Source organism: Patella vulgata, chromosome 5 (assembly GCF_932274485.2).
Source record: "Patella vulgata chromosome 5, xgPatVulg1.2, whole genome shotgun sequence".
NCBI classification, from domain to species: Eukaryota; Metazoa; Mollusca; class Gastropoda; family Patellidae; genus Patella; species Patella vulgata.
In genome coordinates this window covers 15,657,487-15,801,665 of record NC_065883.2, presented here as the reverse complement: position 1 = coordinate 15,801,665, position 144,179 = coordinate 15,657,487, and the positions used below count along the sequence as shown (strand labels likewise).

At 36.2% G+C, this 144,179-nt stretch overlaps 2 protein-coding genes and 2 long non-coding RNA genes across 6 annotated transcripts; 1 reads left to right on the top strand and 3 right to left on the bottom strand.

The window, feature by feature from the left end:
• Nucleotides 1-15,389: 15,389 nt before the first annotated feature.
• LOC126821010 (uncharacterized) lies at nt 15,390-43,882 on the top strand. The gene is made up of 2 exons (XR_007680222.1): nt 15,390-15,652; nt 40,957-43,882. It is a non-coding gene; the product is annotated as an uncharacterized LOC126821010 (long non-coding RNA).
• Nucleotides 43,883-61,010: 17,128 nt separating this feature from the next.
• On the bottom strand, nt 61,011-69,647 carry LOC126822423 (protein ecdysoneless homolog). Its single transcript, XM_050551322.2, has 7 exons — nt 69,501-69,647; nt 68,217-68,753; nt 65,545-65,851; nt 64,704-64,814; nt 63,145-63,345; nt 61,986-62,411; nt 61,011-61,365 (listed from the first exon to the last, which is right to left on the bottom strand). The coding sequence occupies exons 2-7, from the start codon at nt 68,691-68,693 to the stop codon at nt 61,175-61,177; spliced, it is 1,713 nt and encodes a 570-aa protein (XP_050407279.1). The 5' UTR covers nt 68,694-68,753; nt 69,501-69,647; the 3' UTR covers nt 61,011-61,174.
• A 9,568-nt stretch (nt 69,648-79,215) lies between these two features.
• LOC130010374 (uncharacterized) lies at nt 79,216-131,897 on the bottom strand. Of its 3 annotated transcripts, none has more exons than XM_056101348.1 (7): nt 131,749-131,897; nt 122,029-122,542; nt 118,318-118,624; nt 118,104-118,214; nt 117,188-117,388; nt 116,005-116,457; nt 79,216-84,599 (listed from the first exon to the last, which is right to left on the bottom strand). In XM_056101348.1, the coding sequence occupies exons 2-7, from the start codon at nt 122,494-122,496 to the stop codon at nt 84,409-84,411; spliced, it is 1,731 nt and encodes a 576-aa protein (XP_055957323.1). In that variant the 5' UTR covers nt 122,497-122,542; nt 131,749-131,897; the 3' UTR covers nt 79,216-84,408. The 3 variants fall into 3 exon arrangements, with proteins under 3 accessions (XP_055957323.1, XP_055957324.1, XP_050407278.1); XM_050551321.2 differs by lacking the exon at nt 79,216-84,599 and adding an exon at nt 112,862-114,814 and having other exon boundaries at nt 131,749-131,896; XM_056101349.1 differs by lacking the exons at nt 116,005-116,457; nt 117,188-117,388; nt 118,104-118,214; ... (1 more) ...; nt 122,029-122,542; nt 131,749-131,897 and adding exons at nt 85,326-85,724; nt 86,229-86,426; nt 87,047-87,157; nt 87,262-87,510.
• On the bottom strand, nt 93,994-99,547 carry LOC126822425 (uncharacterized). The gene is made up of 5 exons (XR_007680818.2): nt 99,018-99,547; nt 98,221-98,294; nt 95,579-95,702; nt 95,232-95,319; nt 93,994-94,279 (listed from the first exon to the last, which is right to left on the bottom strand). It is a non-coding gene; the product is annotated as an uncharacterized LOC126822425 (long non-coding RNA).
• Nucleotides 131,898-144,179: the final 12,282 nt, after the last annotated feature.

The following is a 144,179-nucleotide window of genomic DNA, read 5'->3' as shown; positions in this document are numbered from 1 at the left end:
ATTAGCCCTTAAATTAGTATTTTGCTGTCTTTCTTTAACTTCAAATATTAATAATGCATATACGTGTATATATACATGTTTGTGTGTGTGTGTGTCAAGGAGGAGGAGGGGAGGATTAGGATTATAAATTAGAATTGTTAAGATTGCATAGGAGTATGTTTCCTAATTTAGGCTCGTTTACTAGTAAAATTAAGCATGACAGAACATTAAGAGTTGTGGTTGTTCGACTTATGTCGGAAACGGTGTATAGTTATACATCACACAAAGCAGGAGTGTTTATTACATAGAAAATCCACCTTGACGTAATGTGACACAGAAGTTTATTTCTATTACAACCCCAGCTGTTAGACTAGTAAAATATTATATATACATGCATATCCTTGTATAACAAGTTATACCTGTCCACATGCAACCAACTGTGAGTTATAAGAAAACGTTTAGGTTGGCGAAAGATAAAATGTGCAGTGTAATGATGTCACATATCTGATTTACTATACATGCAGGGGCGGATTGGGGCCGGTTCCCGGGCTCCCGTGTCAAAGCGGCCCCTTTCTTTTACTGACAGCAGAGTCCCGACGGCATATCTGATTATAATCTCTGTCAAATAATATATCTCATAAATCGATTAATTTAGGCCAAAACCCCGACCTGCAAGTAATTTACAACCACCAAGCTGGGAAATTATCATATCGTCATATTATTAATTAACGTATTATCATTGTATCGTCAAGAGTTAGGAGTCAAGAGAATTTAACTGGTTAAAAAATGGGACTACACTACATACAACATGATCATCATCGCTCCATGGCCGGTCCAATACCCCCCCCCACCCCCACATATAACGTTCAACAGAAAAAAAGTTTTTTTAGACGAATTGGACAAAATGATTTTTTTCATTTTTTGTCCGACCGGCCCTTCGCCGATGGCCCAATCCGCCCCTGTATACATGTACCTACTTCTTGCAGAACACCTGGCAACACTCCTTGTTTATTCAGGGGGGTTGGATGGCCGAATGGTTAGCACGTACGTGCTGTATCATACAGCCTGTCATTGAGTCAACTGGCGTGGTTTCGAATCCCCGGTTGTACGTGACAAGGAGTAGGGTCGCCTGTCCAACCTCGTGGGTTTTCCCCGGGTCTTCCAGTTTCCTCCCACTGCTAAAGACCCATACGCGCAATCGAATTATTGAAATAAATTTTTTAAAAAAACCCATATGTAAGTGCCGAAATGACCTAGTTTGTGTCGAGTGGACGTTAAACCCCATTTCTCTCTCTCTCTCTCTCTCTCTATCTCCTTGTTCATTCTGTTCATAAAGCCCCTATTGTATCCAGATTCCTCGGATAATAAGTTCATACATGCAGATGTCCACACCCACCCACCCCATCTCTTCGTATACTATACCCTTCTCTAGCTAGTAGTCATGAAGAACCTTTATTTTTTCGCCCATTTCCACAAGTTCATCGTCAGTTTATTGATTCTCAAAAGAATTTATCCACTCTTATCATTCACGAGTTTATCTGGCTTTGTCTATAGTCTTTCTATCCTTGTCCACGAGTTCCAAATTTTAGATTGGTGGGAGTAACGGTTCTGAGCTATGACGCATTCATTTTCTTCGATTTCTCAGGAACCGTCAGTCCGATCAAGCTAATATTTGGAATATCAGCGTCCACATATAAATCAAATTTCAGCAAATTCGAAGAGAATGCGATTTACGTTTTTCGTTATATTTGGATGCCAAGGATGACCCTATTTAATTTTGATTGTGTGAGCATTTTATATAATTATACAAGATAGATGTCAGTGTGTACCCATCTATTTCAAGAACACAAGAATAGAAAGTGACATGTTTATTTCAGTTATAATATATGCAAGGGAATAGAAAGGTGAAAGTATTTTTGTATCCGGGAGAGACTCCATTATATCCATTATATAAATTAGAACCAGCGTCCCCCGCAAAAATTTCTCCCACACCATTAAACATATATCAATAGACGAAAATATGATTTTCGTTCTCACTGATATAAAAAGATATCTCAGATATTTTTATTTAGTGAGGTAGTGTGTACCTAATATCCCCGTCAGACCGGGATGGCGTCCTTACTACGCTGTTGTGACCGTACAGCGACCAGAAAATGCGCAAGGTCGCCGCCAAACTTGAACACAACGCGATAAAATGTCCCGAAAAATTATAAACTTAAAAAAAGCCGCGTTCTCACAACTTTTCAGGTCAGATCGCAGAACAACCATACGAGAAAACAATCACTAGGGGACCTAGTATATTTTACACAGACACGACGTGTCTATAAGTATCCCTGTATAAGTTATCAGGCACACATGACATTTAGTAAACTGAAAGGTCTATATATTATACAATATCACTGTAAAAGCACTACTTAAACAGTTTGAAGATTTGTGTTTGCTAACGATACGAGGATACTTATCGAAACGTCGTGTCTGTGTATAATTAACCAGTAATTGTTCTTTCCGTATAATTATTCTAGTTCTATTTATAAATACAGATATTTCATTAATTATAAATTTCAACTAATATGATACCATAACTTTTGCTTAATCTTAAATTCTTAAATGTTGATAAATGAAATATATAGTCCATTTGCTGATTACACTATGTTGCCTATACTGTTCTTTTAGGACTTCGAATTTTGTCTAATGGTTTGGATTGTTCGTACTTAGTTTTATTTTATTATAAATGAGCAAAATCAATTTTAATGGGGCTTTCGTTACATTTGAAATTCGCCTCGGAAACGCGAATGGCCTTGATATGTTTGTACCTGGGACAACACATAATAATTTTGTTTATTTATTGTATTTAAATCCATCCCAAAAGATATATATTTCATTCTAAGTTTGAAAAACAAATTACACAAATGTTATTAAGCAATTCTTTTTATCATGGTGTATATGCAATTATTAAAGTAGGATATATACTCTAGACGTAGCCCATGCTTTATGTCTCCCTGTTAAACAATGTGAAGTATTACATAACAAAGAAAAACGCCCCTATAACTTGTTGACAAGCCACCCTTTCGTATCTAGGTGACAAACCGGAGAAAACATATTGAAAGAAGTAACTTTACACCTCTAGTATAAATATATGATTTACCTCTTGAATACACAAAGGGTCACGCAAGATGACACGAGAATCCACCTAAATATCGATTACCCAAACACCCACAATACCATGGGTTGGTCTTAAGACAATTTTATAAGTAAGGAAGGGTAAAATTGCCTTGTTTTTATAAATGAAATAGGGTTTAACGTCCAAATTTCCTGCATCGACTGAGTTAATGAAATATGAAAAACAGTGTGCTTTGATGGACATTTTGCCTTGACAGCGGCACTATGGCCTACTCTTATTTCGAATCCAAACCGTCGAGGGTTCTTTTACGTGCACGTCAATGTCGTGCCCAATCCGCACTACTAGACACTGTGCCACGAAAGGCATTCCTTCCGTCACCCCGGAAAGGGAAACCACTCCCGGAAAATCCCGATAAACTTTTGAATTTCAGATGTCAAGGGTTCTTTTACATGCACGCCAATGTCGTGTCTAATCCATAGGACTGCACACTCTGTTGACAGGCATTTTTACATGCACGCCAATGTCGTGTCTAATCCATAGGACTGCACACTCTGTTGACAGGCATTCCTTTCGTCACCCCGGACAAAGAGAAAACACTTCCGAAAAATCCTGAAAAACTCCCGGCCAGGCCCGGAAACGTACAGGAGACCCCCTTGTTAACGAACCTGTGCCATATTCACTGAGCCACTGCTTTATATCAAACTCTAGGTTATGTCACCATCTTTGTTATAGGCGTATACCATGGCTTTAAATTCACACAGTCCGTGATCTGACTCCCACGATCAATCTTAAATTGATGACAGACTAATACGATCCGCATGTCAAGGATTTAGAGCATCCGGTTACAATGCCACACTCAACTTCCATCTAAACAGTCTTATTTGTGGATGCACCATGTAAAGCATCAGACATCTCCCCTACTGAAATGTGTTCCAAAAGCAATATATAAGTACATGTATATGCAATGCGCGCCCAGGTATTTAAAACACCTAGTTGTTTTTATTCCTATTTTATCTGCACGTACATTAAACCAACATTTTGCTCTTGTACGATGAAATAGAATCTATAGTTAACCAAAGTAAAATATGCATTTATTAACCAGCAACACGATATTTAGTTTCGTAATTGGATAGTTAAAATTTAATTCTTCCGCCTCCACCGAGATTCTATCCAACACAATGCCCAGTATAACAATAAGCGACAGAAATCGTCAATCATAAAAAGACTTGGCGTTCTAGACTTTACAGGTGATAATAACTATAATATGGTAAGCCCAAACCTACACCTGACCTGTCTGGATTTCTTTGATGTTTACCTGTGTTGTGATCACGTGACTACCTGAACCTATATCATTAAGCGTAAGTATAATCTATAGATTATAACGGTATAATATTGGTGTTGTGTATGCTTCACTGTACATAAGTGTAAACTGATCTACTGCTGGCGAAACGGACACAGATACATATATCAACGTTAGACAATTCGCTTACCACATTCTCAACTCCCAAACCAATTACCATGGAATATATATTTAACTAATTTAGGATAACCCGTATCGAAGAGGTAAGTGTATGAATAGGAATCATTTTTAACATTATATGAAAACACCAGATTAGTTAATGTGCATATTGCATATATGCTACTAAAAAAACAGCAACAAGGTTTTGACATGGAAAGTCTTGGAAGAGGCGTTACAGTTAAGAAGTTATAAGGTCTTTATCTCAGAATAAAGGGGTTGGTGGGAGGTAACGATCTGTTTGGCGCTTACCTATAATAATTCAATAGAGGTACATTAAAACTATCATTCAATAGCAAACCTTTAGATAAATGCTTATATGGCAAAGTGGACTGACGTGTGTGCTTTAGACCGTACGTTACGTGCACATCATTTGTTCGATCTCGGAATTGTACGTGACACGGTGTACTATCGGCTTCCTAATCTCGTTTGTTTTCTACGAGTACTCTGTGATCTCTCTCTCTCTCTCTCTCTCTCTCTCTCTCTCTCTCTGTATTTCTAATATGGATAAGAGACAAAAGAAAAATTAAACTCATGTACAAGTTCAGTTTTAATGGGGGTTTCGTTACACTTGAAATTCAGAAAAGCGAATCGCCTTGATATGTTTCTACCTGGGACAACACATAGTAATTCTTTTTAATTTATTATATATAAATCCATGGCCCAGTGCACTAACGTGTGTGCTTTAGACCGTACGTTATGTGCACATCATTTGTTCCATCTCCGAGTTGTACGTGAAACGGAGTACGGTGGACTTCCTAATCTCGTGGGTTTTCGTCTGTCTGTCTGCATTTCTAATATGGATAAAGAGAAAATACAAATTAAAATCATGTACAAGTTTAGGTGTAAGATATTCGTTATTTTAAAGAACAGTACCGGGTAGAGTAACTCTCCTTGTGCCACTCCAGTGTAATGGTCATTCTAAAGGATTGTAATTATCTAGTTTAAAGGGTACATTCATTAACGTTGACTTTAATGACAAAAATATATATAAAAAGACAAGACAGGTTATTTCAAATACATCTAAATATAGCTGTCAAACCCATATATTCAAGTAGGGTTTATATACATAAACATGTTGCGTGTCTAGGTTACTTTATTCCGAGCAGAGTTGGACGGCCGAGTGGTTAGCGCGTGCACGTTGTATCATAGCGTCTGTCTGTCATTGAGTCAACTGGCGTGTTTTACATTGCCCGGTTGTACGTGGGAAGGAGTAGGATCGCTTGTCCAACCTCGTGGGTTTTCTCCGAGTCCTCCAGTTTCCTCCCACTGCTAAATCCCCCTACGCGCAAGCCAATTATTGAAATGATCTAGTTTGCGTCGAGTGGGCGTTAAACCCCTCTCTCCCCCCCCCCCCTCTCTCTCTCTCTCTGTCTTGACAATTGTCAATATGTATATATACATTAATAGTATATGCATAGCGCATACATTTTGTCGGGTGCTATATAACTGAATATCCCAACAACACAATACTTATGCATAGGCAAATATTATAATTTCATGAATGATTTATATATTAAACAAGCTTTTAGTTAGCGGCATCGCTTAACGTGTGTAATGGGCCTATATGACTACATATATTTAACTTGCTCATGTGCAAGTGATAAACCTTTATAAACCTCTATTTAAGTTCTCAATAAAGTCGAATTTAAGAGTGTAGCCTTTCAAAAGATAAAATCTATGTAGGCTTCATTGTGATTCAACCGTTACAAGTTGTTCCATTTTGTTCACTCAGTCTGAAGGTCATGAAATAATATACTACCTTTGATTGAAAAGTGCAACCATAATAAATAAATCATGACAGGACCAAAAGCCCATGACTGTAGAAATAATGGGGAACGGTGTGGTAGGGTGGAGGGTGTGCAAGTATTGGCCTTTGTTTAAGGTATATAGTGTCCACGATGTCGCAATTAATATCATTAAAAACACAGAGAACTATCTACTTTGAGAAATGGTCTAAGTCCTAACGATCCCATATTCAAAAATAAGTATACCATTTGTAATGTGGTTCTACTTCTTTTTCAAATCAATCTGCCAAACACACAAAGACTAAATAAACAGTTCCAATTCCATTAAATCGAAGCAGAATAAAAAACATTCTCAAAATTCGCGAAGTATAAAAGCTAGTAGTTTCTACTAACGTTGTCGATTTCGGAATTAAAATGTCGGCCAACCAACTTACTGTCAAGCGGATCTAATTGTAGACACGATATAAGACGATGATAAAAATATTCTTCAATAAATTATTCGCGTATTCCGGTGATGTTAAGGAAATATTATTTTCAAAATTGTATATAATGAATATTTTATAGTTTAAAAGATAACATAATTCGTGAATGATACAAGAGTGATAATGTATCAATAAAATCAAACCATCTTTGTAAACTAGAACGGGTCTTTCCTAAGATGAAAGAATTTTCTTTGAAAAATTGCCCACAAAGTACGTTAAAATTTAGCTTAAAGAGCATGTAAAAGCTGAAATAAAATATTTTCAATTTCATCGATTTTATCAATTTCTTTATATTTATTTATGTATTTATTTATTCATTTATTTATTTGTTAAAGGTCCCTGCCACCACCTCCGCCACCCATCCACAACTTTCTTTCTCTTTATGATATTTGGGGGTGGGGGGATTTGACTTGTATTTATTGCCTTTTTAAAATTTGTATGCATACACATCATTTATTAGACATGCATAAAATAATATATATATATATATGCCACACGGTTAGTAAAAATTGCAATGATGGCGAACACTCGTAAAGTATATACACTGCTAGTTTTGCGCGATTTTATTCATATTATAAAATACTCGATCCTGGTTGTACGCACCGTTTATTGCCACTCTTAATAGACAACAGATGTGGATGATCACAAAAACTTTTATCACATCAATTACAGTGTATATACTGTCATTTTCATTATGACAACTTTTAACTTTGTTTTTTCATCTTTTATCTAGTTTAAAATCTCCGAGCAAATATATACGAGTGAAATCATTAGAGCATTTTATTTTAAACCCTACACCTTTTCATTTATTAATAACTATTTTTTGCTTTGTATCTTTGGGTTGTCAAATCCATGTTTTACATGCTTGAACACACTGATATTGTTGTGTCTAAAAACATGGGTATAAATACAAAGATTGTGAAATTAAATGAGCTGCGTTGGCTGTAATGCAAATAAAACTCCAAGGATTTTGATTCAACCATAATGGGAGGGGAGAGAGAGAGAGAGAGAGAGAGAGAGAGGGTGTCATTTCGGGACTAACATATGGTTCAATTTTATATCAATAATTCGCTTGCTCGTAGGGTTCTTTAGCAGTTGGAGGAAACCGGAGAAGACCATCGAGGTTGGCAAGCATAATGGGAAGTGTAGGATTTGTAATGGAACAATTATTGCATAATAATAAAGGGGAGGGGGGGGGTGACACCCAAAATAATATAGTTTGTCAATAAATTCCGTTAATAAAAGGGTTATGCAGAATTTTCAAATATGACTTATTACAAAAATGGAATTCTATCCGTATAATAAACGTATTAGTGTAGTAGAAGTGGTCATGCTACGGTGACCTACTCACCACTGTACTTTTTTTTATCTTATAATATATTAGATTACTGTTAGCAGAATACACAAAACAAGAGTTAGACGTCTACCACACACCGCACTCTTTACATGTACAACAAACAAGGACATACACGCACATTTAATACGTACTATTTTATATAATTTAAACACAAAATATTATAAACAATGGATTGGCTTGTACGAAAAGGCTAAAACAATTCTTGGTAAACTGTGTTTATTTAAGACCCATGAAGAGGGCAGTGGAAACACACAAGTATTCTTTTTTAAAAATTGCTCGATTCGGAAATTTTTTTTTAATAAACGCAGTTTTGATTGGGCATGGTCTCGAAACTGAATTTACCGCTATTCTAGCGTGTTTGGGCTTTAATCTTTAATGGACAATTTTACGCTAAACATTCACTGATTTTTTTGATTTTTTTTCGGGGGGGGGGGGGTGAAATATTTTTTCTTTTCTTCATATCTGACCGAGCGACACATGTATATACAGTTTCTACATAATTATGCGGATTTTATCAATGTATTATGTAATTGCTAGCGCTCGTCGGAGTTTTATAGATTAACTATAGTCTCCATATGCAAATCAGACATAACCTGACATCTGGTTTGAGTATAAATCAAAGATCGATAACTCAGACTTTCTTTTATAGCTTAATGGTAAATGCAGATGTTGTATTGATATTTTAGTAAATTTGCATTAAACCCACACAACAATGGATGCATTCTATATGACATCATATGTTTGTTTCTACAGGCGCGCACCATTCTTATTAAAACAATTACCAACATGCACGTACATCCCGAATTAAATCAATTTGGAATCAGCTGCATCTTTGATGTTTCTGCTCAAACATGATTGAAGTTAGAGATAATGGGAACAAAAAGCTAAACTAGACTACATTAGAACAATTATATTTAATTTCTGGCCATCAAATAATACCTTTTTCCGTTATAATGAATAGTGAATTATATTAGGTTACTACAGATACTAATTAAAATGTTCATGTTTTCCATACAGATTTCTGATCTAATAAAAAGTTACAAAACATTACTGTTATTAAATTATGTTTTCTTGAGATTCACAATTAAAAACAGTCCCCAGTGCTCAATAATATGGTTAATATAATGCATGAGCAATAAGGAATTGTTTTGAATTAATTTATTCTTCACTTAAAGACAAGACAAGCACGGTGGACCTGGAACCGAGAGTGAGGTCATCGCAGTCATCTTAATTTGATATGTTCGTTTTTTTGCGATTTCTGTGTGTTGTGTCTTGTCTGTAGATTTGTTTATGTATGATGTAATTTATGTATGATGCAGTCCCCCTGCACTTTCTATTGGAATTGAGGCATCATTTTAAAGAAACAAGCATGTCAAGTTTCATGTCGGGGTCATTTTAAAGATGGGTTCCCAGAAAAGTATTTATCGGGTGGTTATTTCCAATAAAAGTATGGTAATTTTGGTATATATGGAAAGTAGAGATATCCAATCTTACTAGAAAAATACTGGATTCCCCGAAAAACACTCATGGAGCGTATACAGGACAAAAATGTAAGGGTTCCCCTAATCAACAGCCCGACGATTAGGAATTTCTGCACGCGTGATGCCAAAGGTCACACGCGAACATTGAGCGCTTGATGTACAAGTTGATAAACTATATGAAGAGTTGGACGTACAACACTTTCTGAGATAAAAATGACGGAAAAAGGCGCGGGTAGTGGATAATCCGAGAATTTAATTAGGATTCGATATTTGTAATAAATAGTAAGCGATTAAAGACAACATGTATGCAATGAATTCTCCTCTGACTTCCAAGAGAGGTAAGTCACGTGACGTAAACATGACCTGATTTGATCGAATTTTTATAGCAGGACATTCCTTCGCAATTACTATGTTTGAAAATGATTTGAAGCAAAGTTATGACAAATTAATTAGTTTGAATATGTTTTTAGTCCATATATATCATTAAATCACTCAGTTTGTACGCGGGAACCCATCTTTAAGCTTTTTCAAAGAGCGTCTTCCCAGAAACAACAACAAGATGAGTAGTTTTTGGATCCAAAAATTTTTGCCTTTTCTTGTAAATGAATATAATCTGAGTGAAAACATGATCTATTAAATTGTCTGTCGATTTTAGAATTCGAGTTTGTTCATTGCCCTCGTAAAATTTGATGTTCATGTTAAGGAATCGGCTATAAATGTTTTATTGCGTTGGCCAAATACCGCATTTGAATAGTCCCAGACCTTAAATACAACACGAGATGATTGTTATACTGTTGATGTGGTGTTTGGTCTTGAGCATCCAGTAATATAGCTTATGGTCCAAGTAGATCGACTGCATTATAGTGGCTCTTTTAAAATCATTTGGAGATTTATGAAACGAATAGATGGTATTTCCAAAACATTAATTTTAAGCATTCTTGGATAAGCATGTGGAGTTTTGAAATATCTGCGGTAATTAGTTGCAACCCTCATCATTGAAAAACAGATCTGACGTCAAAACGAAACTCTAAACCAAAAAAAACTCCCAGTCACCAGTATTTAAACCCTTTCTTTTTCGGATACTACGGAACTGAAGCGACACCGACGATTCGGACCCAGAGGACAAAATGAGTGCCAAATAGTGCTAGGAGCTGCTACCTGGTTAGTGTTGTATGGGGGGTTAGGGTTAAAGAAAACGTCTGTGCCAAAGTCATTCTTTCTGTTAAATGTGTCACCTAAATATAATCAATGTGACCTACTTAAGCCAGTTCCGGTTTCAATTTTACAGTAATCAATAGACTGTCTAAGTCTCGGTACAATGTATTCTCGGCGTCAATTGTTAACTTATATAGAATGAATAATTTAGAGTATATAAAAACCTATATACACCTGAAGTAGAATGTAAAAGACATTGATATTCTCGTTGTATAAAGAACTAATAACTATTAAGCTGAAATCAATAGTATATAATCAATAAACCTCTATGTATATTTGACGAATAAATGTTCTAATTAAACCCATTAATTAGCAATATTAGTCTTTGAGAAAAATATCAACTAAATGCTAAATGGAAATGAAATGGGGTTTAACGTCCTACTGTTCTGCTCCGACTGGGATAATGAAGACGGGTATACGCCATACAGTGTGCTATGAGATCAATTTTGCCCCGACAGTGGTGCTACGACTTACTCATATCGAATTTCAACTGCCAAGGGATCTTTAACGTGCATGCCAATGTGTACACGGAACCTCTGTTTTTCGACCCATCCGAACGACTATACATTGTCCCTTGCCAGGCCCTCGGCCCTGCACCACTCACAAGGAGGAGCCACGCCGGAAAATCCAGATGAACTTTCTCGGTCAACGCAGGGATCGAACACGGGACCTCCAGGTTAGCGAGCCAACGTCTCACCCACTGAGCCACCGTGGCTCCCTAACTAAATGTTGTAGATATTAAACCCAGTCAGGTGAAACAACAATCCATATAATAAATCACTTACTTTTTTTTCGCTGACGTTCAGTCGTCTAATTATTATTGATCATATAAAAATAAAACGGTTCATTGAATCAGATCTATAAATCTATAGACACTAATATTACTGACCTTATGATTTACTTATAATCGGTGATCATAATTCTATCAATCCGGGCAAATGGATTTCAATAGGAGGGAGTGGTTTACACGTCTTGACTCCTTTTCTACACGCATAACTGGCACGTCCAGTCAGAGACATAATGAAATGCCACTGCTTTGTAAAAAGCTTATCTTGCTGTGCATGTGTTAATATAATTAAAAGTATATAATAATCTTATACAAAAATTAAACATTTTATCTTCTGTGTTGTAGAATGCGCCCAGGGGTATGTAGTAGGCTAATTCTATCATAATAGCATTTAATCGACTAATATTGATAATTCATGGGTTCAATTACTCTAAGAACCCAAGATTAATATTTGTGTAAAATCTCCCATAAGCTTATTATAAATTCGATTTGTGTACTGAGATGTATTGTCACTGTGCGTTTGTCATTCAACAATATAATTACCGGTATGCAATGTAATGGGTGGAGTTTATAGCATGTCAGTTTATAGTCGGTGATACAATTCCTGGAATTCTTAAATCTTTAACGCCAGTACTTTGTTAAAGGGCCAATCCCGATAATATTTTGGAGAATAAATTTGTGTTAAAATCCCTTAAAATCATCTACCTTTGGGCCGAGCAACTAACTCAATTTACGTGATACGTTTTCAAACAACTTAAATCCGTCAGTCTCCATCTGCAAATTGAGGTCGGTGTCCCAAGTTGTATTATGCGGTGTCTGGATAAACCCAGACTTTTATTTTATATAAAAATAATGTGTAGGTGAAATTTATCTTTCATTATCAAGTACAGCACATGTGGCATTCACTGTATAGACCGCTAAAGGAACGGGAATCGATTATCAGATCACCCAACGAAAAATTTGACCCGAAATCTTAAAAGTGTTACGTGTCCGGGTAAGCAGTTTTGACGTTCACGCCCAAACGACTCAATATTTTGAGCTGAAATGTTGAGACAAGGTAGATACATCAGTCCTCTATATTTTAACGCTTAAATTCCATACGTACTCGGACTTTTATTTTTAAGACTCTGTTTAAATCGGGATAGTCCCTTTAACACTGGTTACCATTTCCTTAAAACGATAGGTATATATTCTGACTAAACTTATCGCGTCATTTATACGACCCTCAGTTTAGGTTATATCAACATTATTCAAGCAATTGCTTCTCGCTATATAATTATTTCTCTGACATATTTGCATATGAAATGTATTTAATATTCAATTTCATTAGACTATTTACACATGGATAATTACTGCATAATTTCTGCATACGTATTACATATAAATGCATATCTGAAAGGTGAAGTACAGCATGATTTGTTTAGAGGCTTGAGCTCCTGTTACACTTTCTCAAACGTGAGTTTCCAACTTAAATGATCTATGGCAACTGAGAACAAAAGATCGTCTATATATGATCAGGCGAAAATTAAAATTACCTGTGTTTACGGTTACCGGGCGAATTTAGTTTTTATTTATATTTATTATAAATTCAAAATCGTGGACCCTAAATTTTTAATTTGTTTTTTTTCTTCTCATTTCCAAAGCACTATAACTCCGTCTTGGCGTGGGATTCTCTAGACAAATTACAAAACTGAAATTAAGATATTATTTTCAAGAACATTAATTAGTGATTCAACTAGAAATACCAGGACATAGATAATCCCATCAAAATAATAATAAAAAATAAATAGATTTTCAGACCGACCTACCCTTTTTGTGTGTTGAAGGAGAGACTGGGGGTGGGCAAGTAACTATAAACTCAGGCATTTAGTTTTCTTGGCCTTAAGTGGGCTTATGATATTACATTGGGTTCAAACCCATAAACTGTTAATATGTACAATTTTTGTATTTAATAACTATGCCCGAAAATTTTGACACGTTAATGTGATTTTAATGTGAATTCTGTCATAGAACTTTTAGATAGACAAACTTAATAACAAATAGAAGAAAACAACACAGTATACTTAAACAAGCACTTCAATTGTGATCACCTCTGGCAAAATAAATTACATGTCGCAGGTAATTCAGGGGTAGACAGACGTTTCGGTCACAAGAGTTTAAAGCTATATGGGTTATGTGCTAATTGGTTAGGGTTAGGTTTATGAAAATCTAAATACGGTACAAATCCTGTTGAAATGTTTTTCTGGAAAATAATGTTAAAGTGTATACCCTCTTTAAAGCTAAATATCCCAGCCATGTTCCGTCTTCATTAACCAGTCGGAGCAGAACAGTAGGGCGTTAAATCCCATTTCATTTCATTTGTCAGCCATCTTTAAAGCTAGACTTAATTTTTTATGTCATATAGGACACAATTAACTCCTATACTTCTAGAGCAATAAATTATAGTCTTTCTCTCCCTTATCTCCTTTTGAAAGGCGATTTATGGTGACTCTTTGTTGTGGAATCGACCAAAGGGGTTTGCATTTACATTTTCCGTCTAGGTGTTGGTGAATATTCTGAGGTGGAAGGATAACAGAGTTAAGAGGCTGGTTGTCTTTAAATGTGTATAGCGGACAGTTGCATGTTTACAGGTATTTTCAATTCGTGTATCTCAAGATTTTCATTGTGAACCATATACATTCTTTTGAGAACGCGGTTGCCACACGTTGTCCCATCTGTGGTAAAAAGCCTTCAACCAAACAAAATGTTTAGGAAAAGTTAAAGTCTGACCAAGGGACCAGAATTAAGATTAGAGTCCATGGGAAAATTAATGGTGTACAACTACAATGACCATATACCGACTTGAAGTTCTTTGAATACAAAATGCAGATCATAGCGGTTTTATTTTCTTTAAATATTTACAGGTTCACCACCCACCATCAGGCGCATGTTTACAACCTAGCATGTCAATGTAAACTCGAAACCACGCCACTTGATTCCATAACAAACCTTTCGATCTAAGCGCACGAATTCTACCACTTGCCCACCCCATTTCTAGCCCTTTGTAATTATAATTTGAAAGTGTTTCAAACTGTTATTTTGTTATAAATTCCTCTTTTAGTTCATTGGTCAGGTTGGTTCAGAAAAGTGGGACATTAAACATCATTTCATTCATTCAGTTCAGTATCTTTGTTTGGGGTTTTCTTCCAGTGATTTGTAAGATAAATCGATATACCCGTTAAACATTAAACTATCTTTAGGTTATTGTCTGGTCTAGAGACCGCTATATACTAGATCTTATTATCATTAGATAAAACATCCAAATCTTAAATACAACATACACATATTAGTACTTAATGGTACTTTAAATAGCAAATTATACCAATCTAATTGTGTAGCTTTAATCCATTGGTCGAGTCCACGTCGACGTTCGATATGACAATGGGGATACTGGAGTAGTTACTTTTATCGTAGTTTGTATTGACAAAACATCATTGGATACACAAAAGAGATTTTCTAATCTTAAAGCAGGTAAATTGCGGGTGGGAGGGGGGGTTATTTGCCTGTACAAATATCTCTCCAATCTGGGAATATCTCATATCTTATCTCAAAACACTATTTATTATTTACTTCTCAAGTGGCAAAAAGTTCCTGCATCCCGGCAACTAAATAATGCACCCGTCCTTTTACGGTTGGCTTCTGTCTTTGTTGCGGGACTGTCAATAGATTCAGACCCGATTATCAAGATCTAGTAATTATTAGTGGCCCTAGGATAATGGGTCTGGTTGATAAAGTCTATCGTTAAAGCCTTGATTTATTTGATTGTACAATATTAGCCTCGCTCAGTAGGGATTAAATACACCGTGACAATAAGAACGGAGAGAGAACATGTAGGCTAATGTAGAATAAACTACATCCACCGGTAGTAATATATACATTTATATATCAACACCATCAGGCATTGTTGTATGGATATAAATATATAAGGTAGGTTTATTTATTTCATTATTTTACACAAATTAAATTAAATTGATAAGAAACAAAACAGATATTTTAACGGTATTTATAATGCATCACAAAGCGACAACAAAGCAATAGCTAATAACGTTGTGGAAGTCGGAAATGTTTTGTTTTCTAATTTATGATGCCACTGTTATTTGAAATAAATGAAACAATATATGATTCGAAATTTACATGTATTTATTTTGCCGAAATTTCGTTTGCATTTATGTTTATTGTAAGGTAATAACAACACCATTCCGTGTATTCTGCTTGTATTATGTGTTCCACCAAGGATCCGGGAACGTTATGTTTGCTTCAAAGGATGTGATACTTGTTTCTATTATAAAATCAGGGATATAGGAAGTTACTTTTGAAGATCAGTTCAACCCATGTTAGAATTTACGATGTGACGTGACGGACGAAGGAAATGAATGTTTAATGTTTTATTGTTTTTGTTTATTGATCTGAATTTCTAGAACATTGTAATCATAAAATGGAATTTATGTGTTATTTCCTGGTCATATTGATCGTTTACAAACAATTATTCCCCATTATTTGATGGCTTTATTAGATTCGAATTCGCTGAAACGCAGGGCCGGATTAAGGGGACGAGGACCGACTGGGCCCTTTCACGGGCCGCGAAATTATTTCTAAAATGTTTTTATATAAAGCATGCAATTTATAATTTTATTTATTATATTGTATATGTCAGTGCCAAAACAATCAATCTACCCACCATTTTCACATACAGATTGCATTTGTGTGAGTGTGACTTAAAGTATGTCCTCCCTTTCACTGTTGATGCAAGGGCCTCTCGTGATATTTGCAAGCTTAATTCGACCCTGCTGAAATGGACATTTATAACATAATTTAAGTATATATTGTATTTATCAATATTTATATTTTATACCTATTTGTCACACTGTAATACTAATAAGTTACCCACACACACACATTCGGTTTATTGATAGGACAAAATATCGTCTTTGAAACGGAATTGATTATTTTACATGAGACAATGCGATGACTCTTTGAATGTTGCATGATGGATGTATGATTAACTGTACATTGGCTAGCTATTTACATTAATAGATTGGCAGTGTTTGAGCAAGGACTGGGTGTGAACATCTTTTTGGCGTCCATATAAACTCTTTGGTTAGGATGTTTCTATATGGTAGTTTTAATTGAGTTTTGATTGTCTGTTTATACAATAATCGCTCTTTTAATATAACCTCTGAATCTTGGAGTACTTAATGCTTTTCTGTACTGCTTCCCTGAATTTCAGCCACTATGGAAGAGATGGGGCGCCAACATTTTACCATCGTTAGTTAAGACAAAGTTTTATTGACTAATTATTTTTTTCTACGGCGAAACTAATTTGATATTTTCTGAAGTTATGAATGAGAGAGCAGACATGCGTTTCTTTGCCATTCAACTTCCATATTTGTTAGAATTACTAAACCAAGTCAAAAGTAATTGTGTAAATAAATGTATAATAAACATAAGTCAATCACGTTATTGGATTAAGACTAGTTATCGATTATTATATTCGAAATAAACATTTATAACAATGACGCTATATACTTTGTATGCAACACCCTGGGTCAACTGTTGAATAATCATAATCAATACAAGACGTGGGTGTAATTCACAGGGCTCGTAATGTTTAATAATATAAAGTGCTTTTATCAATACGCAATTGCTAATGCTAGGTTCCCACTGTCGTGCAATGCGTTACGTCATGATTTCCCTATTGAGTCCAGGATTTGGTACGTGCAGATACGTTTCGATACGATCAACACGATTGTTACGACTGACCACAATGTAGTATAAGTCCTGATAGGATCACCGTTATTACTCAACGATTAAAACCACGATTTCAATTGTAGCGCGAATCTTGATAGTGCGAACCTAGCATAAGCGGTGAGTTTGGTAAGGGGTTGTAGGTTACGGTAACGTAGGTTTACCAATACACTTTGAAGAGACATGCACAGGGTTATCAATACATTGGGTTGAGACTTGTGCGTTAGGATAACGTGGCGTGGTTTTATCAGTACATTTGGTACAGACTTGTGCGTTAGGATAACACGACGTGGTTCTATCATTACGTTAGGTAGAGACATGTGCGTTAGGATAATATGACGTGGTTATATCAGCGCATTGGATAGACTTGTGCGTTAGTGTACCGTGGTGTGGTTTTATTAGTACATTGAGTAGAGACAGGGTTCCTGCGGTCCTTGAAAACCCTTGAATATCCTTAAATTTAAAATTTCATTTTCAAGGTCTTGAATATCCTTGAATTTCGCGGAAATAGGAAAATATCCTTGAATTTCAGTTGAGATCCTTAATTTTGTTTCAAATGTCTTTAATTCCTTTTAAATATGAGATTATAACGATAGTTGGTAATGTTTGGGTTATTTTTAAGATGAAAAAGTGTAACTTTAGGCTAAAAAAATGTCCTTGAAAATCCTTGAATTTGACGTATATTTATCCTTGAATATCTTTGAAAAAATGTTTGACGAAGCCGCGGGAACCCTGAGAGACTTATGCGTTAGGATAACATGACGTGGTTTTTATCAGTACATTGGATAGAGACACGTGCGTTATGATAGCATGACGTGGTTCTATCCACGCATTTGGTAGACTTGTGCTTTAGTGTATCATATTGTGCTCTTTTAGTACATTGGATAGAGACTTGTGCGTTAGGATAACATGACATGGTTTTGTCAGTACTTTGGATGGAGACATGTGCTTTACTGTAACATGACGTGGTATTATCAATACATTGGGTAGGGAGCTGTGCGTTACGATAACATAACGTGCTTTTATCAACAATTGCTTAGATCCTTTGCGCTAGGAGAGTATGGTGGGGTTGCGTTCACAGGTTTTATGCTCTATATATGGAACATAAAATGAAACCATATGATTGTGAATGTTTTTAGTATTTTGTGTGCAGACAAAATGTGTCAAGTACCCGGAAAATAAATTACACCATGGCAGTAGAAGAGATAGGGGAATCGAATGGACTGCTTGGGGTGGGGGTGGGGGCATACCCCAATTTCCTTTTATACAAACCAGCAAACATTAATTAAATACATGTTACTAAGAGAGGTCTGGTCAACCGTTTAAACCTTTTGGGTTTATATCGAGAAATATCAAGAGACATGTAAAGGTCATTTACAATAAAGTCATATATATATATATATATCTACCGTGTCTATGTAGGTCGTTTCATATATACCTCTATATAATAAGTATATTAAATTTTACACACTTAATTTCCCCTATTCAATACAAGGAGCGTATATATAATAATATAAATATATACTTTAGCAGTTCGCTACTACTAGGTAACTACTTGTATTCATGATAAATAGATCACTTTTGCTGGTTGCTTGACTCAAAATAATCATTAGTAGTTATATACGTGTATACCTTCCCATGTTGAATATTTAATTAGAACTAATTACAGATAAAGATTTCATAAGATACATAAACATGCAGATAGGCTTCTCTAAACAATTTTTATTTCCATAAGAACTGTCTAAAAATAACCCGATATCTTTGACTAGACAATGGTATTCAATCATTAATAGATTTACGGAGAGTATTATAAAGTGAAGTAAAGCAATACATTGACATGTATTTAAGTAGATCTTTTGTATACTACTATCAGATCACTTCTATTTATAAAATGTCGTATACTATAGTTTATAACCATGTCGTGCTGTGTTCAAGAAACACGGTGTACAACAACATAGGCCAATGTATGTCAGTTTTTAAATATACGATAACGTGTATAGAATTACATTTGCATATACAATTGCTAATGTATATATACGTGTGCATGTCATTTGGTGCGCTATAAAGTTTACGTGTGGTTTATCATCACCAAATATTAAATCTTTTTGATCGATGTACAAGTAAGAAGAGCCTCTGGCAACCAGTTGTGTTTGATTTTCTTTTTTGGTTTTAATTAAATGTAAGGATACACTTGTTAATTAATGAGTCGACACTTTTTGACCCTACGGATACGGAAATCCATTTTGTTCTCTCTGACTTTTAAGTTTTGTAACCTAATTAATTACTTACTGTAGTGCATGTAGGTCAGTTTACTTATATTACAAGTGTCTACACGTGTTAAATTAATTCTCACGTCTTCCATTCAGCTATATCGTCATTTATTTCCCATTAGTGTCAACTTAATACCGATAACAATTAAATGTCGAGTTTTCCTAAAGTAGAGAAACACTCTTACGCTCAAGAACCAGGGGTATTAACATCATTTAGAAGTAATAAGCCCAAAACGGATTCATATAGCTATAAATAAATCATTTAAACGTTGGTATTCATTCTGTCTTCTTGGGTTAGTAAGTTTTTGAAACAATGTAGAATTTAAAAAGTGTACAATGCTTGATTTATTTCTATTAACATCCGTCTTATTTCATTCCAAATCGCAGGATTATGTAATATTAAAGTCCCGAGTTTAATCCTTATCAGCTCATACAGCTTCCTGGCGAATTGAAAGCTTAGCAAATCTCAGCAAGTACCCGTCAACATCAACAAAGAATAAATAAGTTAATGGTATCAATTAGCTATCCTTTGTTTCTAATTTCAAGCCATAACCGAAATCGCAGGATTATGTAAAAATAAAGCGACCCAGTCTGGCAAGGTCCCGGGTATAATCCTTATCAGCTGATACTGCTTCCTGGCGATGTAATTTTAAAGGTTCGCAAATCTCTGCTAATAACGAAGAACAAATAATTTGTATTTCCTGGTATCAATTAGCTATCCTTTGTTTCTAATTTCGACCTATTAAATCCTTGAAATAAGCTCGATATCGCATTACACGGGATAAGACAAGGTGGTATTTTATCCCCGATTTTCTTCAAGCTGTTTATAATTAGCATTGATAATGTACGCAACAAAAGATATATTATTATACACATATTTCTTATTAGCGAGAGGGGAACTATGACATACGTGTAAGAAGCTTAACGCATAAATTCACTATTATCAAACGTGTTTGTGCCATTATAAATGTATAAATTACTAAGGTATTATTATACTTCTTAGTATTGGTTATGTAATAAAATGCACCAACACACTCTCTAGTTCAATATTCTGATTTGTACCATTAACAGCATAGATATTCAAATTATAGAAGGTATCTATTTTAGTTAAAATTTGAAAATTCAATAGAAAAAGTCCTAGTTCGGTTATAGTTTGGTAATGTAACTTAGAAAAGTTCATTTCGACCCATTGTGACTTTATAAGATATTGATCAGTTTCTCGAGGGCCTACGTATGTTGTTGTCAAGTCAGGTTTGCATTGGTCATATATTGAGTAATAATGTTAGCAGTCTTTTTCATTTCTTTGTACTTTGACTTTGTGCGTGTGTGTGCAGGCTGTCGTGTGTGTGCGTGGGCTCCTGATAGATGAGGACAAAGAAAGGTATTATGATTCATTCGATGACTTGTCTTTTATTAATATACGGCAACATGTTTATCGCTTTCTTCTTTTTTCGGATACCGGTTTACACATGCTAATGTCTTTCTTTAAAGTGATTTTAACACCATGACGTTCTGCAGCTGAAAACGTCCCTAAGATAAACTGTATTGATATAAATATCTGTATATATGTCTGTGCAGCCAATTAGTAAATTCGTCCACATTAATATTTCGAGATTTATAGAACCACAATACCACCATAGCCCCCCCCCCCTACACACACATACACACAACCCCATCCCATCCCCTATCTTTGTGGCATGTCCTGGTCTATCGTATATATATGATCCTTCAGTCTTTGTTCAAGGGCTGTTTATTGAAGGTAATTATGGGGTAATAGGAGTACCGTGTGTTGACAATGTACATATAGGATACGTAAACACTGTGCTTTAATGTACATAATATGATAAATAACAACTCTACAACCAAATATGACAAATCATCTCGTATTGAATTTACAAATACTCACAGCTAAAATTACTAAATACATAAATCAAAAAGGCCACAAAAGTCACAAGATTTGTTTTTCTACACAGTCAGCTATTATTATATGTTTATAAACTAAGGCCATAACACCGTATTATAATAGATGTCGAACCACATTTATAAACTAACAAAGTATTTTCCTTATTCATTTTAAAAACACCAAACAAATAAAGATCAATAAATCTCAAATGGCAGTCAACGTGAATACTACAATGTATTGGTTGCTTCATTCTCCTCCACTTGTCAGTGATGCAGGACAGAGGGCCTGATAAGGACAGCTGTCTAGTCGTTCGGATGGGACGAAAAACCGAGTTCACCTGTACACATTGGCGTGCACGTAAAAGATCCCTTGACAGTTGGAATTCGATTTAAGAGTAGGCCGTAGTGCCACTACCCGGGCAAAATTTACCTCATAGCACACTGTTTGGCGTATACCCGTCTTCATTAGCCCAGTTCGGAGCAGAACAGTGGGAGGTTAAACCCCATTTCATTTTATGCTTTATTCTCCAAAAACATTACCTTTCTGGTATTATACTTGACGTATATTCTCTATTTTGCTAATACGTGACACCATTTCTCCTAAAAACGTATAAAATAATCACACCCCTAGAAAGTAACAGCGATTCGCCATTCTGCTAGATCATACAGCAATCATTCTCCTGAAGATCATACAGCAATCATTCTCCTCGATCGTTAAAGTTACCACCATTCTTCTCCCATTTGGAAAGAGACAACCATCCTCTAGAATAAAGCTACAAGATCTTTTAGAACGGAAACATCATGAAGGGAAAGATCCTTCTTCTAGAAGGAGAAAGACTTTCTTCCAGAAGGGAAAAATCATTCTTCTAGAAAGGAAACGTCATTCTTCCTGAAGGGGAAAATCATTGTTCTAGAAGGGAAAAATCATTCTTCTAGAAGAAGAAAGACATTCTTCCAGAAGAGAAAAAATCATTGTTCTAGAAAGGAAAAGTCATTCTTCCAGATGGGAAAATCATTGTTCTAGAAGGAGAAAGACATTCTTCTAGAAGGAGGAAGACATTCTTCTAGAAAGGAAAAATCATTCTTCTAGAAGGAGACATTCTTATAGAAGGGGAAATCATTGTTCTAGAAGGGGATAATCATACTTTTAGAAGGGACAAATATTCTTATAGAAGGAGACAGTCTTATAGAAGAGGAAAATCATTCTTATAGAAGGAGAATGACATTCTTCTAGAACGTTCCCAGTCTTTTGGAACCTGGAAATTATTCGTATAGACAATGTCAACCATTGTTCGTTTTTCTAGAACATGACAACCTTGTCGCTCGTTTATAATTTCAAAATCATACTTATATTGATTTATTATGTTAAATCATTATCTAAAAACTTTCCTTGTGCATATTCGGAATTTGAATGTTTATAGTCGACATTATAAAGGATAAGTGCAAGGCGCGCATGAACACATATAACGAATATTCAACAGCAAATAGTGATATGTAAACACTCATATTCAAATACTAAGGTTGGAAATCTTTTAAATGAGGAATTATAATATTTGCTTTCTCTTTTGGGTTTAGTTAAATTTTATTTGAGCACCACGATGTCTGTTAATCTTTATGATGATCCTGTATTGAAGTCTATAAAAAATTTTCATGTATGTGGATTTTGAGTGCTTAAAGCATTATCCTTGTTCATATATTTTTGTAAAATCCATCAGTTAGATGCATCGTAATATGAATAAGGTAAATGCACATAAGTGAAGTATAATATGAGTAACTTAAATTCAGTTGTGTGCGAAGAGTCCTTTAATAGAAAAAGAACAGTTTTATAAAAGTTTTTGTCATAAACCTAGAAGCATGCCTGACATACTCTTGTAGTTATCGGCACGAATGGGTTACGATATATTTGTCATATATGATGCCCACTGTTGGTGTGTTCATTACCTTAAGGTGGCGGTGGCGGAGAGGGCGGGTAGCTACGGGAACGTAGATAAAATCATTGAGATATGCTGATGTGTTTGTTTTTAACTACGATAGGGTGCCTTCAGTTTCACCTGGCAAATCCTTCTTTTTTATTAAAAATAAAATAATTTTATACTGTTATGACACACCTATATATTCGCGTTTAAATGAATGAAACGTCGTTTTATCCGACTTGAGACCGCCATTGATGTTCCTTGTACACGCCTCTTTACTTTCGGAAAACCTTGACGGACTCTGGTAACCTACATCTAACCTCGGCTTTTTGATTGTAAGTGATATCATACGATCCATACAATTGTCATGTTACTCCCGGTTTACTTATTATTAAAATTTGAGAAAGAAATTCTCGAAGAGTGTGTAGCGTTTTCATTGCAGAGTTGTGGGGAACTGGCGTTTTAAAATGGCGTTTCTAGTAACGGCGTAGAACGCCTCGATTTAAAATATAATGATTTGTACCTGTTTCAGATAGGAGTCTATGCTTAATTGTAGTTGGACGTGGCAGAAATTTTATAAATAACAATAATCAATCGTTGTTTTGATGAAAAATTTTGTCAATTTTTTTTTTTATTGAACCCCGACGTGTTTCACGTCGGAATTTGCCAGGTAAAACTATAGAACTACTCTTATCTCAGGTTACAAGAAGGCTTGTGCAATGAATTTAACCTATAATACGCTTCTTATATGCAATTAATAGTTTTTGCCATGTGTTACTAAAACTTGACAAATTTCATCTTTTTAAATGTATGAATATCTTTGTTGCTTACATCTCTTATATTGTGTTTTAGCGTCATCCGGTGTTCTTTAATACTCAAATGAACTAAACTTCTTTGATTTACCTCAATGTAAAGTGCTAAATTGGGTTGAATTTATATGATCAAATATTTCCTTCGAAATATTAAACGGAACAAAAAAAACACCCCAATGTACCGTACTTAAAAGAAACCTAGACAGTGGGAATTGGAAATAAGAGCACGGCATATGACTGTTGACTGTCTTCATTAGCCCAGTAGGTGCAGAAAGGTGGGATGCTAAACCGAAATGAAAAATGAAATTAAATGTGGTTTAACATCCTATTGTTCTGCTCCGAATGGGCTAATGAAGACGGGCATGCGCCATGCAAGGTACTATGAGGGAAATTTTACCCGGAAAGCGGCACTATTACCTACTCTTATATCGCATTCCAACTGCCAAGGGATCTTTTACGTGCACACCAATGTGTACACGGTACCTCGGTTTTTCTTGCCATCTGAAGGACTAGACAGCTGTCCTTGTCAGGCCCTCCGTCCTGCACCACTGACAAGTGGAAACCACGTCGTGAGATCCCTATGAACTTTCTCGGCCAATGCAGGGGTCGAGTCACCGTGGCTCCCCGGAACCCTAACCCCAATTTCATTTCAAGTATTGTCGATTACTGTAATTATTGTCATATTTATTTCGAGCTTTGCATGTCGTTTCTAAGCTACATTCGCTTCTCATAGAACAAAGTCAACTAATGCAGTTAGAGGTATCAGCCGTAGTCGTTAGAACTTGACATAGCAAAGACGTTAAGACTAACACACGGTACTTAAAGTTTCCATGCTAATACCTTATAGTTCCCAACTTTTGTGTACCAACATAAATGACATTTTTTTACAACCCTACCAACTGTTTCATTCTTTCCAAACAATTTTTTTTACGCTGAAATAGGAGGCGTGAACCCGGCTGGTAGTTTGTCGAGTTTGTCTTTTGGCAAGGGTCTGGACATTCGTTAGATAAATATTTTGAACTGCCAAACCTTCCTTAAACATTCTTTCTTTAATACTTTGTCCAAGTACATCGTCCGTTTTTTTCCGACTGGGCGATTAGATCAATGTAGGAACATTACTGGTTAATTCCGTTTTCTTGTTAACTTTGTTTAAATTAGATTAGTGTAAAATATGTGGCTTATGTGGACAGTTTGGGGATATATGATATCTAAAGTGTTGCGATTGTCTTGAGAACGGAGGGATGTAGGTAAGCCATCACTTGACCCTTTTAACAATTAAAATATATTTAGTAAATTATCTAAGGTGAACAAAAAAAAAAAAATAACATAGGAAATCAGTGCGATCGTTAGTCCATAGTTATAAAATTTCATTTGGCTAACTTAAAATTAACTATATATAAGAATCTGTTTCATGATTTGCAGCATTATATTTTTTTTTTTTTTTTTTTTATCGTTAAATTACGTTTATTTTAACACATATTTTATACACTGTTATATACATAATTATATAGTATACATAATGGATAATCTAGAGATAGTTTTTATAAATATTTTAGTCGGTAGAAATACATTAAAAATGGACACTTGACCCACACGCCACACATAAACCTCATCTTCTCCATTTTTTTTTTTTTTTTTTTTTTACAGTAGAATTATTTATTTATTTACAATTGTTATATACAAAGTCAATATGAGATGATATATACAAACGGTAATATAATACAAAATACAATTAAAGTTCCTATATTATATTATATTATAACTGTTCTTGTAGAGGTTTGGTGTTCTCTTCATTCCGGCAAGTGGTATTCATATTCTACCAACTTTAAAGAATAGCGGAGGCGTATCATCCGATATTGCAGTAAAACCGATTTCTTTTCTTTTCATTCCTACTTGAATCATTCTGATATTGTTTTTTAAGTCAGTGTCAGACTAATTAACACCCAATTATCTCCCGTCACCTAGTAGTGTAACACTAAATTAAATAAGGTGTTATATTGTATTAAGAGCTCAGCTAAGCGATAAGCAGCTGGTTATTTGTTTTGGTCATTAGTTATCAATCAGTACCAATATAATTACATGTATATACATCAATAAAATAATTACCAACCAAACTTAACCCTTTCTATTTTAAATAAAAACATATTTATTATAGATGTAACAATAGGTAGCAACGTACAATTGTATTTTTATATAATTAATTCTAACGGGAATAAGTGTATTGGACTATATTTATTTGGTACCTACAAACACTAAAGCACTAAACGCTCCTTTTAAACCATTAATTATTTACCAATTCTTAGTTGTTTGATTAACTACGCATCTAATCTATCAAAACCAATATAATATAATGGCCATTGCTTTAAGCTTCATTTATGTTTTAACTTGATGTAACGTTAAAATTTGACTGCATATCTGGTAGTTTAGGTGTAATCTTAACAGAACATATTATATATCACATCTTCTAGTATGTAAGAAATGGGATACTGCGGCCCGACATTATGTTGCGACCGCAGTGAGCTACATGCTTAACCAAACTGAGCAAGGCTTGAAAACGATGTACTTTATACCATATACGTTATACAAATTTATAGACTAATGTCACGCACTAATTGAATAATATAATGACAATACATGTATGTAATAAGTGTATATTGTAGTTAATTCTATGCACCACGCTGGGTTTTATTAAAATACAAGAGTCGTGGCGCATTTATAAAGGGCTGTAAATGTAAACATTTTATATATTACATAAATACTGGGGATGTTTTCAATGGTTTACAGAAGAGTCTTGAGGTAAAATTTGAATTTGATTTGCTAGACTGAAGCATAAGTTGGAAATGTTGTTATAAAATGTGTGATTAGCCGACTTATAAACACTGGAATATGTATACGGGAAATGCAAATCATTGCTCTGTGTATTACCATTATTGCTGCTTCATTTAATACGGGCTGTCGTGCATGGGGTCAGATAAACGTATGGTGCCATCTCCCCGTTATTGTGAAATTCAGACAGCTTTATTGTATTGTTGTATTACAATGCCATTTGCCACGATCTTATACCTTTTCTGATATAATAACCTACCCGAACCGTCTTGCCATATACTATTGGCGCGTATCGTACACGGGGCAGAAATCTGTAATACTATAATACGTATATGAATGTAAAAAAGGAGGCCGAAACACTTATAAGTTTGCAAATAACATTAGAATACTGTTATCATACTATGGAGAGAAAATGTGTCGGCAATAAGTAAGGTGTATTAATTTCACTAAAGGTTGATTGTAGTCAACTCTCGACTCGTAGTCCTTTTGGTAGACACTTATCTTGCATAATCTATTAGCCGGCAGTATGTATGATGATATATATGCACAATCTAATATTTTAATGTATATAGTTTATTACTGTAGTAAGGTTAGAGTGACTTGACATACATGTGTACCACTGTCTGCTGTTATAAACACAGATGTGGTCATAAATTTAACCAAGATAAAAAGAAATTAGCTGTCAGGGATTTGTATGCAGTATACAATGATGTACCAACAGGCCCGTACACTAGCGGGGCGGGGCGCAAGGGGGAGTAGCCCCTGCAAAAAGTTTCGCCCCCCGCACCCCTGTGAAAAATTGTCGGCCATAGATATACATTGTCCGTCAATTTTACACCACCCATTGAACACCCCCCCCCCCTCCCTCGTTGCTCTGGCTAGTTACGGCCCTGTGTACCAATATTAAAGTATGACCAGGAAAGTCATATCGTGCATTTTGAAAAGAGGAAGATATATGAAATTGACATCCTTGAAATATGATAGAAACTATCTGCAAATATCAATACATTAGTTTTACAAAAGTTTGTTATCTGTAAAGAACTATCGCATTGGGTGTTCTCGAAAGAGTAGTCAGATTCGATATGCTTGATACTAATGGTGTTCTGTTGCAGTTCCACGTAGCTGTTGGTATTTACTAGGTGATTTACCTTGAGTAAACCCCTATGTAAGTAATTACTATTCATCGTTATATTAGATTTATTGTTGTTGGTTTAAAGTCGATTTAAAGCGCCTTTTCAAGCACTTTAACAGTTTGTATGTGCTTTGTTCGTGCGTTGTTATGTGTTGCTGGGAATTTAAGCTACACTGTCAATAGTTGATCCCACTCGACAAACCTCGGCAGATTCCAGAACCCTACATCTAGCCTCGGCTGTATGACAGTAGGTGATATGCACCTACACCTATACATTTGCGATGCGGCACCGGTTTACTTATAAGGGAAACTTGCCCGCGTTTAGAAAGAAGTTCTCAAAATTGCGTCGTTCGAAGAGTGTGTAGAATTTTCAGTGCAAATTTGTCCTTGTCTAAAGAAAATCGGATAAACTTGAAATAAAAACAGCTTCAAACTTTGAAAATTTTGTATGATAAAACATTCTTCAAATACGTCGTCATCAATGACGTCATTAGTCGTCATGGACAACGCCATTGTAATCCGGGAACTTGAAAGTAGTTCTAATGGCGGACTTGGTCATACAGCCGAGATTAGATGTAGGGTACTGGAATCTGTTGAGGTTTGCCGAGTGTAGTTGATCCTATGATCTAGTGGAAACATCGCCCAGTAATAAAAGTAATAATTGACTTCCATATAAAAGCGTCCCGTGTGTTTCCTTCCACCGCATCATGGACTTTTAATTGTACGAACACGTGTGTCAATGACTGTAAATCAGAATATTATTACAGTTATTCTCGTCATTTTTATTATATACTGAACATTATAACTGGATTCAATTAGTTTATGTAAATGAAACTGGTTAAATTGATGTAGTTTGGTTTCTGATCGATCAGTCGATGTATTCAGGTCAATTAACAGCTATTAATTGACGTAGTGAGAGAGAGAGGGAGAGAGAGGGACACACACACACACCCACACACCCAGACTAGGTCATTTAGGGACTAACATATGGTCCAATTTTATTTCAATATTTCGCTTGCACGTAGGGGTCTTTAGCAGTGGGAGGAAACCGGAGCACCAGGAAAAAACCCACGTGATTGGACAGGCAACCCTAATCCTTGTCACGTACAACCGGGAAATTGAAACCACGCCAATTGACTCAGTGACAGACCGTAGGATACGGCGCGCACGTGCTAACCATTCGGCCATCCAACCCCCAAATTGACGTAGTGATATGACCAATAACGAAAACATCTCGTATGTTCGTTCTCTTTTTTCTTCTTTATTATGTTCCGGACTTCAAAATCTCATATTTGTTTACTCAACCCTAAACTGTGAATAAACAATTTTAAAATTTGGATGATACAAAAATAAATCGTTTGTCGAATATGTGATTTTTTTGAATAACCTATAAAAGATATAAAATATTATTGGCTCTTCATTCATCATGGCATACATTCAAAACAATGAGCTTTACTCCCAATATCGGCGTGCTAAAATCACGACAAAGGGTTGTGCAACGTTGATTAGCCAACGGTAAACAGGTTTATTGTAATTTTTGTTCACCATGTCACATTTCTGTTTGTTTTTCGATACGATAAACATCTAGCTTTAGCACCGAAATCGATAAAGTTACCGATTTACCTTTGCACAATGTTGATAAAATGTACGCAAAGAAGCCGGAACGATAGGAACTATGCACACACAAGTAAATTTATTACATAGCGGAAAGCAACCAAATAAGTGTTTATATGTAAAAAGACACACAGAGTTAGTGGCGATTGATGGCTGGCATAGACACAAGGGATCTCGTTCTTCTGTTGGCCGATTATTTAAACACATCAATAACAATGTGTCGAAGACAAACCATTTATTTACCGTTACAAGCGCCATATAACAGTTTGTTGAAATAGCTAGGGCATTTCTGAATGTCAATAGTTCGAGCACCGTAACGCCATCATCTGCGATCGAAGGTCGGAAGATACTACATGTACCGCTTTATACGCCATCACGTGAGAGAGAGAGAAAGAGAGGGGGGGGTGTGTTTAACGTTCACTCGACACAAACTAGGTCACTTCGGGACTAACATATGTTTCTGTTTTATTTAAACAATTCGCAAGCGCGTATGGGTCTTTGGTAGTGGGAGGAAACCGGAGGACCCAGGGAAAACCCACGAGGTTGGACAGGAGACCCTACTCATTGTCACGTACATACGGGGAATCGAAACTACGCCACTTGACTCAATGACATACCTTATGATCAAAAGCGCACACGTTAACTATTCGGCCACCCATCCCCCAAATCAAGTTAGTTGTCAAGATATACAAAAATAGTCTTTCCTCTTCATAAAATACCCAGGTCATTTTCCTGTGTCTTTTAATGCGTTCATTTATTTAAACGCCATTTCAGTTAGATAAATTTATAGTTTTTATTTCTCATTTGAAATGTTGACAGCTGTTATACAAAGCTTTAAATTTATTTTATTTTTTTTTATTTTTTTTATTTTTGTTTTGGTCCTAATCCTCCTGCAGATTACAGGTAGCTTGTAATTAAGATCGAAACAACGTTGCGCAAGTGGTGTCCTAGTATTCCCCTCTCATACGAAATACATATCTTTGCTTGCACCTATACCCATGTGCAATTTACCCACAATACCTAACTATTCACGGTTTAATCAATGCTAAATAAAACCCAGATTGGTTATTTAACATTAATTAGCCATGACTTTGAATCAATCGGATTAAAAGAGAAACATGAACAGATTTTGCCTTTTGTCTGCGATATCACCTCGGTTAAAGCGGACGTAAAATACAACTAACTAACAACAGATTTTACCTTCCATTTATTGGGTGGTTATACAATCCAAAATGAAATGAAATGAAATGAGGTTTAACGTCCTACTGTTCTGCTCCGACTGGGATAATGATGACGGGCATACGCCATACAGTGTTCTATGAGGGAAATTTTGCCCGGGCAGCGGCACTATGGTCCTATCCGACAGCTTTCTTTGTCAATCCCTCCGGTCTGCACCACTGACAAGGGGAAACCACGTCGGAAAATCCCGATGAACTTTCTCGGCCAATGTAGGGATCGAACACCTCTAGGCTACCCGGGCTAGCGTCTTACCTACTTAGCCACCGTGGCTCCCACCATTTAAATGCGGTACTGACTTATCGTTCCGAACGATACCTGCTGTTGGAAAATGTTATAAGAATTGAATGATTTTAGAATAATCCTCGACTTTTCCAATATTGTAGTTTATAAAGGACTCGCAGTCTCCCACATGGTAACCAGTGGCTTTAATACTGGACGATTCTGTCCTTCTGAGAATTCCTTTCTAAGAATGTGTATCTAGTTTGAATTGTGTAAGCTGGTATAAGTTCAACAATGAAGTAACGTTTAAACATCATTCTTTATGAATTCTATTACAATAACAATTTTTTCAGAATTTTCTGCTCTAAGCGCAATAAATTGAGACAACTGACTTAAGGACTACAATTAATTTTCCATTTTTTTTTCAAATCTGCAGACGAGAAAAAATGGTCTTGTTTGTGTTTTGTTCAAGTACACGGAGGCTGGCTCTGTTTTCTAAGCTAACACTAAAGAGAGTAAAAAACCACACATAATGCCGTAGATTATTTGAAATCGTTTTAAAGACACGCTTCAAGCCGAAGAATAACATATTACATAAGTTGTAATCCCCCATGCCTGTGGTTATAGTCCAAAATAGTAATCTTGGTCTATGCAAGGGATTATTATCAGTGTTAAAGTATTCAAAAATATAAATTCTATTGTCTTTTAGTTCCTCAGGGCTCAAAATATCAGTGGGACTACAACGGTACAATAGCTATGTGGAAATCTCAAATAAATACTAAACTGCACCTGGTACTTCAAAAGTACATCCCAAAAGATAACCTCAGAGAGAGAGAGAGAGAGAGAGAGAGAGGGAGAGAGAGAGATGGGTTTAACGTCAACTCGATTCAACATCGATGCGCGTAGGGGTCTTTAGCAGTGGGAGGAAACTGGGGGACGCGGAGAAAACCCACGAGGTTGGACAGGCGACCCTACTCTTGTCACGTACAATCGGGAAATCGAAACCACGACAGTTGACTCAATGACAGGCCTTATGATACAGCGCGCACGCGCTAACCATTTGGCCGTCCCCCCAAAAGATAACCTCATGTGTCCGATTATATTTTAATTTACATATTGCACTATATATATTATTCGCCGAAGCTATAGCTTATATTTGAGTTATACAGGGTAACCGATATCGTACACGTGTCATGGTTTATTTATTCGTTGCAGACCACTTGATGACACTTTCCAATGGAAAGACTAATGCGGAAGGTTTATAAGCTTTATATTACTTATTTCAGTAATAATGTATTAAAATAAACTTTGTTCTGAAAATAGTAAATGGCTGTTTTATTATTCAAATCTGTTTCTTATTGCGACCCAAATGTAGGGAATAATTTATTAATGTCATGACCTTGAGAGGTCGCGGTAACCCGCTGAAAGAAAACGTGTTCTTTAGTTTAGTAAAGACTTGTTGAGATTGGTTTAAAACAAGGTTGACACATTAGCGCTATTTTATTATATGTGTTTTGGTGTGAACTATGCTAATTTGAATTGTTTGGAAGGTCTTAAAGGCGAAGAGCCCACTGTATTAAAATAACATGTTAATTTAAAAATAAAATGTACATAATTGTATTTAATAAACAATCAAGACACAGCTTATATAAACAGGTAAAAACTTGAGATGTATATTGGTTAAATATTTCTTCATAACATTAATCTTATGGCTAATATGTGTGTTCTTCCTAAAAACACTATGTTTTACGGATAATGCTATGGCCTCATCCAGATATGCGCTATAAGTCAGCATTGACACCGCGGTTTTTCAAAATTCTCTTGACACTTATGAGGAAAAAAACAGGACCCCCGTATACGTGCCTCCCTCAGACCTGGGCACCCCTTTAAAAACATCCTGGCAACATCACTGCTTAATCGACATCCGACCAACATGCGCCACGCCTTTTTTGCTTATAGTAACTAAAAGATTGCTATCATATGGATTCATGTTTTTGCATAAATATTTTGTATATTTTCCTAAACCATTTTTTGAGGTTGTCAATTTTTAAAAAAAATTATACAGGTAAATACAAAAAAAGAATAGACATTTTGTCTATAAAAACTACGTGTCATTTTTAATCTTCTTGTGACTTCCCAAACTGATCTAATTTCAAGTAATATTTTTAATCATGTTCTTAAGTCCCATCAAGTTCAGTTGTTTGAATTAGATTATCTTTTTTTTCTAATTACACACACTCACTTTCGATCAACGGCTTCTAATATAGACGATAGTTTCTAGAGTTTTTCATTGACGTGATTAAAACGTGTTTTTTGTAAGGATTTAGAAGTAGAAATAGACGCAATTTAATAGCATCAATTATTGTGAGTCAAGAATAATTGCTTGTCCGTGATGAAGCCTTTGTTTGGAAAATGACAGACACACTGAGGCCTAGTGTAAAGGTGGCCTTATATGGCTAGAGTTAATAGTTACCTCCGTGTCCTTATTAGGTGTTCTTTCAGATTTTCTCACAGAATCAATGAGCTAAGTTCACACGACAAGACCTAATGTTGATTTTATTAGACAGATATTCAATAAAGTCAACCACTCAAAAATATTTAATTGTGTTGCTGCTGTGGGAAATGAGGAAACATACGATGACAGTCAGCATAACGTTTTCTGCTATCGTTTAATCATGCTATATCTCAGTGCACATTTTCGTCTCATTGTCAACACTGATGTTGAATTTTAGCAAGATGCCAGTGGTGATAAGAACGTTTATTTATTTAAACTTTAATGTAATGTGTCGTTGCTTTGTAACTGAATTGTCCAATTCGTAAACTGAATTAAGAGCGGTGTGTATTATAACCAACACATCCAGTTTGTTTGTCTTTTCGTCCATTAAGCTATTTGTGCATGTTCATTCATTGGTACTCGTTAAGTCCGGACTTTGTTCCAGTGGGTACGGAAAGGGCTAAATAAAAAAAAGCCCGGCAAGCCAAATAAGTCCCGGTGATGATTTTTCCTTGATATTGTTGGCTACATTTTTGTGTTAAATACACATCGTGGGATGTAAATTTCGACATCTGGCGCCAGATATTGCCAGCTGCTGCGGATGATCCAGAGAACATTATGATTCATTGGTATTTTCACATGAATTTCAATTCTTCTAATTATATTCCAATAACGTTGCGATCATACGTCTTTATACATCTCAATGTTTAGTCTCACTAGGTTTACATCCCTTATGTTATTTTGCATGATAAAACAGATACTAGGGTTAGTCTCACCCATGGTGAATTGTTAATATTTGTGTTATAGCAAAATTAAAAGATGTTTAATGCAATATAAGAAGAGTGTTCGTTTTTGACCAGGACCTTGTCCCCAAGCGCCACTCATCTTGTAATCATGAAATTTGGCATGCTTGTTCCTTTACCAATTGCGCATCGATGGCTGCTGGTTCATGGTATAGTGGTACCTGTATCTACAATTTAGGATATATTGTGAAAAAGTTGTTTTTCGGAACTTTCAAATCGTGTAAACATGAAAGCTTTACTTTGTAGACTGCCAGAATATTTCGAATGGTTGAAGAAAAAAAGTATCTTATATTTTAACTTTATAACTCAAATATTAATACAATGTGATTATTTCCTTTAAAAATTAGAAGATCTTCCTATTCTAAAAGAAATCAGATCTCAAAACGATAAATTCGTGGGATCTTTTTGCGGTACTGGTATCCTAGAAGAAGTATTACTCGGCAGTGGGTAAATGGATTCTTGTAAATATATACTCTGTGTAAAAGTATGTCTTAGCTGTAAATAGTCCAGTGGAGCGATGGTTTAGACATAATAGAAACGATAGAAAACCCAATGTACCCAACGATAAACGCCTTGAAATTTGACTAAATTGTGATATACGATCTCGATATGCATTCGACATCGATTTGGTCTTGTTACGATTTCTTATTCAGTGATATCTCTACCACGTATTGGTTTTTAACAGCTCCTATTGACATTGTTATCATGAAACGTGTACAATTACCACTTCACATAACCGACTGCAACCTAAATAACATTTTATCACTTCTTTGTTCGTGATCCTTAAAGATGCGTTATCAGTAAAATATATTTAATTTTGAAATCTCGCATTATTACTCTCACCAATAAAATAATGATACTTAATTCATCACTCTCACCAATAAGATAAGGATACTTAATTTTAATCCATCACTCTAACCAATAAAATGATACTTAATTAATCACTCTCACCAATAAAATAACCATACTTAATTTTAATTCATCACTCTCACCAATAAAATTCAATAAAATAATGACACTTAATTCATCACTCTCACCAATAATATAATAATTAATTCACTCTCATCAATAAAATTACATGTAGATATAACTATTTTGTTCACTTTAACCAAGAAACTTATTATCCTTAATTTACCACTCCAAAAAGTGTATAATACCATTCTCAAAATAATCTTAGGCATCCCAATGTACTGAATATATATATATCTATACGCCGACCAATGAAATAATTATAAATAATTTTATCACAAACCAATCACCAGAAAAATAATTATAATTAATTATCACTCAACAGGACAATAATTTTCAAATTTATCCTTGGCGACTCAAAGTATTGAATATCTATACGCTGCCTATCAAACTCTTTCGTTAAACTAATTTAAAAACCAAACTACTATAGACATTTTTTACGATTGATAAAATGTTCATATCTCAGGAGTTACTTCAAAAGAAAGTTAGCCGTATGGTCAAATTAATAACAAAAATTGTGTTTTATTATCGGCGTGGGTGGAGCGTGCGCTTTAGATCATAAGATCTGTCATTGATTCGAGTAACGTGGCGTTACAAATAGAAAGGTCACTGATCAACTCGGTCCCCACCACCCCACCCCCACCCCCACCCACACACACACATTGCTAAAGACTCCTACGCGCAAATGAATTATTGAAATAAAATTGTACCATGTGTTAGTCCCGAAATGACCTAGTTTGTGTCGAGTGGACACTGTGTGAAGACCTCCAAGGTGCAGATGTATCTTAACTTTTAGGCCGGCTATTGTTACGAAGACAATGCGAGAAAGATGGGTATATGTCTTTCCAAGGTAAATCCACTAGAAAAAGCCAAATCCGCCTGTCATGAGTGATGACAAATAAACAAGAGAATAGTAATTCGAAGAAACAAATACATTCATTCTATTGTCAATGAACACCATGATAGACAAACAATGTTTTTATGGTTTACACAACGAGGGTTTTCTTGTTCTGTCTTCTGAGCATGTAGTAGTATTCATTTTTACCACTTATTAAAAATATATTAGCATACCGGGCGAAGCGGTGGGTTGGATGGCCGAATGGTTAGCACGTGCGCGTTGTACCATAAGGTCTGTCATTGATTGAACTGACGTGGTTTCGATTCCCCGGTTGTACGTGACAAGAAGTAGGGTTGCCTGTCCAACCTCGTGGCTTTTCTCGGGGTCGCCCGGTTTCCTCCCAGTGCTAAAGACCCCTACGCGCAAGCGAATTATTGAAATAAAATTGAACCATAGGTTAGTTTGTGTCGAGTGAACGTTAAACCCCATTTCTCTTTCGCGCGAGGCGAATCCCTGGTGGAGCTAGTACCGACAAGGCTACGATCACAAAGTCTTGTCCAGTTTGATTATTCTGGTTAGATTAATTTAATTACCGTTAATTGTTAACATGGAGTATGAATATTATTGTGGTTTATTTATGGATGGGGTGTGTTGGATTCGCCATATGACGAATTTATTTTTCGAGAGCATAAATTAAAATCAGCCATTGGCAGTTTCTATATCGATTTCCCACTTACCGGAGTAATACCAAAGGGACGAATAATTATGGTACATGTACGTATGTCCATACGTTTGGAGGAGACCTAAATAATTCGACATATGGAATTTAAAGAAGTTTCTATGGATAAGACTGTATAGGGAAAAGGCCCTTAGCATTGCCAACGAAACCGCTATAAAAGAATAGACGGAGCGTCAGTAGCTACATATCATTCTTTCTGAGAGTGAGTTGCATTGTAAATGATCTAGAATGGTTCATAATTTGTGTTTGGCAAACTTTAAAACACATTTCTCTGTTGCATACCCTATATACCCTAACGCTTCATATATTTAGTTCTGTTGCATCAAGCAAGCTGTTCCGTTCTCACAAACACAAACAAATTTACAACATCCTGTTTTGTTGCTTACAAGATGGTCGTTGTCCGCTTGAACGAAAATCATTACCATTTTTCCCATAAGAATCGTCGACATGATACCAAAGTTTCACATTGTTTACATTTAAATCCGATACCGTAGAGACGTTCATTTATGTTTGGGATGGTGAGCATTTTCTGGAATAAAAAAAAAATAGACGTTTCGTGATGTGAAGAACTTGGGAGTGGTTATACAATGTTATAAATGGCTACATGAAGAATATTTGAAATATTGATTTGTAATGTTAAATATTTTATTTGTCATACGTCTGTAAAGCAACTAGCTCGGTTGGGAACCATTGTTCCGTCGGGACGTTTTTCTGGTATGCTATAATTGTTTTATCTGCTTTCACACTGTATCGTTGTAATAGTTATTTACACCCATTTCCAATCTAAAATGCCTACTATCCAGAAAGAAATAATGTGATGAGTGCGATACACAGAGAGGGATATACTTACTTTCCCCAGAACATATATGTAAGGGTTTGTCTTTATGATGAACTTTCTACATAATGTTATACAAACGTTTTTAAAAAGAAAATCCATGTTTTATTAATTGTGAAATGTTTAACCGGTGATACTCTTTGCAAACAAGACATCATGTTTGTTACAATCTGATTCAAACACAGATCCTATTTCTTTTCGTTTTTATAGTTTAAATTTCGTTTTATTTGTCTGTACTACACTAGGATCTGGATGAGTTGTTATATAACAGGCGTTCTGGATGGCATGAAGGATTAACCAATGAAACCATCTGTTACGGCGACTTCTTGGCGTGTCATACACGGAACTGTGGGTAAACCACTAGAAACGTCAACGCTGATTGATTAATCAATGTCTGACGTCATATGGTCAAAAGCCGCTCGTACGACCCCTGAAGCGACCTTCCAGTACAACTGGTCAGATCTTCATGTAGTATAGGCCATCGAAACTATAAAAAAAACGAAACGAAATATAGATCTGTGTTTTAATCAGATTGTGTTTGTGATTTCTTTACTGAAAGTCAATGGTATATTCCGTACAATATATTCATTTAAAGACGAATTATGAGAGTTATAGAAGTGGTATCATTTTTCTAGAATGAAACTGTAGACCTACCCGGCCCATTTGTGACACTCATCACTATTTATAACTAACCGGGTCTTACTTTGAAAAATAATTCTTTATACCTCGAACCGTGAAAGATAAAAGATATTATAACACCCAGTTGACTTGACGCCTAGGGTTGGTCCCATGACCCATTCCCTTGATTTGATCATTCTTGTTTATTTCTTGCAATATCTATGTGGTTTATATCTATGTGGTCGGGTTTGTTTTTGTGTGTAGTGCGGTTCTCCTGTACTTGTTATTCTACATACTGTTGTTTAAACGTATGTAGGGGTCGGGCATGCTGATATCACACTTATGATCAAGAAAATATACCAATTAACTGAATAGAAAACTGTTTTTCTATTCTAATACGAATTGAAAATGAAATGAAGACGGGCTCTGAATAAGAAATAGGATAGTAATTAGTTGACTAAGATACTATATTGGGTAACGGGATGATATCCACAGATGAATTTTAATGATAAATTCCCTTAGTTCTTAGATGATATGTATACAGCCAATTGTGAACTCATAGAATAAGAAATCAGAAAAAAATCATCCATCCGTAATTGTACGCATAATGAAATTAGAATGCACCACGACGATGAATAACTGTGTCTATAATTATTATATCTCTCTATTATTTATTGACAATTGAAAAGGATGTTATAATAAGTTCACGACGACCTCGGCTTTTGTGCATCTTCAGAGACTTCTTTTGTAACTATTAATTAGCCACGTCGCTATTCACTTCGTCCAATGCAAAATCACTTCTTTTGAGTTCATTCATGGTTACCTATTCAATAACACGACGGGGCATACGGAAAATTTTCCCCAAGTTTTTTGTGTTGATATACTTTCATTTATCCAAAAGAAAACAGTATGTTATCTTTCATTGTTTAAAGATGCAGTATGTACGTTTTAGATAAAGAACTGGTCGATGTTGCTATACTAGTCCAAAAATAATAATACTAACACAGTTATAACAACAATCACTGGTTTATCACACACAAGCGCGACGTTTCGACAAGTATCCTCTTATCGTTATCAAGCACAATGCCGTAGTAAACTGGAAGGTTTATATCTATGATGCACAAAGTGTGTTGCACGCTTAAATATATTACCTTTCTGGTTTACTAAGCTGACGCACACACTTAATAATAAAAAATGAATATATTGAAAATTACTGTCATGTTAATTTGAGCGACGTTGTGAGTGTTTAACGTTTTGTCAAATAGTCTCGATTGTCAAATACAGTTGCTACGCTAATAAAATCTCGATTATCCATTTTTTACATTAAATTATTAAATGGCGATTCAGTTTTAATCCTTTCAAGACACGACCACCCGACCACCTAGAGAGTTGATTATTGGCTTGCCATATAAATAAATGCCTAATTAGAAAATGTGTATGTATTGAGAAAAAACAGAAGCTATTATTTGATTCTTCTTACTAATAGAAACGTAATCAAAGAAATTTCATTTTAATTGGAAACAATTTCACCTGTTATTACCTTACATTGGGTGGTTATACAGCCCATCTCCTGTACCATATGTATTGGGTGGTTTATACAACCCAACTCCTGTACCATATGTATTGGGTGGTTTATACACCCCAACTCCTGTACCATATGTATTGGGTGGTTATACAACCCAAAATGAAAGGAAATGAGGTTTAACGTCCCACTGTTCTGCTCCGAACTGGGTTAAACGGGCATACGCCATACAGTGTGCTATGAGGGATATTTTGCCCGGAGAGCGACACTACGGCCTACTCTAATATCGAATTCCAACTGTCAAGGGATCTTTTACGTGCACGCCAATGTGTACACGGGACCTGTGTTTTTCGTCCCATCCGAACGACTAGACAGCTGTCCTTGTCAGGCCCTCCATCCTTTATACAACCCAACTCGTACTATATGTATTAGGTGATTTATGTATCAGAGACAAGCAGATCAATATGTCAACAATAAAAGCTGGCAAGGCATTGTTTCGGTTGTCTCTGATCTCTCGCGCTCTTTATTTCATATACCTGGAAACTAGCCATTGTTTAATGATGAGACTCGAAGATGGTTGTACCGCTCAAACTCAAATATTTTCATGTCAGCTTTGTTGATCTTTAACACGCACTTCGTCAAACATCAACCAAATGTTTCTCCCTTATGTTTTAATAATGACTTCGACTCTTCATTAAAGTTCTTAAAGTCTTAATTTTTTTTAATAATTTATCTTTTCAGATTTCAAGAATCAGAAGTAGCATTTCTTAGCTTGGAGATCCTGTTGTGAAAGTGTTATCTTACGTTGGGATTGTCCTGATTTGGCGTGTGTTCAATTTTTTAAAAAGGGAATCTAATTACAAAATGTCTTTCCTGAAGATGTTTAAGAAAAAATCTAAGGATGACGAGAAGAAACGCGAGGAGGATGATGAACAAGAAAAGCGACGGTTACGTCATTCGCTCTCAATATCTCGATCAGGACGATTCAAACAAAAAAAGCGAGAAAGATCTGGCTTATTGGATAAGCCCGAATTATATGATGGTCCCGAAAACGAACAACCTGATAACATAAGTCCCAAAGCTCAAACCCGAAATGGACATTCCACTTCTCCTAATAACAGCTGCCGAGAAGCGAGTAAACCTATGCAAAGAGTTGCTTTGGGGCCTTCAATTATCTCTTGACCATCCTCTGAAGGTGATGAAAAAACAGCATCCTTAATAAAGACAAATTCGACGGTTGATTATAAATTGTGAAATTTAGATCCCGGACAACGGACAGTGAAAACGATAGTATTCCAATAAGACAACATATCACATACGGAATGTAGTTTATTGGGTGTATTTGTTTGGTTGTGTGTATCACTGTGTCTCTATTCTATTGACCGATCTCCAGTTGATGTCAACGAAATTCTCATATCTTTAATGTAAATAAAAATGAAAACGTGATAAACATGTATTCTGTGTAATACTGATGAATAATAACAACTGATGATATACATATTTTATGTGTAATACTAATGATAGTGTAGCTGATGATATACATTCTAATGTGTATCACGTGTAATACTGGCGATAATGTAGCTGATGATATACATGTTTAATGTGTAATACTGATGATAAAAGCCGATGATGATATAAATATATGATGTGTCATACTGATGATAATAGTCGCTGATGTTTACTAACTGATGATAATAGCTATGATTCACGCATGTATTGATGATAAGAACTGATGATGCATGTCTATTAGTGACTGTACGAGTGCCTATATTTACATAGTTCAATGATTTGTGTTCTGTATTATATACTTATAATATTTTGTACCTGTACATACACACTATTATTGCGCTATCCCATTTATTATTTTTACTTATATTGTCATTTTCAGTCTTATCGATTTAAGTAGTTCTATATTACGTACGATATATTTTAAAAGTGTAGGATTTTCAATCATAACTCGTATGGCCATTCAAAACACAGTCTTCAAAAGCGAACGACAGCACTCGACTTAGTGAAATAATATGCAATGGAGTTTAACGTCCTAATTTCCTGCACAAACAGTCACAGTGAAGACGGACACATGTCTGACAATGTCCAACGTCTTACTCTTATTTCGAATTCCAACTGTCAAGTAACGGGATGTCAAAATTAGATTTTAATATTACACAAGACAAATAGTTGTTTGAACTATCCAATCATATAGTTAGGGTTGGGCAGTGGTATCAGGTGTTCCGGTCAGACCTAGCCCCCCCCCCCACCACACACAACCAAAAATGAACCAAACACATCTGAATATGAAAATAAAAAAAAAACGAAATATTAGAAAGACCACCCAAGCTTAATATTAATGATGTTTAGAAGATTAATATGTCATGTAAAGATTTGACCAATATTGTCATTTACATTGCACTGCATAACAATGATTTATACGGGCAGGACGTTGACCTCCATTTTGAAGTTAAACCCCCGCTGTTCGTCTTATTCATATTAAAGCGATTACTACCAAATTCCATTGTCTGAATTTAGTCACCCGTAAAATTTGTTACCTTCAAGTTAACTAATAAAGTTAGGTAACTTTGCTATGATCAAAGGAACGTCTGGTTTAAATATGCGATAATAACATTTGCAATGAGCAATTAATATATTAGTTATTATCATTTAAAAGTAAAGCTTTGTTGTAACATGATGTTAATTTATTTCATGTAAAACTATGTTCATATACTCATTTTAATTAATTTTGTTTGCTATTTATGACTATAATGCCGAAAAATTGTTATTTAAAAAATGGTTCTAATAACTGACACAATTTTTGTATATTGAATATATGTGTTAGACATAAATGAATATCAAAAGGAAGATTGCACTTATCGCCAAAGTTTTATACACTTTAAATTTCTTAATAATTTAGGAATGGAAAATATCTTTAAGTTTTGATAATTTAGAAATACAGTACAATAATTGAAAGTCATTAACGTCTCATATGACAGTGGTGGCCATGGGTCGATGAGACTGTAATGCTAAATTTAAATCGAAATTTCCCATTCGGTCACTGTCTTAATGATACCACCAATTCAAGTATCGTATTTGTTGTGTGCTTTGCATGCTTGTTTACTTTAATATCAGGCCAAAAAAAAGACACCTTTGTTTACGGTTACTAGGGTCGGGCGGTCGGAAATCGTCTGTTTTTCGGTCGGAAAATCATCAATTTTTCGTTGGGTTTGTATTATACATTTCCAAGCGTTTTTAGCATGAATACCGAAATTTCACTGTTGAAATTTGTCTAGAGAAAATAAGACCAAGATCGAGTTATAAGGCCTCGGAAATGCGACAAAATGTTTACGCTCGGCGATTTTGTTTTTTAAAAATAGTGTTGATTAGGTAAGCGTAAACACAGATAACTTTTTTGGGCCTTATAAGGAATGTCTAAATGCTTTTCAGCTAATGTTTCTTAGGTTTTTCTTTCTGAAGTAAATGATTATAGGTAGATTTATTTAGTTATTGATTTTATCTCTCAAAATTTTAAAGTATTTATAATATGTCAATTGTAAAACTATGAAAGCAATATACATGTATGTATATATTTACAGATCGATAGATCAATCATCTTTCTATACTATCGATCATCATCATCTCAATTATTTTTAATAAAATGATTGCTGTAAAAATATCTTAACATGTTTGTTTTGATGTACGATAATGCTACAGGGATTTAACCTAGTGGGGTGTGCATGTCCCATATCTGGAACTCCTTTGCGTGCCAACCGTGTAAATAGTAGGTCACAGCTGATAATAATAATGAAGCAACCGGGATGACGGAGACTGACATACGTCATACAGTGTGCTATGAGGGCAATGCTTCACCGAAATCCAAATGTCAAGGGGTCTTTTACGTTCACGATAACGTGTACTCGGGGCCTCGGTATTTTACATTGGCCGGCGGAAACCCCGTTGGAAAATCTCGAGGGTAAAATCCGGTATGCTTTGGTTAGTGATTATCGCCTTACTCCTTGAGCGTGGCCTCCAACTGCTCAAGTCTAGTCCACAAAAATACAGCACATCTCCGAAAAGCACGATCCCCTTATCAGTCTCCATAACGAAATATATAGATTAATAAATTGCCTTATTCTGAAAAGTTTGCCTTCACATTTAATTTTACCGGAACCCAGAGAGCAAGACATTATGTAATATATTGATGCTAGAGAGAGAGAGAGAGAGAGAGAGCGTGTAACGTCCACTAGGTCATTTCAGGACTAACATATGGTCCAATAGTATTTCAATAATTCACGCGCATAGGAGTCTTATCAGGCGACCATTCACCCCACACCCTTAAACAGTGGCTGTCCGATGCTGAACGGAGGTTTACGGATACACGATAGCCTACGTGCATTTTTATCAAATCCTCACTCGATTGGCACATTGGTCGTACCATTTTACATTATAGAACAACTGCCCCAATTATTCACGCAGTTAATTTCTGTGTATTTTTACAATGCAAGCACAGTGACAATTTGTTAGATTTTTAAACACCATTAATGAGTTGTATCAGATGTTAGAAAACATACGCCTCGTCTCACCAGTATCATTCGATGTGTTTTTCGAACTAACGATGTCTTTATACAGTGAAAGTACAGTGACAATTTGTTGAGAGTTCTGAACACCTTACATGATAAGTGGTATCATATGTTAGAAAACACACGCCTCGTCTCACCAGTGTCATTCGATGTGTTTTTAGAACAACAACTATGTAAACTGAAGCTGCTGAAATATTCTTTTGATTTATGACGTGTAGACCAGGGCCGGATTATTGTTCAGTTGGCGAACTGGGGTGAGCTTCAAGGGAGAGTCAGTGAATATGTCGCGCACTAACCAGTAGGTCCCGAGTTCGATCCCGGTATTGGCTGGGAAAGTTCCCTGGGATTTTCCAGGCTGGTTTTCTCTTGTCATTGGTGCAGGACGGAGAGACTGGTAATTAAAATCATTTAGACTTTTAGTAGTTTCAGGTGGGAAGAAAACCAATGAAATGAAATGAGGTTTAACGTCCTACTGTTCTGCTCCGACTGGGTTAACGAAGATGGGCAACGCCATACATTGTGCTATGAAGGAAATTTGCCCGGACAGCGGCACTACGGCCTACTCTTATATCGAATTCCAGCAGCTGTCAAGGGATCTTTTATGTACACGCCAATGTGTACACGGGACCTCGGGTTTTCTTCCCACCCGAACGACTAGCCAGCTGTCCTTGTCAGGCCCTCCGTCCTGTATCAGTGACAAGGGGGAACCACGCCGGAAAATCGGGATGAACGTTCTCGGCCAATGCGGGGATCGAACACCTGACCTCCAGGCTAGCGAGCCAGAGTTTTACCCACTTAGCCACCATGACACCCGGGACGAAAACCAAAGGTCCTCTCGTGTATACATTGGCCCCCACGTAAAACAGCATTTGACCGTTGGAATTTGGTCACAAACAGGTGGAAACGCCACTATAGGGCATACTTTTAACAGTCCGTTTGGTGCAGAAACTTTTGAAGTCAAACCCCATTTCATTCCAAGCCTGTTTACACGGGGCTTCGTATCATGATATATTGTAAAACCAATTTTTGATTATACGGGGATTGAAACAACTGTTGCGAGTTATGTATTTAATCCACAAATCACAAATTAATATCTTAAAGTAAAGCTGATAAATATACGTGTTTATTCCTTTGACCTTTTTAATAGTAGATTAACAGCAGCCAACCCGCGAGTAACAACTTGCTTTAATATATCATTAACGTCATACAGCTTTATAACAATCAATTAATACATTCCTTCCGTCATGCTTATTCATGGCTCATTATTCCTAAAGGCGATCGATTGGTTATTATGATTTTCTGTTTATTACAATAAATTTGACTTATCAGAATATATAATCTATATTGACCGATAAATTAACATCATAACAATATTTCATTCCGTTTTACTTTGCAGTTGTATTATGGCCACCGAATATACTGAACGAAAATAATATTTAGTGTTTACTTGGATTGCAACATTGATACCCATTAAGCTGTTTGTAGAACTCTATCACATTTTACTCCGGGGCCCTATGGATAAGAACCAGTGGCAGTTGGAATCCCCCCACCCCCCAACATAATGTTTGACGTATATTTACGTTTTTATTGTCCCGGTTGGTGCCGAAAAGTAGGACCCGATTTCATTTCATCTGATTTACTCGTCTAGATTCAAGTTATTCTTTGACTGTAAATAAGGCTATAATGCGGGGCGATAAATCAATTCCCTTTCTTATTTCTTTAACAATACATCGAAGCAGCTTCTGGTGGGGGCAACCCACCCTACACAATCATGATAGTTAGATTTTGTCACATTTTGATAACGATTCATCAATCTGATTAAAACACAGATCCTATTTCGCTTCGTTTTTTTATAGTTCAAAATTCCGTTTTCCTTGTCTTTACTACAGGAGGATCTGGAAGAGTTGTTATGTAACCCGCGTTCTGCTTGATGTGACGGATTAGCCAATCAAACGGACTGTTACGGTGAGTTCTTGGCGTACTCTGCACGGAGCTGCGGGTGTTCCACTAGAAACATCAACGCTGATAGGTTAATCAAACGTCTGACGTCATAGGTTTAAAAGCCACTCGTATGATCCCCGAAGCGACCTTCCACTTCAACCGACCAGATCTTCACGTAGTAGGTGCCATCGAAAGTATAAAAAAAAACGAAGAGAAATATAGATCTGTATTTTAATCAGATATTCGATTCATATGCTCCAAATTTTGTTAACGACCCATGGTTCAATATTACATACTTGTTTTCCCAAGTCTGAGACGAAGGAGTCATTTAATTTTCGGCTGAGTTACTCATGTCATCTTTAGACCTAAAATACGTAATTTTATTTCGAAGGACTGATACCGGATATTTAGATTACAAAATGTACAAATGACATACTTGTTCAAATTTTGTAAATATTTTCATTAGAAGAAGTATATTATTTATCAAAATATACGGTAATGATCAACTAGGTTCAATAGATCATCGTCTCCCGATCAATTCTGATTCACTTTCAGACAGTTGCGATCTTTCTTTATGGTGTATTGACTAAGAGTATGGGGGTATTGGTAAAGTCAGCATTAATCACCTATTGTTCAGACTGTTTACCTGTCAGGTAAAAGTCTTACAAGTTCCAATAATCAATAGATGGCTAATTAACACCGGTGGGAATAATACCACCAGTTATAACAGGTATATAGTTGAAAGAGTCATGATTAGTCATATAATGAAGAAATATGACAATATGATATCAATTATTTTCAAACTATTTCCCGTCAGTTTTCCCATTAATCGAAATAACCTCTCTATCAGATAATGTATTACACACCGACCAGCAGAAGATTAGTCTCTTTGTGTAAAAAGACAATGCTATTTGAAGTTTTGAAGAAAAATACTTAAAAATAGTTTGATCGAGCATCCTGAGGTCACTAACTCATAACCAGTTGAAAACTCCCAACAAATTTCTCATATTTCTCAGTAGCGACTATGTAATACACTGTCTTAGACGAATTTTACTGAATAGAGCAGTTTTGATCACCCGTGTAAAAGCGTCCCCAATTGCATAGTGATACTTATGGAAGATCAAATGGGACAATATTCACGATTCTTGTTTCTACATTCCAGTTTGAACATTTTAGACACGAACGCAACATTCTTAACTAATGATTCTTGTTTCTACATTCTTATGTCAACATTTCATGCACAAAATCAACATTTCAAACAAAAAATTGACTTTATGTTTCATTTTCGGCGTTTTATCGGTAACTTGTATAGATTATTAAATATTAAAATTAAAAAATAATTTCTTAATTTTACACGACATGGAAATCAATTCATTGGTTTCTGAAGGTATCTAAAAAAAATCTGGAATTTGAACTCTTATGACAATATTTTCTACGTTTCAAAAAGTTTTGAAGTTAAAATCTTGAAATGAAAATGTCCAGAAAAATATAATGAATTATCAACATTATTACACCAGAAGGCGTTAGCGTATGTGTACAACTTTGATACAGACTATAGATTAGAAATCAAAAGTAGACTTATCCACGAGTGGAATTAGTGGGCCGGGCCCGTATGCTCGCCCCGCCCCCCCCCCCGCTCAAAAATTGCTAACAATCATTAAAGTATACACAGTTCCTTATATTAACCTAAAAAAATACGCTTCCCTAAGCAGGAGGTATAATTCAGGCGACTATGCGCATATTAATCGCACGGTATATCATTACTTTATAAACCATTATTTTTGTACTAATCTAAAATAGTTTTAAATAAATTTTAAAAATCACGATTTTTTTTGTTTGAATACTTTATTAGACGCCTAGGTAACTACATAGCATGATGATTACAACAGTCTGTTAGAATGACCTTTCCGAAAATTTCCTCAAAATGTTCGCCCCCCCCCCCCCTACCGAAAAATAATGCCCCCCCGCTTAATGGTGTCTAGATACGGGCCCCTAGTGGGCCCCTGTTGTGTTTACAGTAATTAGTTGCATGAAACAGAAATTAAGCTCGAGATATAATAACAATACAAATAACTTCTATAATTTAAACAGCTAGAAAAATTAGGACAAAGGCCTTTCTTACATATTCGCTGTTATTTGTTTATTATCATCCATTTTTGCCACATTCGAAACACGCGTAGGTCTTATTTGCAAACACTACCCTATAGTTATAGTTAATATGAAAAACAAATAACAGTGAATAGATTCCATTTAAAACACAGCATTATCATCCATTTTTGCCATATTCGAAACACGTGTAGGTCTAATTTGTAATTGTAAACATATGAAAAAGTAAACAAATAACAGCGAATATGTAAGAAAGGCCTTTATCCTAATTTTTTTAGCTGTTTAAATTATAGAAGTTATTTGTATTGTTATTATATCTCGAGGTTAATTTCTGTTTCATACAACTAATTACTGTAAACACAACTGGGGGCCCACTTCCACTCGTAGAAAAGTCTACTTTTGATTTCTAATCTACAGTCTGTATCAAAGTTGTACACATACGCTAACGCCCTATGGTGTAATAATGTTGATAATTCATTATATTTTTCTGGACGTTTTCATTTCAAGATTTTAACTTCAAGACTTTTTGAAACGTAGAAAATATTTTCATAAGAGTTCAAATTCCAGATTTTTTTTTAGATACTTTCAGAAACCAATATATTGATTTCTTTGTCGTGTAAAATTAAGAAATTATTTTTTAATTTTAATATTTAATGATATATAAAAGCTACCGATAAAACGCCGAAAATGAAACATAAAGTCAATTTTTTGTTTAAAATGTTGATTTTGTGCATGAAATGTTGGCATAAGAATGTAGAAACAAAAATCATTAGTTTAGAATGTTGCGTTCATGTCTAAAATATTCAAACTGGAATGTAGAAACATAAATCATGAATATTGTCCCATTTGATCTTCCATAGATACTAGCTTAGTGGTTGTTAACGTTTTTGTCCCAGTTCGGCTGGCGCAACGATCGTTGGCTATTTTAGAGAAAGAGAGAGTTAGAGACAGAGAGAATGTGGGGGGGGGGGGGGGTAGAGAGAGAGAAGGGGAGGGGGTAAGCGTCCACTCTACACAAACTAGGTCATTTTGGGACTAACATATGGTTCAGTTTTATTTCAATAATTCGCTTAAGCGTAGTGGGAGGATACCGGAGGACCCAGTGAAAACCAAGGTGGTTGGACTGGCGACCCTACCCCTTGTCACGTTCAATCGAGAACACAACACTTGACTCAATGATAGGCCTGATGATCCAATGCGCACGCGTTAAACCTTCTCCCCCTAAACTATAAAGAGGCGAAAGAAGAAGGTAAATGGGAACATGTGATCTTAGCCACCCACGATATGATGATATCGCACGACTGTCAACTACATTTGGGAGTTGTACTTTGATATTGAATTATGTAGGTGTAAGTCCCGGTTTTATTTTTAAAAGGATTTATATTGATAACCTCGTGGTCCTTGTCAATTTTCAACCCAGCCATTTGTCGACATTTTGCCCATTTTAACCATAATAATAATTATTATATTATATGGCACTTAATCCTTGTAAGTCTTTTGGCATAAAAGGTGTGGCCTTTACATGTCAAAGATATTTTTCATGTTTAATATGTAGAAGAGTACTCCAAAAACGAATAGTAGCACTCCTACAGTTTAAAAAAGGGTATCTAATAGCCTCTCAAACAAATGAAGTTTTCTTGACGCTAATATATGTAGTATTGCGCCACACATTATAGCCAACAAGATATAGAAACTGTAAAGATATAAAGCGGCGAAGACAAAATCTAGACGGACATTTTAATTAACAAGAATTCGTTCAATCAAATGAATGGTTTAGAGAGCTAAAAGACCAACAGGATTGTTCCCTTGTCGTTGTTGTTGTCAAGGCTGCCATTTAGGATGGTGAGCGACGATGTACACTGAATGCTATTGGCTTTTAAAAGAGCGAAAGCAATATTTTCGAAATTAAAAACACGAATTAAAATTCAACATTGGTTTATTCCAATCAATATTTCTGTTGTTAGTCTGTCGTAACAATATGGGATCATAATATCCTGTATATAAGATATAATGAACTTTATAAAATCAGAGAGAGAGAGAGAGAGAGAGAGAGAGAGAGAGAAAGAGAGAGAGAGAGAGATGGGGTTTAACGTCCACTCGACACAAACTAGGTAATTTCGGGATTAACATATGGTTTAATTTTACTTCAATAATTCGCTTGCGCGCAGGGGTCTTTAGCAGTGGGAGGAAACCGGAGGGCCCGGAAAAAACCCACGAGGATGGACAAACGACCCTACTCCTTGTCACGTACAACCGGGAATCGAAACCACGCCAGTTTACTCAGTGACAGACCTTAGTATACAGCGCGCACGTGCTAACAATTCGGCCATCCAACACCCTTTAAAAATCAGTACATGACTCGTGTATTCTATGGTTTCGGGCGCCATTTGTAATGAACAAAGAAAAAACTATCCTACAAGACAATACAGAAGTAATTAGTATAACTGATTCATAAATAACAAAATATTAATAAAATCAACGTGTAGAATGGACTCCGCAGACTAAACGACTGTCGTTTCATTTGGACAGTTCACGTATTTCAGCGAACATAATTGATTAGAAATTACAATAAAGCATTTAGTATTGAATGTAGATGACTTTATATACATTCATATTACACTAATATGTATTTTAGATCCATTTTCGTCTATTTTAAGGATCCAAAGAATAGGGCAATACGCTCTTTAAGATCACGCCCATTATTTTTGCTCCTAACACAACACTAGAAGACAAATATGACGCGTACAGTTCTCGGGAGAATCTGCACCGTAATGTGCAAACTATTTTACCTGCTCAACGAAAGTAAGATATCTCTGAATAAAAGCAAATGAACCAATGTCCAATGCCAAATGGGAGGTAACTCCATTATAGTGTTCCGATTGACATTTTTTGAGATCATAACCCTGACAAACAGTGAAGATGGGACCAAAAACCGAGGTCCCGTGTACACATTGGCGTGCACGTAAAAGATCCCTTGACAGTCGGAATTCGATATAAGAGTAGATCGTAGTGCCGCTGTCCAGGCAAAATTTCCCTTATAGCACACTGTATGGCGTATGCCCGTCTTCATTAACCCAGTTTGGAGCAGAGCAGAACAGTAGGACGTTAAACCCCATTTCATTTCATTTCATTTCACAGGTATTTCCAATGAAGAGCTGCTTCCAACTGTGTCGGAGTCTGTACCTGTACCCACGATGTCCCAACAAACATTCACCCTGTCCATGTTTTCATAGATAACTAGTTCCAAAATCTTGAACTAACTTTTTATAAACATAGCTAGGCATATATAACAGAAGAAGAATTATTTATATTATATAATTATTTTGTAATTAAAAATGTTAAAAAAAAATCAAACGACTGTAAAATTCGCATAAATTTAAATGGTAATCTGGCGGGAAACAAATGGAACCTAGGGTGATCACTGGTCCCAACTTTGCAACATCGGGTTCAGAATGGGACTACCTGCAGGTCACGATGTGTCGTCACGTCGTCATTCTGGAGAAAATAGTGCTTTATTGCGGCTTTTGTTAAAATCATGATTAACATCAAAGAACCAAAAATGTGTTGCTCCGCGAATTTTCTTTATACCTATACACATAGTACATGAATACTAAATGTATGAGACACAATTACCAAGTCCTTATAGATGCAACAGATGTTCTAATAAGACTAGCCAACCCTGTCTCGTCACTGTTATTGAGATGATAAGGCGCCATGATAAATAATTTCCGGAAACATCAGTTGAGGTCTGAAATATAACCTTACCTGAGGTATGTAGTCCGAACTGGTCTTCGTTTGTGAAGGGTTCACTAACTTTTAGTAGTAAAGGCTGAAATGCAGTTTGCTCTTGGGTGCATGCACATATTATGATCAACATCAGACGTGTTTGAGCGCGTGATTCTCTCTACCAAAAACCGTTTTGAATCCGGATCCGTAAAATTGTTTATGCTTGCCCCCCCCCCCCCCCCGCCCGAATCAAGAAAAAAAAATCAGTATTAAACAGTATAGCAATACATCTTCCACAAACGCTTGGGTTATTCTCAGTGTCTGACGGAATAACGTGTATAAGGTTTAATCTTATGGTGATCGACATTAATAAAACATTTTTGTCCCTAACGATTGACCAGTCCCCGATGTTATTAATTTTGAGCCGGTGCGCGAAGAGTTGCCGATTTTGTGTTTATTTTCTCCTCGGTCAAATATGAAATCTAAACCCCGATGCTGTACAATATGAATATAATGTATATCCCCGAATTTCTACTACACAAAAGGCAATACTTGCACTATATTGTAGTGCGCAAGGGATTAATCATCCCTCCATGACGAACAAAGACTTTAAGATAACATTTTATGGGAAATTGTACTTTAAGGTGGATAAAGTATTTAACAGGGCGATCTTTCAGTGGGGTCAAAAATATAAATCTAATGCGTCGCTCAAAATCTAAAATATACCATGACTCGTTATAGACGCGTCATTTTCGGAGAAACGTCCCGAGTTCGCCAAACATCCTTGTTTTAAAATACCTTGACCCAGTTAGAAATGAAGGTGATACATAAGCTTATAAATTTAGCCTGGGCGACCTTCGGATGTAGACTATGGTTTCGACTAAAGTTTGAACTATACCGACCGTGCTATATCTTAACGACCACGGGTTGAACTACAGTACGAACATCCGTGCAACCGAAGGTAGCCCAGGTAAATATCACACATATATTATGTAGACTACACTACTATACCTTTAACTATGCTCAATGTATAGTTATAACTTGTTGTACCTGTGATATGCGATACATTCGACCTCACAAGACACAAAGATGGCAATATCAACTTTCGTATTTATTCAAAGGGGCGTATCTTTGTTGATTCTATTTTATTAAACAATTATGAGAATAATAGAAACAAAACGTAACATTAGGTGTGACATAGAATTAATTTATTGAAGATCAAGAGATTAAAACGAAAGGAATACTAGAATAGGGTCATAAATATATCACACTGAAACACACAAATGATATAAACGCAGTGTATGTTTTTAACATATACCATAGCGGAATAATGAAACACACCATTTACAAGTCAACAGTTAATAAATGATTACATTATAAAAATAAATACATGTATATGACAAAAGTAATAATAACAAGGAAGTAAAGGCATAACATTCGACCAAAGACAAATATATAGAATATATATGTAGATTAAAAAGACACCCATTAATTCAATATGTCCTACAGTAAAAGAGAAAGACAGACATGGGTGTTAACGTCTTCTCAACAAAAAGTAGCTTATATCATATTGCACAACTTTATTGTAATAACTCGCTTGCGAGCAAAATTCTTTAGTAGTGGGGGTAGGGGGAATCAGAGGAGTAATCTCATTGTAATGTAAATACCTGGGGTAGAAACAAAACGCCTCTTTGACTCAATCATAGACTATCTGATTTAAAGATCACGCGTTAGACAAATTTAAAGCAAATATACCATTATAATAAATATGCATTATCATTGAATTAGTTATTAAATATCGATATATTGAGGTTACCAGTTTCTGTCGGTACACCATTAAAATCGACCGCCTTTTCACCTTCACAGTGGCAACAAACATTTGCTGCATATCCGAAATGTTGTGAAGGGTCTCCACCAACTGTCACCACCAATCCGCCACTTGATCCTGGACATGTTCGAGCTGTGTGCAGCAAATTCTTAACCAAACCCTTTTCCTTTACAGCTAACATTTTCCCAGTTGTGACCATCTTTGGACCACCATGTGGATGGGATATTACCACAGGTACAAATGTTTTGCGATCAAGAGAACATTCAGCTTTACAGGTCTGACTGATTGTATCCGTTACAGACTTGGGTAAGCTTTCAACTTCTAAACAGACTACCTTATCTTCAACATGATCAATCTTTAGAAACTTGACTGGATGAACTTGGCCGTGATCAACGATGGTTATCTCACACGATAGAATATCCTTATCTGGAAGCATTTCACTCCGAGTTACCATAACAAAATATTTATCTCCTATAGCCGTAGGGTATCCATTACTTTTTGTCTCAGACATATCCTCGTAAGTGACAGTGACCATCGCAATTAGTCCCTGATTATCAAATATGTCCATCTCTTGTATGGCGTTTGGAACAGGCTGGAAAAAGAAAAAGCATCTATCTTGAACCGTTGATCCGGCACAGAGAGCTACACCTCGGCTGGTCTCAACACCTTGTTGATCCTGGGTATGGTAAAAGAAATCAATGCTGCAATTTTTGACGTCGTTGTCGCAGCTAACGACATGGTCATTGGTGAGAATAACATATTTCCCCGCAGCTTTATATACGACCCCCGAGCCGAAAATTGACTGGCCATTAGATTTGAGGACTGTTAATCTCACCACGGTTTGTCCCAGGTACTTCAGATACGACATGGTCTCTTCGCTCCGGATACCAGTTGGAAGATCAGTGATATTGAAATCAGCAAATAAAGTAAAGCCGCTTGTGTGAGGGTGATTTTTCGGACACTTTTCAGCATCAATGATTGATGGGTAAGCTTCTGTAGCCACTTCGACTTCCATGGCGATAAGAAAGTATTATTATCCCTTCACTGGAAACCTTCTTTCATCAATGGACGTCTTTTACAACCAAGACAAAAATAAATTCTAAATAAATATTCATTTAGTTTTTATAGGGTTGTAATAATACCTTCAAGAAACCGAGGGGTTTTCCAAATCTACTTTTAGCAACAGGATCTTATTTTATATACATATTTACGATAGTTTGTTTGATATTAATAGAATTTGTCATCATCACCTAGAGTGAACTTGTACTTTATCATATGTACATGGCCAATATATACATTCTTAAAATTTCATTATACTAAATTGGTATAATCACCCATTTGAACGTATTTAAATGTTTTTCGTTATAGTTATAGATGTATATAAATAATAATTTAAATATATAGGTCATGACACAGATTATCATCACGCAATACTCTCGTCTCGTGATCGATGATATATTTGGCCTACTTCCCGTTGTGAGGAGGTGCATGCTTCTTCCTGCTTTAATTGTAATTACGTAATACACAGAAACGTCATATTCTATTTAATAAAACTTTCTTATATAAATTCTGTGGCATATGATTTCATATGGGATTTCCTGAAATTCAAACATTTGTGTAGTTTACATTTTAAGCAATAGGCTGTCGAGTTGACATCCCGGATCATTTTGTAGAAATCAGTTTAAAACTTAAAACTGAAACAGATCCATTTGCATAGAGACCTCCACCACGGAAATTTTTATTATGAATTTGAAAAGGCGTTGGAATTTATAAAAGGGAAATCCTGAAATATTATTTTCTCCAAGGGTTAATATTAATAATTTTCCTTACCTATATATATATTCATCTAGAGCAAAGATCGTGTTTAGTTTTAAATATGGTATAAAGAAACACCACAAAATGGCATACCTTAACCTTGATGCGTCTACACAGCTATTTATTTTTGCTGTACATTTCTATCCATATAACCAAAGTTAAACCTTTTAGTCGATCTTTTCAGCATTTTGTCATCGTTTTGCCCGATGTCCATAAACATCGAATTTCAGGATCACTGTGAAGAAGAGGTCCTAGATAATCGACTTCAGATAAACATTAAGGGGCTATATTGGGTTTTCATTGCGTTTTGCGATGTGTTTCAAGTTAAATGCCTTTAAAGGGACGATAACACTCTTGCTGGCTGGACAGCACCAGTAAATAAATATTAACCTTATTCTAAGTATTAGATGTTTAAGTGCCCTACCCGTTGTGTAAATTATCTATTACATCCTATTTTACTTGTCCAGAGGGTTTGAAAATAATTTTAAATCCAAGTCACATTTGAGAAGGTTTACGTTAGGCTTTTCAAATCATTTAGTTGAATTTTTCCAATTTTTTAAATTAGGTGTGTTAAGATGAAATTTGTATCATCAATTAATTGGAATACTGTAAAATAGTACAATTTGTTGACCAGAATAAAGATTGGGACATATTATTCTGTTACAACAAGAGTGGTATTGAGCTTTTAAAGCAAAACATAATGCTGTTTTGAAGCTGATGATTCCTCAAAACAAACGATACTCTCTCAAGACGTTATTTTGCTAGATTCCCAATCCCATATGTGTAATCATATACCTGGAATTACATATCAAAATAAATGAAACAAGATAGGTTGTTTTGATATTCATAGTAAACTAAACATTTTTTATGCGCCAACATTTTAATGTGGAAGCATTGTGTCGTCACCCATTTCCGTCAATAATTGGCTCGTTAACGCGATAGAGTTTGCAGTTTTTAACGGATTTTCTTTTTCAAATCTAGTTTGAAACATTTTTTGGAAGCTGCAGGTTGTAACATATTCTCTTTTTTTTTCAAATTTGAAGCCATTCGCTTCGGAGTTAGCCCCACCCCACCTTTGCCGAAAACCCTGTTAACGCTACACAGAGATATAAGTTTATAACATTTTCTTTGTTTCGCAAACTACCAATTTCTACAATAGAAAAATTAAGTTAAAACGGCGATCGTGGTCGAACGAATAAAGAAGCTGCAATGTATATATGGTGTGATTTGTTGTGGGGTAAACAACAGAATGCCATTTCAACATTTGATCCTGATGCAGCATCTGATCACGATGTAAAGAGATTGTTGACTCTGTGTGGGCTATATAGAAGTAAAGAAATAAAACTGATATTTGAGGCGAATAAAGACTCGATTAATCTTTGGTACGGGTCACGTGTGGGCTGTCCTTTTATCTGAAACTTATGGATACAAACACGTCGAAGAGAACAATTAATGGATAATGGACCAACCTAGCTAGTAGGTGAAGCGGTTCGGTTTTAGGACCAAGTCGGCTACTAAACTAGGCTAGTTATATATCACACCACCTTTTACTTGCCTATACAATTAAAGCAGATATGCTCTCTGCGTGAAGTTAAAAAATAATATCATGAATTCCAAAACGATATCCGTCATAATTTCTTACAAAATAGGGAGCCACGGTGGCTAAGTAGGTAAGACGCTTGGCTCGCTAACCTGGAAGTTCCTTGTTCGATCCTGAGTTGGCCAAGAAAGTTCATCGCGATTTTCCGGCGTAGTTTCCCCTTGTCAGTGATGTAGAACAGAGGGCCTTGCGGAGGACAATGAATAGTCGTTCAGATGGGACAAAAGACGGAAGTCGAGTGTACACATTGTCGTGCACGTAAAAACTCTCTTGACAGCTGGAATTCAATATAAGAGTATGCCGCTGTCCGGACAAACTTCATTTTATTTCCAATAAAATAGGACAGCAATTGTTATCCAATGCTTGTAGCATTAAGCTGCTTCATTATAAAAAGGAAAAATTTCCCCCCTAGCACACCGTGTAGCGTATGCCCGCCTTCATTAGCCCAGTCGGAGCAGAACAGTAGGGCATTAAACCCCATTTCATGTCATTTCCTACAAAATTGGATAGCAAATGTTATTCAGTCCTTACATTACGTCACTGTCAGGGCAAAATTCCTCTGTAGCACACTGCACTGCATGGGGTATGTCCGTTGTCATTTCTATGCTCAATCTAGTATTTTGGTTTAAAATTAACAGTAATAGATGTACCCAGTCCAGCAGAATAATTGTTAGTATCAGATTGTTGGTACCATAAAGTAGCATTATTATGGTAAATATTTTTTATACGCACCTGTCCTTTACTAATTAATCAGGCGAAGGTGTTTTATTAGCCAAATATGGCAACTTTACAGACGTAGGTGGAATTTATCGAGGAGGAACAGCACATAATTCAGGCACATAAATTAATACTGTGTTCAGCGTCTGAAGTATTTTTTTTTAAATAGCTGGTATATCTTCAGCTATTGAGGTAATTTTAGTATCTAGGATTGGTACTGTCTTGAAGATGCCACACGGTGCTATTATGGGACCTTTTCTTTCCTTTGTTTTTACAAATAAGAAAAGGCTGACTCTTTAATTTCAGTTATGATATCTTCAAATGAATTGTGATGGAAAAATCTCAAAAATATTTTTTTTTTAAGATTAACCAAATGAAAGTGATAAACAATATAGAAATTATACCCTGAAAGATTTAAACATGGGAACTGTGCCAGGTATAGCAGGAGCTTATTGGAAGGAACCCACCGAAACTGAATCATCATTACTCACTATTGAAATCAACCTTGACATAAAAGCTAAAACATTCTTAAGTGTTATGGAATTTCTATTTATCACCCAATAATACATTCTACAGTGGATATCGCTTGTGTGATAAATTTCATAATTTACTGAGCGAATATAATTGGTCAGTTAAAAGGAACTACTATTTGTATTTTTAAAGGACAGTTTACTTTTTTTTATTAAAGATGACTTCTTTTTTTTTTATTAAAAATGAACTATTTTTATTTAATTGACCTCGAAGGAAACACTGGGTCAATATAAATGACTTTGCAATGGTTGAATTGATGTCAAAAAATGATGTATCTCTACGCCGTAATGTAATCAGGTGCAGTAAAAGTGAAATATATAGCAAGAATTATATTTATTTATTTGTGCATGTAAGAAGGGATTGGGTAATAAATAAAATCTCCTACTCGTCTTTTTGATATCAAAACCCTATTAACCCTAACCCTACCTCGTCAATGTTCACGTGCCATTACCCTATTTTCAGGTGGCATTAATATTTATACCCGACCATTGATCACGTTCACCACAATAATCTTAGTTGCAATAAAAGGCGAGTTACTTCCCTTCGTCCACTACATTGGTCGATAAAAATAGCACATGTATCATGGTTGGATAATTTGACTATGTGTCTCCTCCGTGAATGAACCCAGGGTATAATGGAGAAGAACGAAACGATACCACTGGGGATACCAAATGAAATGAAATGGGGTTTAACGTCCTACTGTTTTGCTCCTAACCTGGGCTAATGAAGATGGCCATACGCCATACAGTGTGCTATGAGGGAAATTTTGCCCGGGCAGCGGCGCTACGGCCTACTCTTATATCGAATTCCAACTGCCAAGGGATCTTTTACGTGCACGCCAATGTGTACACGGGACTTCGGTTTTTCGTCCCATCCGAACGACTAGACAGCTGCCCTTGTCAGGCCCTCCATCCTGCATCACTGACAAGGGGAAACCACGCCGGAAAATCTGAATGAACTTTCTCGGCCAATGCAGGGATCGAACACCCGACCTCCAGGCTAGCGAGCCAGCGTCTTACCCACTTAGCCACGTGATTCCCCTGGGGATACCAACGATATTGATAAATGTGTGTGATCTCAAATAAGACTCAAAGAAACCATTATATATCTACGTCATTTAATTTCAAATGTTTGTGGTGGGGTTTTTTTGTTTTTTGGGGGGAAATGAAAAATTGAGTTTACTGCGCCCTCATTAAAGTAGCTAAGTCTCTAACTCATCAATATCATCCAAAGTCTTCCACATTGAAAACACGAATTACTTGTCAATTTAAATCAACATTGGTGTTTTGACCTTACCGGGAAAAGCTGGGCTCCTGATATTCAATATTTAAGACAAAATAAACATTTTACCATTGGTACACGAATCGTGTAACTGGACATTTTTTGAGACACCATGTTGATTGTATCTTTATATATTTTACCTGATTACGGAGAGTAGTGTTAAATCAACTTTCGTACAGGCACAATTGATTGTAGAATATTAACTGCTATCATACCATTCAATTTGGTCATACTCGTACATTATTATTATGATCATCGCGAAACAAAGACATAATTCAGTCCGGCTCCTATTTTTAACCACATTGTTGTTGGGCTAAACGCTCAACACCACGTATGGAACAACATTTGGCAATGCCTTGCTCGAAAGCTTGCATGAGCTTGACTATTGAAATTGTGAGATATCCACAATAATGATATGTTTTTAAAAAAGAAGAATGCACAACAAAAACCTTTTTTTAAAAAGACATACAATAATACTGTGAAATCCTTTAAAATTTGCTATCTATCCACTGGTCATCTTTAATATCATACCATTATTTTGTTTTGATCTGCGTGTGATGCCCCACCCTATCAATCGGATTCGAAACACTAATACTCGAAGAAGTGGCGTAAACGATATCAATATATTATACCTAGAAAGAAACATTATCCAAACAATCTCAAATATAAAGCATACTACAAACTTTATTTTAAAATGACATTCAATGGTATTAAAATTAGCTTTAATGAATCTTTATAAAATTCGTGGTGTTATTAATACAAGACCAAAGATATAAAATGGCATTAAAATTAGCTTTGATTAATCTTTATAAAAATTTGTGGTGTTATTAATACAAGACCATCTTACTTTGCATCAGTGATTTTTTTTACCGCTTTTAAAAATCGGCCCATGTTTGAATTCATCAAGTGTTCATCACTAAAATCGTACCACAGTTTTGATCCACGAATGATACCCAACCATCCATCAGGTTCGTAGTCAGTTTCCATCAGTATTGGTATAATCCTTCTTTTTTTCGTAAAAGCATATTCAGCCTCTGAAAAAAAAACACAATTCATACTAATATCGCCCAGTATGGGGAATAATTTCAGAACAGAAGTATCAAGAGTAAAAAAACAGGAACTTGTCATCTAACCATGATATCCGCGATCAGTAGTCGTTAAAAAGGCAAGAGATAGGTGAGATATTTTAGACTAATTCAAACAACCAGATCCATACCGATTCGCCAAGGTACTTTGGAATTATGGCCCTTGATTGTACGAAACATCGCTTCTTTTTTGAGCTTGTTCCCTGTTGCTTGGAGATAGCTGCGCCTTCTGAACTTCGTGGGTTTACTCCGGGTGCTCCTTTTCCCTCCCACAATAAAGACCCCTGCGTGTGCGCTAAGCATAATGAAATAAGACCAACTGTCTTATCACCATGGTAGAAGCGGTCGTTAAATGTTAATAGAAGAAAATAAAGAAGAAGCAAGAGCTGTCATATATAAAAATGTCATGATAAGAGTTAAATACCATGCATGACAAAAGCTGTCGTATAAGTTAAATGCCATAATAAGAGCTGTCGTATATAAGTCATAATGCCATGACAAAAGCTGCTGTATGTAAGTTAAATGATATAACAGGAGCTGTCATATATAAGTTAAATGTATATAGTTACCAGCTCTACAATTTTCGCTGTTTTTGTATTTCCGAGACATACACATGATTACAATCTCAGCTTGTTCAACAGCTTTGGCCATTGCTTCAAGTGTTGACCCTTCCATATCATCAACATCCATCCATACCTTTATATTGTTAAACTTGAGTTGGTCTCGTATTTTTATTGCCGAATCTTGCTTATCCCAGTTGTAGCTTATCATTACGTGACCAATATGTTCTTTTGAATGTTTCACTTTTTCGGTTAGTTTTTTTTGTTCTTCCGTTTGTTGTTTTTCTAGAGCTTCACTAATATCGATTTCAAAATCTTCAGCATCTGCATCTTCATCCTCATCTCCATCTCCATCCTCATCTTCATCCTCATCCTCATCTTCATCTTCGTCATCGTCATCCTCATCATCATTTTCATCCCCAGTCATTTCTTTCCCTAATGCAAAGAGTAAAATAATCATGGCTAAAAAAGCGCAGATTTTAAAATATGCCCACCACAACTAACAAAATGTCGGACGCAAATAGGTCCGTGCTAGCATTGGGGGGGGGGGGGGCGAATGGTTAGCGTGTGCGTGTAGTATCATAAGTTCTATCATTGAGTCAACTGGCGTGGTTTCGATTCCCCGGTTGTCAGTGACAAAGTGGGTTTTCTCCGGATCCTCCGATTTCCTACCACTGCTAAAGACCCCTACGCGCAACCGATTTATTGAAATAAAATTGAACAATATGTTAGTACCGAAATGACGGTATGCGAACTCTTTAGAGATTTACCATGATGAAAACATTTGAAATGGCGATAGTATTCTTCTACCCTAATGAATAATGCCACAGAGTATTAAAATAAGCTTTAACCATCAGAATTTGCATTAGTTAATTTATTGTCGATTATTAATAGGGTGTCAGTATAGATCCAAATCTTTTTGGGAACTATACGCATTGTTTACGTAAACGAGACAGAGTTTGGTCATGCACGTTATATATCCCTTGGCAGTTCGATATAAGAGCCGTAGCGCCGCTGTCCGTACCTCAATTCTCCCATGGCACAATCTATTTCATATGTCCGTCTTCATAAGTCCAGTCGGAGCAGAATAGTAGTACATTAAGCATTTCATTTCATTTTTTTTAAAACAAAAAGGTCAGAATCCAACTAATAACCTTTGTATACTCACCAATTGATTGATGGTCCTCAGATTCTAGAAGAGTGTATCTCAGAGTCCATAGGATATTATTGCAAACTCTTTCTTCAAAACTGAATTCGCCGTCAGATGATTGACGTTTTTTATCAAGAAAATCGATTAGTTTGGGCTCATCAACTATTCTTTTTTTGACATCATCGTCGAAAGCAAGTGTCCATAAACAACGGAAGGAAACTGGCAAATGAAATACATTTTATGCATATTATAGATATATATCTTTTTGAATGGGGTCATTGTAGTGTTGCAATCCGAGCTAGACAATTACCCAATATGAAAAACATGGTATCTTTCCCATACAAGTAGTTACAAAAAGTGGAAACAAGTATAATATACTCTTCAAAAAAAGTAGAGGATATTCAGAAACAATACAAAACTGCGGAAATGCACTGCTGTTTTTATTAGAGGTAACCGATGTATGTTAATAACAGGCCAATTGTCTACACCTGAATATAAACAGCTTATACGGGCGGCTTACCTGGCGGCCCCATTTCACTCGCAAAGAGATACACTGTCAATAGTTAAAATGGACGTTTTTGATTTTTCTCTTAATAATGAGTAATTGCTCCACCAATCCTCAGACAGTCAGTAATTCGTCGTGGCATGCTCCTATATAACCGTCCAATTACGATTTGGGGCAATCTGACCACTCCTCTTGCAGTGCAACGGCCAATTCTTGCAGTGTTATCGGTTGACGTTGACGTCGACGAACACGTCTCCCGATCACATTAAACGTAACACACTAAAGCAAAGATAAGCTAAACAGTAAATCTTATGCAAGAAAAAATAGGAAAGCAAACACGGATAGGATAAACAAGCAAACGGCAGTTTTCATCAACCCTTCATTGAAGTGTCAAATTTGACAATGAACCCCTTCCACGTGTATTTGCGTGCCGCAGGTGCAGCTCAATGGTTCTGTTGGGGCGATAAGTTCTTCATCTGTGAACATACTCTCAACGCATGTCAAGTGTCCATGACTATTTATCATATCACATCGTGCATAGGTATTTGCATTTCAATATTCCCTACTTTTTTTGAAGAGTATACAACATACATACATTTATCTTTTTATTCATACTGTAAGCAATATGCTAGTTTACAGCAGTATCAAAATATCCTATAGTTTGTTGCATTGGCCCCATCTAAATAAATGTAGTATGCTGTTTATTAGTCAATGCCTGGTAAACTCTAAACTAGAAAGTAAATCAAGACGGGCTAATTTAATTAGCTTCTTTGAATGTGACATAAGTCGGGTTATTAACAGACAGTATACATGCCATTCCTGGCAACCGAATATCTAATTACCTTGACGAGGTAGGCTCTGTTGTCACGATCGGATACCAGTGCCAGTTTCCGGAATCAAAACATTGACCCCCACCATCGCAATGTTCAGAGAGTAACGACCTGTCATACCCATCAGGTTTATTTCTTTGTGATGCTGAAACAATGGATTAAACCAACACCACCCAACCTGGACAAAGGTTATCAAATCGGACCATGGATGTAGCTTGAAAAGAAAAACAAATCAAACAAACCTTCCCGCTCATTTGGATTCTGAGAATTGGCCATCTTCAACAGGTTAGGCAAACAGTTTTTCTCCACAAATAGAGCTTTGTTGTCGTCAAATCTAGCTAGTTTGAGAATTCCTGAATTAAATAAAGCAAAAAAACAATGTCGTTGTGATACATGTGACACTATGGGGACAGATGATGGTCTAGGACCTGCTTGGACATCACGTTGTTGGATCAATTATTTCAATCATCAATTAATTGACTCTGGAACACCGTTTATGTTGTTACTAAGTTTATATAACGAATACAGCAAACTAAAAAGGTTACATACACGAAACTACAATATCTATGATAGTTACTTTTTGATTTATTAAAATATCCTTTCTAACTCAGGCCTAACGGCTTAAACGTGGCAAGAGTCACATACTTCATGTTAGTTCTACATAAAGTTCGGGCTAGGATGATGTGTTCGCCCTAGCCTCTAAGCCGAGGAGGCTATAGGTAGGGCGGGACAATTACCATTTTTGGGTAAGTGTTTCGTATAGGTACCGTTTAACGTCAAAAATTCTAGTTAATTGTACTAATCTGTGCCCGAGATGACTGGATGATAGTGCCCCACTTTCCAGAAATGGATACTGACATAACTGAGGGTGAGTTAGTCTAAGTCTAGACTCTAAGTTAGAAGTAGGATAATGCAAACTACTTCATTACCCTAGTTTTCGTCACACATCATGTAGGTAAAGATTTCTATATTAAACAAAACACCTTTCTTAGAGCTAAAATAACCCTATAGTGTTATATACATAGTACATGATTTTTCTTAATGTAATGGTAATATTCTTCTGGTAAAATTCAATAGCCTTACCCGATCCCAATTCAATGCTTTTCCATCCACTTGGTGATCTATGCATATCACTGTCGAGACTTTCCTCAAGTTCATCTATCAAATTTGTAATAGTGTTAGTACAAGCCTTGATATTTGCATTTTCATCCTCGGACATAATAGCAGCTAAGCCAAGAAGAGCAGCCAGATTGATACGATCATCATCAGCTGATATATATTTTGTAAGTGATGTTTGAAAATCTGCATTACGTAACACATTTATATTGTTGTCATCTATTGCAAGGTTGTTGACTAGCCCAATGATACGATATAAACACTTCTTGTCTTCCTGGTAAAATAAAAGTACTGAATTTTCAACAAAACCTTTAATCTTTAACTGACGCCGACTTCTTGTAGCACAGAGAAGTTTTGACCGATAGTCCAATGCATCAGCTAAATATATACGAGCGTATATAATTTAATTACTCAAAGAGTTTTTAAAGGTGGCCAAAGCAATAAATAACTGAATATTTTTCATTTTTCGCCCTGATTACCCACAATTCGCTATGTCTTCGTATCGCCGACGTTCTTAAATTTGTGCGTTGAAGTGTAAAATTCTTACAAAATTGTTAATTATTATTCAAAAACGTTTCACTACTGGGTGCCTAATGCAACTGACCATCATATCAAACCAATTTAAGAACTACATTTGGGTCATTCTTTGTTAATGGTGGGAACATGAGCCCTCCAAAAAATTGTAAAATGTATGTTATAATAAGCTACGTGGACAATATTTCTTTTCCTGTTAATGCTGCAATTCTCTGGACTGATCTTCCAAAAATAATGTGGGAAATACCTACATTTACAGAATTGAAATCTGTTTTAAAAACTATCTATTTAATAAGATGTTCTAGTGGTGTGATCATAAATATACTCTAGAGATACTTTCTATATAATATACAATGTGGCTGAACATCACTTAGATATGACCAATGAACATAATGAAGCACTATATAAGACAATTATTTATTATTATTATACTATTCAAAAAAAGTAGGGGATATTTGATTTTTAAGTGTTATTAAAGTCACCTAATGAAACTGACGAAGAAACAAATGACAAAATGAAATGAAGTTCACATTCATCGATTTATTCCAAATGATCGTTAGACTAAAGAAGGCACAGACTGACCATTATAAGGGTAAAATGATACCCGGGGTCAAACAGCAAAGTTACCACAGCATCACAACCAAGTCAGTAACGGGTAAATCCTCCCCTGTTTGCCAAACAAGCATTGATCCGACGTGGCATACTCCTAATGAGACGTCTAAGGTCATTTTGGTCCAGATTGTCCCATTCCTGTTGCAACGCAGCAGCAAGTTCTTGGACATTGGCAGGACGTTGTTGACGTTGACGTAACCTCTGTCCAAGCATGTCCCAGACATGCTCGATGGGGGAGGGGTCGGGACTCAGTGCTGGCCAAGGTAATGTGGTGATGTTCTGTTGTTGGAGGTAACCTGTAACGATCCTGGCCCTGTGACATCTTGCGTTGTCATCCTGGAAGATGAAACGGCGGCCATGACGTCGTGCGAACGGCACAACATGGACTGCCAAGATGTTGTCCCGGTAGTACTGGCCTGTAACACGCCCTGCAACAACATGTAAAGCCGTTCTTCCAGCAACAGTGATGCCTCCCCACACCATAACAGAACCACCCCCAAATCGATCATGTCTGATGACGTTAACGTCTTGGAAGCGCTCGTTTCGACGACGCCACACCCTCCTACGTCTGTCCAAAAAATCAACAGTGAACCTTGACTCATCTGAAAACATCACATTGCTCCAGCGTCGATTATCCCAGTGTTGACGATCCCTACACCAAAGACGTCTTGCCTGAATGTGATGATCTCTCAAACAAGGGATCACGTGAGGACGTCGGGCGCGAAGGTGACCCATATGCAGTCGATTCCGAATCGTCTGGCCACTCACTCTCACACCAGTGTCTGTTTGAAGACGAGCGCTGATCTGATTTGCTGTGATGACACGATTTCTCAAGGCCAAGGTACGGATAAATCGATCCTGGGCTTGAGTTGTCGCCCTTGGTCGACCTGAGCGTGGTCTGTCCTGTACAGATTGTGTATCACGGTATCTGGACCATAGCCTGCTTATGACAGACTGAGAAACATTCATCGTCCGCGCCACAACCGCCTGTGTTGTGCCGATCTGTAGCATGCCAAGGGCACGTAACCTTTCATTTTGGGTAAGCCGACGCATATCAAAATTTGTTTTCTGGTCACTAAAACAATTAAACTGATGTTTCCACCCTGGAATTCAATGCCACAATGACTGTAACATTCAAAGTCAGAGTCGTGCAAATCTTGGGTTGGACCCCCATGATGATCCCAAGCATCACCTGCATTCCATGCGGTAGCTATTGGTGCGTTTGGGCGTCACATGTAACTGGAAATGTTTCTTCTGTTAGGTTCTATAGTGACTTTCTTCGTAGTCATTTGCATATTTTAGTATTATGCCCCCAAAATCAAATATCCCCTACTTTTTTTGAATAGTATATTATAATTATCCTTATTATTATTATTATTATTATTATTAATAATTGATCCAATATATCTTCTGATGTCCCGAATACGTGGTACGCGCTGTTGAGAGCTCATAACTATATGAACAGAACAAATATAATGGTATCTCACACTTACATCTGACATTTCGTCATCATCGGGTTCATTATCATCCAAAATGCCTTTTAAATAGCCAAGATATTCTGGTATTTGACAAACAGCTTCACACAAATCCTCCGAGTTGTCCGTCAGATTCATTACCAGTTGTAAGGACATCATCTGCAACTCGCCAAGAAAAGGGCAGTTTGGCTGAGGCGGATCCACAATAATATCACACAGAACCCCCAGGATTTGTTTATTTTTACTGATGTAGTCGGACATGTCTTTTTGGTGCTTCTCTCGTACTTCTTCAGAAAATCCCTTCAAACACGAAGTAAAGTAAATAATCTTGGTATCCTTTATAAGCGAAATCATTGACGACATCCTTGGACTTACTTCAAAATTTGGAAAGTATGGATTCTCTTCTTCATCATCACTATCTGTTGCTTCCCTCAACTTATTAAGGCTGCATTCAACTTTACTTTTGTACTCGTCTAACAAGTTTGCCAGAGACATTGTCTAAAGGTTTTTTAGTTTAAAATGTGTCTATCAATCGTTTTAGTCTGAAATAAATGTCTGAAAAAATAAAGTAACAATAACAATATATAGGTCTAATTAAAAATTGGATTTCTATTTTATAAAGATCAAAAATACTTATTTGAGCCAATAGGTTTGGTCTCCAATTTTCACAATTTTTAAGGATAATTTTTACATTTAAAACACAAATATTAATTTAGAATTTCCAAAATATAAACTGTGCTTCCCACCATCCAAAACTAAATAATCCGTTGCCGGATTATGAAATTGGGTTTAATGTCCTACTTTACTGCACTAATCTGGATAATGAAAATGGACAAACGTTATGCAATGTTTTATTGTCCTGATAGCATCACTACCGTCTATGTTTACCACCTTAAAATATATGCACAACTTGTATATACCTGTATGGTATACTATTATAAAAACACCGATGATATTATATAACCAATATAACCTTGAGTGTGCATTGTTATGTTAATGTGGTACGTATTAATGTATCGGGGTATTATGATCACAGCGAAGCAGTGGTGTCATGACTGGCAATCGAAGACTTTTTGTTTTGTTCTTTATCATTCTATGAATCATTGGTATGAATCTACCAAAACAAATTAATTGATTGAAGTAATTGTAGTAAGATACATATTTTTCGTTTTCACAAAAGTTTTCAGCCATATTTCCGGGGATAAATTCAACATGGAGGTCCTTCAGATTCAACGTCAATTGAAAATTGACTTATAAAATGTTTAATACCATTTCTTGGAAATATAAAACAAAACTTCTTACCTTAAGGTTTAAGAATTGAGCCTTTTTGTTGCAAACTGTATTTGCATCTGATCTACACCCTATAATATGCATCAAATCCACCCCCTATAATCCAGTTTATATCATTAAATTAAGTATTTCATGTACAAAGCTTGCGCAGCTCTATGAGGAAATAATTCATGACTAAGAGTCGAAACTTGTATTAGAGGCTGCTCAAGCATTTATTTTCAACAAAAGTTGCAGGGTGGGGTAGTTAAGCGATATGTGGGCTCCTCTGTGTGGGTGAACTGCCGTTGACTGGGATTTAATAAAATTATTAGTCCAATCCGAGTTATTTTATCTTTATTTTCTTTAAGTTCAGGCTTATAAAATGTCTTTATAAGAATATTATTCGAATACAGCCACCACCCACCACCCCATACCCCATAGTTATATAATCCGCCACTGAAGGTATAGGTGAAAAGGCCGCTGGTAATTCATATTCATGTCTTAAAATTCTTTTCATCGATATCAATTCCCTAGAAAAAGGCAAATGTTTCCTGGTCGGCCTCTTTATTCACAACTTTTAGGGCACATTAACCGAGTAACTGAATCACACATTACATCAACAGATATTTTAAGCTTTCGCGTAATTAATAATACAATATAATATATAAGAAGTCTTGCGTGCAAATTAAATTGTGTCAAATACTATCTGAGATTCTAAAAATATTTTGCTTTAACTGACTAGCAGACATATGCTTCATACCGAGAGAGAGAGAGAGAGAGAAGGGGGGTACACTCAACTATAGCCAAGCCATTTTTGGGGGGCCGAGATAGAGACAATATGTAGTGTTTCAGTCCTTAGGGCTGTTAAACTCGGACTGTAAATAACTCCCAATGTATTATCATAGATGTTGTAGTTTTCTGTATTTGATATATCAACATAGTTATAAAAACACAGTGTCCTAGAGTTAGAGTCAGAGTTATTTCATATATTTAAAAACACCGTGGAAAATTCATCGAATTTATAACATTTGCAATATATTTATAGAACACTCAAAAGTAAAACTGTAATGACTCTTAATGACAGAACCATGTATATTAAGTCATCGTTGAGAAGCTATGTCAATCGCAAAAATGGGTATATGATGTGTTACTTTTTTGGATTATGATTGATGTGGCTCCCATTCAGGACCATGTCCCTAATCCTAACCTTAGATAATAGCGAGTCAGGTTAACCAAGATCGCCAGTTTTTACCTAATTTATTATTTTTTAGATCAAATTTTCATCCTAAATGTATATAATCATGTTTACCAAACATTTAAAAAAGACGCATCTTGCAATTAAACACATAGGCGTTAATACACAAAAACACATACTTATGGAAAAACAGCTACTTATTTAATTGGGCGACGTTTCGAAGAGTATTCTCTGGCCAACAAAGGGTAAATGTTCAGCATTGATAATTATTTTCAGGTAAGTGGCCCGAATTTTTTCAAGTTAGCCCCTAGTTGAGCCCTACCTGTGACTATCAACTCAAATTATTTCAGCGCTCCCATGCCGTCACGAAATAAACCGCGAAAAAAAATCTATCTTGGCCCCAGTTCCCGGATGGTGGATGAGTGTCCGAGACGTCGGTCTAGTTTTAAGAAAAAAACATTTGACGGACGCTGTCTTGTGAATACAGTCTGATTGATTTTGGTTTCAATATGCCTCCTGTCGCTAGTGTGGCAGGAGGACGGAATGGTTGTTTTAATGTACCATGTTAATGTTATCGTTTATATTCTCGATGTAGCTTAGTTCCTGTTGTATTTATGTAGTTGTTTATATTCTGTTCCTATGTAAATACAACTTATTTGTACGAAACCGATCTCTGTCATCACTAAGATAGTGTTACACTTTTTGAAAACACTATGTGAAGAATTGGGGACATGAGATGACGAACCTTGTCGATTTTCAGTGCTCTAGAAAAAATTTCTTAAAGTGATAGCACCTACATTATGATAAAGTTCTTTCCAAATTTGGTACAATGAAGAAGCTGTATATACTGATGTGGGATTTGTTGTGAGGTAAACACCAAGGTGCCACTTCAAAATTTGATTCTGCTTGCAGCCTCTGAACATAATGTAAAGAGATTGTTGAGCTAGATAGAAGTAAAAAAAAATAGAACGGATTTTTGGTGAGAATAAATTAAGACCTGATTGATCTTTGGCACAGGACACGTGTGGGCTTCCCTTTAATCTGGAACTTAGAACTTATGGATTAAAAATGCTGAAGAAAACAATGGATAATGGGCCAAGTTAGGTAGTGACTGATGACCCGGGAGGTATGTTAGTAATCACATCATCTTTTACTTGCAAATACCAATTGAAGTAGATATGTATCTCCGCGTGAAGTCTAACAAGCACGACACCCGTTATATCTTCCCACAAAATATGATTGCAATTGTTATCCAATCCTTGCATTACGCCACTTTTAGAAGGTGATAATTTAGAATATGCAATAACCCAGAGAGGTAGCTAATTATAATATTTCCGGTTCGAAAATCCCGGTACATTTCAGGTTAATCACTGCACGCTTATTTAAAACATCATATCGAGTCCAGGGCAGCATTTTGAAATATGAATAAAGGTAGATAACTCTTCGAAAACGAGAGCTGTGGTTTATCCTTATTTTACATATAAAACCCTTACAGACGATGAAACTTCAAGGCATTATGTAAAAGCTAAATCTGCCTATTACAGGTCTATTTTCAAAAGATATATAAACTATTATTGAGATATTATAAATATGATATGAATGTGAACGAACTTGTACATCATTTCTCCTCAATGATTAAAATGTTTTTATCAATGAACTGACTTGAAATGAATATAATGATTTAATGTACAAATGGCGATTCGAGGCTAACCTTATCTTGTCAAAACATGAAATGCTGAGAACTTCGCTCATAATAAAGTAATTAGAATGAATTTAACGGATCGTTAAAATACCTGAGTTTTGAGCAACCAGACCCAGCTCTTTATATAAATCTTACATAAAGCATCTTTAACTGCATAACTAAACGGTACACATCTCCTCTAGGCAACTGACCTTTAATTCTGGTTAATTTATAATTATTGTTCCCCTTTATTTCAGTTGTATATGGGGATGCTCGGTTGTTAGTCCAGGACCAGAACGTTCTGAAGCGGTCGAATTACAACTGAGTAACGCGGAATTCACAATTGTGTCAGCCCTGGCAATGAACAACGGGTTATGAACAACGTATAATCGTTCGGATGGGATGAAAACCCGAGGTCCCGTGTACACATTGTCGTTCACGTAAAAGAACGCTTAGCAGATTGAATTCGATATGAGAGTGGGTCAAATTCTCCTCATAGCAGCACACTGTATGGCGTATGCACATCTTCATTTCCCGACACCGAGGTGCTGTTTGTAGAATCGTGACGTAATTAAAAACATAACGAATGTTTTTCAGCGGTCATGGTTGGTAAGGATATTTTGGTATGCAAGTCGGCGTATGCTTTACAGCTCGATATCACGTTTTCACTCGATTGTCACTTTTTTGAGGAATAAAATAATTCTATCAAACGTTCAATCGAATATTCCCTAAATTTCTGCTCGAATATAAGCACATGTAACGTCATTGATATTATGCTCGTGACAGCGTTTAATCGGTAAATTATTAAAGATGCATTAGTTAAGAGTTTAATCAAGAGTTGGCCATTCTTGCTATAATAATTCAAAAATAGATGATAAAAAAAAGAAAATATTGAAAATTTCATTCAAATTATTTCATTTTGAGCCAAATTATCACTGTTTGTAGTTTTGACAAGATGTGTGCATAGTGGTAACCAGGGCACTGGTATATTCGAAACTTAGTCTCGCTTTTAGTCTCGCTTTCCCATTTTTAAATTAAATTTTTTTAATGGCAAACGGTTCTAATCTAGTTAAAATCTCGAGTATCAGATGCAATCGAAAGTTGATTACGGTCTTGTTGTGTTAATTAATGTCTAATTAATGATTTAAATAACATTTCAGGCCTAAAGAAAGACCTGCAATAGGCACATTTAGCTCTTGCATAACGTATGTTTATCCTTGCTCCCGGGTGCTTTGAATCTTACTACAACACTGGCGAAGGTGCGAAGGAGTAATAATCAAAATAGTAAGACATAAGAAATGATATAACTACGCATAGGTAAATGTGGCTATAGCTTGTACTTGAACTAACAGTCGTCGGGTATTGACATAACATGTAAAGGAAAATTAAAAATGATTTGGACTTCTCATTATAAAAAGGTTAATTAAACGTCTGGCGAAAAAAGACGATTTTAGCAAAGACGTTTGATGTACGTTTTAGCAATCATGATATTAGCAAACGGTTTATATAGTTATATTTTTAAAACTTTCTATGAATAAAAGCAACTTTTGTAAGGTATTACAAGCGTTCGTCGGGGATTTCAATCAATAATGTGTGTGTATGTATTACTGTAGAAACTATTCCTTCACTGACCCTACTCTCACAGCCCTGTGTCATATCCCGGTTAACAGTTAAAGAGTGCTTACAGTAACAACAAGTCTATGGAAGACAGATTAATCCGTCATCATTAATCATAGTTTGATCTTGCCTATTATTGAATATGCATAATAGTTTATGGGCTAGTGGCTGGTAGTCCTACTTGCATTATTTTCAAGTGATACTTATTGTATGAGTAGGAGTATGTGCAAACAAAACCGATAAGACAAACCTGGCGACAAGACACATAGACGTTGGAGGCAATAAATAACAAATATTAAATCACGTGAATGGATCCGGTGGCCAGCCGTAAGACAAGAGTCCACTGCGTCATATTGTAAACAAACATTAGTAAGGTATCATATGTTTAATTTATAAATTGATGCAATATTTCTACTTTAATACCAACTATGTAAATATAATCAATGAATTTGAAACTAATTGATTTTGTTTATCATACAGGTACTATACATTACATATCTCCTGAAATATTATTGGCACTTTTTGAATATCTCTACTGAAGCAGTCAAGAGCCAGGATGTTCGCGACTACTTTGTTTTTTTTATATTTACTAATACTATCATATTACATTATTTGTTAGCGCAGGGCATTGTCATTTCTATATATATATATATATATATTAAACATGTATTATATGTCTTACCATAGAAGTCTATAGTGTCATGTTCTCTCGTAATCATTTCTTTAAATACCTTAATTGTCCATACCTTTCTAACCAGGGTAATTATTTTTAGATTAGCGTAAAAGATAACTCATACTTATTAAAATGATTTATATAATTAGTAAATAATTATTATCATCGAATGATTGATGTTTTGTCATATATATATAGTGTAACCAATATATACATTGTACTTTTATAATCAATATGATACTGTTTATTAGTCGTGTTTATGTTCTTATGATTTGAATTTCTTCATGCAATATTTGTGAACCGCCAGTAAATACTGATATATATTTTTTGAAAGTTCTTGTTACATAAAGGTTTGAAAACTGAACGAGTCTGTCTTATTCCTACGGTGAAGCTTATTAGAATTTTAGCAAAACACCGTTATTGACCACTTTTTAGCTGGTCCTTACAAACCCTTCCGAAGTTCCGTTTACCGGTGGCTCGTGATCAGCCAGGAATTGATCACTGGTGGCAGAGATACCAAGGTCCCCATACCCCAAACGTGGTTACGTTTTTGGTGGCAGAGGTGGGATAATTGTATGGAATAAGGAATTAAAAATAGACGTTCAGTATTAGAACCTTTTGACAATCTTTCAGAATGGCAGAACTCCCTGATACACCAACAAGTTTGGCGGACAAGGCAGAAAAAAAGAAATTAGAAGAAATCTCTAGTGAATTTAAAACCCTGAGTAGAAGCTTGGGTTTGGAGGATGGTGCTGGTGAACAGAAAGAAAGAGAGCGCGTTGGCTTTCGTAGTTTTAATCCAGTTGACGAGAGCACAACTAGAAGACCTCCATCCTCTATTACTCAGCAGACTAGGCGGTTTCTTGATGATTTCGAAGTGCCACAAGATACACATTATCTGCCACGTCCATCACCGTTAAAGAAAGAGTTGAGACGACGTTTGCCAACTCCTCCATTATTTGAAAACCCTGAGTTCAGGACTTCATTGTCTCCTCCTGTGCTAAACCCAATGGTTCCTAGATATCAAGCAAATGCTGAAGTTGAGAGAACGGTACGTAATCGACCAATGGTACAACCAGTTTATAAAGAGCCCATTTTGGTTGCCTCAAAATTTGATGGAAGCACGCCCTTAATGGACTATTTATTTCACTTCGAGACATGTATTAAGTTAAACGGATGGACACCAGAAGAGCGGGTCTATATCTAGCTGGAAGCTTAACAGGGCCAGCCAAGCAAGTGTTGAGTTCGCTCCAGTCTACAAAGAGGTACAAGTACACAATCTTGGTGAACGCCCTGGAGAGGCGATTCCAGCCAAGGAATCAGACAGAACTGTACCGTACAGAGTTGAAGTCCCGTCGAAGACATCCACGAGAAAAACTCACAGAGTTAGGCCAGTCAATCAAACGACTTGTGCACATGGCATATCCAACGGCGGAGCAAGGGTTACAAGACATTCTTGCAAGAGATGCTTTTCTGGGCGCACTTCAAGAAGACAGTGATATGGTATGGAAAGTGCAACAAACTAGACCATGTAACATTTAGCAAAGTATTTAAGTGCCTATCGAACTCGAATCTTTCAGATTTTCCCATGAAGCTAAACTTCCTAAAGAGAAGTATACCAAAGGTGTAGAGAGTAACCATAACCAATATATACATTGTACTTTTATAATCAATATGATACTGTTTATTAGTCGTGTTTATGTTCTTATGATTTGAATATCTTCATGCAATATTTGTGAACCGCCAGTAGGAATAAATACATTAAGATGGCTTGAATTTGCACGGCAGGCTTACCTCTGAGACTGCGGTCGAAGGTCAGCGATGAACTCGCTGATATCGACAAGCTACGTTCCGATGGCACAGAAGCTCCTTTAAAGCTCCCTTCTGTTTCAGAGAGTACGGCAATCTAGGATTGCCCGAAAAAGACAAGTTGCAGATTGAAGAAAAGTACGACGAATGCTATTCGCCCGAAAAAGTAAAGACACTGGCAGATTCAAGAACAAGTACGGCGAATGTTATTCGCCCGAAAATGTAAAGACCCTTACGCTGAACGCTGTTCACTCGGAAAAAGGACAGTTAACAGAATAAACACATTGAAGCTGTAAATACTGATATATATATTTTGAAAGTTTTTGTTAAATAAAGGTTTGAAAACTGAACGAGTCTGTCTTATCCCTACGGTGAAGCTTATTATAATTTTAGCAGAACATCGTTACTGACCACTTTTTAGCTGGTCCTTACAAATCCTTCCGAAGTTCCGTTTACCGGTGGCTCGTGATCAGCCAGGAATTGATCACTGGTGGCAGAGATAGCAAAGTCCCCATACCCCAAACGTTGTTATCCCTTCAAGGAAACGTTACACTACATTGACCACACCTCAATAGAAGATGTTGATTCTGTGGGACTACTAATTTTAGCGGATGAATATAATGTAAATTGATTGGTAAATCAGTGCGAGGAATATAAAACTAAAAAAGTTTCTGCACAAAATATGGACATTGGTGTAGTGTCCCTCCTGCATATCGTACAGATAGTAAATTTAGATAAAATTATACTTATGCAGGATTACGCAGAGGGAGATGCATCGATAATTACATAGTGAATATGGATACATTAAAATGGGTCGCAGATAGGGGGGGGGGGGGGATAGAGTTTGAAAGTGACTGGAAAATGGTTTTAATTTAGGCTTGGGGTTCAATATGGGAAGTACTATCAAATAGAAAATAGTATTATACAGGAATCATCAATGAGCTGTTTTCAGCTACACGGACGTTAAACCCCATTTCATTTCATTTTTCAGCGACACAATGCAGACCAATTGGCTAAATTGTGTCGCCGTTATATAGCCTCGAACTATGGAGATTTTAGAGCGCGGAAAGAATTTTCAAAATTTAAAAGGTGACAATCTAGACTACTTTACGACTAATCAATGGCCCACTTTGTCCTATTGGGTGGAAGTAGAAGAATACAAACAGAAGATGTAAAAGTGTGGTTTCAAATATAAGAATCGTACATAATAAAAATACTTCTTTATAAACAAATGTTCGTGAACATGCACAAACAATACTCAAAGAAACGATAATATATGTACACTCGTTTGTGTAAGATTACCATCTATTTCCAACTATTAAATTTCTCTATGGCAGACTGTTAATCCTTTTAATTGATCTTAAAACTATACTTTGTTTAAAATTAGTCACTCAAGAACGGTTCACTAGTGTTCAGCGTTAATGAGCTCTTAATCCCTCTTAATAAAATTTATTAACCAACTAATTAATGACATTTTGAACACAGTTCATGCCGGCGTTATGCCTTCAAACATGAATTCAATTCACTATATTAATATAAATAGATGGTCGATCTGTGTCGAAATTATATTTATTTTAAAATACCAAACGTATATGGAAAAATATGAAATTTATTGTTCATTCTGCACTTAAAAATACGCAACTTTTACAATCACGTACTTTCCATAGAATAGATATAATTTGTAATTATTGCAAAATTAAAGAAGAGACACTTACTCACTTGTTTGAAAACTGTCCGTATTTATATTATTATCGTAAGTTCACTACAACACATATACAAAACATCTCCGATAACAAATCCTTCCAATTACCTAAACCATATTTTAATTTGACATCTTATAATAATCAAACTATACTATTTCTTTTCTATTACTTTTATACTGTGTGAGAAAATAAAGACAAACTTTTGGTTTAGGATGACATAATATTTCAATCTTACCATGACATTACTTCGTAATACTAGATTTTTACAGACTTTTTAAAAGTTTTCTTTATATGTAAAAACGTTTGGTCAGATTGTATAATACTGTATTTACTTGTTTATCAAATGTATGATAGATTTATGTGTTTATATTGTTACTTATATAAGCTTGTCGCGGAAGTCATTGTTACTACCAGAGTATAATATTTAAGTACAATCGCGATAAGACAACCGATTCCACTCGTCGAACATGTTTCTTCCTCAATGATCAATTATTACTATTGATATAACAATAACATATACTATGTATATAGTGTTTCAAAATTCCGATATTATAATAAATTATTTTGTATGAAAAAATATTGTATATCATATATCTGACAATAGATAATGCACAGTTGTATATCTGTTTGATTTGTATATAAACTTTTGGGGAAAAAAGGTAAATAGCTACACATAAAAATCTATAAACAAATATAAACCTTGTGAAACCTTGTTGAAACGTCGCAGTGAAATAAAAAAATTCATACACAATGGTTACACGTATCGAATAAAGTCAAGCAGACCAAATGCCGTCCATTGGGAATATTCAACAAAAACATGTCCAGCTACTGTAAACACCAAGAATGATGTTCTTACCACTGTTGGATCAGAACACAATCATCAACCAGATAATGTAAAATGATTGTTATGCTGTAAGGCATTTATTTATTATATAATTATATAATGCTATTTATTTAACAAAATGTAATGCATTTTTATATGTGTAAATTATTTGTTGTTTGTTTATTACCAAATACATAGTATATAGGTTTTACAAAACAATAGTTCACAATAAAGTAGTGATGGCGGAGATGTACAATTATATAGGGTATCTCTATAAGCGAGATTTCAGCGCAAAATGTACAAATTTTCCTAAATTATTTAAAAATATACAATTTTCAATATTCAGCAGTTCAATAAATTTAAACATTGATGGGTTTTTTCAATAGTATGTGTCTATATATTTTTCTCTTAAAGTTGTGTGGGATTTACAGACTAAGACAAAATGATATTCATCTTCTATTTCCAAATCATTACAGTATGTACAAACAGTGCCGGACTGATGGGCCTTCGGCCCAGCTGTCAGGTCATTGACCAAGGCCCACAAAAGTACGCGCCGAAGGCGCGCGAGCATCCGAAGGGGGTCTGTCCTGTCCTCGCCTTCCTTCTTTCTTTTGTCCCCCCTCTCCTTTCTTTCTCTTTTCTTTTTTCTTTCTCTTTTTTCTTTATAGGCTTAAGTCTAGTTAACACCAATCGGCGAGCAAAGCGCCATCATTTTTGTTTACTTTTCCAAAAATATCACGATCTCCTAAGTAATGTTACGCTCTGATAAGCTCTGATACAAATTGGTTACGCTTTGGGGGACGAATTATTTCCCGATTTGATCAGGCCTTGTTACGCTTTGTTACGCTTTACATCACGCTTTGATGCGATTAAGACGCTTTAAATCACGCTCGGATACGATTATCAAGCTCTGTTGTGCATTGTTAAGCTGTGTTACGCATTGGAAAATTTCATGCCGCTTTTGATCCAGAGCAGATCCACAAAATCATTGCATCTTTGACTCCACAACACGATGGCAGAACTACAAGATCCAGAAGTTCCAGATGTAGTAGAGCATAATCTATCTGAAGAAGACATAATGTTTGTCTCCCTACTGTATAAATACATCCTAGCCCTTGAGGAGGAGGAAGAACAGCAAAGACAAGGGGGGGTTGGTCTACCAGCAGGAGGGAGAAGACTATTCATATACAATAGCCTCCTGGATACACAACTCAGATTAGAAGACTCTGCTGCCTTCAGAAACTTGACCAGATTTACCCCTGAGGTGTTCGATGATATCCTGGAGAGAGTGGCACCAGTCATCCAGAAGCAGCAGACTAACTACAGGCACCCCTTGTCCGCTGGCCTAAAGCTGCTGGCAATCACCCTGAGACTTCTGGCCACTGGGGACAACTACAGGTCACTGGCATATGGATTCCGATGTGGTATCTCCACCATATCAGAGCTGATTCCGGAAGTGTGCAGGGCCATTGTACAGGCGTATAAAGATGAGGTCTTCCACCCCCCTACCTCCCCTGAAGCATTGAGAAACCTTGCCCAGCAGTTTGAACAGAGGTGGCATGTCCCCCATGCAGTTGGTGCCTCGGATGGAAAACATATAGCCATCAAGAAGCCAGCTTTGATGAAGCCAGCCATCAAGAAGCCAGCAGTCTCTACCACAACTACAAGGAGTTCTTCTCCATACCAATGCTGGCCTTGGTAGATGCACAGTACAAGTTCATCTGGATTGAGCTGGGAGGTAAAGGACACATGTCTGACTCCCAGATATTCATAGACTCTGAGCTCTTTGAAAGCCTAGCAGATGGGTCCATAGGGCTGCCCCCATCATGCCCTATCCCTGGGGAAACTAAGCCAGATATTCCATACTTCATCCTGGTTGATGATGCTTTTGCCCTGAAGAGCTACATGATGAAGCCATACAGTAGAAGAGGGATGACAGATGAGCAGAGAATCTACAACTACAGGATCTCAAGGGGTAGACGAGTGGTGGAGAATGCCTTTGGCATCCTGGCAAACAGGTTCAGGTGCCTGCTGGGAACACTGGAACAGAAGGTAGAGACATTTGGTGGAGACTGCTGTGGTGCTGCACAACCTGCTGGGGCAGAGGGTGGTGATGGCAGCCAATGAGGTGGATCACGAGAATGAAGAGCACAATATCATACCAGGGGCCTGGAGACATGAACCTCATTGGGAAGATGTTCCACTGCCACCTGTAAGGGGCCGCGCCACTGTGGATACCAGACGTCAGAGAGAACATCTCAAAGACTACTTTCTCTCCCAAGTGTGTGATGTTGACTGGCAGCAAAAAATGGCTGGTGTTGTACTTCCTTGTGCAGTTGAAGAGAGGAGTGGGTTCGAGGCTGATGAAGTGAAGACTGAAGAGAGAGAGAGAGAGAGAGAGAGAGGGAGAGAGAGAGAGAGCCCGCAAGACTGAGGATGAAGACTAGTGTGTTATGAACATTATTTTGTAATACTGACTTGGAAATTTGAAATTATTATGTTATTATATGTACTTTGGAAGATGCTATGATTATTATTTATGTTATTATTCATCTTTGCTGCACCACTACCTCTCTTGGGTCCCATCTTTGTGTTGTTTTTCAGGTTCAGGATACTTTTTCTGAAAAAATGCAATGAGTGGTACCCAAGTCACAGTCGAGAGCGTGAGGAAGCTTGCCAAGCGTAACAAAGCCTAGCAAAGCGTGTCAATCCTTGATCAAAGCGTCTCAATTCGTGGGAAAGCGTAACAAAGCGTGTCAGATCTTCATGCCAGATCGTAGCAAATCTTGAGACATCTTAACAAAGCGTGTCAAGTGGTGACAGACCGTGACGACTGGGGTCCCCGCTTTGAACAAAGCTCTGTTAAGCTTTCCTACGCTTTGGGTCAAGCTTTGCTGAACTTTGTTACGCCTTGTTAAGCTTTGATACGCTCTCAGCGCTTTAATCAATTCGTGACAGAGCGCCCAAAATTTTGAAACAGTCTTAAAATTTGTTGGTGCTCTTGCCGAATGTCCCGCTTTGCTCAAAGTTTTCCAACGATCTATTACGACCATGACGCTTTAGTCGAGCTTTGTTACGCTTTGGTGCCGCTTTGCACGCCGCTTTAAAGCGCCATCAAAGCGCCGTTGGTGTGAACCTAACTTTAGGCCCACCTGTCACGGACAGGTGGACAGGTGGGCCCAGTCCGGCACTGTGTACAAAGCCTATCATTTCTCTCTATATTGTAATATCTCCCTGTCTCAATTTTTCGGCAATGTGAGCTAACTCTAATTTTACAAATTTCATTCTTATAATATATTAGATGTTTTAAATAAAACTGTCATTTAAAATCTGCATTCAAACTTCTATAAAAAAGACATTTTGAAGACGTTTCAAAGTATTCTGCCAATAATTGAACATAAACATCTTTAATTCTCTGATAAAATTCGCTCAAAAATATCTTATCGTCAAATACAAATTGTGTTTCCCATATGTAACCAAAGCCATAAGTTTCTAAACAACTCTTAACAAAATTTACCCAAGGGCTATAACTCTTATTGGTCGTATGCAATGCAAGCATATCCTTGTTGGTTTTCAGTAACTTAAGCCAATATGTAATAATTCTATATTTTCTTATTAAAGATAGAGGTAATCTCCCCAGTTCATAATAAATGAGTGCATTAGTTCTAGACTGTTTTACCCCAAGTATTCTTTTACAATATTTTGTGTGAACTTTTTCAATATCATCTCCAGGGTGGTATCCCCATGTTTCACAGCCATAGTTTAATATGGAACCAATATATGTGTCAAATAATGAAAGGCTTGTTTTTATATTGAAACTGTTTTCTTGTCTTAGTTTGTGCAAGCTGGAACATGCTTTATTACACTGAGATGCTATTATTTGTTGAATAAGATTTGGTTTACAATTGGTTTACAATTATATTAAGGTTAACACGTAGGTAATTAAAGTTTTTTACAATTTCAATATTACAATTTTTATATTTCCATGAATATATTTTACAATTCCTCCACTTAAAAGAACAGTATCATCTGCATACATTATTAAGTACAAGTTTATATCATTTACAGTTAGTGACTGACAATCATTTTCCAGTAATTCGGTTTCAATATCATTTACATAAAATGAGTACATAAACCAATATGACGATTAAAATATTCTGATATCTCACCTTTAAACTTTACATTAGATATTAACTTTCAGTACATGGATTTCAGGATTTTTGGAAAATTGCCCGTAACACCCAACTTTATCAATTTATACCAGTCTTACTGGAAGGGTCCGATCAAATGCCGATGAGTAATATAGGAAACAGGCATATAGACATTTATTTTTGGCTAAGTACATATGTATAACATTTTGTAGAACGAATATTGCATCAACAGTTCCAAGTCCTGATTTAAATCCAAAAAAAATGACTGATAAGATTTTCACAACCTGATTCAACTTGCATACCCGATGGTTGAGGACTGGTGTGAAAAGTTTACCCAAATGACTGATCAGGGTAATACAACGATAGTTGCCAGTAACATGCGGATCGCCTTTCTTAAAAATTGGAATTATATTACCAGTAGCTCATGAAATAGGAAAATCACCACTAGAATAAACTTAGTTGAATAGGTCACATAGCAACCGAACAAAATATGGACAAAATTCCTTAAAATATTCATTGATTATTTCATCTTCACTACAACTCTTGTCCCGTTTAGAACTTTTAATTACATCATCGACCTATTTTTCACTTATCTTCCTTTCTAACAATTCAATGTCACAATTTGTCATAATCTTAACAAATATATGGACTATAGTTTATAACACAATTGTTCTAGGATTAACTCTAGATTACCGGCAAAATTCGACATCAAAGCCCACCGGCAAAGTGGGAACACCCCCTAAAATCATACCACATATTGATCTACGTGTGATGACCAACCGTATCAATCAGTTTCGAAACACTGATTATCGAAGGAGGACGAAAACGATGATTTTCACCTTACACTTTGTTGCAAATCTTTAAATCACTTAAGAACAAAATATATCCCTAAATTTTATTCACTCCACCCAAATGTTTATAAATTTAATGAATTAATGTCCACAAATAATGGAAATCTTTAAGATAAATTATTTAAATATGTTTTTGAAGCCTTCAAACTTCGCAAATCATTACTTACTAACTGAGCTGTTACTTCTATATAATGTCATGTTATGTTTTTATGTTATGTGTTACCATTGTTGTACTGTGTTTAAAAGCTAAAAGTTTATGACTTACAGCTATATGAATAAAAAACTTGAATATATTATACCTAGAAAGAAATATAATCCCAACAACCGTACATATAAAACAAATACTACAAACTTAATTTTGAAATGATATACAAAGGTTTTAAAATTCGATTTAATTAATCTTTATAAAAATTCGTTGTGTTATTAATACAAGAACACCTATTTTGCATCAGTGAAATGTTTTACCGCTTTTAAAAGTCGGCCCATGTTTGCATTCATCAACTGGTCATCACTAAAATCATACCACAGTTTTGATCCACGAATGATACCCAACCATCCATCAGGTTCGTAGTCAGTTTCCATCAGTATTGGTATAATCCTTCTTTTTTTCGTAAAGGCATATTCAGCCTCTGGAAAAAAAACACTATTCATACTAATATCGCCCAGTATGGGGAATAATTTCACCGCGTGTATTTCAGAAGCGTCAAGAGTAACAGAACAGGAACTTGTCATCTAACCCTGATGTCCGCGATCAGGTAGTCGTTAAAAAGGGAAGAGAAATGGTGAGATATTTTGGACTAATTCAAACGAACAGATCAATACCGATTCGCCAGAGCGCTTTGGGAGGATACATTATTACATTTCAACTTACTCCATGTTGTTTGTAAGTTTGGGAATACCCATTAGTTTGTGTTGAATATAGTTCTCTTGTCTAATAGGGTCATTTACCCATCTCGTCCAAGCATTTAAACGTAACATGGAGACATGAATAAAACTGATATTGAATTTAAGACGGTGAATTTGTGTTGTACAAGCACATGTCTCTCTAAAGTTTATTCTGCATACCCAGATTACCCTCTTTGAGAATATCGCCGTCTATGTTAAATGCCACGACAAGAGCTGTCGTATACATAACAAGAGCTGATGTAAATTAAATGCCAAGATAAGATCTGTCGCATATTAAGTTAAATGACATGACAACAGCTGTCGAAATTAAGTTAAAAGGTTAAAGCATGAGATGCCGTATGTAAGTTAAATACCATGATATGAGCTGTCTTATTTGTGTTAAATGACATGATATGGGCTGTCTTATTTATGTTATATACCATGATATGAGCTGTTAAATGTATACTTACCAGCTCTACAATTTTCACTGTTTTTGTATTTTCGGCACATACACATGATCACAATTTCAGCTTGTTCAACAGCTTTGGCCATTGCTTCAAGTGTTGACCCTTCCATGTCATCAACATCCATCCATACCTTTATATTGTTAGACTTGAGTTGGTCTCGTATTTTCAACGCTAAATCTTGCTTATCCCAATTGTAGCTTATCATTACGTGACCAATATGTTGTTTTGAATGTTTCACTTTTTCGGTTAGATTTTGTTGTTCTTGCGTTTGTTGTTTTTCTAGGTCTTCACTTACATCGTTTTTAAATTCTTCAGTATCTCCATCACCTTTTTCATCCTCATCCTCATCATCATCATCATCACTATCATCATCATCATTTTCACCCTCAATCATTTCTTTCCCTAATGGAGAGAGTAAAAGAATCCTTGTTAAAGCGCGGATGTTAAAAAGGTCCACCACAACTAAAGAAATGTCGGACGCAAATAGCGAACTCGTTTGAGATTTACCATTCTGAAAATTTTGAAATGGCGATAGAATTCTTTTACCCTAATGAATAATGCCACACAGTATTAAAATCAGCTTTAACCAACAGAATTTGCATTAGTTCTTAATTTATTGTCCATTTTTAATAGACTGTCAGTGTGTGATCCAAATGTTTTTGGGAACTATAAGCACTGTTAATGTAAACGAGGCAGAGTTTGGTGATGCACGTTAAAGATCCCTTGGCAGTTCGATATAAGCGTAAGCCGTGGCGCCGCTGTTCGAGCAACAATTCCCCCATAGTACACTGTATGGCGTATGCCCGTCTTCATTAGCTCAGTCGGAGCAGAACAGTAGGACATTAGGCATTTCATTTCATTATAACAAAAAGGCCAGAATTTAACTAATAATCTTTGTTTACTCACCAATTGATTGGTGGTCCTCAGATTCTAGAAGAGCGTATCGCAGAGTCCATAGGGTATTATGACCAATAATGTCTTCACCGTTTTCGCTGTCGGATGATTGACGTTTTTCATCCAGAAAATGGATAAGTCCGGGCTCATCAACCATTTTCTTTTTGTTATCATCGTCAAAAGCAAGTGTCCATAAACAACATATGGCAACTGGCGAATAAAATACATTGTATGCATATTACAGATATATATCTTTTTGAATGGGATCATTGTGGTGTTGCAATCCGAGCCAGGAAATAAGTTGGGAACATATATAATACAACATATACATTTATCTTTTTATTCATACTGTAAGCCATATGCCATTTTGCAGCAGTATCAAAATATAAAATTTGATGCATGCGAACATCTAAATAAATGTAGTATACTGTATATTAGTCAATACCTGATAAACGCTAAACTAAAAAGTAAATTAAGACGGGTTTCAGATAATTTTAATTACCTTTGTCTAAGCTGGACATAAGTCAGCCTTTCCGTAAGTTTTTTTTTTACCTTGAGAACAAGTTTAGCTTCTTTGAATGCGACATAAATCGGGTTTATTAACAGACAGTATACGGGCTATTCCTGGCAATCGGGGCTCTATTGTCACGGTCCGGGATCAAAACAATAACCCAGACTATCACAATGTTCAGAGAGTAACGACATGTCATATCATTCAATTTCTTTGTTCATACTGAAACAGTGGCTTAAACCCACACCACCCCAACCTGGACACACCTTTTCGAATCGAACCGTGGAAATAACTTGAAAAGAACACAAATAAAACATACTTTCCCGCTCACTTGAATTCTGGGAATTGGCCATCTTCAACAGGTAAGGCAAACAGTTTTTTTCCACAAATAGAGCTTTATTGCCGTCAAATCTAGCTAGATTAAGAATTCCTGAATTTAATAAAACAAAAAAATACAATGTCGTTGTGATACATTGCACATGATTTCTCTTAAACTAATGGTAATATTCTACTGTTAAAATTTAATAGGCTTACCCGATCCCAATTCAAGGCTTTTCCAACCGCTTGCTGATCTATGCATATCACTGTCCAGACTTTCTTCAAGTTCTTTCATTAAATTGGTAATAGTTGAAGTACAAGCCTGGATATTTGTGTTTTCATCCTCCGACATAATAGCAGCTAAACCAAGAAGAGCAGCCAGAGTGATATATTCATCTTCCGCTGATATGTATTTTGTTAGTGATGTTTGAAAATCTTCATAACGTAACACATTTATGTTGTTTTCGTTCATTGCAAGGTTGTGGACAATCACAATGCCATAAGATAAACAGTCCTTGTCTTCCTGGTGAAAAAATAAAATACTAAATTTTCAACAAAACCAATAAACAGTATACTAAACATGCGATGCCGCTATGAGCTTTAATCTCTAATCTTTAACTGACTTGAAATGAAATGAAATAAAATGGAGTTTAACGTCCTACTGTTCTGCTCCTAACCTGGGCTAATGGAGACGGGCATACGCCATACAGTGTGCTATGACGGAAATTTTGCCAGGACAGCGGCACTACGGCCTACTCTTATATCGAATTCCAACTGCCCAATGTGTACACGGGACCTCGGTTTTTCGTCCCATCCAAACGACTACACAGCTTTCCTTGTCAGCCCCTCCGCCCTGCATCACTGACAAGGGAGAACCACGCCGGAAAATCTGGATGAACTTTCTCGGCCAATGCAGGGATCGAACACCCGATCTCCAGGCTAGCGAGCTAGCGTCTTACTCACTTAGCCACGTGATCCCCTTTAACTGACTTGCAGCACAGAGAAATATGGTGGCAGATAGCCCCATGCATCAGCTAAATATGTATATATAAATTAATTACTCAGACAGTTTTACAAGGTAGGCAAAGCAATAAATATCCGAAGATTCTATTTTTTTTTCAAAGATTCCACTTATTCCCATGGGTACCTAAATTTCGTTTCGTCTTCATATCTCCTACGTTCTTAAATTTGTGCGTCGTAGTGTTCTGTCCATTAAAATTATTAATTGTTATTCAAAACCTTTTCACTATTGGGTGCCTAATGCAACTGACCATCATATCTAGACAATTTAAAAATTACCTATTTATTTATTTTAACGAAAATTATGTTTTAAACTTTCAAGCGAATATTTCTAATTTTTCACGGCGTGATTTCCGCCTTGATTTAATCAGATTGATTAATTAACATGATATTAAGAAAATAAACACAAAATATCTACAGTAGATAATCTTGGGGTTTGGATTTAATCCGATTAAAAAGACAAGCATCAAGGATTTCCGGGGACACTGGCCCGTGTTGACTATGTCCTATAATATCTTATGATGTCCCGAATACGTGGTGCCCACTGTTGAGAACCCCTAACAATATCAACAGAACAAATATAATGGTATTTCACACTTACATGAGACATTTCGTCATCATCAGGTTCATTATTATCCAAAATGCCTTTTAAATAGCCAAGAAAGTCTGGTATTTGACATACACCTTCACACAAATTCTCCGATTTATCTGTAAGGTTCAACACCAGCCGTAATGCCATCACCTTCAACAAGCCAATAAATGGACGGTTTGGCTGAGCTGGAAACGTGACAATACCACACAGAACCCCCAGGATTTGCTTATTTTCACTGATGTAGTCAGCCATGGCTTGTTTGTGTTTCACTCGTACAGATCCCTTCAAACATGAAGCATTGTAAATAAAGTGACTATCCATTATAAGTGAAATCATTGCCGACATCCCGGGACTTACTTCAAAATCTGGAAAGTATGGATTCTCTTCTACATCGTCACTATCTGTTGCTTCTCTAAACTTATTTAGGTAACTTTCTACTTGACTTTTATACACGTCTAGCAAATTTGCCAGGTACATTATTAACAGGCGTGTTCGTTTAAAATTTAGTTAACAATCGTTTTTGTCTGAAACAAATGACAGAAAAACTAAAGTAACTATAACAATATAATTAAAAATTGGATTTCAAATTCAAAAAGATCTAAAATACTTATTTGAACCACTAAGTTTGGTCTCATCTCCAATGTTCAAAATTTGTAAGGATTATTTTTACATTTTAAACGCAAATATTAATTTAGAATTTCAATAATCTAAACTGTGCTCCCCACAATCCAAAACTAAATAATCCGTTGCTGGATTATGAAATTGGGTTCAATATCCTAATTTGCTGCATTAATCTGGATAATGAAAATGGAGAAACGCTATGCAATGTGCTATTGTCATGATTACATTACTACCATCTATGTTTACCACCGAAAGATATATGCTCAACTTGTATATACCTGTATGGTATGCTATTACAAAAACACGGATGATACTATAAAACCAATGTAAACTTAAGTGTGCATTGTTATCTTGATGTGGTAGGTATTAATGTACCTGGGTATTATGATCATAGCGAAACAGAAAGAGTGGTGTTCAGTCTCTTATTCCTACAATAAATAACCAAATTATTAATTCGTTATAATGAATTAATATTTCGAATATTATGTTATAACGAATTGATATTTGGTTATAACGAATTAATTATTTGGCTATAACGAATTAGTTATTTAATTTAACGAATTAGTTATTTCATTTAACGAATTAGTTATTTCATTTAACGATATAATATTTCGTATTAACGATATAATATTTTGTATTAACGATATAATATTTCGTTAAAACGAGTTAATTATATCGTTAAAACAAATTATTTCGCTAAAACGAATTATTTCGTTTAACAAATCAATTATATCGATTATACGAATTAATTATTTATTTTAAACGAATTAATTATTTATTTTAAACGAATTAATTATTTATTTTAAACGAATTAATTATTTATTTTAAACGAATACATTATTTATTTTAAACGAATAAATTATTTATTTTAAACGAATTAATTATTATTTCGTTCAAATGAAATGGATACATAAGAGGGGAATCATGCACTTAAGGGGCTCGGTAGCTTAGGTCACTTCCAGACTGGACAATTTTAATTTTGTATTTGCTGGTCTTCAAGTTAAATCTCCAATCAAACCTGTTGAATCGTGAATATTTGTATCAGGTTGTTGTTTATCAATACGGTTTGACCTTCAAACGATTAGACACACCGGAGCATCGGGATTTAAACTGTACTTAGACTCTAGCAATAATAAACATAGCGTGTTTTTATACGCCCACATTTTCATGTGGACGTATATTGTCGTCGCCCCTGTCCGTCCGTCTACAATTGTTTGTGAACAGTCTACAGGTCACAATTTTTATCCGATTTCAATAAAACTTGAAATATAGGTTTATCACCCTAAGATCTCGGTTCCTTTCGTTATTGGCATGTATCGGACTGTAACTTCATGGATTATGGCCCCTGATTGTACGAAAAATCACGCTTTTAGCTTGTGAACACTGTAGAGGTCACATTTTTTATCCGATTTGGTTTAAACTTGAAATGTATGCTTATAACCCAAAGATCTCGGTTCATTTAGATATTCGCGCATATCGTAAAGTAACTTCCTGAATTATGGCCCCTAATTGTACGAAAAATCGCGTTTTTAGCTTGTGGACCCTATAGAGGTCATAATTTTTATCCGATTTAAAAAACCGTATTATCATATCACCATCAAACCAAAAGGCCGGCTGAGTTCGAATTTCGTAAAAATCGGCACAAAACTGACAGACAAATTGGCCGCCGTTCGTTCTCAAATAGCGTAAAAATATGGTATATCAAGGTTGTGGACCTAGAGGTCACAAATTTTATCCGATTTTGTTGAAACTTGAAATGTAATTTTATAATGCAAAGATCTCCGCCCCTTTCATTATTCTCGCATATCGGACCGTAACTTCCTGAATTATGGCCCCTGATTGTACGAAAAATCGCGTTTTTGGCTTGTGGACCCTATAGAGGTCATAATTTTTATCCGATTTAAAAGAACGTATTATTATATCACCGTTAAACCCTAAGGACGGCTGAGTTCGAATTTCGTGAAACTCGGTCCAAAACTGACGGATAAAATGGCCGCCGTTCGTTCTCAAATAGCGTAAAAATACGGTATATCAAGGTTGTGGACCCTATAGAGGTCACAATTTTTATCCGATTTTGTTGAAACTTGAAATGTAAGTTTATAACCCAAGGATCGTGCTTCCTTTCGATATTCGCGCATATCGCACCGTAACTTCCTGAATTGTGGACCCTATAGAGGTCATAATTTTTATTCGATTTAAAAAAAAACGTATTATCATACCACCGTTACACCCTAAGGACGGCTGAGTTCGAATTTCGGGAAACTCGGTCCACAACTGACAGACAATATGGCCGCCCTGCGTTCTCAAATAGCCTAAAAAATATGGTATATCAAGGTTGTTGACCCTATAGAGGTCACAATTTTAATCCTATTTTGATGAAACTTGAAATGTAAGTTTATAACCCATAGATCTCGGTTACTTTTGATATTCGCGCATTTCGGAATGTAACTTCCTGAATTATGGCCCCTGATTGTACGAAAAATCGCGATTTTAGCTTGTGGACCCTATATAGGTCATAATTTTTATCCGATTTAAAAAAAAACGTTTTAGTATATCACCGTTACACCCTAAGGATGGGTGATGTCGAATTTCGTGAAAATCGGAACAAAACGGACTGACAAAATGGCCGCCCATCGTTCTCAAATAGCGTAAATATATGGTATATCAAGGTTGTGGACCCTATAGAGGTCACAATTTTTATCCGATTTTGTTGAAACTTAAAATGTAAGTTTATAACCCAATGATCCCTGTTCCTGTCACTATTTGCGCATATCGAATTGTAATTTCCTGAATTATGGCCCTTGATTGTAGGAAAAATCACTTTCTTTTTAGCTTGTTCTCTATCCATCTCTCGAAAATGTTGGCGTATCCTGCCTGGCAGCCGCTGGTTACTTTCTTCGGTAATGAAACATTTATAATATATTAAAATCTGATTAAAAGTAACAACTCATTAAGTAATTATCAGAAAACCATTAGAATTTGTTTGGTTTTTATAAAGTTCTGCCCCATGCTAACGTTTAGTATACGAAACTTTTAACATCATGGATTTAGCTGTTCAAGTCATAAAGATTCATTGAAAATCAATATACTTGTTCGTCTCAAGACCTTAAACCTTGTGTATAAATTTAAAGTCAATTGGATATTAACTTCAGCCCCTAGAGCGTCCACAAGATTTTTCAAAGTGATCAAGGACCATAACTCTGGCAAAAAATATCGGAAATCGCTGAAAATCAATAGGATTCTTCGTCTCATGACCTTATGCAGGACCCATCTCTTTGCTCTGTTAGACCTGTAAAGTTTGATAAAAGAAGGAAACAAAATTTGTTTTTGTTTTTGTAAGATTATTATTTATTCATAAAATCATAGGAAAAGGTAAATTAATACATCAAAACTAAATAGATATTTGAAATGTTAACAGAAAAACAGAGAATTCTAATACTAATTATATTGTGTTATATATAATGACCCCCCCCCCCCCACACACACACACACACACACACACCCCACTTTACCCATCACAAAATATAACATAGCTATTTAAATTGTTCTTAACCCCACACACTTTACCTATCACAAAATATAAAATAGCTATATAAATTGTTCTTTACCCCAAAACAAGAACTGAGAATATAAAGATATGTACACAGTATCCCTACACCATACTCCAAAATATATAATTCAAATAATATCTAAATTTAATAACATCCAAACCAAGCACTAAGATTAATTATGCACTAAATTGAAACAATTTCAAAAACTGAAAAGTGCTACAAAATCACACTACAAGTGATTTGTGAGACATATAGAAATAACTAATATACACAGAAAACTAACAAAAGAAAAATGCACTATTTTGCAGGAGTAATAAAATGATGTAAAACCTTTTCCTCATTAAAAAAACCCAAACAAAATGAATATTTTGTAAATAAAAGAAGCAAAGCATCAAGATTACAGGATTGAAATAAAAAAATATCATATGTACAAAAAATTTATATACAATCACAAGTCATAAGCCACAGTGGTTCAGTGAGTATAAGGTGTTGGCCGAGAAATTTCAACTGGATTTTCCGGCATAGTTCCCACTTGTCAGTAGTCTTGGATATGGCAAGGGATAATTGGGTACAAGCCCGGAATCGAAAGAGAGCGAGAGAGAAATGGGGTTTAACGTCCACTTGACACAAACTAGGTCATTTCGGGATTAACATATGGTTTAATTTTATTTCAATAATTCGTTGCGCATAGGGGTCTTTAGCAGTGGGAGGAAACAGTAGGTCCCGTAGAAAACCCACAAGATTGGACAGGCGACCCTACTCCTTGTCACGTACAACCGGGGATTCGAAACCACGCCAGTTGACTCAATGACAGGCCGTATGATACCGCACGCACATGCTTACCATTCGGCCATCCACCACCCCCTCCCCCATTCCCGGAATCGAAACCATCCCCACTGCGTTCACTTAGAAGAAGCCTTGACAATTGAATTATTTGACTCAATGACAGACTTCCTGATCAAATGTGTGCGTGTTAATCATTGCCCCCCCCCCCCCCCGGGTTCCCGTTAAAGAACCCTTGACAGTTGAAATATTTGATATAAGAGTAGGATGTAGGGCAGAATCACTCTAAGAACACAGAAAAGTAGGATACTAAACCGTATTTCATTTCATAAGCAAGGGAAAGTCACCTTTATGTAGGTCAAGGTTTTTTGTAATTCTGGGTGTATTTGATCTACATTTGGTTTCTAGTAATGCCTATTAAATACTTTATGATTTCTGACCAAATTCTAAGTGATTTATATGCCACTTTACTTGCTATATTATACATACATTTCTGAAGAGAATTAAAATCTAATTGTGTTTTGGAAGAAAATTTAACATTAATAACAAAAAATAAATATTTAAAAATTGGGTCAAATGCATTCTTTCCCAGAAGTATAAAATAAATTGATGCTTGGGTTTTCTTGTTGTTATCATACAGCAAATACTCTTTCAATGGTGTTCCAGCCTAGAAAATAAAAAGTAGGAGATAAGAATACTTTTAATGGTTCACAACGTTTAAATAAACAATTTATTTTGCCACATCGAGACCGAGTCTCTATTTGGTTTCAACTTTGCGTAATGTCTAATTATTTTTGGACCCATTCTTATTTTATTTCCATTGACAACAAATTGGATATTACCCTTTAAAATCTACTGAAATCTATTTGAAAGTAAAATACTGTCCATCATTATTTTACTGCTATTTACTGTAAAAATACACATACATGTAGGGCCTATCGCAACTTGAAGGAAATCAATGGATGTGATTGGCAAAAATCAAGCATGCCAAGTACTTGAAACAGCAGAGTACTAGGCATTGCCCCAAGAAGAATAACTAGATTACCAAGCAAGTGTATAGAAGTACTTCCTGATTAAAAATACAAATATATATGTTACTTACATTTTGCGTGTTTTCCCCTTGTCAGTGATACAGGACGGAGGACCTGACAAGGACAGCTGTCTAGTCGTTCGGATGGGACGAAAAACCGAGGTCCCGTGTACACATTGGCGTGCACATAAAAGATTCCTTGGCAATTGGAATTCGATATAAGAGTAGGCTGTAGCGCCGCTGCCAGGGCAAAATTCCCTTCATAGCACACTGTATGGCGTATGCCCGTCTTCATTAGCCCAATTTATGAGCAAAACAGTAGGATGTTAAACCCCATTTCATTTCATTTTCAAAATTATAAAATAATTTGATGGTTTAATATTCAAAAGGTACAGTCCTTCATGTTTATAAAATTGTACGGGAGCCATAAAAAGCTCCTGATACCTTGAATATATGCAGTTTAAAAGTAAACAAAAATCTCAATATTTAGGAGAGAGAGAGAGAAATGGGGTTTAACGTCCATCCAACCCCCCCACCAAGTGTATAGACCCAGTTCCTGATTTAAAAAGCAAATATGCATGGTACTTACATAGTCTTTGTCTGATAAGCAAGATCTGTGAGAAAACGTCTCCACAATATCAATAGCCCTTTCTAACTTGATCTTCCGAGGTGGGTAACTGAAAAAAAAATGGCAATGTATTAGTTGGCTTAAATTGACTAGACAGTTTTGATTAATTAAAAAAATGTTACTTTAATTACATTTGTTTTGTTTCATGTGTTGGTTTGCTTTGCCACAGATGAGACAGTGATATCTACATATAACTAAGATTCTGTCTCTGCTCATACATGACGTGTACAGTTTTACTATACTAAACTGAATTTTAGATTTCAAAATAGCATAACAATCTTTTCTATTAGAATTGAATAGTTACCCACCAAGAAAAAGCTGCTCTATCATCATTTTTTCCAGCCATTTCTTCTTCCTTTTTTTCTTTTATAATTTCTTTTGTTATTACATGATCTTTTTCTGGGTGATTTGCATATACATCCAATATTGAAACTGAAAAAATAAATAAATGATATGTAATTTACGATTAAAGCTACCTTACCATATATACAAACTGTGTGATATGAAATTGAAACTAATGTATCTATATGTATCAAAAGTTTTAATCCCAAGGAACTACCAAGCCGTAAAAGTCTATCTTAATAATCCTTGTTTGTCACATGGTTTCACTGTCACAGTAATTAGAAGACGGCCATGGTGACTGAGTAAATTAGGTGCTGGCACACTAGCATGGAGGCCACAGGTTATCTCTTGGGGTTGACCGAGAAAGCTCATCTTGATTTTGCAGAGTGGTTTCCCCTGAGATCCAATGTACACATTGGCGTACACATAACCAAAAAATCACAGTAAGATCAGATACTCTCTTTTCTCTAGCTTTCGTTTTCAGGTGCTGGATTCTTCCTTCAGAGAACCAACAATAAAAGGAATGAATAACATAAATAAAGATGTAAAAACGCTACCATACCGGACAACATACCCAAATGGAAGGAAGAATGGACCAGGACTCAAACTCACCATCAAAGCCCCAAGGTAGAGTTGCACCGCCCTGCCATTCTACCGGACAGAACGACCAGACCAACCCAATCGACCCAAAATATATATATATGTACATAATATGTCTATGTCTGTGAAAATGTCCGTCTTTGTCCATGTCTGTTCCGTCAAATCGCATGTTTGTAAATGTCTACTGGCACCTGTTTCGTCCTTTGCACATGTTATCCTACTGTTGTTTATTGTCCTATGTACATATATATGAAAACCTAACCATCCTAATATTTCTCACTAATCACATTGTAAATTAATGCACCTTGTACACATAACACGTCATTGTCTGCGATATCACCTCGGTGGAAGCGGACGTAAAATACAACTAACACTAACTAAATTTGAATTCGGTATGAGAGTAGGCCATAGTGTCGCTGCCCAGACAAACATTTTCACTTAGCACAATGCATTAGACCAGTCGGAGCTGACCAGTAGGACGTTGTCTTTAAACCCCATTTCATTTCAGGTAATCTAGTATTTTTCTAGTAAGATTGAAGTCTCTCTACTTTCTTTATATGTAAATATCATATTTGAAATAAGTCATACTTTTATTCGATATGGGGTGGGACTGGGGGGAATGGTCTAGTAGGTAATGCATGCGCATGAAATCACAGGGTCTGTCATTGTGTTAAGTGGCATGGTTTCAATTTCAAGGAGTAGAGTCGCCTGTCCAATCTCTTGAGTTTTTTCGCTGGGTCATTCGGTTTCCTCCGTTTTCTAAATACAATTCAATATAAATCAAACACGAAAATACTTTAAAACAGTAATCATGATGCAATATTAGACTTTTTAACACTTTCATCGAAAACCACACAGTTTTTCTCTGTTAACGTAGTTTCAAGTGCCAAATTGTGGTCAAATCTAAAATGTTGAAACATGCAGTGCCTATCAATTTTAAAATATCTCCTATATAGCTGTATTTCCATAGGATAAGTAAGTTGAAATAATCTGATTATGTAACACTACAACAGCTTTTTCATCCCTATCCCCCAGTTTGGAATCTGATAATTTAAAAGCACATGAATTTTGAATTCCACAGAACATTTTTATTTTTGAACATAAATGCATTCTTCAAAAAGATGAGATGAATTCAATATAAATCAAACACGAAAATACTTTAAAACAGTAATCATGATGCAATATTAGACTTTTAACACTTTCATCGAAAACCACACAGTTTTTCTCTGTTAACATAGTTTCAAGTGCCAGATTGTGGTCAAATCTAAAATGTTGAAACATGCAGTGCCTATTAATTTAAAAATATCTCCCATATAGCTGTATTTCCACAGGATAAGTAAGTTGAAATAATCTGATTATGTAACACTACAACAGTTTTTTCATCCCCACCCCCCGGTATGGAATCTGATACATTGCTGACCAATCATAGGTCGCCCCGTTCACACGGGCCTGTCAAATGATTTACAATGGAGATGGTGCCTACAACTTTCCTGACCAAGAGATATGCACAACCGTCGATCAACACACAAGCCATTAATGTTATCTTCCAATATGAGAGGCCATGATAAAAACACAAGCGTCCTTTTCAAGCTCGGAAATTAAGTCATCACCAAAAAGCAAAGTTTACAGAGGTCCTCGGGCCTGGAACCCAAACTGATTACGATTTGCCCTCCTCTTCCACCACAGGTGTCATAGAGATCAGGGATGAAATTGATATGCATCATCGTTCTCCTAAAGCCAGTAGAGGAAGAGATCAGGTTTTGAGATGTAGACTTGAAATGTTAAATTTGGATGAGAATGAGAATTCTGGGGCGAATACTATCCAGGGAAATGGTCATTGACATCCAGAAAATGGTCAAAATGTGGAATTCTGTCATTCAGTTAAATGTCAAGGGGAGAAGACAGGCCTGTGCAGTACCAAATTTCCAGCCCATTACTATTAGTCAGCAGAAGTGGGGATGAGGTTGGATGTACTTCTTAAAGTGTATGAAATGCACATTTATCTCACCTGTTTTGCTTCTTTTTTTTTTAATACTTGTGTTGAGGTCAATCATTCCACTCTATGAAACATTGCCCTGGCACCTGAAATGATAGGAGGCTGGGGATAAATATGCAATAAAAAACAGTGAGAAAATAAGAAAAAAATATGGTTTCAACTGGAAATAGAAATAAACCTCTTTATTTCTCGCGAACAGCCCGTCACTGGTCCTCCAAAAAGAAACCAGTTAACAATCAGTAAAAAAGTAAACCTTGAGTGTCACATAAGTCTAAGCCAATCTCAAAGGTAGATGCCATGTTTTGAGGTTCGGTCTAAATATTAAGGCCAACTGCATGTTTGGTCAAAAGTCACATAGGTGTGAATTTTGGAGTGTACATGTTAACATTTCATTGTATGATGTCAAAAACATGTTAGGTCTAAATGTTAAGGCCAACTGCAGACTTGGTTCAAGGTCACAACATGTAAATAGGGTTAGGGCACATGATTTTTTGACACAATTGTGGGTTTGGGCTAGGGTCAGGCTACATGCTTTTTGACAAGATTGTGGGTTAGGGTTAGGGTAAGGACTGGGTCTTGGGTTAGGGTTAGGGTCAGTCTTGTTTACATCTCGTGACTTTAGACCAAATCTGGAGTTGAGTTGGCCTTAATATTTAGACCTAACCATGTTTTGATATCATTGTGAACAAAATGTTACACATTTACAACCCAAAATTCACACTCAACCAACGGATACCCCCAATCATGGCTATTTTGATACCAAATAGTCAAAAAACTTACTGCTGGGCAATAAAAAGCAGTATTCTTACCATTTCTGACACTTTCCATTCAAAACTTCAGGAAATAAGCCGTTGAAAAAATATCAACATCCCGAGTCGGCCATGCTTCTTTATCATCAGGAGTCAGACTAGCAATTATTTGCCCATTGACTTCAATGTTAAATGACTGTAACATCACAGGCTGTAGCTTTTTGCTCAACATTCCGTTGGTTCCAATCTTTATAGGCACAATGGGGACAACATTTGGCAATCTCCTCATCATAATTTTGTAGGGGGTTGACCGTTTAGATTTTTTGCTACACGGATTTGAAGTTGACAGGGGTGAAAATCTCACTTCCGACACAATGATTGCTCTGCAGAAAGACACTTTACACCCCCTATCCCTCCGCTGTAATATCATCAGTATTACCCAAAACTGCTATGAAATTGCAAATTTGATCCCTTTTCTCCAATTCTAGACCAAAAAGTCAACCCAAAAATGCAGGAAGAGGGGAGAAAAAAAATTAAGGGAAAAATTGTCTATTTATAACTCGCACTACATTCGACAATCATGAAATAAGGGGAAATAATTACTAGTCTTAGTCCTGACTCCTTTATTAGGGTTGTCTTTCTTGCTTTTATCTTCCATTTATTTACGTTTTTGTTGTCTCAGAGATGGACTATTATTTAAAAAAAAAGTTGAAAATCGTAAAGTTTAGGAAATGTTAATCACATAATGATGAAAAAGAATAAGAGCATATGATAATAAAAATGTGTTTGAAATTGAAGGCTCTATAATTAGCCTATAATTAAGGTATCAGTATGGAACGGATCGTAATCGTACGGTATTCACTACGGTCAGACTGATATTAAGGAACGTAAAGTTATCAGTCTGGAACGGATCGTAATCGTGCGGTATTCACTAAGGTCATACTGATATTTAGGAACGTAAAGAAGACCATTTTACTAACCGTCTCTATTTTAAGAAAGAGCAGATATAAATATATGATTATATCGACAGAATCTCCATACGAATCTTTAATTTAGTAGAAGAAGAGCAAGTTGATCATTGTCGCCATATTTGACCTATTTCTCTATTGGTTGTATATGCATTAAGGCGTGCATCTAACCAACCCGAGTAGCTCATTATTGAGCCGAGAGATTTATGAAATGAAATTGGGGTTTAATGACCCGCATTCCTTCACTATTCAGGCTAATGAACACGAGGCGTTCAAGCCAGCTCTTTATTCACAGAGCCGCCTGGCTCCCCTGAGAGACTTTCACTTACAACTAGTCATTGTCGAGACTAATGATTTTTATCGCCGCTGTTGATCAATATATATATTAAATAATAGCCCGAATTTAAGTATACCAAAAGTTAAAGAAATATAACCAGTTTTTGAGCCATTCAGATATGACTGCCAAAATTGTAATCAGCGCGCATGTTTTTTTAGGCTAAAGTCTAACCATAAAACTTAGTGTCCATACATAATAAATATTTTATTCCATTAATCAATTCCATTCCGCCATTGGTTTGTCTTAAACTCGTCATTTGTGTTCATGGGGATCAGGGTCGAGATGGCAACGTTATATGTTTTATTCGTCTAATTTACTATAAAACATCATTCGGTTTGCCTCACGGGTTAACGGCATATTAATAGCTTTATTCACTGAGATGGTTCCTTTACTTATAGTTTATTTTTCGAATTGCTTTTTGTATTTATTTAAATGGAAATATTTAGCACCTTCTTGTTAAACCGTTGAAAGATTTAAAGTTTGGATTAATGTTAAGAGAGTGTGGGTCAAAGATGCCGCTGGCAGAGTGTGTATAGGGTGTTAAAGTTTAAAAGTTATTCCCTACAAGGTGGTTCTACGGTTCTTACCATAGAATTCAGCTGTGAAATAACACAGTTTCTTTCATTATGTGTACAACAATAAAACTAGTTCAATTGCAAGTTGTCTAAACCACGGTGCTGTGATGTATGCATCTAAATGTTTCGACGACCCACCAATCAGTAGTTGCATGATGATTAAATTTATCGGACATGGAATGTGAAAATGCTTTGGAACTTTCAACTGTAACACGTTGCAATAATTACTCAATATAAGCCAAAAGGATCCGCCTTGTTCATTTATAGTCCGGCCCTGTCTTCAGTATTAAAATATAAAATTGAACACAAAGTATATTTAGTAATCCGTATTGTAGTAATGGCAATCACGGCTTGTGTTTTTTTGTTTTGTTTTTTGTTGTTTGTTTTTTTTGCAAAATATAAAATAATTACGATGTCGTTTAACACTCACAATAACATATTTGGTTACCGGCCATTCAGCCATTCAGGTCGTACATGTGTCAAGTATACAGTCATATATACAAACGCCTAACTATAGAAGCCTACCATTCTTAATTTCTACTTTTCGCCCTCCAAAACACGAAAGTCGAAAAGTAGCAGTTACGACAAAATGTGAGGCGACAGCAACGCTATACAAGCCAAAATCGACTCGAAAATAGGAAATCAAGAAATAATACACTGCGATAATAGCGCCCCTCGTTTTTTTTCCTAATTTCTTATTTTCGACTTGCATTTTGGCTTGTATACCGTCTTGTTGACTTTCGACTTAGTCATATTTTTGTATTTATTGATGTCAGTAAGATGTTACTATGGAGAACGTAAATTTCAGATTATACATTCCAGACTTCGTAATTGTAAAAGTGCTCTAAACTTCCATAGATTTTTAATGCATATTTCACATAACCCGACATGCAGTTGTGGTCATACTCAAGAAGACAGCGACCATTATTTTCTGCACTGCCCAAATTATTCGTCTCAGCGTATCTCAACATTAAATACCCTCCCATTTAAATCCATAAATACAAAAGCGTTCCTATATGGCGATACCAACGAAAGTAACCCGTTCAACAAAGTGAGTTTTAGTAAAGTTCACAAGTATTTAAAACTAAACAAGCGCTTTGAATAGATAAGGTAATTGTCAGGCGACGATGATTGGTGTTAAATAGTGATGATGACGATGACGATGATGATGACCATGAAGATGATTTATTTATATATTTATTTATATACTAGAAGAATGCCCGGCTTCGCTCGGGGGTCATAACTCCGAAACCGGAAGTGGTAGACTAACGCCACCTGGCCTATGTTACTCCCCGGTCCGAGCTACCCCTATACCCCAAATTTCAGACTCGGAAATGACAACGTGAATGATGGATCAGTCGAACGACAGAGTGAATGACAGGAGTTTTCCAGTCGAATAATAAAGATAATGGCAACTCTGGTCATAGCATATCTGTTTATAATATATTTCATATAAATGTTTATACACGTATTTGAAAAATACATTTAGGTCTACGTGTAATGTTGAATGTATAAATTCGGAAATGTTTTGATCTCTTGAACTGTATTATTTAAAATACACGATTAACGTATTAAATTGTAAATAATGAATCAAGCCAAGACATGTATTAAATGTTTTATTGAATTGGAATAGAAACTGAAAATAGATTAACACCCTGTGTGAGATATTTCATTCAAATATTGTGAAAGGGTTGGTAATAAAATTAAAATTGTCATTGTGTCATTTTAATAACATTGAATCGTCCTATTCTGTTACGTAGTCGTCTCAACATATTGTTGTCATGGGTTACTTCTGCTAAACAACTCAATAGAAACGAGTAAAGTATTATAAACGAAATTATGTCTAAAGAGTTCTTCATGACATGTATTGACTGTAAGACACAAAGCGTACAGGATCTAAGTGTGATGTTAAAGGTCAACACGCAAATATTGAAATTGGGTATGTTCGTGGATTGACTTATAGAATGTTGTTAATATTTCCATTTAAATAAATACAAAAAGCAATTCGAAAAATAAACTATAAGTAAAGGAACCATCTCAGTGAATAAAGCTATTAATATGCCGTTAACCCGTGAGGCAAACCGAATGATGTTTTATAGTAAATTAGACGAATAAAACATATAACGTTGCCATCTCGACCCTGATGCCCATGAACACAAATGACGAGTTTAAGACAAACCAATTGCGGAATGGAATTGATTAATGCAATATATATTTTATTATGTATTGACAATACTTTTCTGGTTAGATTTTAGCCTAAACACGACATGTGTGTTGGTGACAATTTTGGCAGTCATATCTGAATGACTCAAAAACTGTTTATATTTCTTTAACTTTTGGTATACCTAAATTCGGGCTATTATTTATGGTAGAAAGATATAATAAAATGACCTAAAGCTTTAAAACATATTTTTAAATATGTTGAGGCACCCTAAATTGAATTTGAAGCACCAGGGATAAATAAATAAAAATAGCTATAATGCATGATTTTATTGTAACTAGTGAACTGATAAATATTGTACAATTTATCTAAAGAGTACATTTATGAAAACGTGGTACTTTTCTGATATCTAGTTAAATTAACACTTACCCAGATCTTGGCATAAGCATGACTTAAAATGATCACGGCTAAAACACTTCCGTGCGAATCAAGAATTCTTTATGTAAGAATAGAGCTTTATAAGACCGTAAATGCACCACACATTATGTCCCCATAAGATGGTAGCTATAATCTTTCAATCCAATCCCCTAATTAAATATACCCCCACCCAATCATAAAACAATAATAACATAGCAAAACGGTGTTTAATTCTGATCATCTAAATTATCAAACGATATTCGCCGAAGTAGTAACTGAGAAGGGAGTGTTTTAAGATATACATAATGTATCTTACTATTTTTCGCTTATATAATTTGATTTTCAAATACAAACCATTAATACTTATCTTAGCATTAAAACAATCAACCATTTGTGGTTATATTGAAATCTGTAAAAGACGCATTCTTTTTGAATATATTTTTAAAAAATAATAAATGGAAAAAAACATATTATTAACGCTTTTTCAACAAGCAATTGTTATACTCTTAGTGATTTGTAGAGCGTCAAATCACAATGTTATTGTACTGTTTTAAATTGTAGATTTTATTCATTCATGTAAAACATTTATTACAATTTTAAAATAAAATGTATAAAACACTGAGTTCGAGATTCAAATCACAAATCCATCCAAGCTAGGATACTGCAAATCCGAATATTTTTGTTTATAAAATATTTACTTTCCATTCAATAAATATTTCAGTCATCTAGTTTTGGATTTGGGGAAATTCATTCTCCTTTTCCCATATATACAGATTGCCCTATTATTTAATAATCAAACCAAACAGCATGTAATCAAAGAACGCTTGTATCCGCCATATGTAATATTGTCACGTGACATTGTTATGTTTTGTTTCGCTCGGGAAGCGTTTATTATACATAATAGAACTCCAGTGTAGTAAGCCATAACTATGAACAATATCATGTCCCAAATAAATAATCTAATTTGTAGATCTGCAATTGGTCACATGATGGTCCGAACATTATTTGTATGGCTCTATTTGTCGACAGCAAATACCGCTAATAATTATCTTGGATAAAATACCTCGTTTAGTAAACGAGGCCATTTTACCCAGCCTCGTTCTGAACAAAATACCTCGTTCCAAAAACAGGGCAATTTAAAAAAAAAACACGTTTTGGAACTCCAGAGAAACGAGGTATTTTTTTTACCTCGTTACAACGAGGCAAAATCGGGGCAAAAATTTTGACACGTTTTTGCCTCGTTTGGACAGAAATGCCGAACGAGGCATTCTGAGGTTTATAGTGATACACCACTACGGGTTCTTCGTCGCAGAAGACACTAACGTCGGCATCGTCTGAGATGGAGGACTCCATAACCGGAACTGGCACATCGTATCGGGTTTCGGCTGTAAACGATTCTTCTACTTCCATAGGTTCAGTTGTTGGGACCTCCATAACTTCTTCTTGTTGTTCGTCCATATCTTCCGTCTGCTTATTAGATTTAAGGTTGTTTTTTTAAACATAAATTAGATTACAATTCAACTAACACAAAAGTGTAAAAATATTTTTTTCTAGTCTGTGCCCGCGTTTATGTCTACTCTTGGCAAAATCGTTATAATATAAAAAAAATCATGAAACAAGAATCAAAATGGCCGCCAATCGGGTCTCCAACGCCAATCAAACCTCCCAAGATATAATTTCAAAACAGATTCTTACCTGCTGGTTCAAGTCGAACCGTTTCTGCTTTAATCATAATGTGATTCTGTAATGTAAGTATTTGAACAACATCGTAGCGCCGAACAACTAATGTTAATTAAGCATGATTTCAGAAAAATTGAACAGATTTGATAATAACATGCCGAAATTTTTTTCCTGACCGCGCCATATTATAAACATGAACTTCCGGTTTAAATTGTTGGAGTTTTTTTTAAGGAAACGAAATACTAATATTATACAGAGAAACAATATCGATGCTAAATTACATACATGGTATTATTTTTTTTATATAAATATTCACAAACCTGCGGTCTTGTATTCTATGTGACCATTAGCTTACATTTGTCAAACATATCACTGCTCCAAAATCATTTCAGCACGTTGTTAAATGTTAAATTAATTGTGTGAAATCACTTCATTTAATGTCCGCTTCCACCGAGATGATATCGCAGACAAAATGTAGCCTATAGTACGTTGATTTTATCAACCAATCACATTCAATAACAGTTTTACTTATTTTCTTGTCAACGCATTTGGAGTCAATTGTTAAAATCACACCGGGCATGAGCGCTCAACAGGCCTTTGATCTACCAGTTTATTGGGCTCAACTTTATTTTAACTACAGACATCTTAACACCAATTAGCATTCAAGTCTGTCTGGCTATATTGTCTGAGTAAAAAATACCTTTCTCTTACTTGTGGACCCCCGGATTAAGACTTTGTATGGAGTTCAAATTTAAAAAAAAAAAATATTTGTTGACGGTACACATTACTTGTGTTAATTATATGGAAAAAACACAAGATTTGTGTTAATGCATTAAAAAGAACACAAGTTTGTGTTAATGCAATGCAAAACAACACATAACTTGTGTAGAATAATTTTCACACAAGTACTTGTGTTGAGATCCAACACAAGTTTTTTTTCAGTGCAGTTATTGTCAGCATTATATCTATATAAGTTTCACTTTAGTATGGTTGTGTAAATACCCTGCCCCCCCCCCCCCCCCTGAATTAAGGTGTGCAATCATAGTTGGCATATTTCATAACTATTTGTAGTTAATTTCATAATTAAAATTCAGCAGATTTTGTTTTGTCCTTTATCATTCTGTGAATATAACAAAACAAAATAATTGACTGAAGTAACAGTCGAAAGATATGTTTACAAAAATTTTCAGCCATATCTCCGGGGGTTAATTCAACATGGAGGTCGCGCAGATTCAATGTTAATTGAAAATCGACTTATAAAAATGAAACGTTTAATACCATTTTATTTTAAATATAAAACAAACTCCCTTACCTTTAGGTTTAAGAATTGTGCCTTTTTTGTTGTAAATTGTATTTGCATCAAATACAACCCTTTTAAATCAGTTTATATCATTAAATTAAGTATCTTATATATACAGCCTGTGCAAGTCTATGAGGAAATAATTCATGAGTCGAAACCTGTATCAGACAGAGGCTGATCCAGCCTTAATTTTAAACAAAAATTGTAGGGTGGGGTAGTTGAGCGTTATGTGGGCTCTTTCTTCTATGTGGGTGAACTGCCGTTGGCTGGGATATAAATAAATTATAAGCTCAATCTGAGTTTTGATATCTTTATTATCTTTAAGTTTAAGCATATAAAATATCTTTATAAGACTATTATTTCCATAACCCCCCACATACCCTATAATCACTAATCCGCCGCTAAAGGTATAGGTGAAAATGGCCACTGGTAATTTATAGACTCAACTATTGCCAAGCCATTTTTGGACTAACATGTGGTATTTCTAAAATTCGCGACCCTACTACTTGTTATCATAGAGTCAACTATTGGTAGACTCAACTTGCCAGGCTATTTTTGGACTAACATCTGGTATTACTAAAATACGCGACCCTACTACTTGTCACCAGAACTAAATACACACATATTTTATCTAGTTCTATGTAAGAACGTTCAGGTCTGGATCAAATATAATCTAAAATTTGGGGAAAACCTAGATCCGGGCAATGAGACCAGAATTATCATTAAAGTCAATGGGGAAATTAATGGTTGTCTGCCTGCATATAAACAGGGTTATATTACATAGCATTACAGTTTGCACACTTTGCTCTGTTGCCCTATCAAGTTGAAGCTGGTTCTAGAAAACTCATCGAATTTATAACATTTGGAAACCTGTAATGACTTGCAAAAACCTTTAGTGACAGAAACATGGCTATAAGGTCATCGTTGAGAAGCTATGTCAGTCGCAACAAGGGTATATTATGCGTTAGTTTTTGGATTACGATAGCTAGATGTGGCTCCCATCCAAGACGCTGTCCCTAATCCTAACCTTAAATAATAGCGAGTCAGGTCAACCAAGATAGCTAGTGTTTACCTATATGCAAATCTATTATTTATGAGATCAGGTTTTCATTCAAAATTTGTATAATCATGTTTACCAAACATTTAAAAAAATACTATGCATCTTTCAATCGAACACATAGGTAGTTGCTGAAATAGAAGGACAACATCCAAAATAATCGGACAACGTCCGGTCAACAAAAGGTAAACTTGTTCAGCATTAATAATTCTTTTCGGATTAGTGGCTCGAATTTTTGCAAGTTTGCCCCTAGTTGACCCCTCTCTGTGATTATCGAATTATTTCAACGCTCTCATGTCGCCACGAAATAAACCACGAAAAAATCGATCTCGGCTCCTTTTTCCGATTCTGGATGATTGTCCGAGACGTGGGTCTAGTTTTTAAAAAAAGCATTTGACGGAAACAAAATGGGGTTTAACGTCCTACTGTTCTGCTCCGATTGTGCTAATAAAGACAGATATACGCCATAAAGTGTGCTGTGAGGGACATTTTGCTTGAGCAGCGGCACTATGGCCTACTCTTATATCGAATTCCAATTGTCAAGGGATCTTTTACGTGCATGCCAATTTGTACACGATACCTCGGGTTTTCGTCCCATCCGAACGACTAGACATCTGTCCTTGGCAGGCCCTCCGTCCTGCACCACGGAAGAAAAGGTGTAAAAATCTTATCGAGCAATATTTTTTGCTAGTACTTTTGAAATGAGAGGCTATAAACAGTACCTATATTATATTATAACAAAAACAAATGTAAAGTAAATTATTTTTCATACATCCACATTTTAATGTGGATGTATTATGGCATCACCCATGTCCGTCCGTCAACAATTGACTCGTTAACGCGATAGAGGCTATAGATTTTAACGGTTTCTTTTTCAAAATTCGGTGTGAAGCATTTTCCGAAAAACTTGGCAACACAATAGAGGCTACAGATTTTAACATATTCTTTTTTTTTCTTTCACATTTAAGGTGAGGTCATGAAAGGAAGAACCTTATCCATTTCCAGCTCTACTCGACCATTCGTTCTGGAGTATACGCCCCGCCCCCTCCCATCTTTTTCGAAAACACTTTTAACGTAATATTGTGTTCTTTAGATTTGATGTGAAGAATTTGGGTCATGAGTTGATAAACTTTACCAATTTTCAGTCCTTTACGAAAACCTCGTTAACACGATAGCTACTACATTTTTATAAGCTTTAGGTCATGAGAGGACAAACCCTATCCTGTTCCGCAATTAGCTACTCTTTGCCAAAAACCTTGTTAACGCTACACAAAAGTGAAAGTTAAGCAAACTGCCAAGTATTGCTATAGACACATTTTAATTAAAATGATGATCTTTGTCGAATGAATAAAGAAGCTGTATATATTGATGTGTGATTTGTTGAGGGGTATAAACAACAATGTCACTTCAAAATTTGATCCTATGTCCAGCATCTGAACATAATGTAAAGAGATTGTTGAATTGTTGTCTGAGCTATATAGAAGTAAAGAAATAGAACGGATTTTTTGTGAGAATAAAGACCTGGTTGATCTTTGGTACAGGTCACGTGTGGGCTGCCCTTTAATCTGGAACTTATGGATTTAAACAAACTGAAGAAAACAATTAATGGATAATGGACCAACCAAGCTAGTAGGTGACTGATGACCCGATTCAGATATAATACCTAGTCGGCTACTGACCTATGCTAGTAATCACAACATCTTTTACTTGCCAATACAATGAAAGCAGATATGCTCTCTGCGTACAGTTAAACAATAATATCATGAATTCCAAAACGATAAGAGCTTAATAGGCCGATCTCAAGCACGATATTTGTCATAACTTCTTACAAAATAGGGGGCTAAGTGGGTAAGACGCTGGCTCGCTAACCTGGAAGTTCCTTGTTCGATCCTGAATTGACCGAGAAAGTTCATCAGGATTTCCGGCGTAATTTCCCCTTGTCAGTGATGTAAAACAGAGGGCCTTGTAAGGGACAATGAATAGTCGTTCGGGTGGGACAGAAAAACAGAGATCAAGTGTACACATTGTCGTGCACGTAAAAGATCACTTGACAGCTGGAATTCGATATAAGAGTATGCCGCTGCCCGGGCAAACTTTCCCCCATAGCACACTTCTTTTCATTTCCTATAAAATAGGTCAGCAACTGTTATCCAATGCCATAAAGCACACTGTATAGCGTATGCCAGTCTTCATTAGCCCATTCGGAGCAGAACAGTAGGGCGTTAAACCCCAGTCCATGTCATTTCCTCCAAAATAGGATGACAAATGTTGTTCAGCCGGGGGTCACGGTGGCTGGCTAAGTGAGTAAGACGCTGACTCGCTAGTCTGGAGGTCGTGTGTTGGATCCCTGCATTGGCCGAGAAAGTGCATCCAGATTTCCCGGCGTGGTTCCCCCTTGTCAGTGATGCAGGGCGGATGTCAAGTCGTTCGGATGGGACGAAAAACCGAGGACCCGTGTACATATTGGCGTGCACGTAAAAGATCCCTTGACAGTTGGTATTCGATATAAGAGTAGGCTGTTGTGCGCTGTCCGGGAAAATTTCCCTCATAGCACACTGTATGGCGTATGTCCGTCTTCATTTGCCCAGTTCGGAGCAGAACAGTAGGACGTTAAACCCCATTACATTTCAAACTACATAGACTTTGTAAGCAATAAAGAACAAAAAATCAGTGTGCGCTTTTTGTAAACAAGCTTTATTTTCTTAGCGGACTAATAGAGTTTTCACATCTTTTATTTAAGAAGTACGGATGTTAGTAAGATTCAAAAAGTTTGTAGATAACCATAATATAGTATGTTAACTCCATGCTAATAATTTATAAATTCATATCAATATTGCGACTTTAATACCAACTATGTAAATATAATCAATGAATTTAACACTAAATGATTTTGTTTATCATATAGGTATCTATACATGACACATCACCAGAATTATTCTTCGCACTTTTAGTATATCTCTCCACTCATCATGCCCCAGTCGTGGGACTACTTGGAAATTTCATCATGGTCGCGAGATAAAGACAGGGCTAACGCTTACCCTAACCCACAATCTCTCCAATATTCACGTGCCATTACCCCATTGCAGGTGGCCTTAATATTTAGACCCGCCCATTGCTTACGTTCACCACAATAATCTTAGTTGCAGTAAAAGGCGAGTTACTTCCCTTTGTCCACTCGATTGGTCGATAAAAACAGCACAAGTATCAGAGAGAGAGAGAGAGAGAGAGAGAGAGAGAGATGGGGTTTAACGTCCACTCGACACAAACTAGGTCATTTCGGGACTACCACATGGTTCAATTTTATTTCCATAATTCGCTTGCGCGTAGGGGTATTTAGCACTGGAAGGAAACCGGAGGACCCGGAGAAAACCCACGAGGTTGGACAGGCGACCCTACTCCTTGTCACGTACAACCGGGGATTCGAAACCACGCCAGTTGAGTCAATGACAGACTTTATGATACAGCGCGCACGTGCTAACCATTCAGCCATCCATCACCCGCACAAGTATCAACGTCGAATAATTTGACTATGGTCTCCCTCATGAATGAACCCAGGGTATAATGGATTACAACGATAGGATACCACTGGGGATACCGAAGGTGTAGATAAATATGTGTGATCACAAATAAGACTTAATATTTAGACCCGACCATTGCTTACGTTCACCACAATAATGGACAAAGACTAGTATACTATTCAAAAAAAGTAGGGGATATTTGATTTTGGGGGCATAATACTAAAATATGCAAATGACTACGAAAAAAGTCACTATAGAACCTAACAGAAGAAACATTTCCAGTTACATGTGACGCCCAAACGCACCAATAGCTACCGCATGGAATGCAGGTGATGCTTGGGATCATCATGGGGGTCCAACCCAAGATTTGCACGACTCTGACTTTGAATGTTACAGTCATTGTGGCATTGAATTCCAGGGTGGAAACATCAGTTTAATTGTTTTAGTGACCAGAAAACAAATTTTGATATGCGTCGGCTTACCCAAAATGAAAGGTTACGTGCCCTTGTGGCGCGGACGATAAATGTTTCTCAGTCTGTCATAAGCAGGCTATGGTCCAGATACCGTGATACACAATCTGTACAGGACAGACCACGCTCAGGTCGACCAAGGGCGACAACTCAAGCCCAGGATCGATTTATCCGTACCTTGGCCTTGAGAAATCGTGTCATCACAGCAAATCAGATCAGCGCTCGTCTTCAAACAGACACTGGTGTGAGAGTGAGTGGCCAGACGATTCGGAATCGACTGCATAGGGGTCACCTTCGCGCCCGACGTCCTCGCGTGATCCCTTGTTTGAGAGATCATCACATTCAGGCAAGACGTCGTTGGTGTAGGGATCGTCAACACTGGGATAATCGACGCTGGGGCAATGTGATGTTTTCAGATGAGTCAAGGTTCACTGTTGATTTTTTGGACAGACGTAGGAGGGTGTGGCGTCGTCGAAACGAGCGCTTCCAAGACGTTAACGTCATCAGACATGATCGATTTGGGGGTGGTTCTGTTATGGTGTGGGGAGGCATCACTGTTGCTGGAAGAACGGCTTTACATGTTGTTGCAGGGCGTGTTACAGGCCAGTACTACCGGGACAACATATTGGCAGTCCATGCTGTGCCGTTCGCACGACGTCATGGCCGCCGTTTCATCTTCCAGGATGACAACGCAAGATGTCACAGGGCCAGGATCGTTACAGGTTACCTCCAACAACAGAACATCACCACATTACCTTGGCCAGCACTGAGTCCCGACCTCTCCCCCATCGAGCATGTCTGGGACATGCTTGGACAGAGGTTACGTCAACGTCAACAACGTCCTGCCAATGTCCAAGAACTTGCTGCTGCGTTGCAACAGGAATGGGACAATCTGTGCCTTACTTAGTCTAACGATCATTTGGAATAAATCGATGAATGTGAACTTCATTTCATTTTGTCATTTGTTTCTTCGTCAGTTTCATTAGGTGACTTTAATAACACTTAAAAATCAAATACCCCCTACTTTTTTTGAATAGTATATTAATTTCATGAAATATTACAAAATACCAAAAGGCACAATCTACATGTCCTTCATTATCGGGTTTAACGTCCTACTGTTCTGCTCCTAACCTGGGCTAATGAAAACGGGCATACGCCATACAGTGTGCTATGAGGGAAATTTTGCCCAGGCAGCGGCGCTACGGCCTACTCTTATATCGAATTCCAACTGCCAAGGGATCTTATACGTGCACGCCAATGTGTACACGGGACCTCGGTTTTTCGTCCCATTCGAACGACTATACAGCTGTCCTTGTCAGGCCCTCCACCCTGCATCACTGACAAGGGGAAACCACGCCGGAAAATCTGAATGAACTTTCTCGGCTAGCAGAAAATTTATCAGAAAATTCTTAATGTTGGAAAATTTTCTTATTATTGCGTCTATTAGCACATATTTAACTTAACAATTGTATCGATATTTTCTAGAATTGGAGACAAGGTATCAAATTTGCAATTTCATAGCAGTTTTGGGTAATACTGATGATATTACAGCGGAGGGATAGGGGGTGTAAAGTGTCCTCCTGCAGAGCAATCATTGTGTCGTCGGAAGTGAGATTTTCACCCGAGTTAACTTCAAATCCGCGTAGCAAAAAATCTAAACGGTCAAACCCTACAAAATTATGATGAGGAGATTGCCAAATGTTGTCCCCATTGTGCCTACAAAGATTGGAACCAACGGAATGTTGAGCAAAAAGCTACAGCCTGTGATGTTACAGCCATTTAACATTGAAGTCAATGGGCAAATAATTACGAGTCTGAGCCTAATCTTAGGTGCAATAAAAGGCGAGTTACTTCCCTTTGTCCACTCGATTGGTCAATAAAAATAGCACAAGTATCAACGTTGGATAATTTGACTAAGTGTCTCACTCATGAATAAACCCAGGTATAATGGACGAAACGATACAACTGGGGATAAATAGAAGTACATAAATGTGTGGGATCACAAATAAGACTCAGAAAAACCGTTATATATCTACGTCATTTAATTTCCGATGTTTGTGGTGTTTTGGGTTTTTCTTTCCTTTGTTGGGAAAATGAAAAATTGAGTTTAGTGGACCCTCATTAATATTATGTAGAGACCTTTAGTTCATGAAAAATAATCTTACGGAAATCATTTATTTGTAATTCCTACACGAAATATCGCAGGTTACGAATTTCTAGATGCAATATAGATACGCTCGTATGATTGATATAATGCATACTTTTTTTTCAATTGTTTACATTTCATTAAACTTTTCGTGCACACTGGTCATTTTTTGAGACACCATGTTGATTGTATCTTTATATATTTTACCTGATTACGTAGAGTAGTGTTAAATCAACTTTCGTACACGCACAATTGATTGTAGAATATTAACTGCTATCACACCATTCAATTTGGTCGTATTCTTACATTATTATTATGATCATAGGTCCGGCTCCTATTTTTAACCAAATTTTTGTTGGGCTAAACGCTCAACACCACGTATGGAACAGCATTTGACAATGCCTTGCTCGAAACCTTGCATGAGCTTGACTATTGAAATTGTGAGATACACAATAATGATATTTTTTTTTTTTTTTTTTTTAAAAGAAGAATGCACAGCAAAACCCTTTTTTTTAAAAAGACATACAATAATATTGTGAAATCCTTTAAAATTTGCTTTAATTTAACTATCAACTGGTCATCTCTAACATCATACTATTATTTTGATCTGCGTGTGATGCCCAACCCCATCAATCGAATTCGAAATACTGATACTCGAAGAAGTGGCCTAAATGATATCAATATACCTAGAAAGAAACATTATCCAAACAACCTCAAATCTAAAGCATACTACAAACTTCAATTTAAATGACATTCAATGCTATTAAAATTAACTTTAATTAATCTTTATAAAATTCGTGGTGTTATTAATACAAGATATACAATGGTATTAAAATCAGCTTTAATTAATCTTTATAAAATTCGTGGTGTTATTGATACAAGACCAATAATATACAATGGTATTAAATTTAGCTTTAATTAATCCTTATAAAAATTCGTGGTATTATTAATACAAGACCAATGATATACAATGGTATTAAAATTAGCTTTAATTAATCTTTATAAAAATTCGTGGTGTTATTAAAAAAAAGAACACCTTACTTTGCATCAGTGAATTTTTTTACCGCTTTTAAAAATCGGCCCACGTTTGAATTCATCAACTTCTCATCACTAAAATCATACCACAGTTTTGATCCCTGAATCATACCCAACCATCCATCAGGTTCGTAGGCAGTTTCCATCAATATTGGTATTATCCTTCTTTTTTTCTTAAAGGCATATTCAGCCTCTGGAAAAAACACATTTATACTAACATCACCAGTATGGGGACTAATTTTACCGCTGTAATCCAGAAGCTCCAAGAGTAACAGAACAGGACCTTATCATTTAACCTTGGCATCCGCGATCAGGTAGTCGTTAAAAAGGCAAGAGAGATATTTTGGACAAATTCAAACAACCAGATCCATAGCGATTCGCCAAGCGTTTTGGAAGAATATACAATGTACTTACTTACTCCATGTTGTATGTATGTAAGTTATAGAATTCCGATGTGTATTAAATATGATTGTCTTACCTAATAGGGTCAATTACTCACCTCGCCCAAGCATTTAAACGTAACATATAGAGACATGACTAAAATTGTAATTGAATTTAAGACGGCGAATTTGTGTTGTACAAGCACATTTCTCTTTAAAGCCTATTCTGCATACACAGATTACCCAGTTTGAGAATATCGCCATATACATGACAAGAGCTGATGTAAATTAAATGCCAAGGCAAGATCTGTCATATATTAAGTTAAAGTTTAAGACATGAGATGCCGTATGTAAGTTAAATACCATAATAAGAGCTGTCTTATTCAGGTTAAATGACATGACAAGAGCTGTCGTATATAAGTAAAATGCACGACAAAAGCTGTTGGGGTGGCATGGGGGTGGGGCTCGGGGTAGTGATCTAGGGATTCGCGCTGGGAGCTCTAGCTTGCCGGTACACCCCTGGCGAAGTAATTTTAAAAAATATTTTATTCAATAAACTGAATTGGATTGAACAACAGGCAAAGCCATATATAAGTTCTCTCCAAACATATAACATAGTTTAATCTTATGTTTACCGTAATAAAAAGGTGGACATATGGCTTGTGGTCGTGGTTTGGATCCCTGGTATGAGCGTATGTGGCTTGGAGATAGCTGCGCTTTCTGAACCTCGTGGGTTTACCCCGGGTACTCCTTTTCCCTCCCACAATAAAGAACCCTGCGTGTGCGCTAAGCATAATGAAATAAGACTAACTGTCTGCGATATCACCATTGGTAGAAGCGGACGATAAACGTTAATAGAAGAAGAAGCAAGAGCTGTCGTATATAAGTTAAATACCATGATAAGAGCTGTCGTATATAAATTAAAGGGGCACGCTAAGATCTGCCGTATGTAAATTAAATGATATAACAAGAGCTGTCGTATATAAGTTAAATGTATACTTACCAGCTCTACAATTTTCACTGTTTTTGTATTTTCGAGACATACACATGATCACGATTTCAGCTTGTTCAACAGCTTTGGCCATGGCGTCTAGTGTTGACCCTTCCATATCATCAACGTCTATCCATACTCTTATATTGTTGGACTTGAGTTGGTCTCGTATTTTCAACGCCATATCTTGCTTATCCCAATTGTAGCTTATCATTACGTGACCAATATCTTTATTTGAGTGTTCCAATTTTTCGGTTGGATTTTTATGTTGTTGCTTTATGTGTTTTTCTAGGTCTTCACTTGCATCGTTTGTAAAATCTTCAGTATCTCCATCACCTTTTTCATCCTCATCCTCATCCTCATCATCATCATCATCACTATCATCACTATCATCATCATCATCATCACTATCATCACTATCATCATCATCATCATCTTCATTTTCACCCTCAGTCATTTTTTTTCCTAATGGAAAGAATAAAAGAATCCTGGTTAAGCACAGATGTTAAAAAGAACCAGCACAACTAAGAAAATATCGGACGCAAATAGGTCCGTGCAAGCATTGTCAACAAGTCCTACAGCGCAAGTTTTAAATAAACAAAATCCCCAGTTCAATATTTAAGATCCAAACATTTTGAAATTCAATGTGTATCTTCCTTAAAAGCTTCACCAACTGTTTTAAAATTATGTTGAAAGCACAATCCTATTCTTTACAAGATTTCATAAATTTGACCGTAAACGGTGCAATAACCATTAATTTAAAATTAGAACCATGTCCGATATCGCGTTCACGGTAAGCGAACTCGTTTGAGATTTACCATCATGAAAATTTTGAAATGGCGATAGTATTCTTCTACCCTAATGAATAATGTCACAGAGTATTAAAATAAGCTTTAACCAACAGGATTTGCATTAGTTGTTAATTAATTGTCCATTTTAAATTAATAGGCTGTCAGTATGTGATCCACATATTTTTGGCAGAGTTTGGTCATTCACGTTAAAGATCCCTTGGCAGTTGGATATAAGAGTAGGTCGTAGCGCTGCTGTCCGAGCAACAATTCCCCCTTGGCACACTGTATGGCGTATGCCCGTCTTCATTAGCTCAGTCGGAGCAGAACAGTAGGACATTAAGCATTTCATTTCATTTTTTATAACCAAAAGATCTGAATCTAACTAATAATCTTTGTATACCCACCAATTGATTGGTGGTCCTCAGATTCTAGAAGAGCGTATCGTAGAGTCCATAGGATATTATGACAAGCTATTTTTTCATCACTGTTTTCGTCGTCGGATGATTGACGTTTTTCATCCAGAAAATGGATTAGTCCGGGCTCATCTACCATTTTCTTTTTGACATCATCGTCGAAAGCAAGTGTCCATAAACACAATATGGCAACTGGCAAATAAAATACATTTTATGCATATTACAGATATATATCTTTTTTAATGGGATCATTGTAGTGTTGCAATCCGAGCCAGGAAATTACCCAATATGAAAAAACAGTGACATGTGGTATCTCTCCCATCGTTACAAAAGTTGGGAATCAGTATAATACAACATATACAGTTATCTTTTTATTTATACGGTAAGCAATATGCCATTTTACAGCAGTATCAAATTATCATATAATTTGATGCGTACGCCCCATCTAAATAAATATAGTATGATGTTTATTAATCAATACCTGGTTAACTCTAAACTAGGAAGTAAATCAAGACGGGTTTCAGGTTAATTTAATTATCCTTGACTTTGCGAAGCTCCTATTAAGCTGGACTTAAGTCAGCCTTTCCGTAGCTTTTTTTTTACCTTAAGAACAAGTCTAGCTACTTTGAATGCGACATATGTCAGGTTATTAACAAACAGTATACCGACTCTAATTGGTTTGAGAATGTGGGCTCTGTTGTCACGATCGGATATCAGTGTCAGTTGCCCGGATCAAAACAATAACCCAAACCATCGCAATGTTCAGAGTATAACGACATTTCATATCATTCACGTTTATTTTTTATTCATGCTGAAACAGTGGATTAAACCTACACCACCCAACCTGGACACAGATTATCGAATCGAACCGTGGATGTAGCTTGAAAAGAAAACAAAAAAAACATACTTTCCCGCTCACTTGAATTCTGGGAATTGGCCATCTTCAACATATTAGGCAAACAGTTTTTTTCCACAAATAGGGCTTTGTTACCGTCAAATCTAGCTAGGTTTAGAATTCCTGAATTAAACAAAACAAAAAAACCAATGTCATTGTGATGCATAGCACATGGTGTTTCTTAATGTAATGGTAATATTCTTCTGTTAAAATTCAATAGCCTTACCCGATCCCAATTCAAGGCTTTTCCAACCACTGTTTGATCTGTGAACATCACTGTCCAGACTTTCTTCAAGTTCCTCCATTAAAGTGCTAATACTTGAAGTACAAGCTTCGATAGATGTGTTTTCATCCTCTGACATAATAGCAGCCAAACCAAGAAGAGCAGTTAGAGCTGTATCATCATCATCAGCTGCTATGTATTTTGCTAGTGATGTTTGAAAATCTTCATTACGTAACACATTAATGTTGTTGTCATCCATTGCAAGGTTGTTGACAATCGTAATGACATAAGATAAACATTTCTTGTCTTCCTGGTAAAAAATAAAAATTTTAAACTTTCAACAAAAGCAATAAACAGTATACTAAACATGCGATGCAGCTATGAGCTTTAATCTTTAATCTTTAAACGACTTGTAGCACAGAGAAATGGTGACTGATAAACCAATGCATCAGCTATATATATATATATATATATATATATATATATATATATATATATATATACTTTAATTACTCAAAAAGTTTTACAAGGTAGGCAAAGCAATAAAGATTCCACTTCCCCCCCCCCCCTCTTGTTACCGAAATTTCGTTTCGTCTTCATATTTCCCACGTTCTTAAATTTGTGCGTTGAAGTGTTCTTTCCTGTAAAATTGATAATTGTTATTTTTTTTTTAAAAAAAATGCATTTGGGTCATTTCATGGCAACAAGACTAATGGTGGCACCATGGCCCCCTCCCAAAAATTATTAAAACATATGTTATATAGTGTAAGGTCTTAAGCTAACAAATCTTACCTGTCTAGGTCAAACACTCGCAGAAATATGGCCATTTGAAATGAAGGGGGCTGTAACGGACCATAAATTCAGTAATATTTTTCAGGTTTTTAGTTGCTTTAAACTCACATTTCTATTAGGAGTGGAACTCTTTACTGTGTTATCTAAGACAGCTGTTGGTGTACATTGCGAATTTATCATCACATTCAAAATGCGATTCAGGATTTGGACACACAGCAAAAACAATAGGGAACATCCTTAGCGTATAAGGCATAAGTATACAAAGTTTCAAGACGGTGCGTTAAGAATGGCAGCCTGTAGTTATGAGGTGTCTATAGTGATAGTGATACTGCATTACCATACTTCAACTTTCTAAGCATCTTACTAATAGTACACAATGTCGTGCTATTAAAGAAACATGCAGAAAATGTCGAAAACAAGGACAAAGTACAGTTAATCATGTTGACGAAGATAATTTTTTGTTTTGACTCTTACATCCCGTACCTTTAATAATTCAACTAAATGTCATTTGCTTATAAATGACATCCCTAAATCATTGGTTTAGGTTTAGGTTAAACATATTTTATTGTACTAGAACATAAATAAAGTACAAATGGATTGGGGCAAAAGTTACGAACTGTGTAATTGACAGTTATAATAGTACAATTGTTAAGGATAAAACAGACGCAGGATATAAATGTTATAATAAATAGTTAAAAATCCCATTATAGAGAAATTCTTAAATATTTGGTTTATGGAAGTAATTTTTTTGACATTCCCAAAGAATCTCACTGGGGAATTTAGTGTCTTCTTTTGAATTTCAATATGAATATTCACCATTACGAATAAAAAATCGACGTAATAGTATTATGTACATAAAAATAAACAACAACAAAAAAAAACTACACATTTTGACAGTTGTGCAAATAGAAAAAAAAGAAACTACACTACACATATTTATCAATTGAACCTTTTAGTTGATTTAATATATTTTTGTACTTGATTAAAGATATAAACGTTACTGTCAGTATTTAAACTAGAATCACCCCAAAGAAGTATATTTAAGGTTATGATGCTGAAGCCCCTTAAGAATCGAAAAGTTCATTTCTTTCAATATAAAACAAATTACATTCTATAAGATAGTGCCTTGCGTTTTCGGATGACGAACCACACGAACATTTAGGATTTTCAGTTAAATTTATCCGAAACAGATTTGAGTGAAAGGAACTGCATCCATGACGAAGTTTTATGTGTAAAATACTCTTTTTTTTTATTACCATTCGCATAATAATTTGGGGCCTTTATTATCTTAAATCATTGATGGTTGATACCGGTAGTGTCCGTACCCTCATTGATAAATGTATTACCCTCATGTATTACAATACATTCTCACGGTTTCCATTAGAGCTTCCTTTGGTGCATTTAAGGTCTTATTCTTCAGATAAAATTTCTACAATTGAATGGTTTACAGCTACTGTCAAGTACAAAGTCCGACATGCTTCCTGTATTGTCCATGTTGAAAATGGCATTCCTGTACTTGGTATGGATATGATAGAAGCCCTTGATCTCCAGATGCAAGGTTCTTCACTGGTTAATATAACCAAGGCTACACCTTGTTCCCAACTTTCCGAAATTTTGTCCACTTGACATGGAATGACCCATTTGCATATCAGACAAGTTCCTGGATTATGACCCCTAATTGCACGAAATAAAATGCGATTTCAGCTTGACACTCTATATGTCACAATTTTTATCCGATTTTTTAAATCGTTTAAATATATCATCGTTACACCTTGATATGATTTCGTAAAAATCGGATCTATACTGCCCGACAAAATGGCCGCAAATAGTGTAAAAGTATGTAATAATTTTGTATGATTTTGATGAAACTTAAAATATATGTTTATATCCAAAATATGTCGGTTCCTATTCACGCATATCGGATAGTAACTTCCTGGATTATGGCCCCTGGTTGTACAAAAAATCCAGAGGTCACAATGTTTATCCCATTTTAAAAAAAACGTTTACGTATATCAGTGGTACAACCTAATGAGGAGAAAATAAGACCGACCTGCCCGACAAAATGGCCGCTCCTTGTACGCAAATAGTGTAAAAGAATGTAATACCAAGGTTGTGGACTAGAGGTCAGAATTCTTATCTGATTTTAATGAAATTTAAAATATTGATTTTGATATTTGCGAATATTGGACCACCACTTCCTGGATTATGTCCCCCGATTTAGGAATGATCGTTTTTTTAGCTTGTACTCTATCCATCTGGTTATTTATTTTGGCAAAAACTATGTATTAAACTTTTCAAACGAATATTTCTTCAAGTGAAAAAAAAAAATTTTTTTACGGCGTAATTTCCGCCTAAATTGAAGACAGTTAGGCAACTAACTGTGCATTCTGTTCACAAAACTTGATTAAAGACAAAATGATAACTAGAATTTACTACAGAAAACACTGTAGAATACTTTAATTTTTCCTTTAGAAATTTTAGCATAAATCTGTAGGAATATTTATGGGATTTGCACTACAGAATTATGGGGCCATTATTTCTTACAGGCCAACAAAACTCAGTAAATAGTATAGAATTTCATCGCCCAATCCTTTAGAATGTTCTATAGAAAATTACATAGGCAATCTATGACTTTTTGCTACAGGCAACTAATGCCATCATTAAACAGATAACGGCGCCCAACACCTCCGTTAAATATAACGCCAAGTTAACTACACGTTAAAGTTAACGGGGCTTCCAGCAACAACCTTTCTCCCCGTTAAAAGTTAACGATCCGTTAACTCCATGTTGACGGATCTTTAAAAGATAGCGGAGCTTTGAGCAACCGGCCCCTGATGTCCCGAATACGTGGTGGCCGCTGTTAAGAACCCCTTACTACATGAACAGTAAAATATAATGGTATTTCAATAATTTCACACTTACATCTGACATTTCGTCATCATCGGGTTCATTATTATCCAAAATGCCTTTTAAATAGCCAAGATATTCTGGTATTTGACAAACAGCTTCACACAAATTCTCCGATTCGTCCGTAAGGTTCAGCACCAGCCATAGTGACATCATCTGCAACTCGCCAATAAAAGGACAGCTTGGCTTAGGCGGATCCACAACAATATCACACAGAACTCCCAGGATCTGTTTATTTTCACTGATGTAGTCGGCTATTTCTTGTTGGTGTTTCTCTTGTTCAGATTCCTCCAAACATGAAGCATAGTAAATACTCTTGGTATCTTTTATAAGTGAAATCATTGCCGACATCCTTGGACTTACTTTAAAATCTGGAAAGTATGGATTCTCTACTACATCGTCACTATCTGCTGCTTCCCTCAACTTATTTAGGTTACATTCAACTTTACTTTTGTACTCGTCTACAAAGTCTCCCCGAAACATTGTCTACAGGTTTGTTCGTTTCAATTTATTTAACAGTCTTTTTTGTCTGAAATAAATGACAGAAAAAATAAAGTTACAAAAACATTCTAATTAGATTTTATACTGAAATGAAATGAATTGGAGTTTAACGTCCCACTGTTCTGCTCCGAACTGGGCTAATAAAGACGGGCATATGCCATACAGAGTGCTATGAGGGAAATTTTGCCCGGACAGTGGCACTATGGCCTACTCTTATATCGAATTCCAACTGTCAAGGGATATTTTACGTACACGTCAATGTTTACACGGGACCTCGGTTTTTTGTCCAATCCGAACGACTAGACAGCTGTCCTTGTAAGGCCCTCCGTCCGGCATCACTGACAAGGGGAAATCACGCCGGAAAATCTGGAGAAACTTTCTCGGCCAGCGTCTTACCCACTTAGCCACCGTGACCCCTGTTTTTATTCTACTATTGCTTTTGTTCGGATTATTATTTTTTTTTTTCCTCGCGTTTTTTGAAAAAGTACATGCTCTACAGAATAAAACTCTATACTATCCGAAATCTATTTAGTTCAAAAGTTGAATGAATAACTAAAACTTTAAAAATGATAACAGGGAGTGACGTCATCGACGAAAATAGACCAATATTAGACATCAAAGGAAATTTTTTTTGTTTTTCAACCAATTTGAATGCGGTTTTCACCAATTTGTAGCTGTTTGTATGGCCCAATTTTATGCTCAAATGTGAAAAGGGTGGACATTCTGAGCGGAACTTTTTTATTTTTGAAGATTTCGACTTAAAACTTTCAGAATACATTACAAATGGGTGGATTAAGCCAAAAATGTCAACAAAAAATTTCCGATTATCTCCACTTAGAAGATGACGTCAGATTTTCAACTTTTTTAATTTTGCCTTATTTAAAAATATTTGTCAATACGAATCCTCTATCTACTTTATAGAGTAATCTCATAAAGTTAAAATTCACCGAAAGTGCCACCATTTTGAAAATGTAAGGCAATCTTCAAAATCCTACTCGTCCTTTTATCCGAATGTCAATACCTTGATATTTTTGGAAAGCATTTACTATTCGCAATCGATTGTCGCAGTAGAAATTTGACATTTGACCTAGCAGAACAGTAGGACGTTAAACACTATTTCATTTGATATTTGACCTAGATTGAAATTGAAATCAGGTAAAATGTCATTAACGAACGATAAATTGAGTCATTTGGTGCATATTCTGAAAGTTTTATCAAAATCAGTTTATAAACAAAGGTTCTGTGCAACTTTAAAAAAAAGATTAATCTGATAGATTTTTGGCACAACACCTTTAATATTGATTATGTTTAATTTAAATGTTTACCAAAATATGTGTTTTTGGTTCTACAGTGAAAATAAGCCATTTGAGTACGTAATTATAGGCCTTCATTGAATACCATTAAAACTAAAGCTCTCATGTGGCGCTGTTTTAAAGTAAAACGATTGTATCATACTTAGAAGATTTGCAGGTGTCGTTAAGAACATTTGAGCCCTTTTGAAAATCTAATCTTATTTTTATTTTTTCAAAAGAGCCACGGTGGCTCAGTGAGAAAGGTGCTGCCTCGCTAACCAGATGGTTCGCTACGAGTATTGCCCGAGACAGTTCCTCGTGGTTTCCTCGTGTCCCTGGTGCAGAGTGGAGGGCCTAGCAAGGTACAATGTTCAGTCGTTCAGATGGGACAAAAATTTCTATTTGATTTTAAAATCCGTTTAAATATATCACCGTTACACCGTATTGCATAATGGTGGTTGAGTTTGAACATCGTAAAAATCGGATCGAAACTGCCCGACAGAATGGCCGCTTAACTCCTTGTACGCAAATAGTATACGAGTATGTTATACCAAGGCTGTGGACCCTGTAGAGGTCACAATTTTTATCTGATTTTGATGAAGCTTCAAATATGTTTATATCCCGAAGATCTAGGTTCACGCATATCGGACCGTATCCTGGTTGTACAAAAACATCTTTTTTTTTAGCTTGTTCTCTGTCCATCTCTTGAAAAATGTGGGCGTATTTTGCATGGCAACCGCTTGTTTAAAAAAAATGTCAAACTCTGAAATCGGTAAAATGTTGACGGTAAACCATTAACTAGGCTATTTGGTGCTTATTCTGAAAGTTTTACAACAATCGATCTGTTAACATAGGTTATGTGCAATTTGTTTTTTAAAAAAACAGGAACCTAGCTTGCTGAAATGTTTTTGTTATATAAAATAGGGACTTTTTGACAGATTTTAATAATCCTTTTTTTTTTCTTTCAGATTCTTGAAAAAAAAACCAGGACAACAAAACATATTGATCTACGAGATGTTGACATTAATGTATGAGTGTATGATTGGGTTGTATAAAAACTATTAAACCTGTTTCGCGAACAGATCTAGTTAAAAAATGGATTTCCATTTCAGAAAGATCTAAAATACTTATTATTTGAGCCACTAAGATTAGTCTCATCTTCAATGTTCAAAATTTGAAAGGATTATTTTTACATTTTAAACCCGATTATTAATTTAGAATTTCCCAAATCGTAACTGCGCTAACTACCATCCCAAACTAAATAATCCATGGCTTGATTATGAAATTAGGTTTAATATCTTACTTTGCTGCACTAATCTGGACAAACGTTATGCAATGTTTTATTGTCCTGATAGCATCACTACCATCTATGTTTACCACCTTAAAATATATGCACAACTTGTATATACCTGTATGGTATACTATTATAAAAACACAGATGATATTATATAACCAATGTAACCTTGAGTGTGCATTGTTATGTTAAAGGCTCAATACCACTCTTGTTGTAACTGAATAATATGTCCCAATCTTTGATGATATAAATTTCATCTTAACACACCTAATTTAAAAAATTGGAAACATTCAACTAAATGATTTGAAAAGCCTGACGTAAAGCTTTTCAGATGTTACTTGGATTTTAAAATATTTTTGAACCCTCTGGACAAGTAAAATATGATTTAATGGATAATTTACACAACAGGTAGGACACTAACACATCTAATACTTAGAATAGGGCTTTTTTTTATTTTCTGGAGCTGTTAACCCAACAAGAGTGTTAATGTCCCTTTAATGTGGTAGGTATTAATGTATCTGTGTATTATGATCATAGCGAAACAGTGGTGTCATGGCTTGGCAATCGAGGACCATACCAGGGACTCGAGCTAAGGATCCTGGACTCGGAGGAGTACCTTTTGAATACTTTCCTAAAATACATAAAGAAATAACCATTTCGTTTAAACAATACAAATAATTCGTTTAAACGAAATAATTAATTCGTTTAAACGAAGGGAGGGAGGGAGAGAGAGAGGGAGAGAGAGAGAGAGGGGTGGGTACGCTCAACTATGGCGTTTTTAGCTTGTGGACCCTACAGAGGTCATAATTTTTATCCGATTTAAGAAAAAAGTATTATTATATCACCGTTACACCCTAAGGATGGTTGGGTTCGAATTTCGTGACAATCGGTCTAAAACTGACAGACAAAATGGCCGTCCTTCGTTCTGAAATAGCGTAAAAATATGGTATATCAAGGTTGTGGACCCTATAGAGGTCACAATTTTTATCCGATTTTGTTGAAACTTGAAATGTAAGTTTATAACCCAAAGATCTCGGTTCCGTTCGATATTCGTGCATATCGGACCGTAACTTCATGAATTATGGCCCCTGATTGTACGACAAATCGCGTTTTTAGCTTGTGGCCCCTATATCAAGGTTGTGAACCCTATAGAGGTCACAATTTCAATCCTATTTTGATGAAACTTGAAATGTAAGTTTATAACCCTAAGATCTCGGGTCCTGTCGATATTCGCGCATATCGGAACGTAACTTCCTGAATTATGGCCCCTGATTGTACGAAAAATCGCGTTTTTAGCTTGTGGGCCCTATATCAAGGTTGTGGACCCTATAGAGGTCACAATTTTTATCCGATTTTGATGAAACTTGAAATGTAAGTTTATAACCCTAAGATCTCGGTTCCGGTCGATATTCGCGCATATCGGAACGTAACTTCCTGAATTATAGCCCCTGATTGTACGAAAAATCGCGTTTTTAGCTTGTGGACCCTATATCAAGGTTGTGGACCCTATAGAGGTCACAATTTTTATCCGATTTTGATGAAACTTGAAATGTAAGTTTATAACCCTAAGATCTCGGTTCCTGTCGATATTCGCGCATATCGGAACGTAACTCCCTGAATTATAGCCCCTGATTGTACGAAAAATCGCGTTTTTAGCTTGTTGACCCTATAGAGGTCATAATTTTTATCCGATTTAAAAAACATAATGTAACGAGGGTCCAAAAGCTAAAAACGCGATTTTTCGTAAAATCAGGGTCCATTATTCAGGAAGTTACATTCCGATATGCGCGAATATCGAAAGAAGCCGAGATCTTTGGGTTATAAACTTACATTTCAAGTTTCATCAAAATCGGATAAAAATTGTGACCTCTGTAGGGTCTACAACCTTGATATAACATATTTTTACGCTATGAGACGAAAGGGCGGCCATTTTGTCTGTCAGTTTTGGGCCGATTTTCACGAAATTCGAACTCAGCTGTCCTTAGGGTGTAACGGTGATATAATAATAGGATTTTTTAAATCGGATAAAAATTATGACCTCTATAGGGCCAACAAGCTAAAACGCGATTTTTCGTACAATCATGGGCCATAATTCAGGAAGTTACGTTCCGATATGCGCGAATATCGACAAGAACCGAGATCTTTGGGTTATAAACTTACATTTCAAGTTTCATCAAAATAGGATTGAAATTGTGACCTCTATAGGGTCCACAACCTTGATATACCATATTTTTTTTTTAGATTGAAGTGCGGCCATTTTGTCTGTCAGTTTTGGACCGATTTTCACGAAAATCGAACTCAGCCGTCCTTGGGGTGTAACGGTGATATAATAATACGGTTTTTTAAATCGGATAAAAATATGACCTCTATATGGTCAACAAGCTAAAAACGCCATAGTTGAGTGTACCTCTCTCTCTCTCTCTCTCCCTCTCTCTCTCTCTCTCTCTCTCTCATTTAAAGCAACATACTTTTAGCACCTCAGAAAGTATGGACACAATTTAATTTGTACGGGATTTCTGAAATAGTACATGTATATTGTATTATTAATTACGAGAAAGCTTATAATATCTGTAGATGTAATTTGTGATTCATTTACTCGGTTAAACATTCAACGTGCCCTAAAAGTTATGAATAAAGAGGTCGACCAGGAAACATTTGCCTTTTTTCGATGAAAAGAATTTTAAGACATGAATATGAATTACCAGCGACCATTTCCACCTATACCTTTAGTGGCGGATTATATAATTATGGGGTAGGGGGGGGGAGGGGAATAATATCCTTATAAAGACATTTTATAAACCTTAACTTAAAGAAAATAAAGATATAATAACTCGGATTGGGCTAATAATTTTATTATATCCCAGTCAACGGCAGTTCAACCAAATAGATGAGCCCACATATCGCTTAACTACCCCCCCCCCCCCTACAACTTTTGTTGAAAATAAAGGCTCGAGCAGCCTCTGATACAGGTTTCGACTCTTCGTCATGAATTATTTCCTAACAAATATTAATTCATTTTAACGAAATGTTAATTTGTTTTAATTTGTGGGGGTGGGGGTCCATCAAATCGGCACAAGACCAGACCCAACTTTTCAAGAGTAAACATTTGCGTAGAATTCGATGCCGAGTGGTAATCAGTCCGCCGTTGGGGCGTTTTCGAGATATTCGGGGTCAAAGGTCAAATGGGTTTATTTGCACTGAATGTGAATGCGTGGTCATTCTTGTATCATGAAAATTGGCTGAAAATGATCGAAAGTAATCACACTTTCAATATAATGTAAACTTTCTAAATTCACCTTTCTTCTTTGTGACCCCAGAGGTCAAAAGGTCACATTTTCCGTTTTAGCACTAGAAAGATTTAAAGTAATAAATGTCAGCGTAAAGTATATAAAAACTAAAGCGAAACCTGCAGTTCTAATTAATAATAGGAACATTTAAAAATTTATCTTTAGGTGGTCTTAGCACCGAACTTTTACTTTGGAACGTCGAAAATGATCTTGCATAACAGAACCAAAACGCTTCGGAACCTGTTTCAAAAATACGTAAAAATTGTTAAATCAAAATCTCTCCGAATTTCATGACTGGACTCCAGACTGCAGGACGCGCCACAAAGCCTGCCAAAGTTTACCCCCGCTAACATTTACCAATACGACATATATATCCTGTGAACTACTATGTACAATGCATTTGTCGGTTTTATCTGCGTCCATGTTCCGGCGAAATTCATAAAAACTCAATCTCGTCGTCCGATTCGTGTTTTCCCGTCACAGATTAACGTCGGTTTTCCTAGACTGGGATTCTCGGAAACCCACGCGGCCTACAGACTGGAGTCCAACACTGAAACTATTCAATTGTTTTTCAGATAACTGGTATCATTATGTATAACAATCGTTGTGAAAATAAATCGGAGAGATTTCGATTTGACAGTTTTTACGTATTTTTGAAACAGGTTTCAAAGTGTGTTGGTTCTGTTATGTAAGATCATTTTCGACGTTCCAAAGTAAAAGTTCGGTGCTATAAGACCTCCTAGAGTTAAATTTTAAATGTTCCTATTATTAAATAGAACAGGTTTGGCTTTAGTTTTTATATTTTACGCTGACATTCAAAACTTTAAATCTTTCTAGTGCTAAAACGGAAAATGTGACCTTTTGACCCCTGGGGTCACAAAGAACAAAGGTGAATTTAGAAAGTTTACATTTTTATTGAAAGTGTGACTATTTTCGATCATTTTCAGCCTATTTTCATGATACATTAATGACCGCACATTCACATTCAGTGCAAATGAACCCATTTGACCTTTGACCCCGAATATCTCGAAAACGTCCCAACGGCGGACTGATTACCACTCGGCGGCGTATTCTACGTAAAATTTTACTCTAGAAAAGTTGGGGTTGGTTTTGCGCCATTTGATGGACACCCCCCGCGCTGAGCCTCCGGTCTAACACTATGTTACGACAGAGTATAGTGTCGTGTGATTGCGTCAATACTGTCGTGATGTCGTGTTGTCGCGTGTTGTGTTACATACACATCTCCCGTAGCAATGATCTCTTTTTTAAAATTATATTTAAAATGTATTTAACCAGTTCTATCATATATGTAATAATGACTGACACCAATATTGTCCTTTAAATTGTACTTAGGCAATAATAAACTACAGATATTATATCAAAATTATATCTATCTATTGTAGTTTGGTTGTTTAAATGTTCCACCCCTTGACTTCCAGATGTACAGTTATGACATATTTCATAACTTCTTTGATTGGCATTTAGTAATTGAACATATTAATCTCTCTTAGATGCCATAGTTAATCAATTTTCTTGATTATTAGGTATAACTAATTTTTCTTTTGGTACATGACTTATCACAGGATCGTTGATATTATCTTGTGAACTGAAAACAATATATTTATTTCAAATTTATTTGTTTGGCAGACCTCTGAACCACAAAATAAAAGTTTTGTAGCCTGAACCTCTTTGCGCACAAGGTTCAATTGTATGGATACACAATTACTGAGTTTAATACTAAGCCACGTTTCGACGAGGATACTCTTTACTCATTTTCTAAAATTCGGTAGATAACGTTTCGTTCTTAACCATTCTATGAATCTTATGAGAACAAAATAATTGACTGAAGTAGCTACATGTAACTCAGTAAGATACATAATATTCAGTATTCACAAAACTTTTCAACCTTAATATGAAGGGGTCACGACCAGTGCCGAACATGGCCCACCTGTCCACCTGTCCGTGACAGGTGGGCCTAAGCTCATTAAAAAAAAGTGGGCCTAAGCCTATAAAGAAAAAAGAAAAAGAAAAAAGAAAAGAGAAAGAGAAAGAAAGGGGAGGGGAGAAAAGAAAGAAGAGGACAGGACACAAGACATTGTATCAGGAAATCAAAAATTTGCCCTCTTCTGCTTTGGTCTGAAATGCTTGGAAAATGGGTTTGCGGTTGTCAATTTTCAAAATTTTCATGGGGGGAGACCCCCCCCCCCCAAAACCCCATCGGACGCTAGCGCGCATTTGGCGCGTACTTGTGTGAGCCTTGGTCAAAGACCTGACAGGTGGGCCTTCGGCTTTGGTCTGAAATGCTTGGAAAACGGGTTTGCGGTTGTCAATTTTCAAACTTTTCATGGGGGGAGAACCTATATAGCCTTCGGCGCGTACTTGTGTGGGCCTTGGTCAATGACCTGACCGGCACTGGTCAGAACCAAAGCTAACCCACTTTGACAACTTTTTGAGATTCATCAAGATCAGTGATATTTTGACATCCAACGTGCCATGCCTTAATTCATGAGTATATTATTAAGTTCTCATTTTAATATTTTTTCTGCGATTTTGTGGGAAAATTGGTTAGCCCACTCTGGTTCTAACATATTTTCTACTTTTTGGGCCTGTAACCCACAAAAACTTAAGCACAAAAATGAACAATTTTAATGAAAACACTTTTAATTCAAGACACGCTTCTATTTACCGATTAAACAAAACTTTTCAAATCAGATACTAAGTTTATAGTACCAGTAGTGTATTTTAAGATTTTTTTTATACGCTCATATTTTCGTGTGGACCGTATATTGTCGTTGCCCCTATCAGTCCGGACGTCTGTTCCAATTTTACACGATTTTGATGAAACTTAAAATGCTTATATCCCATAGATCTTGGTTCCTTTTGATATTATCGCGTGTCAGACCGTAACATCCTGGATTATGGTCCCTGATTGTACCCAAAATCGCTTTTTTAGCTTGTTCTCTGTCCATCTCTTGCAAAATGTTGGCGTATTCATGGCAACCGCTTGTTTAACAAACAACCGTTTTGATTCTTATTCTCAGGATTTGGTCACTAATATGTGGGGATGAGTCGGTTTTTTTAAAAAAAATATATTTTCGTATATCATACAAGTATGGCACATTAGGTACATATAGAAAGTAGAGACACCTCATTCTTACTAAAACAAACTACTGGATGCCCTGAAAAACACCCATGAGGCGCGCACGGTATAAAAAAATTGTGGGTTAGCCCACTTTGGTTCTGACCCCTTTATACATCCGGGGATAAAATCATCTTAACTTGATCCAACATGGAGGAATCTTCCTAGTCAATATCAAACATTTAATACCATTTCTTAGAAATATAAAACAAAACTCCTTACCTTTAGTTTTAAGAACTTACTCTTTTTGTTGTAAAGTGTACTTGCATCAAATCAACTCTCTATAACTCAATTTATATCCTTAAATTAAATATTATATGTATAAAGTCTGCGAAGATCTATGAGGAAATAATTTATGACTAAGTTAAAACAAAATGTGAGGCGACAGCACGCTATACAAGCCAAAGTCGACTCGAAAATAGGAAATTAAGAACTAAAAACACCGCGATAATAGCGCCCCTCGTTTGGTTGTGACGTTTACTTTTCGACTTGCATTTTGGTTTGTGTAGCGTCGTGTCGACCTTCGACTTGGTCATATGTTTGTTTTCATTCATGTCAGTAAGACGGTGCCAACACGCATACCAAGCCAAAATGCAACTCGAAAATTAGAAATAACACATTGCTTTTCTAGTCTATATGTAACACTATCCTGTGGTCTTAGCAACAAATAAAAATATTAGATGTGACATTATCGTCTATGACTTTCTTCGACTTCACGTTGAGGGATAAATTATTTCAATCATCAATTAACTCTAGAACACCGTTTATGTTGTTACTAAGTTTATATAATTAAACAAATACAGCAAACTACAAAGTTAAATCCAGGAAAACTACTTTGGGCGTTATTAAAATATCTACGGTCTGAGTTTAGCATCCTTTACAACTCAGACCTAACCGGTTAAATACTACATTGTCTCTATCCCAGCCTCTCAGCCGAGGGGGCTACGATGTTTCCCTCTCGGGCCGCTCTATGATATCTGAGGGTAAATCAAACCAGCTCTCTGCTATATAGCAATTATAATGCGTCATCTATTAGGGCGGGACACTTACTGTCTGCATTGTACCAGTCGGACGTTAAACCCCATTTCATTTCAGAAACGGCTACAAAATTTACCCGTTTAGAAGCCCAATTCCATTTTTTACACGATTTATTTCGTGACGGCCTGAGTTCGCCGAAATAATTCGGGCAGCGTCGACAGTCACAGGGGTCACTTGCAATGAAGACAGTTCTACCCCCCCCCCCCCCCTAAAATAAAAAAATATCGGACCCCTATGCTTATGTTCGAACGTTTTGTTACAGTATTGGGTCTTTATATCAGGTCCTTGATGACAAGACTAGTTTAACTTCATAATCATGATACTTTTATTCTTCTTCTAACATATTATGTACAAAACTTAGGAATCCGTAATTAGCTTGTGTTGAGGGAGCCATGGTCCTAGTTTGGCTTTACACCCTTGGGTGCCAACTCCCAACTAACTTACATGGCAGATGTACGATCTTAACTCGAGACCTGCCTGGTCCCAAGTTAACTTCTAGACGGCCTCGCCTAGCCTCGTCTATCGATTCGTTTGTATTCTGGGTTTATAAACCCTTCTAGACAAAGGATCTCATTACACATCTGGCTACTGTATCAATCAGATTTAACATTCAGTACAGTTTGCTTATCAGACAAAGGAAGTTAAATAAAACAGGACAACCAGAAGTTTATGTTACATAATGACTAATGAATGCCACCAGGACCACCAGGGGTGTCGATAGCAGACAGGTTGATATTAAAATCAGTTCCACTTTCACGTGTCAAGATGGCACTATTTGCATTTTCTTTGTCAATTTTTATTGAATAATAGAGAATGACTCCTCCTGACCGTTGATTTTGATTCCTGAGTTGGTCTGGATAAGATTAGAAAAGTTAAGTGCCGTTCAAGACTCAGCCCAACCAATCTGAATACCAGAAAACTCGAATCATGACCACCGTGTTCAGATCATACAAGATATCCTCTAACTCCATTCAATTGGTAGATGTTCGGGAGGATGATGTATGCTCTTCTGGAACCAGTCCTAAATCAATCAGGGGTATTGTTTGCTGTATCAGTTGGTAGACGGAAATCTAACGTGTGTTGTAAACGACCCTAACTGCATTGTCTGTTTATAGCAAGGTCACATCTTGCTTACTCCTACACAATATTTGATGTCCGAACAGTTTTCATCGGAGCGGAATCTGGTGCTAAAAATGTTTTCGAAGTCTTGTCACAATCCCGATTCTCACCAGATTTCCCTTCTCGCTTCCCTCTTATGTGATTACGTGGATTTGATCTGGACATCGGTTGCCTGGCTGCTGTCAAACACGATCTGGACATCGGTTGCCTGGGTGCTGTCAAAACATGGAATCAATACTAGAAATTCACCATCTCATAAACAATCCATGTATATACTCATTGGCTTCCAGGAACATTAACAAGCCCATCTAAATGAATTGTTACATTTAGATGCTGTAGTCATTATGTCGTCTCATTCAGACTGGAGTTCTGCACCCGTTTTTGGTATTGATGGGACAGTTCGATGATGTGGCGACCTTCATGTGGTGTTGGATGAGTCGGAGATCTTTGATTCCAAATGGGATATGATACAAAAATTTGGAAACTAAACTTTGCTTATATTTATTATTTCAATTTGATTCAAATTAACATTGTGCTTATAGTGTTTGATCCCATTAGATTTGAATTTGGTTAGGGTTCTTTCTTAATATAACAATGAACAATCCGATTTATGCGTTTTGAAATTTTGAGTTTCTATGAAAACGGTTTGTTATTTCTTGATATTTCCGACACAGTAGCGAATAACATTTACCTTATCTATTTGAATCTTAAAAAGGTTTAAATATTTAACAAAACTTTCTTATATAATTCTATGGCATATGAGTCATTATCAAAATTGGTAGAAATTTATTTTTAAAACAAACTGAAAACCAAACAGTTTTAAGTATTCACGAGATATATTTTGATGTATTTGCTAATATCAAAACATTAAAAATGCCAAAATTTGATGCCTCTTTGCACTTATTAAATATTAATCATGCAGTATTCTTACCCCCCAAAAATTGAATGAATTAATATAAAATTAAACACTTGTTTAAAAACAATTTGTAATGGTTACAAATAAGTTTAATTCAACTTTGTATTTAAAAACGTTTCTGTCCCCAGAAATCATGTACATCCTGTAACAGGGTATTAAACCATAAAATAATAAAGAATCTCTTAGTTGACGTATGGTATAATTTCCTGTCTTAGTTTCCCTGCCTTCTGGGTTAAATGACAACCAAAAATTGATCTGCCTATGTCAAATATTTTCCAGAAAATAAACAAGATTTTTTAAAAGCATCTTTCCAGTAACAACCTTTTGACAACTTTATATATTCTGGGTATAAGTTTTATTGTACTCAGCAAATATAAATAAATAACAAGTCAACAGTGAGGTTGATGTCTCCCGCCGAAATCCCCCAAAAATAGATGACACATATTAATTAATCGCACATTTATTTTTTTTTCAAAGCAATCAAACTATACACTAAGTTTCATCACTCCCTGTCACATCGAATCAAGATTATCTTGTCCCAAAGCATCGACCAAAGAAATTGCTTAGCTCTGCTTAGCTTTAGCTCGAAATGTTAAATCATTGAACTCAGCCAAGACATTCACCTAATGAACATCTACATCAAGTTTAAACAGTCTGCCTCAATTAAAAGCAGAGTTATGTTCCAAAGTCTTGACCAATCAAATTGCTTATCGCTCCTTAGCCTAAGCAGAAAATTCGTACCATCGAACTTAGTCAAGGTAATGATATAATAAATCTATCTTCGGAGTTTCATCGCACTCATTTCATTATAACCAAAGTTATCGTGCCCCAAAGCATCAACCAATCAGATTGCTTATCTCTGCTTACCATAAGCAGACAATGTTCATCATCGAACTCAATCAAGGCATTCACCTAATGAACGCCTACACCAAGTTTGAACATTCTACCTCCATTAGGAGAGTTATTGTGTTCCAAAGTCTCGACCAATCAAATTGCTTATCGCTCTGCTTATCCTGAGCAGAACATGCTCATTATCAAATTTAGTCAGGGTATTGATGTAGTGAATCTATACACCAAGTTTCATAACTCTCACTTAATTAGAACTAAAGAGTAAAGTTATCGTGTCCCAAAGCATCAACCAATCAAATTGCTTATCTCTGCTTACCTAAGCAGAAAATGCCCATCTTCGAACCCATCAAGGCATTGCCCTAATAAACGCCTAGACCAAGTTTGAACATTCTAGCTCAATTAGAAGGAGAGTTATTGTGTTCCAAAGTGTCGGCCAATCAAACTGTTCATCTGTTGATTCTGTGAAATAAAAAGCATTTTGCCATCATAGCTGGTCATGGGGTGCTTTTGGATGCAGCGTGGGCACACCCTTTTTTTTATTGGACCCACGAGGGAGCCACGGTGGCTAGGTGATTAAGACGCTGGCTCGCTAGCCTGGAGGTCGGGTGTTCGATCCCTGCATTGGCTGGGAAAGTTCATCCAGATTTTCCGACGTGGTTTCCTCTTGTCAGTGGTGCAGAATGGGGGGTCTGACAAGGACAGCTGTCTAGTCCTTCGGATGAGACGAAAAACTGAGCTCCCGTGTATACATTGGAATGCACGTAAAAGATCCCTTGGCAGTTGGAATTCGATAAAGAGTAGGCGATAGTGCCCATGTCGGGCAAAATTTCCCTCATAGCCCAGTATAGGAGCAGAACAGTAGGACGTTAAACCCCATTTCATTTCATTTTATTGGACCCATGAACCTCGCCTCGCATCCGGGTGCTAGTAAATTTGCGGTGATATCACTCGATAATCAACATAGAAGGTCCGGATTTTCAATGTGGACGTATTTTGTTGTCGCGCTTGTCCGGTTTTTCAATAATAATAACAATGTACTTCAATAATAATGATGACAATTATAAAACTAAATATGTAGATAATATAATGAATTTGAAACGATAGATATGAGACAATAATGGATTTTCCGGCCTGTGTCTAGATATAGCCTCTTGTCGACATCGAGGAAACCACAACGACAATGGTTATTACATCCTGGTCTACGCATTCTAGAAGTTTTGACTCAAATCAGGTTAGTTTAAAGCCAATACCCCACACCATAACATTAACTCATCGACGCCATGACATTAACAAAAAAATGTAATATTGCATGTCGTCACATCTAGTTAAAGATACATTATGTAAGATTTAGATAAAGAGCTAACAAGTTAGCTATAATATTTAAAAAGCTCCTACCCAGGGCTTTATACACAGAGAGACTGGCCAACTGACGTCATGGACGCCATTTTGTTACCAAATGGCGTTGCAGATAGAGCCATTACGTTGCAGATAGAGCCAAAGTGTACAGCGTGTGCCCGATTTATATATGTTTTAGATCTGCACAAATCTATTTTCATGTTCACTTAAGTGTAGGGGTGGACACTAATTTCAATAAATCAATTAATCTCAATATTTAAATTTATTGACAAAAATTATTTTTTATTTTTTTAACATTAAAAATACTGCAATAATCCAATTTATCCTTTGACTATTGGTTAAATCGAAAAGAGTAGGCCTATCGAATAATGATTACCTCTGAAATTAGAAACTAATTTTTTATTTAATTTGTATCGTATGTTATAATCCCGCCCCGAAAGAAGTAAGGAAGAGATATTGAAACGGGCTTTGTCCATCCTAATTTCGTTTCCGGATATCGTTATGAAACTTTGTTATTTGTAAACACATCAACCTATTATACTAGTCTAAAATTACGTCGTTTTAATTCACATATATTCCTATTAAAATTCTCTTTTAACAGGGTTAGATATTTTTGAAATTTGACAACGGGAAACGCGTTTTGCAAGCACTTCTGGGAGAAGTCTAGGTATCATTTTTTTCCAAATTTATGCTGCTATTTTGACTATAAGACATACTACTGTACTACACAAGACACCCATGACAGGTCTGCTTAATATAATGCTAATACAATGTATTTCTATCCAAATAATAAATTGCATCTTATACATATCGAGGCATGAATACATGTCTGAATCTTTAGTCTCTATGATACATGATACTAACACAAAAATGCAGGAAATGCAATTATGCTATCAGCACCACCGATTGTTTTAATCAAAGACCATTTCACCTTAAGGTGACAGACATTTGCAGGTCAGCATAATATATTTTACTAATCGTTGTGTATGTATGATTTTTCGCGTGAGGGGATTCCGCTCTCAGGGGGGCCCGCTTAAACGGGTGGACTTATTGTTTAATGGGGGCCTGGGAGGACACCGTCCTCCTAAATTCCCTGCCAGCACGCCCCTGCGTGCGCTTTAGATCATACGGATTGTTATTGAATCAAGTGGCGATGTTTCTATCTAAAGATTCTACGTGACAAGGAGTAGTGTCGCCTGCCCAACCTCGTCAGAAAAAGCGAATTATTGAAGGTATACCATACGTTAGCTCTCTCTCTCTCTCTCTCTCTCTCCATCTCTCTCTCAATGGAAACGAATCTGAGGTAGTTTTAGTATAATTTTTTATTCAGGAGGATAAATAAATGTTTAAAGTGCACATAAGATGGACGTGAAAACTTTTCGATACGTTCACATCAATCTGGTTAAAATTAATTCAGCTATTTTCACTCAAAGTCTTAAAAATAGACCTCCCGTAAAAACGACTTTGCCAATTATCGAAAACACTCTTAATCCGCTCAGACGCCAGTGACGTCACAGTGAACGAATGCATATTCGGAATGTTTATTCCTTGATTACCTATATACAGCCGGCGTGTGTATTCATTAACGCCTGACTGATTCCTTAATCCCCCGTAAATAAATAAAACAATTGACTACGGAATAATTTGTTTTGTAATTCATTTTAATTTAAGATCCAATTTAGAATTTGTTTCACAATGTACGGTCGCTCTCTTTTGTCACGACAGCGATTTAAATCCCCTCTACCATCGTGTGCAGTCCAAACGATTAGAGATACATTTTCGTCAGAAGAGTATTGTGGTTCTAATTTCCCCGGGTAAAGGAGTATAGGAATAAAAAGATGTGGTCATGCAAAATTTATCATAAAAGTCAAACATGATTGAAACGCGATTTGTAAATGACGATCCGTTATCATCGTACGGCGCCTTTCTTTCTTCATGCGGATTTGACTTCTTTACTCTGAAATAGAAAGTGGAAAAAAATATTTCAATATTTGTTAGAATTAACAGTACAAATAAATTTTGTTGGTAACGATCTAAATGGAATAACAGATTGAGAAGGGTCATCTAACTGTCTCTGTTTATTGATAATAATATGGCAAGTGTAGTGTCGTTAATATCTGTCATTAATTAATCAATCCGACTAAAGTTATACAGACATGGGTCATAAATTAATTTACACCTCGGTGTTAGCAGTGAGTGTTAGTGGGATTAAGAATGCTGATTAGGTAATTATCTTTTTTTACGCCGGCCAGATCAAAGACATCACTCTAGGTGGAACGTGTGCGTAATTATGGCAGTATATTAGACTCAAAATTCTAACATGCTATCGTCTAATTTCTAACTTCTATTCATGTAATTTCTAACTTCTATTCATGTAATTTCTAATTTCAATTCATGTAATTTCTAAATTAAGACAATGTATAATCCAATTTCTTTTTTTGTTCAGTGTACATTTTAATTCTGTTTCATCTTATTTCTATTATTAAGACGAAAAATGTCTACTTTGTTGTCGCTTTACATGTTAAGCATGGAAGTAAAACAAATTTAGGATTTTGATACTTCTACTTAGTAACTATTATTATGACGTCGTTTGGTGTCGCCACCGTGTGAACGGGACCATTATGTTGATACCAACGGCTCGCTCTTCGTCAGGTTGAATGGTTTGGCGGAGTGTTGAAATTGAAAACAACATCGAACGTGACATTGTTTGCAAATTGAAATACTATTTCAAATATAAGCTAAACCGCAAATGTTGGTTAGCTTGTATTTGAAATAGTATTTGCCAACCATACCACGTTCGATATTGTTTCCAATTTCAGTATCGATTCCCCAGTTCAGCGGTTGTACGTGACAAGGAGTAGTGTGGCCTGTCCAACCTCGTTGGTTTTTCCGGGTCCCCCTGTTTCCTCCCACTGCTAGACCCCTCCTCACAAGCGAATTATTGAAATAAAATTGAACCATATGTATATGTTAGTAACGAAAATGGCCTAGTTTGTGTCGAGTGGTCGTTGAACCTCATCTCTCTCTCTCCCTCTCTCTCTCTCTCTCTCTCTTCGTCTGGAAATGAAATGGAGTCCTAGTGTTTGGTTCCGAACTGGGCTAACGAAGACGGGCATACACCATACAGTGAGCTATAATGGAAATTTTGCCCGGACAGCGGCACTACGACCTACTCTTATATTGAATTCCAACTGCCAGGGGATCTTTTACGTACACGCCAATGTGTACACGGGACCTCGGTTTATCCTTCCATCCGAACGGCTAGACAGCTGCCCTTGTCAGGCCTTCCGTGCTGAAATTGAGAGAGAAAGAGAGGGAGAGAGAGAGAGAGAGAGATGGGGTTCAACGACCGCTCGACACAAACTAGGCAATTTCGTTACTAACATGTATACATATGGTTCAATTTTATTTCAATAATTCGCTTGGGTCACGTTGGCTAAGTCGGTAGGACGCCAGCTCGCTAGCCTGAAGGTCGGGTGTTCGATCCCTGCATTAGCCGAGAAAGTTCATCCAGATTTTCCGGCGTGGTTCCCGTGTACACATTGGCGTGCACGTAAAAGATCCCTTGACAGTTGGAATTCGATATAAGAGTAGGCCATAGTGCCGCTGTCCTGGCAAAATTTCCCTCAAAGCACACTGTATGGCGTATGCCCGTCTTCATTTGCCCAGTCGGAGCAGAACAGTAGGACGTTAAACCCCATTTCATTTCATTTTCATTTCAATAATTCGCTTGCGAGGAGGGGTCTAGCATTGGCAGGAAACAGAGGGACCCGGAGAAAACCAACGAGGTTTGACAGGCCACATTACTCAATGTCACGTAAAACCGCCGAACCGGGGAATCAATGCTGAAATTGAAAATAATACCGAACGTGATATGGTTGGCAAATACCATTTCAAATACAAGCTAAACAACATTTGCGGTTTAGCTTATATTTGAAATAGTATTTCAATTTGCAAACCATGTCACGTTCGGGGGATCACGTGGCTAAAAGACGCTGGCTCGCTAGTCTGGAGGTCGGGTGTTCGATCCCTGCATTGGTCGAGAAAGTTCATCCAGATTTTCCGGCGTGGTTCCCCCTTGTCAGTGATGCAGGACGGAGGGCCTGACAAGGACAGCTGTCTAGTCGTTCGGATGGGACGAAAAACCGAGGTCCCGTGTACACATTGGCGTGCACGTAAAAGATCCCTTGACAGTTGGAATTCGATATAAGAGTAGGCCGTAGTGCCGCTGTCCGGGCAAACTTTCCCTCATAGCACACTGTATGGCGTATGCCCGTCTTCATTAGCCCAGTTCGGAGCAGAACAGTAGGACGTTAAACCCCATTTCATTTCATGTCACGTTCGATGTTGTTTTCCATTTCAACACTCCGCCAAACCATTCAACCTGACGAAGAGCGAGTCGTTGGTATCAACAGAATGGTCCCGATCAAACGGTAGCGACACCAAACGACGTCAGAATGATGGTTGCTAAGTAGAAGTATCAAAATTCTAAATTTGTTTGACTTTCATGCTTAACATGTAAAGCGACAAAAAAGTAGACATTTTTTGTCTTAATAATAGAAATAAGATGAAACAGAATTAAAATTTACACTGAACAAAAAAAGAAGTTGGATTATACATTGTCTCAATTTAGGAATTACATGAATAGAAGTTAGAAATTACATGAATAGAAGTTAAAAATTAGACGATAGCATGTTAGAATTTTGAGTCTAATATACTGCCATACGTAATACCCCACGAACAAACTAGTGGTAGAAACGTACACAAACACATTAATTGTATAAAATAATACATACGATAAGCAGACGCGAAGAGGTTAAAATTATCCTCTGGTAAACTGGCCTATAAAGATACATTAGTTAAGAGTTTAGTACAGAGTTCGCCAGTATTGCTATAATAATTCAAAAATAGATGATAAAAAAAAGAAAATATTGAAAATTTCAGTCAAATTACTTTATTCTGTTGGAAATTTGGACTAGAAATAGACATTAAGTGTCTAATCAGCTTCTCCGAGCATTGCCAATCGCTTGATAGACAGACGATAACTCCACCCACATATTCTCGATTATTAAGTGACATTCTCAATGGCTACTGTGCCCTCGATTGGCTGGCCTTTCATCGGCAGTCTCCGGTAGTGACGTCAGTGATTAAAGGTAAACGTTAGCTTGGTCAGCTATTTATTCATTTAATTATTAAATGGACGACTGTTTAAATCCAAGCTATATATAACATAATGACATATGTCATAGAGGCGTCCTGCCATATTAAAATACGTGTTAGTGATTGTAACATAAACCTGTCGCTATCAATACCCGGCTGGAGATCTTGGTAGTATTCCTTATGTCATTGCGTAACTATAACTTGTTGTTGGCATGTCTTATCTAACTTTCTTTGTCTGATAAACTATATTGAATGTTAAACCTTCATATGATGCTTGATACATTAGACAGGTGTCTAATGAGCTCCTTTGTCTCGAATACGTTTATAAACTCAGAACAGAAACGAATCTTCAGGGCGGGTCCAGGAGGCCATGCTAGGCGGGTGCCTAGATCAAGGTACCTAATGGATACGAGAGAGGTCCAGGCAGGGCTAGGAGTTAGGTCCGGCCAGGACTGAGCTAAGGCCATGGGCGCCTTGGCACGAGACGGTACGAGACGACAGCTTCTGGAGTTAGCACACTCATGCTAAGCCAAGCTAATTAAGTCATGACTCCTTCCATATAGTTAGTTCTACGGTCGTTTACATCACGATGTTTGTACCTAATATTGTAAGAAGCAGAATAAAACTATTATTAGATGTATATACCAGTGTTGTCATCAAAGAACCCGATTTAAGAACCAATACTGTCACATATTAATTGGCGCCGTAGACCAGAGCAACGTGCAAAGTCGTATACCACTAGAAGATCACAGGCCACAGATATTAGTCTACACGGGTAAGTCTTTTTCTAATCCTACCATGGCCGGTTAATAATGACATTGTGCTATAATGTATTATAATTTAACTGGGAAATCAGCAGTTTATCATCACGCTTTATTAAATATCATGGTGTAGTTACTAGATTTAATATATTGCCGTTCAAGCTAGTAGTGGAACAGTCCTTAACTATTTGTAGGAAAATGACTAAAACAAAATTGTATATATATTATTTGTTTTAAAATGCGTCATGTTGTTTTTAAAAGATTATGAATTATCATTGGTTGTTTTGAACACATATTTTGGCTTTTAAATTTAGTAGTAGCTAAGTATTATCAGGCTAATAACTGCGAAGTGAAATGTTTTATGATTGTTTAATTATCTGGAATAGAGTTAAGCGTATCCTAATTGAGAGATATAGCTCTTTAAACATTCACACGGTATTAACGGTTTTATCTCTTATAATTTTTTTGTTGTTATTTTGTCTATATATATTTATGCCCCGAGGTTTACGGGAGACCCGATATTTACGGTAGAGAGTTTTATTTGTAATACCCCAAAGTTTTAATGGGAAATGCCCCGATATGTAACGGGAGAAGTTTATGTTAAGTGGTTTAACCCCAGGAGGGTTGTGCTCGGATTTAAGAGCGAACGTATTGTCTTGTTTTGTGTTGTGTTTAAAAATTATAGAGATAAACCGTTAGTTCTTTCAAAAAATATCTTATTTAAGATTGGTTAAATGTGTTCAGATCATTCATTATTCTTGAGATAAAACAATATGACTCCCTAATTTCAATTGTATCCATGTAAATAATACTGTAAATATCGTTAGATCGATATCTAAAGTCAAATCTGTTCCACTTGCTAATTTGATTAACTATTAATTAAGTTCACTCCATGATATATATGATAAGCAGATGATAAAACTTCGGCACGGGTGGCAGTTAATACTCTTCATATGCACATGTCATAACACGCCGTTTTGCCAGACGGTATGGAAAATGAAAAGACTACCGGTCAATAAGAAGAGCTGAACTAAACGGAGCAGGGAATATTCTGACCCCTCAACATTACTGGAACGAGGAAGGGCATCATATGTACCCCACCCCTACAGTTGGCTACGACAGTGCAGTAGCGGTCTAAGAAGATAATTACAGTAGTTTGTGTTCGCGATTCCACCAAATAATCGGTCTAAGAAGATAATTACAGTAGTTTGTGTTCGCGATTCCACCATTTATGTGAATAATAAGAGTAGTGAACACCCTTTTTGCATCCTTTCTAAGAGAAGCGATGAAAATTTGGGACGGTTTTAAATCCACCATAAACGTAACTAACCAACGAGACCGGGAAGTCGAAAAATCACTAACAGGTCTAAAAATGACATTTTCATACACGTGATATCCAATCGTAAGGCCAAACAAATTTACCAATACGTCGCTGAATGTGTACCCTGTCAAAC

What these genes read in the sequence shown, in the direction of transcription:
- LOC130010374 (XM_056101348.1), bottom strand. Translation starts at nt 122,496, where the DNA reads ATGTTTCGGGGAGACTTTGTAGACGAGTACAAAAGTAAAGTTGAATGT. An exon ending in ATGATGACGAAATGTCAGAT is followed by an intron (nt 118,625 to 122,028) that starts GTAAGTGTGAAA and finishes ATTTTTTACCAG; the next exon opens with GAAGACAAGAAATGTTTATC. An exon ending in TGAGGACCACCAATCAATTG is followed by an intron (nt 116,458 to 117,187) that starts GTGGGTATACAA and finishes TCTTTCCATTAG; the next exon opens with GAAAAAAAATGACTGAGGGT.
- LOC126822423 (XM_050551322.2), bottom strand. Translation starts at nt 68,693, where the DNA reads ATGTCTCTGGCAAACTTGTTAGACGAGTACAAAAGTAAAGTTGAATGC. An exon ending in AAGCATTGAATTGGGATCGG is followed by an intron (nt 64,815 to 65,544) that starts GTAAGGCTATTG and finishes TATTTAATTCAG; the next exon opens with GAATTCTCAAACTAGCTAGA. An exon ending in TGAGGACCATCAATCAATTG is followed by an intron (nt 62,412 to 63,144) that starts GTGAGTATACAA and finishes TCTTTGCATTAG; the next exon opens with GGAAAGAAATGACTGGGGAT.